A 132823-nucleotide genomic window follows, 5' to 3' on the forward strand; every position below is an offset into this window, starting at 1 on the left:
ATGTGATCTGCATAGGAACTGAGTGACAAAGAAAAGACAGATAAAGGCAGATAATACCAAATAACCAACCACTTAGTAGTAGAAAAATATGAAGCAAACAACAAAGATTATGCCTAAAATATAATTCCAAAGTAATGTGCTTTAGCAGAAGCCCTTGTGCTGACAAGAAAAGGAAATGGATACCACCTTCTGACTCACACACACTACCACCACCACCACCACCATATCCTTTTTGCTGCATCCTTTTATATGTGTTTGGCAAAAGCAAAATTAGAAGAAGTAGTCAAATTATAATACAGAAGTAAAAGTAAAATCTTGGGGATGGATTTGTTCAATAGATACCTTTGCCTTATATAATGATTGGATTTTTTTTCTGAACTAGAGCTAAGCCAATCCTTCCAAGTCATGAGAAGGAGGAGGAGGAGGAGGAGGAGGAGGAGGAGGAGGAGGAGGATAATAATAATAATAATAATAATAATAATAATAATAATAATAATGCATTCTTACAAATTAATGTCACTTCCAGCATTCCAGTTCTGCACCATTAATATTTTCCAGCATCAGGGCCTCAGAAAACAGTGGATTTATCAACAACAGTTCTTCCTAGGCAACAAGAGTGTTACCATATAATCACTTTGTGAGTGCGCAGAAAATTAAATCATTAACTGACTGGATTTGGTAATATCATACAATGATTTCATATAGCTAGTGAATGATTAACTTGTAATCGGCGATGCTGCTGGCATAGGAATTAAAGTGGCACCTCTTTTCTATACAAAAGATCACAGGAAACAAATATCTGGTGCCAAATCTAAGAGCAACAAATTTAAGTCAACATAGCACCGCTGATTCAGAAAAGCTCATTTGCTGTGTGCTGAAACCTAGAGTAATGCATGTCTGATTATTAGTTTTGCACTATATTCATTTCTTTCTATAGAAAGTATAAAATCTTGTCTGTAACTTGCTTACAGAAGAATTAGGCAATATATCTTTCATATAGTAGATTGCATCTAGAACTATAAACTCAGTCATAGTTTTGTCCTATTGAAAGCAACTTCATCTCAATATAACTCAATTCAAGAGCACAGTTTTCCTTTGTCTATATTTGTAATAGCTGGTTTCTGCAAAGAAAGTATTCCATGGCAAGGAAGTTGATATCAAACTAGTGGGGAATTGTTATAGTCCTCCTGTTTGGGCTAGCCATGCTAACCCCGTCTTGCTATCAGGTGAAGTTTCTTCAGTAGTAGATCTTGTATTGGTACTGATAGTACTTCCAGTACTACATGCACTTCCATCAGGATCTGAGGCTTCAACCTAGTATTCGCTTCTGCTCAGAGAGCCTTGGTGCTACTGTTAGAAGCAGAATATTCATCCAATTTGGAGTCTACTTCTATGTTTTTCATTTCTTCTCCAATTGTTAATGTGAGAGATCAGAGGCCCCTGTATCACAAATGAAAGATACCAGACTGTATGCTAAACTAGTACTGCAGAAGGTCATAATTCTGAACCTATTAGTATAACGTAGCACTTCATGTTTTTGGGAGCTGGTCCTTATACACACCTCAGTTCTGGTGATGTTGGTACTCTTTCAAATTACCTAACATTCTTTGTCGCAGCCATCAACTGCACCATCTACATTTTTTTTTCAATTTCAATTTTTTTTTCAATTTTTCAATTACATCCAAGAGAATAGAGTAAATTTTAAACTACTGGACACAGAGTAAGAGTTTCTGTTTAAAACATTCTTTGCCTGTCTGTATTTTTGCAGAGGTAGTCCATATTAAATCTGCTGAATGACTTGCACTACACCCACTGATAAAGAGTGGAAGTTGAATGCTATGGGCCAGTAGGTCCATTCTAAAATGATGTTATCTCTTGCTGTATATCAAGCTGTAACAACTCATCACTTGGGAGAAGGGTTTAACTTCTTAGAACATCTGCCAGATAATGGATATAAGTTCACACAAGTGTTTCATCATGACACATTAATCTGACTGAAAAGCAGAAAAATAGATTCATACATATGGCAAATTTTGACTCAAGATATGTAGTGGTGTAGGTCTTGTTCAAGAAGCTGAGACCTGAACTGAAGATATTCCTTTTGACTGTTTTTCTTTAGCAAGATGAAACCAAATGTCAGAAGCAAATTGCAAAAAGGAACACCCTGGCTTTCTTATTTATTGAACCAAATTCAGAGCCAATAAGTTCAACAGGTGCAAATTGCACCATAGGAAGGAAATTTTCAAAACACATTGAGAAAATTTATTTCCAAATACACTTTTGCACTTCCAAAAACAGTCTCTCTTGTTTGTCTATATAGCAAAGCCACAGATGACATTCTTGACTTTGTGTGAAAGCTCCTTATTATACCTTGTTTCTTGGGCATTGGAGTCCAGCAATCAATGTATGACTGATCTGGTCACCAACAGATCACCAGCAGGTCACATGGCTTCCCATCAGCCAAAAAGACCTTTTGAACACTGAAGCGGGGGTTGTCTGGCTGATGAGAAGGATTAGAGTCTTTTAAGCATCAGCTTTGAATGTTCTGCCATCATCACTTGAGCTTCTACTTGGCCTTTGTTTGGGATCTCCCTCTAAGCCGTTTTAGGTGTGTGGCAGAAGGTCAACACAGATAGTGCCTCTGCTGACCGTTGTGGGGATTGGTTATACAATAACCTTTGCTTCTCCTCCACCAGATGGGCTCTGCCATACCTTCAGCCTGTCTCCTCCTCTACAGGATGCTTCCTTTGGAAGAGATATGCTCAGCGTTTCGGCTTCTTAGCACTGCCACCTTCGTAGCATCTGCCACCAAATAACCAAGTTTGCAACTGGGCCCATGGGATTGCACAAAGAGTATGAAGAAGAAAAACAGGTTATTTACCTGTAACGAAACTACATGAATGGGTGGCCATCTGCATAGTCATACACTCTCTTCTCTGCCTGGTGCTCTTAGTTGGGAATTTTTGTGACTGTTTCCTTTGTATGTTGCTGTTCTGGTCAGAATTAGATCTGAAAGGGAAGGCAGGAACCACTCCCCACCCCATCTTGAAGGTGTGCACAAAGTGTTATAAGGGAACATCCATGAAAACTCTAGTCCTGCTTTAGAAATTTCTTGAATAGACCTTGGCACATGGCCAGAACCCTTAGGAGTAACTATACAGAAGCACACTTGAAGAGTTACATTTAGAAGCAAGCAACCAGACTTTTCAAAACAATCTCTGGGAAGTATCTCATAAAATCATACTGAAACCCAGATACATTATTTATTTATTTTACACACTGCACGATCACGAACATAACTAGTATTTTAAATGAATAAATGAAGGCATAGGCCAATTTTTTTGCTTTGAAAAAAGAGGGCAATTTTTCAAATCAAATTCTGATATGGCCATGCAACATTGCTACTAATCATGAAAGTGGGTGATTTTCAATTAATTATCAGAGTTCAGAAGTTACACAGCAAACTTTGCAGGATTGTGCTAGGGTTTCTTACACTCTTTGATAATGCATCAGGCTAGAAGTCATTATACCAGCTTTCCTTACCCTTGCAGGATGTGGCACCTGCCATTTCTATTGTTATAAATGTTAAAAGTACATGAGTCCTAACCCTGTTTGTACCTGACAGTATACCTGTTTTCAACATATGCTGGAAAATACTTTTGTGTCAGCCTACAAAATCTATATCTCTTTGACCATCTCTCACTCCAAATGTTTTCATGTTTGTACAACATGGGTAACATCATGCTATTAAATAGTAATCCTCTGCACTTTCTTATCACTGAAGCACATCCAGTGCCCTCTTATTTGGGTTCCTGGGATTACTTATCTTATTCTAACACAACAGTATAGTAGCCTCTGTTTCATGAAAGTGTAAATTACTGAGGTCAGTGAGCAAGTTGTTTCGGTAAAGAGAAAGGTCAGATATGAATTATCCAAACATGAACTGGCTGTCACTGGATGAGCTCTTAAAATTCAGAGGCACATGGGCAAGTCATATAACCAACCGAGTAACAAGCCAGCTTTACAGAGATCAGACACAGAATTGGAATACCACATTGGGGAAGGCCTTAAACAGGAAGCGAATTGTAGGAAGATCTGGAATAAAGCAGAAGAACATATACAGACTTAGGGTGCAAGCCTATGGCTTCCTGAAATTGTCCGAGAGGCGAAACGATTTTTTCAGACTCCTTGCTCCAACAATCTGGGAGTCTAAAGGCCAAGCCTCCTACCTGTCCCTTCCTTCCTTACTTACTTATTGAAAGCTTTTCTATCCTATCCCCTACAGAATATCAGGACGCCTTAAAAAAAATAAGTAGCTAGCAGCCACTGGAAAGACCCATGTCAGCATCTTCCTCAAGGTTGCAGCTGGGCCACAGGCAGGTAAAAGGAGGGGAGGGGGGGACTGCAGATGCATTAGGATTCTAATTGACACTCCAGCCTCCTTTTCTCCCCCTTCCCAGCACTAAATCTAGATGTCCAAAAATGGCTATCTAGAGAAAATGCAGGTTGTAAAATGTGGTGAAGATCACCATTGCTATACCTTGCTATATCACTGGATGCTTGTGATCCTGAGTTCATATGAATGCCTGTATGTTTATATGCCCTGTGGCCAGTTGGATTGTGTAGTACAATGCAATGCAATGGTGCAGACAGGGAAAAATGGTACATGATGGAATCTTTAAACCTTTCTCTAAGCATGTGGGTTTTTCTCCCAGTGAGCCTGTTAAGTCTAAATAATGAACTTTCTCCTGTCTGAAGTGACAGATCTTACATTGGAGGGATGTGAGCCTGGTCCTGTGTATTTTATACTCAGGATCTTTATCCTAAAAACATTTCTAGTTGTCACAGTTGCAGAGATACAATTAAAAACTATACAGGCCTTACTTGAAAAGGAATCCAGATGTTCAGGTGAAAAGAGAAGTTCTGAAAGACTGGGCCTTCTTATCCTATTCCTCCCACAGTACAATTCATTTGCCCATTTTGAGGTGTTTTCTTTAACATCAGTATGGGTGCCTCTGTGCATAATGCTAATTCAGTCTGGCCATAAACCATGGTGGATTGGTTATCGTGCAAACCTCCCACAGTGAGGCTTGTTAGATGGTCAGGTTCACTGTGGGTTGCTCGTCCCATCTTCTCCCTTCAGTTGTTCTACAGATGTCCCATGAAACACCACAGGGGAAACATGACTCCTTCTCACCACTCCACATCATGGCCAAACCTTTTGGGCTCACCATGGCTTTTGGAGACTGTGGAGGTCTGCAGTTGTGCAAGTACATGTAAATAATACTAATGTAAAGAGAATGAAGACATTTGCACACATCGTGATTGCAATTTTATAAAAGAATTTATGTGCTGTCTGAGCACTTTGAAGGGGCTATCACTGGCTATAAAAATTGAAACCATAAAAACTGTCATATCAGGGCATGTGACTTCCTAAGTGAGCCACAGTGAACAAAAGAGGAGGTGAGGGAGAATCAGCCAAGTCAGGGCCATCTTCATTCTCATCCTCTGAAGGAGACAGAGGAAGCTTCCTATGAAATCATTCCCCCCCCCCCCAACTATAAAGGCATATATTATATACTTTTTAAGCATTGTTGACTTTACTTACATCTGCTAACTCAATGCCTGTGTTCACTCAGAATGTCAAACCATGCTGTAAGGTTGCTCTGTGCCAGGGTAGCTTACCTTGGGTTCAGACAGGCTCGTGACTTCCATGCATGAGTGGATTCCACCCTAGTTTCATCTGTCCTGCTGACAGCTGGAATTCCATCAACCCGCATGGCTGAAAATCAATCCCAATATGCACTGTTCCTGCCTCTGATACCTGGCTGTCCCACACACTCCCCGGGCCTGGCCTCTGGCAGCTGCTGCTGAAGTATTTTTCCCCACTGCAGTCTAGAAAAGCAACTGCCTACTCACTAGTGTGGCACTGTGGCTCTAGAGGAGCACTACAGGAGCACTCTCCTGTGCCGCCACGCTCCTTGCCACCAGGAAAGCATACCCACCCACACTCACACTTCCATTCTGCCCATCCCTTGCTGCACATGCGTTCCCCACTCCCATGCGTGAGTCTCATGCGCGCTGGAAGGGGCTGCCTCCCTCCCTGCAGCCAGGCACAGAGAAGGCATCAGCGCAGGCAGCCATGCTGTGGCAGAGGCAGCACGTCCTGCCTGGAAGGCTTTCCCAAGGGAATGCATGTGGGCATCAGCCTGGGAAATTTGCTAGGCTCAGAAATAATGACAAACCAGGCCACTGCAGTTTCCACTATATGGACTAGCAAATGGCATATTTGATTAAAGTGCAATTTTCCATCTTCATTCCACGGTTTGCAATTGTTTCACCTTTCTTTCAGATTCTCAAATAATAGATTTAGATAGTGGGAAAAGAGGCTTAAGTATCAGAGAGCAATACTAATTAATCTGACTTTCTAGAGTATCACTCCATGCTGACAATACAGCAAACATATGCAGTTGCAGTGCTATGTAAGCTTTTCCAGTTCTTATTTGAGAACTCAGAAATAAGAACTGCCAGAGATGGGTAGACCCTGGACAACTATTTAGGAAAGAACTTTTGAGAAAACTGGAATGTAAGCATGAGGACTCATTCCAAAAATATTTGTTAGGTGCTAGCCTTGTGCAGAGTGTTCTAAGTTTATATAAAGTTTAAATGTATTTTATGTTGGCTTTGGGTGGAATTGGGTCAGGATCATGCCTTCACTATACTTCCCAGTGTGCCCAGCCTTTTGCATTGAAGATCCTGCCTATACAAATGTTTTATCAAATGATCTTATCAAATATTCCAAATGCAGAATAAAGCCTCTACCCAGTATATGCACATGGGCCCTGAGCAGGTAGCATCTGCAATGCATGGTGGCTCAGCCCAATCCAGTACGTGTGCAGCCATATGCATCTATGACCAGGACATCCCTGGTGCAAAGCAGAAGGAACACACTACGTATTCAAACCACATTGAAGCACAGTAAAGTTGGCTTTGTTTTTATAAAAACAAAACAAAACAAAACAAAACAAAACAAAACAAAACAAAACGAGTCTCACTGAAGTCAGTGAGTCTTGCTTTTGAGTAAGGGCACTTAGGATTGCAGATTTTAACAGCAGCTGGTCTCGGATGCTTCAGGAGAAGGAAAGAATTCAATTATGTGCTAAGTGAAACAGAGAACTATATTTCTTATTGTTGATTCCTTAACTGAGGATAGATTAAAGCTTGAAGAGAATTGGCATGGTCCAGTGAAAGGCAATTTAAGTGGAGATTAGTATAAGAGTGGCAGCTGATGAAGAGTCTACCACTGGCAAAGAGAATTCAATTTCCTTCCAGTGGGTTCCACCTACCAGATGCAATGAAGTTGCTGCCATCATAAAAGGAGACCACAGTGTAAGCAAAACTACAGTTCAATATTGTTGTTATAGTTAGTCTTGACACATAGGTAAATGAACTGATCGGGGGTAGATGTTACCACTATCCCCATTTTACAGATAAGGAAGTGTGATTGATACAGCCATGGTGTCCACAGTGATCTGAAACCACTATGGTTGCCCCAATCATTAAAATCCATTTCTCTTTAGCCTTTAATCACACTCATTACAAAACACAAAGCACAAAGCACCTCCATTTTTCTTTGCATGATATGAGTCTCTGAAGAAACACTGTTCCACTGTGCTGAGATGATCGAATGAGGGCCTCTTATAGGTTTTTCTATTATCTGAGGTGAGGTAATTTATTTATTTTTCTTTTATTTAGCAAATTTCTATGCCGCCCTATTCGGCGAAGCCTTGGGGCGGCTCACAAATCTATCAATTAACATATTATACAATTAGATTTTAGTGGTGGCATTCCATTTGGGAAACTCCCACAAGACACCTATTATGTTACTTTTGGCACCAGCAAATATAAATATAAATAAATATAAAATATGGTGGGGGGATGGAGAGTATTTCAAGCCTATAAATCTCTGACATATAGGCTTAATCGTTGTAATCTGTATAGGCTTAATCAATGTAATCATTACAATTTAATCATTGTAAGTTGCTGCTTTTCATTGCTCACTTTGTTGTAGTTTTTCTTCTGACTTCATATTATTTTTATTTATTCTGTTCTGAACCACTCTGAGAACCAGTTTGTTGAAATGTGGTATATACATGCATTTTAAAAGCAAATAAATAAATACATGGGAGAAGGGATGTAACTATGTGGTAGAACACATAATTTCCATGCATAAGGTCTCCCTTGCAATTCCTGGTGTCTCCAGGTAGGCTTGGTAAAGATCCTTTCTGAATGGGTCCATCTGACGAACCACTGCAAGCTAGTCACCTGAACTGCATGATCAAACAACTCCTGGTTAAGAAACCATGGGTTGTTTATGAGTACATGTCTGATGGCTTACTTCCACTGTAAATTAAATAATTAGGAAATATACCATTTAGTGATGTCCAAAAAACTCTGGGTCATTTAGGACTTAATTCAGGATTAGCCCAACAATTGTCCATGGTTTATTGTGAGGTCAACTCTGGGTTGTTTAAACCCATAAACCAATATTTTGACTTAGAAGACCACCCCAGTGTTCTAAAACACTTCTCATTCTCCATGAGAGCACAATGATGCTACACCATCACCCTGCAATTTTCTTAGCAAGGTTTCAGCCATGCGTTGTTACAATGACTCAGCTCTTTTTTGTGCATCCACTTCTCACTTTTTCTTCTGGCCTTTGGCAACTCACTGTCCTGCCTGTCTCCCGGCCACACAGCACCCTCACATATGTGTCTTTTTCCTCCCTTGATGCTTATGCTAACAGTCCTGATCTGGGGATATATCACAAACTGTGCCTGCTTTTTTGTGATGTCATTTGTTTCCTGGCTAACCTGGCTATCAATAAAGGATTTCTTAAATCCACATATATTTATGTTCATTTCAGGAAAAATTAAGACTCAATGTTAAATTAATTAGCACAGCAGTCCAGCTGCTAAGGTAGAGATATTGTAGTTCCGCTTATTCCAATTACATTTCCTTTGTTCTCAAGTATGAGTCTTCAGTAGATATTACCATGATTAGAAGCGGTGATTAATGCAATTATATAAACAGGGAGATCAGCCAGGAATTAAGCAGGAGAGTATAAAATGCACTCGGTGCTTGTGCTACAGTTACTGCCTCTAGATCAATCTCAATGCAGAACTAGGTTCCTCCTTGAAGGAAACAGCTGGCTGACATTGGATATCCCTGCAGAGTTCATAGGTGGGTTCCAGATGTTTGCATCTTTTATTGACAACCAATGTTCTAACTGTACAACTTGGAATTAATAACAACTTTTTCCTAGGGAGCATACTCTGTGTTGGGAAGTGGCAGCATCGGCCAAAGGTGGTTCAGGGGTGATTCTCTGATGTCAGTGCCCTGTGGTTATGTTCATTTGCCAGAATTCAGTATTAGCTGGAGCACCTTTCCACCAAGCAACAGCTCTACTAAATCAGGAGATCCAGATTCTCAACATTTTGTTTAAAATGCCCTTTTTTTGAAGGAGGGACAGTGTAATTATCTTTGGCTCTTGGTTTGCCACCCTGTATTGATGTCTGCATGAATGCATGTATGTGTGTATAAGAAACCTGGGATGCTTTCAAAAGGAAGGTCCCTAACTCAATAATCAGAAGTTATCTTTTCACTCTTAATGGATTTTTCATGGTAAAGCAAGAGGTGGAAGAAGTGGTGGGAAAACATGGGATGGTTATGAGTAGGAGACATGAACAAGGCAGGGCAGTGGCATCTTCTCTGAAAGCGCTGCTGGATGAGCTCATAGAAAGGATATGTCTAAGATTTACAGATGACACCAACTGGGAGATAGTGAGCACAGCAGAAAACAGAATCAAAGTTGAAAACAATATTGCCAGGCTAGAATATTTGGTCAAGATCAAGATGCAATTCAACAGACATTTAGGTACAATAAAATCAAAGCCACAAATGTGGGTTGAGGGAGATGTGGCTTGGTAGCTGTACATGTAAAGCAGACCTAGGAATTAGTTAATCACAAGTAGCAGTGCAATGAGCTTCTAAAATTGTGAGTGTGATCTTAGGATGCATGAAAAAAGCATAGTAATGAGATCAGTAAATCATGAGATATTCTGTTTTATTTTGTGTTGGTTGGGTTGCATATAGACTACTGTGTCTAGCTCTAGGTGCAACATTTTGAGGTGGCCAGTGGCCAGCTAGAACATATCTAGAGGTGGATAATCGGAATGATGTGGAGTGTAGAAATCAAGTTCTGTGTGGAAAGTCTGAAAATTTTTTGGTATTTTTAGTTTAAGCAGAAGCTGAATAGCCATCTCTGAGGAACAGTTCTCTCTGCTTTAAGTAGGTGGTTGGACCAAAGGGCCTTTTATAATTCTATCAATTTTTGGTTCTTGGTTAGCTTAAAGAAAGGAAAGATCATCATAATTCTAGTGCTTCTTTGCTTCAACTTTTAAAAGATCCACATAAACATGTCTGAGTGTATATGCATACACCTAGAGGGCCTGAATTTGGAAAATCAAATCCATATGCTGAACTCCTGTTGTGGAGGTTCAAAGCGATGAAAACTGGAGAAGGGAAATGTGGCCCTGATATGAAGGTTCTTGTATCAGGTGTATAATGTATAAGATGATCATAGAAGCATCTGAGAAGGGAAAACAAGGCAAAACAGCTCACTTTCCCCAGGATTCTCCTCATATTCACAGATGAACATAATACAGTGCTTAGCTCAGAAGCTTTCTCCTGCATCATGACCTGGCTCAACATTTTGGTTCTAAATTACAGTTTGAGGATGGAGGCAGGGAAGACACATTATGACCTGGGAGAGTGAACCCAGTTTCTTTTACATGCTAATTCAACGTTGCTTTGTCTTTGTCTTTGTCTCCAGCATGAAGCCCACCCTCTTCATCTCTCTCCCCCTAGTCTTTGCTTTGACTTTGGGGCAGAGCATGTCCCTTTGCATTCCTGTTGAATATGTCATCCACGTGGAGAAGAGAGAGTGTGCCTATTGTCTGGCTATCAACACTACCATCTGTGAAGGATTCTGCATGACCTGGGTACATTCTTGGAAGACACTCTTGCATCTATTCATACAGTACTTGGTTAGCTTTTGGCAGGGAAAAGGTGCTTTTCTTGAATGAACAGAAAGAGAAAGTCACAAAACTAGCACATAGGAAGAGCTATTGAAACTACACTCAGTAGGTCTACACATTGCAAGGGTGAGAGTGACTTCTCTTATTACATCTAGCAGTCCTTAGAAATCTAGGAACTGTTGTAGTTGGGATACAGACAATTCATTGCATTCCTACAAAGTTAATCTACAAAGTCAACATGAGTGTTTAACTCTTGTTTGAGACTTTTGTTTTCTCTGTGGGAGAAAGAGTGTTCCCTTTACCAGATTTTCCCTCCACTAAGGTTTTTTTCCCACTTTTCTACCTCTCCTGTTAGCCAACCACAGAGTGATAGTGTGGTGTAACTGCAGTATAATAGAACTGCGACAACACACAAGACATTGATTCCAGCTTGTTCTACATTTGAAATTTAATAGCTGACTTTCCTTGCTTTTTTTTAAGTCACAAACCTTTCTGAAAAACATGAGAGAGGCCATAGAGGAGGATGCTATCATGAGAATCACCCAAAAATGTATGTGAATGAGAGATCACAGGCACACAATCAATGTCTTGTGTAGAGAAGCCCAAAAGGATCATTGGGGTGCAGAGAGGAGTAGGAGGCTAAAAACAGGAGAGGAGACACCAGGATCAGAAACAATCATCTTTGTGAAATGTAGAGGAATAGCTTTGCTAAAGAAGTGAGAAAAGGAACAGTGTACATATCAAGGGGAAGGAAATGTAATGAGCCGGAACATACACAAATAATGGAAATGGAAAAGAAAGTGGGGCAGAAGAACCACAGAGTTTAAGTAGCAGCTTAGGTATTTTAAGGGAAGATTTGGCAAAAGAGATCTAAGGGATGAGAAACACTGTCATCTATTGCAGTGCTCTCATTACTGTCCCACAACATCCCACCGTTTCAAGAACATATTCCTAATGTTTAAAAATAGTCCCTCCCTCCCTGTACTTCCACTCCTAACTCATAATAAGAAGCTTCTTTCTGAAACTGACTAGACCAGGAGCCACTTTGTCCTCTTAAATCAGTTTATCAGTGCAGCAGGTTAGGGAATGAAAGGAAATGACAGCGGTTAGGAAGCAGGAGAAAGTGAACAGTGTACATTTGTCAAACATCTGATGCTAAATTAGGGTTAAAGTCATGGTAGCACTAACGTAGAAGTTCTTTGCATTGGTCTTCAGAGATGCTGCCTAAGCACAGCCAGAGAAATAGGGGACTGGATCAAAGTGACAATAAGAACAACAGAATTAAGTATGATGAAAGGATAAAGGTAAGCAGTAGATGACGAGATGAAACTAACTTTGCCAAGATGAAGACAAAAAGGGAAAAATGCATTGGCAACAAACTGGATATGAAAAAATGAAAACTAATGATAAAATATTTCTCTTAGCAGTGTGCCTGAACAAAAACAAATGAGCTAGGTCTTCTGAAATGTATTGTGGCATGAAGGAAAGATACACAGTTTCGTCTAGATGACTGGGTAAAAACAACTGGCAATTACACAGGCTAAGGAACCAATTCAGAAAGAACAAGTATCAAGAAATACAATTTTGAATGCACATAAAAAGAATAACACAAACCAAAAGATAATACAAGAGGGACAAAGAGTAGCCTATAAAAGAGAGAGACAGGGCCAAGTGAATTGGATGGTGAAAAAATAACCATTAACAGAAATGCCACACGAACAAACAAATTTATTTATTTATTTATTACATACATTTATACCCCGTCCTATCGCTTCAAGCTCTCAGGACGGCTTACAAAGTATAAAAAAATACAAATGTGGTCTGTTTTGAAGGAAATTATTTCCTTGAGATAGAATGCCAGATTTCCTCTGGGCTATAGTGCAATGGCAGGGCATAAGCTTGTATACAGAAAGCCCCAGATTCGATCCAAAGCATCATCAGAAACTCTGAAAAGCCATTGCAGATCAGTATGGAAAATACTGACAAGGAGTTGGACCTGATGGCCTGTTGGCCCAAATCTACTTTTTAATGAGCTAAATGGGCCTAAGGTTTGACTTTGGACTTCCTTCTTAAGAGACTGAACACTTCCGTGTTGCATTTGGGCAAAGCAAAACAAGCTGTGAAAGGAAGCTTTTGGAGAAGTCCCAATCTATTAAGCCAGGCTTTCACAGGTCAGCTACCATCTGAAGGACCTCTGTCAAAGCCCAACCAATATGTTGTGTATCATTTAGGATAACTCAGCAACACTTCCTCAGGGAACCATTCCCAAGAACCATGGAGGCTGCTGAGCAACATGTAGCAAACGCATCACAGTGCATGTGCCATTGCTTGGATTTGTTTGACGAACCCTCCTCATCAGGATGTCTCTTCTCGCTTTAGCCGTGCAGTAACAGAGATGTGACCATTGGGGAGGAGAAGGAAGAGGTGATGCAGAGAGGAGGAGAGATTGCTTTCTGAGCACAACATAAATCATCTGTGTAGGTTTCAACCAAGCAATCAGAAATAGAATAACCACTTGGCATTCCCTTTCAGGACAGCAATGGTAAGAAACTGCTCCCCCGGAGTGCCCTGTCCCAGGAAGTGTGCACATACAAGGACATGGTGTACAGGACCGTGATGATCCCCGGCTGTCAACACCAGGCTGCCTCCTACTTCTCCTACCCAGTGGCGGTGAGCTGCAGATGCGGAAAATGCAACACTGACTATAGCGACTGCGTTCAGGAGGCGAGCCGCACCGGTTATTGCACTTCACCTCAGAAATTACACAGTCCATGAAGTTCTGGCGTCCTCCCCCTCTCCACCTCTCTTGCACCCAAAACCTCTCTGCTGACAGATGACAGATGATTGGCAGTCAAGAATAAACGGGTTGGGTGGCATATCCAATATTGGTTCTGTCAAATTATTTGCAGGGAAAAAAATAAGCTTAAAAGTGCGTAGCATTCACAGACCCAGAAAATAAGCTGCTGCAGCATCGGCATGCAACAACATTACAGTTATGAAAGTGTAACTACAAGCTTGTGCTCTCAGGGCAGGGTGGGGCAAAAGGACTCAAGAATTCTGCATTTCTTAATTGGCTTCATTTCACCTTCATGGGCAAAGAGGGAGATCAATTTGCTCCTTACTTTCTTACTTTGATAGCTGAAAAGGGGGATTTGCACCAGACATTAGAACTGCTGTGCAAAGCACAGATTTATCTGCAAATAGCGCAAAGTGCAATATTGATATAGTTATCCTTGGTTGATTGGTTATGGTCAATACTTTACTGTACCAGATAGTAATAGTTCTTTGGTTTTTTGTTCTTTGTAAGCCGTCCAGAGACTTTTAGTAATGGGATGGCATATAAAACCTTTAAATAAATAAAAAACGATGGGCACCAAAACTCCTGTGGTATCCAAAAGACTAACTTATCCTAAGTGATAGAAGTGAGAGACTACTTCACCAGAAGTAACTTGCCCATGAAAGCACATATGGTAATAAAGTAACCCTAACATGTCAGGGAGGACGGCCGAGGGCCATATTCTACTGCTGCTGTCCCTCTCGTTGGAAGAGGCCTTGCTGGCACAGGGGCAGAAAGCACCAGCACCAGGTCTGAGCTGCAAGTCTAGGGGCTAGAATGGGGCACACTGGGGGAGGCCATGAAGAATCCTAGGCACCTGCTTCTCCCAACAGATCCTGTAACTATGCTGCACCTGAAGTTAATGTGTGAACAACCACCAGTCCCAAATGCACTAAAAGGCAGCCCTACCTTTCACTGTAGCTGCTGTGAAGCAGTAGGACCTTGGGTGCCTTCCCCAGGGTGGCCAGGGGAAGCGGGAGATTCCTATCAGTGAGACTGCTTATCCATTGCAGCTTTTATTCTGAGCTAGTGTTTCATGGTGCTGAAGTTATTTTGGATAAGGGGTTCAGCAGCATAGATAGGCCAAATCCTATAAAATTTGAAATAAAAGCTGAGATGTATACAGAATTCCACAGCACAGAGGCTACCAGCCTCCTGTGAAGATTGCCCTCTTCCCCGCAAAGATGCCCTTCATATTGACTGTGCAGAACAACCATGATTATAAAGGAGAGGCAAGTAAGGCAAACTCACTTGGTTTGATAAATTGAAGACTGATTCCATTTCAATTTATCAAACAAATAAGCGGTAATTATACCAATGTATTTACTAAAACTCCTGAGGATATGCATATCTAAACATTTAATAGAAACTGCAGTGGTTCTCCCTTACCTAGTTCAAGTCCTCAGCAGTAAGCATAGATTGCAAAGGGTATTTAGCAAGGATATGGTAAAGAAAAAACACACCCCGATTGTCACCACATGGATCTGAACTTTTTTATTATTATTATGCAAGAGTTATTAAAAGTATGTTGCTTCTTGCATGGCATACATTAAATTTACATTATATGTAGGGATCAGTTCATAGTTCCCTCAAAAAAAAAAAAAAAGATTATGCCCATACTTCCCACTGATGACAGCCTCTCAGATGAACCCAGTGATATAGAAATTCTGTACATACAAATGGCAAACCCCTGGAATATAGGGTTCTATATTTTAAATTAATAAAATGTAAGTACAATTGCCCACCAAGAAAGACTGCTTTGCAGCTTGGTTGCTCAACAAGTAGTGTTAAAACCAGGCACATCCCTCGTTTCCCAGATGAACTACAGTTCTAGAGAACATCTTAGGAATCTTTGGATTGGTAGCTATTTATGAACTTCTGTATGCAAAACACAGAGTGTATATTTAGCTTACTTTGCCTCAAACACTTGCATTATGTTGCTTTGTATTCACTAGTCACCATAGGAACCAAATTCTTTACTCTACATAAAATTAAAGCATAGGTGTATAAAAAGTCATATGTTTTTGTTCCCTGATTTACCTCTGGTATGTGAAATAGAATTTTATTGAATTTTACTTTGCTGTAGCTGAAAAGATTGCAAGTGGATAGATGTATAGCATCTGCTCCAAGAATAACCACCTGGTTTGTTTCACAACAGTTCATAAGATTTGGCCCCCCAAATGTTTAATTTTTATTCTTGCTTTGCTTGTAATTAAAAATGTGCTTTTTAATACAGCCTCCCATAAACATTGTCATTCCATCTCATAAATGTGGCCATTGTCATTCCATTTTCAGTGTCTCCAACCTCTCAGCTTCTGGAACTAAAAGACACACCTCTATTTACACATACAGATGTCTATCTTACAATCCTGGTGTCCGTATTTTGATCACAAGATCACAAGACAGACACACAAATCTCACCCTTCGTCAGTTGGCTAACCTGGATATATGCATTCTGAAATCTGGCAACATTTAACAAGGCTTTTTGAGTTCAAACTTCCAAATGGAAGAAACATTGATAGGTTGACTTGAACTGCCACAGTTTACTTGCATCTTGACCAGTAGTTCTCATGGATCTGTTTTAGTAGGTCCAATGAATGAGAAATTCTAGGGGGAAAGTTTTCCATATTGGCATCGCTCAATAAGATATTCTCCAACACCGATAAAGTAAATCACTTGGGCTATACCAAAGAGAGGAGCAATGACTAGTGCTCTGCAGCCGGCTCCCTTTAGGAAGGCAGAGGGCCCCTCCTTAATCCAAATCTTCCTAAGAGAGAAAACAAAACCCAATATTTCGTTACAAAATCAGCAATAAATTACTAAAATAGATATCACCATTGCTGTGTCCGTATCTTAAAATGTTCACCCTAGGATCTCTCTGCATATCTTTGCCAAAACCCAAACATCCAATTCCTCCTGCAGTTGTAATTCATCTTACTCTCTTAGATTAAATTTTACAAGAGATGGGTATGATTCCAAACTGTTTATGGCAGATTCAATGGTTATCACTCCCATGTAGAAGTCCCCCCCACCCCCCTCCCAAAAAAAAAGCTTGCATGGTAATAGCTCTAACACTTGAAAACTGCTTCTGCATAGGTGGATCTAACAGCATGGAGATTTTGCACAGGAATTCTGCATTCTATCATATGGAATATATCTTGCAAATGTTAGAAGAATGTGCTTAAAGGTAATCAGGTATTCCTAATTGTATGAGAGCTCATAGCTACCTTCACCTGACTGTACAGGATTCTGGGGCAAATACTTTTCACACCCCCACATTTAACATATTTAAAACTATGGCATTTGATTATATTCCAGTTAAACAGTCAAGCAATTCATGGTGCTCTGTGGGTTGTTGCCTTCTTACCTTGCACAATCAATAATTCCATTATAATTTTCTTCATTTCTTCCCTTGCCCATTGATTGAAGACGAGTTTTTATTACTGCAAAACAAAAAGTTAGACAATGAATGTAGGTGAACCTCAAAATGTGTGTCTGCACCTGTTCAGCGCTGCCACTGTATTATCCTGAACGTATCAGTCTTCCCTGCACAGAAAGCCCAAAACAGATGGAGGATACCTTCCAAGATTCACAAGTAACATCCTTTTGCCAGTCTTTTCCTATGGCTATGTATGGATCATGATGAAACTCTGTACAACACAAAGATCAGGAGAGAGAGATTGACACAAAATTTATCTTACCATCACAAGGATTGACGCATACAGCTGCCACAGAACCAGCCATGCAACCAGCAAGAAAAGATCGAAAGAAGGGAGCTCTTTCTTCCAGGCAATCTCGTTCTGTTTTATTCAGATGGGCAAACAGCGGGAAATAGATGACGGAGAATGGAACATCCCTAGAAGACAATTTTTCTTTATTTTCATAAAGGTATATGTATAATTGCCCTGGGGCTGATAAAGGCAAGGGATATGCACCAGGCTTACCTCAGCAAGGTTGCTCCAAGACCTTTGTAGAGGCCTTTAATGCCCTGAGTATGCAGAAGCTCAGCTGCTATCTGAGTGGCAGAGATCTTCATTGGAAAAGAAACAAGTCCTGCATTATATGCTCTAATTGGAACAGGGCTGAGAGACAGAAGCTTGCATCCAGGAGCTGGGCAAGGGACTCTGCTAATAAGCTGCTGAGATGCTGAAAAAAAGTAGAAAATGTGTCAAGCTCATTGGCTTCTGAAAAATCTGATTTTGCCTTCAGCAGAGGCAAATCTGACATACATGCTAAATGTGAATAGCTGGAGGTACAATTCCAGAAATCCTTCCAATCCCTTCTGTCATTGGAATTTGCAAATTCCATTGAAATAGAGCCTCTGCTGGCCACCAGTTTGCTGCAAACCAGAAGAAAACTTATTCTACATGCATAAGGTCCCCCAAAACTGGAAATATATGCAATCAGCGCTCCAAACCATGGGGGTGGGAGAAGGAAGCTCGGTTTCATCTCTTCAGACTTTCCCCCAACGTGTGGGCAAGCAGGGGATGGAGCTAGCAGGGAAGAGGACCTGCTCCATATCATTATTAGTTGCAAACGTGTAATTTAGAACAAGGTTATAGCTTGGGAAAAATGGGGTTCTGCCTCCTATAGCAGACTCTGATTTTTCTAACTGTTTCTGGTCTCTTATTTCACTCTTCAACCATATTTCATGGTCTTGGGGCCAATTCTATTTCTGTCCAAAGTAGATCTTCCTCTACATTATTTTGCCCATGCTGCTGTTGTATCTTGTCTAACTGCATTTCACCTCAGTTGGACAATGTATTCAAATGTTCCTTGCATTTGGCAGACAGGGCCATGCAAAAGGTATTTTTCTGCAGTTGCCAGAATGGCTAGAATACCAGAAACTTGCCTTCTTAATTTAGAATGCTCAACGGACATACTCCTAATGTTCTCAGTCAGAAAGTATAAGCTTCGTTAGGTCTGTCAGTGGCTCAAAAGATACAGTTCTGTAAACACCAGATAGACTTTAATTAGTCCCTGTTCCTGGCTACAAACCACCAGGTTGTTAATGATTCAGGCTATGGCAACTGAAATCAATATGAAACCTAAACCAAGCAGAACATCTCTTGTTCTACAAATAAATGTGTATTGCAATTTATGTATGAGCGTTACACAGAGGCCTTTCAATGTGTGAGCACCCAGTTCTCAGGGCTGAGTCTCGAAAGGGCAGCGCGTGCTGTTACCTAGTCTCCCTGCATCCTGCAGCTGGATTTTCAGCATCTCCATAGGAGTGGTGATAATAACTTGGCAAATTCCAGCACCGCAGCCTGCCATCATCTCCTTAGATAAAGACAGGGCTATCCTGTAATAAAAAGCCAAAGTAATTATAATATATCTTACATAATATCTTATTTATCGTGTATCTTAAAAACTATAATATCTAAGCTTGAAGAGGAGGAAGGGGAAAGGGCTTTGTAAAGGAAAAACACCAACTCTGCACCAATAAACTTTGAAAAATGAATCAAATGAAGCAGAATAAATTATGGCACAAGAATGGGAATGAACACAGTCTAGGAGGCCACAGCTTCTCCTAATGAGTTTAGTTGCATAGACGTTGTTTTGTTTGTCCACACAGGGCTGTAGAAAGGGCTGCTTGCACTCTGTTCCTCTTCTCTCTCCTTTTCTCCCCACTTTTATAATTTGTAATGACCATTCCCAAGCTCAAATTGTTGAAATTATGAAGTTTTCCAAAAGATGTGCTTAGTATAGGCACATTATTCTTATGCCAGTACCTGTTATTTTGCAAAATTCAGTACATTGATTTAGGAAGCAGCAAAGATTAAAGACAGGATAAAGTTAAGGGTTGAGATCGAAAAGCCATGAAGAGAAGCTAGGTGATAAGACTTGCAAGGACTCTACTTGCTGCTCATTTTAAAACTTGTCTACTCAACAAAAATAAGTTTTGTTTGTAATTTCCTGAAGTTTACTTGTTCTCTGCTTGTTTATAATTAGTAATATCACATTTTCCCTATAACTTCTCATTTGCATGATTTCTTTTTTATTTCTTTATTTTTGAATTATTAACATATTAGATAATTATAAATTTATTAAATAAATTATAAACTATTACAAATCATAAATCAAAACAGATTTGAAGCCAGTGTACTTAAAACATTCAAATATACAATGGAATATAAAACATAAAACCTGAAACAGCTTTAAGGTTTTGCATTCAAGTACAGGCATAGATCTTCTGTAAGGTATAAATGAGAGTGCTCTAGCATCTCAAATAACATACCCATCCTTGGCAAGAAGGTGTCTAAAATAGTCGTTAGCAGCCAGTTTGATAGCCTTCTCTGGTGTTACAAGGGTCAGATTCACTGCTGCACCTAAAAATAAACACATGTGTGTTTAATTGAGTCCAAGAAGGGGCTTTTTGTTTTAAAATGTGACCCAAATTAGTAGCAATCTAGTCCAGAAAAAGTTTCAGGTTCTGACTAGTAGTAGCAAAAGCAGGAAGTGAGGAAAGGATAGACACTGCTGCAGAAACCATGACAGAGGGAACCTTGGCCCATGTTGGAAATGCTTCTTAGCCCAAGATATTTCAAGGCAATCCCCTCTTCTTCATGGGCACTGCAGAAATGAATCTACTTAATAAAAAGTAATTTTAAAAACGAAATTGCTTAAAAACTCAAATGCATGATAAATATGCTTTAATTAGTGGTATGTAAGGCCATTTCCTCTGGCAGAGACCCATTATCTCTTAGGAAATGAATAATTAGCCAGTGTGGTGTAGTGGTTAAGAGCATGGGACTGGGACTCAGACGATCTGGGTTCTAGTTCCCGCTCAGCCATGGAGCCAACTGGGTGACCTTGGGCCAGTCACAGACTCTCAGCCCAACCTACCCCACAGGGTGGTTGTTGTTGTGGGGATAAGATGGAGGAGGAGAATGATGTAAGCTGCCTTGAGCCATTTGTTGGAAAAAGGCAGGATATAAATCCACAAATAAATAAAAATAAATAATTACAGCATTGCAACATTAGAAACAGATGCAGAACTCCTCCACGCTTTTGAAGTAACAGTATGCACTATTATTTCAGTCCTCTATTAGTAGCCTTAAGACACATTTTCCATCACATGGGAAATGTTTACCCATGACCCTGCTATGCTGATGAGGCCGATCTCATTTGCCACAAAATCAGGAGTCTTGGCAGTAAACGGAAAAGAGATGGCAGCCTAGAGGCAATCTCGAAACTTAAGTTTGTGAGCTGAGACGCTCCGCTTGTCACCGGTGTCCGACTGCTACCTTCCAAAGCTGGCAGCAAATCTGAAGCAGCCAATGTATTGCACTTTGCTTCTTCTGTTTTAAGCAGCCAAGCTTTGAATGGCTAAAAGCCATGTGGCCCTGCTACCTAGCAAAAGTGTTTTAGGGCTGCAATTGAAATCTAGAAGCCTCATTTTCCAGGATGGGAAACACTACAATCAAAGGCTGGCCCAAACATCTCCTCATCCTCTTCTTGCCCATACAGCTCCCCACCTATTCTGTACATTTGCTTGAGGATCCCTCTACCCCCTACAGCAGATTTGGGGCATACAGATGGGGTGTTGGGGAGGGCGAGGATTTCATACCAGCATGGATTTCATTTACTGTGAGAATACAATCAAGAGTTTAAGTCAAACCAAACACCGTCATTACTGATATCTGCTGTCAAGTCACCTCTGGTTTATGGAAACCCTCTGAAAGGAAGTTAGGGGAGCTGAAGGCAGAAGATGAAAGGGAAGACCAAATATGAGACAAATTAACTACATAAAGGAAGCCACAGCCTTGAACTTGGAAAGGCTGAATGGAGCAGTCATGGAGAGGACATTTTGGAGGACTTTTATTCATAGGGTTGCCTTAAGTCAGAGTAGACTTGACACACACAACATCAGGAATGGACCCCACCCCCAGAATGTCCTGCCCAAGGCAGCCCTGCTCAGTTCTTGTAGACTCAGGGCTGTGGCTTCCTTTATGGAGCCAATCCATCTCACATTTGGTCTCCCTTTTCTTCTTCCACCTTCAGCTTTCCCTAGCATAATATTTGTGTGTGTGTTTGGGAAACTTACCTCTGTACATGCCAAAATACCCCTCTGAACGAAGCGTTTTAATTAGGCAATCCAACCTGATCAAGACACAACAATACACACAGTGTGTGAATTTCTGGATACTTTGAGTAATTCTAGATACTGTTTTAGTAATAATCTTTCATTGCTATCCATCAATATTTATTCTGAATGCATTTTAAAAAATTAATCAGAAAGAATTTAGAAAACCACATTACCACAGCAAAACTGAAACACAGCATATGAAATGTTTGTGTCCCAGACAACAAAAAGGCTTAGTTTTCAACAAACTTGTTATTTGTGTTCCCCATCCACCCACACATAATTATTTAATGATAGATGTAATGTTCCTTATATAAGAAAACCACTCCATTATCACTGATGGATAGGTTGTTGTGTAATCTGAACTCAGGCCACCTTATTTTGGGGAATGAACCAAACTGACAATCCCTGATTTATTCTAGGGACTTTTGTACCACAAGGGGTTCTTGTGTCATCTGAAGCCAGGGCAGTAATTTAATTATGGATTGAGGAATTAGAGAGGATAGCAGCCTTGCTGGACAGCTCACTATCCAAGTTAATTAACTCATATGCAGAACACATCATGAGAAAGGCGGGGCTAGATGAATCACAAGTTGGAATTAAGATTGCTGGGAGAAATATCAACAACCTCAGATATGCAGATGATAGCACTCTAATGGCAGAAAGTGAAGAGGAACTAAAGAGCCTCTTGATGCAGGTGAAGGAGGAGAGTGCAAAAGTTGGCTTGAAACTCAACATTAAGAAAACTACGATCATGGCATCCGGTACTCTCACTTCCTGGCAAATAGATGGGGAAGAAATGGAGGTAGTGACAGATTTTATTTTCCTGGGCTCCAAGATCACCTCAGACAGGGACTGCAGCCAAGAAATTAAAAGACGTTTGCTCCTGGGGAGGAAAGCTATGGCAAATCTAGACAGCATACTAAAAAGCAGAGACATCACCATGCCAACAAAAGTGTGTATAGTCAAGGCTATGGTTTTCCCAGTTGCAATGTATGGCTGTGAAAGTTGGACCATAAGGAAGGCTGAGCACCAAAGAATTGAGTCCTTTGAATTGTGGTGCTGGAGAAGGTGATCAAACCAGTCAGTCCTAGAGGCGATCAACCCTGACTGCTCTTTAGAAGACCAGATACTGAAGATGAAACTCAAATACTTTGGCCACCTAATGAGAAGAAAGGACTCACTGGAGAAGAGCCTATGCTGGGAACAATTGACGGCAAAAGAAGAAGAGAATGGCAGAGGATGAGGTGGCTAGATGGAGTCACTGAAGCAGTTGGTGTGATCTTAAGTGGACTCTGCAGGATGGTGGAGGACAGGAAGGCCTGGAGGAATGTTGTCCATGGGGTTGTAATGGGTTGGACATGACTTCACAACTAGCAACAACAACAAGAAGCAAAACAGGGCTGGAAAACCCGAGGCCTAGGAACCAAATCTTCTGAGGCCACAGCTGCCCCTCCTGAGTTCTCCTGTTGATCTCCTCCTTTACAAAACCTAATGACACATTAAAAATAACATTTGGGCCAATAAAGTCCCAAATGTTTGGGCATTTCCCAGTTTTGCACAGTTCCCCTTCCCCTGCATCTAAAATTTTGAAGTACTTTTCCTATGGCTTAATTATGAATGGCAGGAGCTTTAGTCTATAACATACCAGTATTTTTGGCCCCCTCCCAGTTGCCCTCATCCTGCCACTCCTGGCATGCAGTCCCTTGCAGCTCTCTAAAATGGAACTGGGCCCTCAAGCAGAGCTCAAACATGAAGACATGTGAAGAGCAACATAACTTTTGAGCCTACTAACTCTATAATGGGGTTTTAGAGCATAATATCTCTGGCATAAGGGCACAATCCTATGCGTGTATAGACAGGAAAAAAATCCTAGAACATCCAATATACACTGGGAGCTCTAAGTTTCTTTCAGTCTAAGGACACATATGGTTGTACCTTCAGTTATTCATTTGCAAAGGTCACTTACATGCTTTTGTAGATTTGCTGTCCACTTCTCTGATTCTGTAGCCTGGTTTTAACCAGGTCAATTGGAAATATACATGTAACTCCAATGATCCCAGCAACTCCTCCATTGATAAGTTTAGCAGGCAAACTGAACAAGAGAAAATATAACTCAATTGTATGCAAATGAGAATTTTCCAAATTCTTCTCCATTATTCAGAAATTCAACTTTGCAATTCAATGATTTCCCCTTTTCTTGAGGCTGGCCACTGGCTGTTTGATACTTTTAGCAAAATTAAGCTTTTAGAGCCACTTTGTATGTCATAATGATACATTGCTTCACACATTCTGAAACAACTTGCCTGAACTTGGCAATGGCCTGGATGAGGGCCAACAAACTGAGACTCAATCCAGACATGACGGAGGTGCTCTTAGTGGGTGGTATTCACCCTGTTCTGGATGGGGTTGCATTCTCCCTAAAGGACAAGGTTTGTAGTTTGGGGTGCTCCTCGATCCAAAACTGTCACTTGAGTCACAAGTGGACTTAGTGGCACGGAGCACCTTCTATCAGCTTAAAGTGATATACGTATCAACTATGACAGATAAAGCCTAGCTACAGTAATTCAAGCTCTGGTAACCTCTTTGGTTTATGGCAATGCACTGTACATGGGGATGCCTTTGAGAACTGTTCCAAAACACGGCAGCAAAATTGTTAATGGAGACCGGTTTATTAAGCCATTCGTCTTCCAGTTGGTTGCCTGCTGAAGTCCAGGCCCGATTCAGAATGCTAGTATTAACATTCAAAGCGCTAAATGGCTTGGGGCCGGGCAATCTGAAGGAACGCCTTGCCCCATATCTACTTCCCTGGACCGTAAGGTCTTCTTCAGGGGCTCTTCTCTGGGACCCTCCTCCAAAGGAAGTAAGGAGGCGGCTACCAGGAAGGGCCTTCTTAGTTGTGGCACTCTGGCTATGGAATGAACTCCTCAGAGAGGTGTGCCTGGTGCCTACTCTTTATTCTTTTCAGTGCCAGGTGAGAATCTTTTTATTCTCCCAGTATTTTAACAGCTAACCTTTAAACTTTTATACTGCATTTTATCATTCACCACTGCTATACCTCTGTGCCAATTCACTTGCAACTTCTGAGGTCTTATTGTTTTATGTCATTTTTGTTGCTTATTTTAACTCCATTAAACCCCCAGAGAGCTTTGGCTATTGGGTGGTATAAAAATGAAATAAACAAACTGGATGCTCCTTAATATTATGCCCATTTATTAGGCTTTAATAGAAGTACATCCCACAATAAGTTACCCATTAGCTATAACTCCTATAGTACAGTCATATCATAATTTGCATCTTTTGATTGTTTCATAGGAATACCTCTCACCTTATGTTTATAGTTAAGTCTCCATAATATCTCTTCCCTTACCTAGTCATCTCCCTTCAATCCACTCAAAACCATGCCACTGGTTCCCTTTGGATCTCTCATTCTGCCACTGTGTAGGAGCACTAGTTAGTAAAAAGATGAGATAGCTACCCTGCCATCTTTCAGACCAGATGCAATAACTCTTTGTAAGCATGCATACCTTTGGTTATAATGTGATATAAATGTTCTTGAATACTTTACAATTTAATGTATTCTTAAGAAATTTGACCATTATTATAACAATCCTGAAATGGTACCCCACACTTAAAAAAACTTGTTCAGCACTCCCTGTATCCCTTATTTTAAACCCATCTTCTCTCTCACAATACCTATTGGTACATTGCTAGCCTAAAAGTTATTTTTCTAAAAAGTATGCAATTTTATAGGATTTGTTTTGTAATTTGTTCTCTAAATCTGTTAAAAGATTTCCCCAGCATATACACTGATGCTTGCTATGCTTTTAAAATATGAACAAGACACATACCTAATCTGTTTCTCAGCCATTTTCTCCGGGATCACAAAAGGAAAAGTGTTCCAAGTGCCTTTTGGTCAGTAGTAATAAAAGCTGCCAATAGTAAGAAGTTGGTTCTTCAAGGAGACAATTCTGTCTAATCCCTGCAGAGTAAATTGAAGCTTTAAACTCTGTCAGTTGTACTATAAATAATCCAAAGTTATCTCATTGGCTGTTTTAACATGCAAGCATTTCAAGCAGCTCACAGCAGCTCAAATTCATATGACAAGGCAGAATCCCCGCTCACCTCTACTCTTACATGAAGTGTCATCATCTGATATTAATACCTACATGATTAATCTATGCCATAAAAAAGGTGCAACTGAAATGTATTACTTTTGATGTAGGAATGACTTTGAAATTTTATGGAAGATGACACCTCTTTAGCAGGACAAGAGGAAAGGAAACATTACATAAACAATTTTAACTATTTTTTCAATACCACACATGAAAACACAAGTTGGCCTGCAAGCTTAAGCAGTTATGGGTAATAATGAATATATTCTACTGAACTTTAGCAGAACTTGTCCATAAATTTATTTATTTATTAAAACATTTTTATGCCGCCCCATTCGCCAAAGCCTTGGGGCGGCTTACAACAATAGGTTAAATCATCATAAATAACATTTTAAAATATATACATTAAAATAAAATACAAATATACAATATAAAATAAATAAGCACTACATTATGCAACTTCAAGGAAAAAAAACTTTCCATATTCCAGTTCAATGAATGGGCAGATGGTGGCAACATTAACCTGTTAAAGCCCTCACTAGCTACAAAGAGGAAAATAATACCCTTAATACTTCTTGGGTCTATTCACTCTGGGAGCTTTAAGGCTTTTTCTGTCTAAGCATACCAGATATTATGCAAATACTTTTGGTCTAGTCCTGTTTTCTCTACTTTACCTACCAGAAATAACAAAAGATGTAGGTTGTGCATCTTGACACGCTTGATGAAATGTCTCAAACCAATGCCAGTATCACATGACCTATCAATTAGTCACTAGGAATTCCCAGTGCCCATGGTGAGACAGAAACACGTGGAGCCTCTTTAAATGAGCAAATGACCAACAATGACAGCCACTATGATCACAGAGTTTCCACTGCAGGCATTAGAGGAGGGTGCTTTGCACCAAGACTGAGATATTATTAGCCTGCAGTCCGGTAAGTTGCCTATAAATCCTACAGAGAAGTTCCAGCTGCAGTATTTGAATTTTACCCTGGGTCTTTACAATTGTACATATTTAAGGAGTTTTACTGAAAAAGAGACAGAATGACAGTCAGGCTTTACTTTTTCCTGTGTATAATTACCCAAATTGCTGTTTCCCATGGAAAATAATGACTGGTATGCCATGAAGCCATTTGTTAGCAGATCAGAAAGGGATACCAAAAAGGAACTGATGGGGCGGGGGGGGGGGTCAAATGAAGCAGAATACGAGGTATACCAAGGATGTCCTGGGCAGTATCCAAGACAAAGCTATTTCTGGACCACTATCAACTGAGACCATTTCAAATGCGTGTCAATTTCTTTCCTCCCAACAAAGAGGAGTGGATGGGAGGAGCAGGCACAAAAGTACCAGGAATTGGTTGTTAGCTTCTAGCAAGTCTCTTTTCTCTGCAGTGTTGTCAGTTGGCTTGCAGCTGGGAAAGCAACAGAAGAAGCCTTGAGCAGGGTGCAGCTTGGTGCAATGATAGCATAATCTAGCATTTCCCATTTTTTTTTACTCTGCAAAGCTCTGTTTGCAAGCCTAGTCCATTCTAAGGTTTCTGCCTTTTTCTGGCATGTCTCCTAACAGTTACATGTCTGGCAACAACTGTACAGATCAATACCCCAGTACAGAGCCTTCATGACAGTAAAGGATACACTTGCTACATTTCTGCATTTTTTGTTTGTTTTTGGTGGCTGGTGAAAAGAATTGCCCAGGCCTTTTAATGCTGCATTTCATTCTATGCTGGTTTTAAAAACCTTTCAGGCTACAGTATCCTATACTCACTTATCTAAGAGTAAGTCCAACTGATCTCTTGAGGCTTACTCTGGACGAACCAGAGTACTGTGGGTGAACTTTAAGATCTTGGCTGCAATGCTGCTTTTTGTTGTGAGTAACTGCTCCATTGCTATAGGATTAGGGTGTTAATCCTTCCCCAACCACAGGTAGGGCTGGAAATATTTCTGTCTGAAACCATGTAGAGCAACTGCTGGTTCACATTGACAATACTGGGCAAAATGGATTAATGGCCTGGGTGCCACTTGCTATGTTTGAAAGCTATTCTGGGAGGCTTGCGGGCTGGCATGCAGGGTAAGGCAACCTCAAACAAACAAACAAACAAACCAACAAACAAAGTCAAGCAAATGTAGGGGAAGATAACAGCCACTGAATGGAGAGAAGAAGCGTACAAGCTGATACAAGTTTGTCTCCCAGCAATGGAGGCTGGCACCAGCTGTGCCCCATTACCCTGGATTCCACTTTACTTCCCATATAACAGATGAAGCAAATAAAAGACACCCAGAAAGATACCATCTAGCCTCTGTCACAGCTGTAATGCATCTAACAACTGCCTTCATTCCCTCCAACAGGAGACAATAGGGACGACTTGCAGTCAACCCCCCACGCCCCCAAGCAGCGACAAGTAAGGCCACTGCATTTTTACTGAGTGTGGTTCTTCTCCTTTCACAGCTGCCTGCATGATATAATAAAATTAAACAGGTGCCACTTTTCCACCCACGCATAGCTATACGTAACGACAGGCACAAATTCACTCAAGGCATTTCTGCTTGTCATTTAAAACAGTTAAAAGGTACAGGTGCCCTAGTGAGGAAAATGAAGAACTAAGCCAGCTGGGCACAAGCCCTGTGCCCATAAATATTAGCAGCCCTGGCATGCTTTGGCACGGATCTCTTGCAAGGAAAAGGGGGCGGTTGAAACGAAGTAGGACTCGAGCGGCGCCTGTGAAAGACAAGTTGCTCTTTTCCCTCAGGTCAACGGTCGGCCAACGACTCTTGGTTTCAAAGCCCCGGATCCGATGCCGTTCCAACTCTGGCGAGCTTCCCCAGCGCTTTACTCACCCAGTTGCCGCCAGCGAAGCGGCTCTTCCATCGACTCGCAAAGCAGCAAGAATCCCTTCGCGCCGGCCTCTCGCCTCTAGCGGAGGCGCGCTGGGATTGGCCGCGGCTGCTCCCGCTCACCCAATGACAGGGACGGACCGGGCTCGGTCGCTTTCCCCGGGAGGCTCGCTCGGAGCGCGGCGGGGAGCAGCTGGCGAGGGTCTCCGCTAGAAGTACTGAGAGAGAAAGAAATCGCCCGTTCACAGTGGACCCCTGTTTCCTTTCAAGGCACCTTTCTCTGCATTTAATAGATTTGCCTTTTGTACAATTCTAGGATTGTCCAGCTGTGAATCTTGGATTATTATAATTTTGGTCTGGTGACCCAGCTCGACCACCTTTTGCTTTTCTTAGGGCGCAATCCTATGAATATTTAGATAGGAAAAGGAGGATTATAGTTCTCAGAATGACCCAGCCAGTGTAGGATTGCGCCTTTAATGCTCTCTTTTCTGTACTGGCAGCCACATCCCACCTCGTCTTCACGCTCAGTCCTTACTGTAGGCAGCAGCCCGCAGTGCTGCGCTCTTTCCCTTTTCGCGCCCGTTCCTTCGAGTTCGCTCTCACAGAGTGTGCAGGAAACAGCAAGCATAGAAGGTTTTCACCTTAGCAGTAGCTCATACACTGACAGGCAAGGGGACTATGCAACATGGACCTCTGCCTGAGATAGTCTGGAAGGAAAGGTGTGAATTACATCATCTTCTCTGAAGCCGGTGGAAGAGGAGCAGGGTATTCCCTCCTCGTGCAGATATTAGCAGCCTCAGCTATTCCAGGAGGAAAGAGTCAAAGGGCAGCACACAGCGGGTGTTTCAAAGTCCTAGGAGTGATGCTAGTTACCGAAAAGATCCTGGGCTCAGGCACACTGGACTCCCGCGCCCCGAAAAAAAAGAGGAAAAAAACATTCCAGTAGACTAATTTACAAATGCTCTGAAGTCGTTATCTTTAAAGGATACGGGACAGCCCTGTCCTAAGGATAGCCCTGTTTTTAAAAAAGAATACAGTGGTTCCTTGGCTCACGAACTTAATGCGTTCCAGGACTCTGGTCGTGACCCAAACTGGTCGTGAGCCAAGTCAAAATTTCCCATAAGGGTCAATGTAAATAAGGTTAATCCGTTCTGCAACTATTTTTTTTACTCACAAAAATTTGAAGCAAAGTGGCAAAGAACAACAAAGATCGTGACCATCTCCCCCCCCCCCAGCAATCGTGCACGCGCAGGGGGGGAGGCAGGCGCTGGTGTGAGTGGGGAGAGGTGGCCGTGGGCGCGAGCCTGCTCGGGCAGGAAACATGGGCACAACTGGGGCCATCTCCCCTCCCCCCAGCATGACCATGATCATGATCACGCCCATGCAGGGGAGGTGGGCGCACTTGCAATCTTCACCCAATGCAGAGTTCATGACCTGCGGCAAATTTTTTAATGAAATTTCTGTTTGCGACCCAATTTGGTCATGAACTGAAGCGCTCCTGTTCCTGTATATGGACAGGAGAGTGGGCAGAGAGAATGCTAGGGATACCCCACTGGGGTGGGTGGGAGAGTCCAGGACAGAAAGATTTCTTTTGATACACCTTTGTTTTGGTGTTTCACACAGAGCAGGACAGCCAGTCATGGATCATTTTGCAACATGTATTTGTTCTGTTTAAGTATTAACTTGTCAGTGATGATAGCCAAGGCAGGCAGGCAGGCAGGCAGGCCAGCCCCTGGTTCTGATTTAAAGGCTGCAGCCAAACAAAAACTGTCCTTTTCTTTCTTGCTATCTAGGCACAATCCTGGAAGCTATAGCATATTGTTTTAAAGCTGATAGAATTAGAACTGGAAATGAGACTGCAGCTTGTCCAGCCCAACTTTCCTGATAAATGCAGGCTTTATTAACTGCAGACAGATGGCAGTTCAGCCTCTGTGTGAACGGAGGGGAACCCACCTTTTCCTGAGGCAGTCCCTTCCACTGCTGTGCAGTTCACAATGTAAGGAAGTTTCTCCTAATGTTTGTCTCATGCCCGCTTCACTGCAATTTTCATCCACTGGTTCTAATCATGTCTTCTTGAGCAGCAGAAAACAATTCTTCTCCATTTTCTGTACAAGACCTTTCAGATAGTTCCCCTTTTCAAGTTAAGCAGTTCTTCCAACATTCATCATAGGTCTTTGTTTCCATCTCCCTTACCATCCTGCTCTACTTTGTCAGTGTCTTTCTTAACATGCACCGAGAAATGTTCTGACTAAATGGGGTCTAACAAATGCAAACCAGAGTGCAAGAGCTTGACTTACCATGAAGATTATGCTTCAGTTTAACATCCCCATCAAACTGGTGCCTCATATTCACCTTGGTATCTACATCCAGAAAAGGGGTCCCAAACCATTTTGAAATTTGAAAACCTGCTGTGAACACCACTACAGAATGTCTAATCAGTGAATCACCACATTGGTGCATCTATAGATTTTTGGATCCATTTTATTCAGCAAAAAATTGTTTTGTGTCTATTGAACACCATTGTTTCTCTTTAATAAGGGACTGTCTAATTCAAGTAGTTGCTGGCTGTGCAATTCAGCAAATGCTTCTTTAGATATATGTTTTGATGATGGCTTGCAGTAGTTATGTCTTTTTTAGAGGATGCTATTACACAGATAAATTTTGTACTGGAACAGTTTTTAATATGCACTGATGTACATACCCTTTTAATTTTACCTGTTTTATGGAAATTAACATATGGTTAATATAAATAGGCAGCTAAAATATCAATATTTTAACCCTAGAAATATACAGTGGATTTAGGTGGCATATGACAGCATGTTCAAGCAGGTATTTATTTGGATATTTGGACCATTTTTGTTGAAGGCTTTGTAATAATTGCTAGGAAGCTGTGTGCATTTCATTTCTATTCATTGTTATGGAATTTATACAGGTGGATGTCTATATATTAAAACATGGGGAATATGGGTGCCCATGAACTAGATTCTTTTCATATGTATTGCTACAAACAAGTTTTCCTCATTGTTTAGTAATGCCTTTGATCTTTTTGTACCCAGGCATAAGACTTTACATTTTGACATTTGCATGTAACAGAATTTCATCTTGTTAAGTCTGATCCAGTATTTCAGCTTTTGAATCTTGATTCTGTCTTCTTTGGTACAAGCTATTATTCCTAGCTTGGTGTCATGTGCAAACACTTTGATAAATATCTTTTCTGCATCTTTATCCATGCAACTTATTAAAAAGCTGAGACTTAGGCAGGGCCCTTTAATGAGCAGTCATTGAATACAGCAACTCGACTCTTGATCCTCTGAATGATAGCAATGTCCACGTTTCATCTTACCATCTTCTCAACAAGGAAAGTTCTGTCAGATTCTTTGCTTATGTCAGGATTTAATGTTTCTATGGTACTTTCATGGTTTATCAGACCAGCGACTTTATAAAAAACAAAGCAAAACCGGATATGGTTGGTCCAGTCCAAGTTAGAATTTGTGGTCATTTTCATTTGTAAGAGTACAATCCTGTAGGCGGCCCATAACTCTATGAGCTCAGAAGGTTATAGGCATCCAACTGAGCACAGAGGCAAAAATCACCTCCATGCTTCCCCCACCTTCAAAACCATTTAGTAATCTGATTTCGGGCATCTAAATGTTTTCCCCTCCTCACATTTCCATACTTTTTCTTGATTATAAATGCCCCTTTCATTGCATATACCACTCTTTTGAGCCCAAAGAACAAGAGGCAGCCAGCTGAGGTTCCTGAAAAACCAGTGCCGCAATATTTGACAAATCTCTATTAGGAAAATAGTTAAGTAGTGAAGAAAAACTATACATCATTTAAGCCTGCAGAATAATGATAAAAGCAGAAAACTTCCACCTTGACCAGACTGAAATGATGTTGCAAAAACAGTAAAATGAAGGGGAAAAAACACTGGTTCATTATCACTTTGGAATTACCGGAAGACAACCTAATAGCACAATGGCAATGGCTTCCCCCTCTAAGACACCACTGCCTTCTATCAAAGAACACCATGGATATACTTGGGAAAGGAAGCTAGCAGATGTAGCGTGTGTCAGAATGCCGGCTAGCAAAAAGGGCCAATTCCCAATTTTATTTCAGATTATTTTTATTAGATTTCTGCACCAACTTTAGCAGAGAAAGGGTGATAAAAAATGCATCCAGAAAGAGCAGGCCATACTAGAACATATTTCATTAACAGAACATTGCTTAACAACATTTACAGCCAGGGGAAATGACTACATGGTGAATGTCCCGATTTCCCATGGTAACAACTAGATGCACTAATGTCAGATATCAGGCACACTGGGGAAGGAGAGCTTTTATTTACACTTCTATGACCATTTTAAGAGTTAATGAGGTGTTTAGCCCAGACTCTAAAATATAGGCCTTAAAAGGTGGAAATAACAGCTTTTTGACATCTATTGCAATAAAAAACATTTGTTCACATAAAAGAAGTGCTTCCACCATTAGAGCTGCAGAAGAGGCATAGCTATTTGGTGGTGCCGTGTCTGTCAGGTCTTGCCTGATTCCTGCAGGCTTGCCAGGAGTGGTCAGACAGAGTTCTCCAACAGATTTGAGACATCACTCAGGGAAGACAGTGGAAGGCCTGAAACTCAGTACAGTCATTCCCATTGTTAGTGAAAATGCCCATATTTACACAGAGCACATGATCCCAGAGAAGAACATCTATTAGATGCATAATGTACCCAAGGCTATGCAAGGGACAAAATTTAGACATTTCTGCTCCAGGTAAGGGCTTATTAAATGTATTTTAAAAGGTCCGCAATTGGACCTACCTCCTCAAAGTATGGCACTGCTTGGCAAGTTTGCAGGGTGACAGTGTTGAGACAGATCATAAACTCCAGGATTGGTAGCATGTGGAGAGCTGCTTGCCCAGCAGCAATAAAAACCAAAAACAGCAAAGCCATTTCTGGATAGTGCAGATAGTTTTGAATATGCTCTGAATATGAAGAGTCCTTCCTGAGGAGCTTGAAAGATTTAGAAGCCCCTGCACATCTTTAGATATAGCAGCCAAAAGAACCCCAAATGTATATTTTTTCTGTCCTTGTTGCAAAGGTTGTGAAGAATTTCTAATTCTTCCAAGCTCCTATGGAAGAGTCCTGGACTGCAAAACACATGGAGCACAGTAAACCATTCACATAATTCAGCACCTGAGTTTGTTCTTTTTGCAGTTTGCATTTTGGAGGTGCTGTTTTCGTCTCTGTTCATCAGCAGCAATGAAGACACATGGGAGCATCTCACTGCACTCTACTTTTCCTACATACTGAAGTCTGACGCTTCTACCGGGTCCCTACAGTCAGCATTTCTCACATTAGTCCCCTCACTGTGCAATTCTATGGCTTCCTGACAGCCTTTGGGAGTGCGGGGGGGGGGGGGGGGGGGGGGAGGTCATAGGATTCTTCAGAGCCCCAGCCCCAAAAACCTATAATTTCAGAGCTGGTCTATCCCTTGACAACCTGAGTGGAAAGATCTGTGCTAGATGCATCCACACTGAGGTTGCAACTAGGTCTCAGAGGGGGGAAAGGGGGCAAGCAGGAGGGCAGAGAGAGGAAGAGATTGGAACTGCAGAGTTACTCTGATTCCAATTGGTGGTGAGGCTCTTTTCCTTCTCCACTCTAACATCAAATCCAGACAGCCATTTGCTGCCACCTCACCTCACACCTTGTATTGGATGCTGCTAAGCCTTTGAGTCAAAGGCTTATGAGCATCAGGCACAGGTGTGATGGGGCTGCACCCTTAGGAAAAGACTGCCTTTCTAGTAGAGTTGGGCAATAAAATGGTAATGCCAGGCTTTGGATGCAGCAGCAGCAACCCAAATAAAAGGCAGGACTCCAAAGGGACACCTGGCTATCTCAGCCCTTAGCCCAGTTCTTGGTCTAGAAAAGTTAAAGAGAAACTGATTCTTGGCCATACTCTAAACTGCTCTTACAATTTCAGATGACTTGAAAGTCACCTGAAGTGCCAATTTGCAAGCAACTTAGGAGAAGGCATCCAAAACAGACTGATCACATGCTCACTGATTGCATACTGTTAGTAACTGATCACTAAAAAAATGCAAAGTTTAAGAAAGGGATAGACAAAGCTAAAAAAAATTGCTGATATTCAGTGTCTTTCAGATATAATTCAGAATTGAAGGAATCATCTCCCACACACCCCAAAATATGATTATTAGCAATGATCTCTAACATGGTGAGATTGGAAGGCTACAGCTATGGAGTTTCCAAAAGGCACTGATAGCCTGAATACATGCTGCTTTATGGAAGAAGCAAATAATCCAGAAAAACACACCTGTGCTGCCATTGCATGCTTGCCTTGGAATTCCAAGCACATGCTTTTATTACTTCTGGAAAGGAGATGACCCCAGGACAACTATAACCACTACATGCATAGAAGCAAAACAGTGGGATGTAGGGGAGTGAGAATTCACTAGTAGGGAATATAATTCAATTCCAATATTGATTTAAAAAACCCCTACTTGTCGAACTGGCATTCATCCTTGTTTCCAAAAAGGCACTTAGAGGTAAAGAAACACCCAAGCAACAGGCACTGACATTTGGGAAGCAAGACAGGTTCCTCTAAGTTTATCTACTCTGGTGGAGTCAGTGAAGAAAGAGGCAAAAGCCAAAATTGCCATCGCTACCCGAAGGTCAGATGCAGAAAATAATGGCACGTGTGTGTAAGCGGATGTCCCCGCTGCTCCAGTGACACTAGCAGCAGGCGTGGGCACTGCCCGATCTGTCTAGGTGGATACCACATCTCCACCCTGCGTGTGCGGCCCGAAGCGCAGTTATCAGCACAGGCCAGCAGGCAAGGGTGAGGTCTGCAAAGGACAAAGCCATTGCATAGAAGAATGAAAGGCTAATCTGAGAGTGACTTGCAGTCATTTCTGGCCTGGAGCTATCCATGTGCAGCTTTGACATATTTCATTTTCTGATCAGTGTAGTTCCCCCTGCCAGTGATAAACGCAACTGACAGAATGGAGCAGAATAAGAGCTCTTTAACCTGTATTTAGGGCATCAAGCTTTCTGTTTGTCTTTTGAGAATTGCTGAGCTTCTGATGGGGATGGCCTGTTTCCTAACATTAGTCAAACAGAAGAGCAAGGAAAAAAGTTGGGAAGCAACAAAAGAACAAGTGTCCTTTTCTCAGTTTGAACAGGTTTTCTGTTCCCCTAATTTCCCTCTTCAATAAAAATCCTAGGAATGTAATCACTTTTCAAAGGCTAACTAGCATAATTTTCCACTGAATAGGAAAAATGAATTTTAAAGTATTTTTAATATTGCTGAAAATGTTTGAACAAATCATGCCCCCACCCAGCCCTATACTGTTTTTCAGCTGTTTATGATCAACTCAATCTGCAAATCCCAGGTGAGAACTACTTACAGTGCAAGCAAGTCTGCTTCCCAAACAGAACAAGGGCTTTATTCAGCTATTCAGACCCATGGCAGTAAATTTCATATTGTACAGGATGAGCTGGTGCCCCAGGAGCCATTAGCACCAGCGGCCACTTGTGTGAGCAGGGTGAATTGAGCATATGATGAGTCTGCTTCACAGGCAGACCTCATTGTCTAAAATAACATGATGGATCCAAATGTCTGAACTGGGACAATGAGAGATACAAAGGCATAGCTCAAGACTCTTGGGAGAGACGGGCAATGCATGCATTCATGTTTGGAAAGGAACGAAAATGCTACACACACCTTGGGACTTCTCACTCTGACACACACACATACACACTTGGGTGCACATTACCCTTCAAATTGGGCCCTGCTACAGAAGGCTTTCCCTGAGGTCTCATATGCTTTTAATATGTTTAGCTGGAACAATGCGCATGGAGCACATTATGCCTTTCTTTTGAGAAAAAATGCTCTGCTAAATGTTCTTTTAGATGGGTCATTCCCACTTGAATCAAAATATTACAACTGAATCATAAAACGAAGAACAGAACTTGTTTCCTGAGTTCTCATTTCTAAACGAACAGCTTCCCAGAAAACTGACTGGACAGAAAGGATCCAAAGGGTGCACCTCTCTTTCAAGTCAATGGCAACATCCCATTGAGCGCAATGTACTAGGATTGCACCATATGCCAATTTCCTTCTGGCAAGCTGAATTAATTCCATCTGATTATTTTTCAAGGACTATTTTAGCAGAAATAAATAGAAGCAGTACAAATCACAGAGGCAAAGTGTAAACATACTCCTGAGGTATTTCAAGCATACAGTGTTATTCCTAGAACTTTTACGCAGCTTAGACAGTGACAGCATGACCTAGTTAGAATGCTCTGCATTAAACTGAGCTCTGTTTTTCAGGAAGAATGAACAGAAGTGGAAGGCATAAAAAATGCCACTTTGCTTGTTCTAAATCTTGACCACATTCTATTATTCAGAAGTGTAAGGGCTGGATCTCCTGAAAGGTCACTGCATTTTGGCAAGAAGGTCCTGGTCTTGAATTAGCATCTGTGATAATACAGGTCCTGTAAATGCAGAGTCCCACCAGAGCGAGCAGCCTCTGTTCAAGTACTGAGTCTAGAACAGGGATAAAGCAAAGCAGAGCCAGCAGAAAACATTTTACTGCCAGAGGCCATGGACACTGGCCAGGTTGGAAATTTAGTCTTGCTGCCAATGGCCAGCAGAGTAGGGCAGGCCACATGGTCACATCCAGTGCTCCTTCAACATTTTGCTACAGTTCCCCGCCTCCTAACATGTGCTCCCTGCTTCACTTGGCCTAATGGCAGGGCTGAAGCAAAGGAAGGCCATTTGACCTCTACTTTAAAAACGATTCACACTCTGGCAGCTGGGTTGGCTGGTGCTTTTTACTGTGCTACAGGTGGGGGAAAAGCCATAGCATATGCTACTTTAAACCCCTTAGTTCCATGCCCTTTCCTCTAATCTCTTCAGTCTGTTTCAAGGGATCACTTTTTAGCCAAATAAATGTACAGTTCTACATAATTCCAGCATCTTTAGTGAAGGCTGCTGTGTTAAACTTGGTTACACCAGTGTCCCAGTCACTGTCCCTGTGATGTCATTACTGACAAGGAACCCATTTCCTTCCTGCCTGCAAAGCTTAGTGCTCCTTTTTTCCTATTTTTTGTTTTGTTTTTAGGTTCAAAGAACAGCAAAGTTATTTTGCTACCTCTGCACCTGCCTGTCATTTCAAGAGTGTTTCCTTAAATATAAAGAATGAACTGTGGACTCTCAGTAATTTCAGCGAAGGAGTTAAGCACATGCTTTACTTTGGCCAGGTTATGCTAGTTGGTTACTTCTTCCTCTGCTGTGCCAAGCTAATGTGGAAGTGCTTGTGTAATGAATAAGCCATTGTGAACAGCAGTGTGGTGCTCACTGCAGCAAGCCTATAATCCTCATCCACTCGTGGTACAAACCAAAGCACACTTAGTGCACAATACATTTCGTGGAATAGAGGAACTTATTTCTGAATAAGTACGCTTAGAATTGTGCTGCACCAGTGTGGCAAACGCTATTTCTTCCCACTGGGTTTTGGTGGATTATCACACTGGGCATACTCTATAGAAGGAATACGGTTTCTTTGACTATGCACAAAGGACTTTTCTTTGTTTGGAGAAGAAAATGGAGGCAAGTGGCACAAAGTAATGTTTATTGGGGAAGAAACAACAGTCAAGGAATCCAAGGTATTTTGAAGGAGAATAAGTTGCTCTTAAGGGACAAGCTAATTTAAAGGGAGATTGAGGGGAGAGAGAGAGAATGAGAGAGAGAGAGACCACCTTCAGAAACATGGCTGCATAGGTGTCACAACAGGTCCTTGTACCTGATAAACTCTGTTTTGCACCCACTGCTTTAACTGGGCTCCGCTGATGGAGAGCCATCCCACCACTGCTTTATCTTCCTTTGTGCAGCAGGCCGGAGGATTTCTCATGGAGACACCAGTGTTCAAAGAAAGCAAAAATTCTGCATGTGGCAACGAATGCAGCAGAAATCTTGCCATGGAGAAGAATTGTCCAGCAATGGAACCTAGTAACAAAACATTTAACTCAATCCAATTGGCTAAATCTAGCCCCCTTTAAATAGTGCAGAGTCTGAATAAAGATCAGAGGGGACACTGGGTTTTCCAAAGTCCATTTCTTTCTCCACTGATTATTAGCAAAGTAGAGTCCACTTGGAAAGGGCTTTAGGCTGGTATGCACCCAAGTGTATATATACCGCAGGAATATGCATGCAAATACAGACACCCACAAAACATACATACGATCACACGGAGTACCGTATATACAGATATCTGTGCAGTTGCACCACATGCAACTGTGTGCCAAAACAAACACTCATGTAGTTGAATAAGGAGATACAGGCACTGTTCACCCACACACATGTGCAAAGTAATCTTACAAATAATAATTTTAAAAAGCTTCTGATCTTGCCATTGTCTTGGAAAAGGCATTTTTAAGTTGAATGTACTTACTTACTTCAGAATTCTTTGTCTCAAAATTTTAAATACAAACTCTTGGGCTCACCAAACATCCCCCTTTTCCTCTGTCAGTTGGTTAACAACGCTAATTAAAATGGATTACAGTTGTTAAGCTGAGTGTGCAAGCGCCTCTTGTATGTTCTATCCAGAAGCCTTCCAGTCCCTGGGATGAAAATAATCTCATGCAGCTGGAATCTAGAGCATGTCTCTTGTGTTGCGGATTGCACAGCAGAGGACCATGCTGAACACCATGCCAAAGATCTGGAAACATAAGGAATGCATTTTAAAGGACATTGAGCAAATCTTTCCCACTGTTTCTGGCCTTCCAGATAAACTTAATGATTGATTCGGGTGGGTATGTGTAGCTGAAGCCAGCACTCTGCTCAGCCACTGTCCAGGGAACCTCAAGAGAACAAAGTGGTTTGTTCTTAACAGGAGGATCTCAGAGAGGCTGGATACTGAGATCAAGTACTCAAGAAAAGCCTTTTTGGTAGCAGCCTCCAGCTGAAGAATTTCCTCTTGGAGATATTGTCTCTTTCTTTAGATAGGCAGTAAAGACTGTTCATTGGTGTGAGCTTGAGTGGACTCTGGGGGATGGTGGAGGACAGGAAGGCCTGGAGGAATGTTGTCCATGGGGTCGCAATGGGTCGGACACGACTTCGTGACTAACAACAACAAAGACTGTTCTGTGTGTACGTTTTGTTGCTCTTCAATTTTAATGCCACTCATATTTTACTGTGTGTTTTGTTTTCCACATGTTCTTTCCTTCTTTTGGGTTGGGTGGGGAGGGTAGGTTAAATATCATAAATCAATGGATAACATGGTCCCTTAGGAGCTTGTCTTACAGTCAGACTTATGTATAATGGTGCCACCTAGAGGCCACATCTTAAACTGGCCAGATCCAGTATAACAACAAATAAATATATAAAAAAGTTTCTGGAAAAATATGGTTAGTGACAGCCAAACTAGACAGAGTGGAGGAAAACTATGTATATTAATCACATGTCTGCCCCATTTGTTTACAAAATTTGCAGGTTGGAGGCTAATTTTAACGCAGTATCTAAGCAACATATTTAGACACTTCCAGTATCTAACGTGGTTTGTGGAAAACTGTCTGAAGCAAAGGAATGCAGGGAGATGAGGCTGAAAGGGGCTCAGCTCTCTTCCACACATCCTTTCAAGACTTTATGCGCCTCATTATTGGTGAACGGAGCAGCAGACAAATGAATAATCAGGGCTGTCCGGGTTGCATTTAGTCTAATTTGCTCCTGAGAAATTGAGACACTAACTTAGACAAATCACTATTTCGGTTATCCCCAGACACAACTTCTAACTCTGCAACAAAATGCACAGCATAACAAAATGTTTCTTTATTTAAAATTGTTGCTAGGAACAAAAATATTTAGCCATGCTTTCCCTTCTCTAAATACTTATCTCCCTCTAAGTTTCTTCCAGCAAAGCTGAACTGTGAACTCTTACTAAACAGTCACTGCAAGCAAGGAACAGTATTTGTTTACAGATTTATATGCTGTAACCCAGAATGCCCTAACCTTCACCCAGAATGATGAGGCTCAGACAAGTGCTGAGGACTGGAGCCTGACTGTCCTTTTGCTTGGCCTCAGGGAGAAACAAATTAGGAAGAAAGAGACATGCCAGGCAGGCTTGGATGATGGAGGAAGGATGGTTTGGAGGCCACCAGGTCTGAGTGAAAAAGATCGCCTGAAGCAAAGGAAGACACTTTCCTTTGATGCTGCAAAGCCTAGAGACTTTACCCAAAAGCTGCAAAAGGCTGCAAGGTGAAACCTCCACTGTGCCAGAGCTGCCTCCTGAACCAAGTGGCATCATGAATGATAGGCAGGGCTTGTTGGATCAAGAAGCCCCGGCCATAAGAAGCATTTTTCTAATTTCTAAAGAGACAGCAATTTATTTAAAATTACAAGCACGTGAGCTGAGGTCAGACTTTTGTTAATCATAGTCTCTGGTCTTGATTTCCCCAAACATTTTGCGCCCCTTCTCTGAGGAGCCAGCAGCCTCTTGGTTGAAAGATAAAATCACCACAGCCACCATCTCAGTTTCTATAGCCCTCCTCATGCTTCTCAGCAACCTGCTGTGATTCCACTGGCTTGGATGGCTTTGGGTTGTTTGCAAATACATGGATGATGGAGACGGGAGTAGTGGTAGTGATAACAACAACATCAGCATTACAACTGAATTACTCACTGTGATTCCAGCAATTGCAATCCCAACAATGCCTACTAAATGCAGATTTGTGTCAATGAGAGTGTTAATTTCATCCAGACAATTCTGTTGGGGATATAAAGATGTTATAATGTTTTAAACATCAATAAAGTCTTGAACAGCCTTCCTAGTTATAAGGGACAGTTCCCATAACCACATGCAAGTCTTGCAACCCTGGGAAAAGTCCAGACTGTGCCTTCTTCCAGTTACTTAGTTCACCCTTTTCCCTTCTGCAGCACTTGCCTGTGGAAGGTACTGGAGCATCCTTCTTACCTTGGCTTCCTCTGACCTACCCTTGAGAACAGCCACTTAAACTAATACCTCACCTAGTTTGGCCCATCCTTGCATTCACAGTTTTTGCTGCAATCTCAGAATACTAAACAGGCAGTTGAAATATGTGGGCTGCCCAGCATACTACTCCAGAGGCACTTGCTTGAACAGCGGCAGCCTCTTAATTCTTTGGTTTATTATATTTTTCTAATATTTCTCACCAAACCTCATCTCCTTACCATCCGAACAAGCTCAAACACTGGATTCCAATAGCATTTACAGTTTTATTTAAACTGAGTGCTTCGTGTAAAACAAAACAATCTTTTTGCATGATTTGGTGGTACCTATTTTATATTTTTCTTTCAGAAACTGTATAAAGATTTCTTTACTGCTGCTAAAGCTAACAGCCCTGCATAATCCAGAAAGGCTATTTTCTCTCCTTCCCCTATTGCAGTCTCTGCTGTCCCATTTGTGCAACCTTCTAGTAGCAATAAATACGATAAGAACATGTTTGTATTTTTTTGTTTTTATATAATCTTTTATTGAATTTGTTACTTATAAAGATTATTTTATTGTTTTTAATTGTATATATTGTGAGCTGTTCTGAGATGCCAAGGCATGTAGTGATGGCATACAAAAGTTTTAAATAAATAATTAATAAATAAAATAGAAAGTTTGGAATAAAGAGCTGCACACCTCTAAATTATTCAGTGTTTGTGTATGTCACAAAGTGTGTGTACATGGGAGTTGTACCCAATGGGAGTCTATTTTCCATCCCATTTATTTCAATAGGCCTATTCTAGATAGAATTAACGGTGGTTGCAAGCCCATCAGATATTTGAGCAAAGAAGGGCAATGGAAAGGAATGTACTGGCTGTGTCCCAGATAAGCCATGATTTTCACATTCAATCTAAGGCACAACTACCAATACTGTGAATTTCAAATGCCTATGAATTTCACCTAAAACAGAAGTATACAGTCTATTTGGGGATTCACCAAATTTGAACTTGCCATAAATGTTTGGGCATCCTTACTTTAGTCAGCAGTGGGTCCCATCAGACTCATTAGGACCCCTATCTGTCAAAAGGCCTCTGCCAATAGGCCAATCACAACCTATGGCTTTCATAGCACCAAATCTGCATTGAGTAAGCTGTATGAATGCTCTAGACCAGCCTTGCCCTACCTGGTACCTTCCAGATGTTTTCACTGCAACCTTCAGCATCCCTGAACATTGTCCTTGCTAGCTAAGGCTGATGGAGTTGAAGTCCAAACATCTGAAGAGCACCAGGTTGGGCAAGGTTGCTCTAGAGCAGTCATCCCCAATGTTGTACCTATGAACAGGTGTTCCCCAGTATGGTACCCTAGGTAAGCTGCAAAACATTTGAAAATTCCCAATTTTAAAATAAATGAGACAGATTTGTATATATCCATATCAATGAATACATAAGGAAAGCATACAACTTTCTAGCAATTATACATAGGCTTCAACAAAAAATATGCAATAAGTATCTACTTGAAGATAGAGTCTTTATGCCACCTGTTCAAATATTGAAAGTAATCCTCAATCCTTTGCATTTTAGGAGGTAAGTATTTATCCTTTGAATGCTGTAATATCAGTCTTCTAGCTGTCTAAATGATGTGGAAAATTCATTTATGCTGACCATTTGTTACTTTCCATGAAGCAGGTAAATAATTTAAAAGAGCAGATGCATCAGCAAATATTAAAGAATATTCCAGCATAACATTTATCTGTGTAATAACCTTCTCCCAAAAAGGCTCAATTAGTCAAAATATATGTTTAAAAGAAGCTTAACTGTATTTCATTGCCAGCAATTATCTGAATTAGACAATCCCTTCTTAAAGAAACATTGTAATGACCAATACACATACACAAAAGTTTCTGCTAAATAAGATGCATACTAAATTCTGTAGACTTAACACAGATAGATGCCAAAGCACCAGTGCAGTAATTAGACAATTTGTGTGATCTCCACAGCAGTTTTTCATATGTCCAGAAAAATGTGTAACTCCTGCCATAGATACTCTCACAGATGCAAAGATAGATAAATGCAACAGAAGTAGACAATTGTGGGCCAAGCTACATGATTCATGAAATGTATAAACACATTTTTCTGTTATTTTAAAAAATGAAGTTGCAACAGTGGACATGACCACACTGTAGGGGTCATAGGTTAACCTCTTTCTTCTGCGTCCCAGTCCTGCTTTCCACAATTATCACAGACCACCAAGGCTTATTTGAGCCATGGTAGGCTGTGGCATCTGTGGGTGCCAGGTTGTTGCAACTTCCTGTTGCAACTTCTTCCTGTTGTCCAAACCTGGGGAGCATTTCTTGTTAGGATGGTTAACAAACCACTCCACAACTTCATGACAAGCCATAGGTTCCATGTAGACTTAACAAGTCACCCTTGCTGTATTTGGTTGCCAACAGAGGGTAATTATGTGCATAGGGCCCAGTGAGGGTAATTGTATACATTGGGCCAGCATGTGACTGGCACACACACAGTAAGTCACTGTAGCTTGTTAAGCACCCTTGTGTCATGAGAAAGGGTCTTGAAAAGCAGTGTATACTCTTGCCCCACAAATTCACCCTGAGAGAAAACCTTTCCTTGGCATGAAACACTGATAAAAAGGGGTATACAAAATGCATTTCAGGGGTCATCTGGTTTAGCCCTTTTGGGATTCTTAGTGGTCCTGGGAGCAGGCAACTGTCAAATAGTTTGGACCTTGTGGGAGGGCGCAGGCAAGCATGAAGGTTAGCGGGAGCACCTATGCCGCCAACGAGCATAGCTAAGCCTTGTTACCAGGCCGTGGCTGCCTTGTGCAGAGGTATGGTTCAGCTGCACGGAGCAACCCATGACAGGCAGAACACAAATGCTTAAAAGTCAGCTCTCTTGGCACACTCTTCAGTGGCTCATGATGAATAGTAGGAAAAGAAATTTGGGAGCCAAATGGCCCTTGTCCAGACTGTCGTCTCAGCCATCCTACACTACACTCCCACAAATTTCTCTGGTTTACATGCCTCATCCTGTCCCAAGGCTATTTTTACTACAGTGTTAGATTGAGATGACTGTAAGAGGTACTTACTTTAGACTGTTCAAGGTCTTTTGGACAGGTGGGCTTCACCTGAACGTCACTTTCTTTCCCGCAGCATTGCAGCTGGAATGACAGAGAGAGCACTTGAAAATCCTCTGAAAGTAATACTTCCAAATTTGTATCAAACTCTCGTCTCGGAAAGCCCCAAACAGTCTGTACTTACAGTGAAGCACAGATAAGATGTCCTTAATCTGCTATCTTGAATCATGCCTCTTACCTCAGTTCATCAGAAATGTAATAACTGTACAAAGAATGCCAACTGTCAACCAGAATGGCACTCGACTTGCCATTTTGGTGAGTGCCTCTGCCCAAATAGGCAAAACTCTGTGCAGAAGGGTACCTCCTTTTTGCAGGGAGAACTGTTTCTTTTTGCAGGGAGAAATGCACAAAATCCCACACAGCAGTGTACCTCCTTTCCAGGGAAGAATGGCGATCTACACTTTGTGCTTAGTGATAAATAGTGCAACCAGCCATGAGCAAAATTTCCATTCTGAACACACCCAAAGATGACAAGGGTGATTGTTCTAAGAGATGTAGCATGCTAAAAGCATAGTTTCCTGTGATAAACACACTGGGTTTTTTGGGGGGGGGGGTTGCACTGCTGTCATCTCTTGTCAGACAGTGTTTGTGGGCTTTTAAAAACAGAATAAAAGCCTATAACAGCTCATTTCCAGAGATGAGTTCACTCTTTCTCATCACACCTTTCAATACACTTTAAAATGGTTTCTTTCCCTCTTGTCTAACATACCAAAAGGTTTAAAAGACAACCATTAAATGATATGTGAAGAATTTCTTGATTGCACTTGTTAAGTGCCATTTACGTTCTGCTTGGTGGAACATCAGTTCCCAATGATGTGATTCAGGGTGTCCTGTTCTGGTTGCAATCCTCTATCAAATTGTGGCTCTGAAAGGATTAGTTCGTGCCGACATTCTTAACTGGTACTCACAGAGGTTATACAAAAAGGCAGTGATCTCCAGTGGTCTCTTAACCAAGATGTGAAACTCAGTGATGAGACCTAGAGGACCTTGCTACATGTTCCTTTAAACGTCTTGCCTGAAGCAACATCAGGGTTTTGTTTTTTGTTTTAATTAAGCCATGCTGGGGGTGGATGGTGCCAAAAGGAGAGGGCTCCTGCTATCACTATTCGTTGCACAGGGAGAGTCATCATTTATTACTATGGTGCTGATCTGGTCTGCCCTGCATTTGGTCTTAATTAAGAACAAAAAACCCTGTGGTCTCTTCAAGCACTACATTTAAAATAATGTGCAATTAAGCGCCTTCCTTCCAAGAAAATATGTTTAAGATAGGGTTGTTAAGCTTATTTCAGAGCTGGATATTCTTAAAAACAACTCCTCCTGCACTGAAAGAAAAATTGCTAAATCTGGCAGTTTAACAACATTGGATTAGATATCATTAAGTTCAGTTTTCAACAAAGTCAGTTAAAGTCAATGGACCTTAGCTCAGGCAAGCAAACTAAAAGAAATTGCAAGTCCATACAGTCTTCCAATCTGAATGCAAATAAGAACACCAGCTCTGCTGGGTCTTTTTTCCCTGAGCTGTTAAGTGTTGTCCTATGTGCATGTGTTTGCCAATAAGAACCTAATATGAGACTAAATCGGCCCATGTGCAACTGGAATTTATTGTCAGCTCCGCACCCTTTTAAGAGGATCAATATAAGAGTGAGGCTCTGACACAGGAGCCAAGTGACAACAGACATGGCTTACTGGCCTGCTAGCATAGATCAAATGATCAGGTGGCTCAGTTTTGCTGCTGTACCACGAAAGAAGGCATAGAGGGTCAATTTAGATGGCACCACAAGCCACAGTGCATAAGAAGCTATGTGACATGCCCAGTGGACACTCAACCACACTGGGTGTCCTGGGGCACCTTCCCGTGGCTCCCCTTGGTCCTGCTGCAAGTATCCTAGGCAACACCATGGGGACACTGAGGTCTCTTCCTTCTGCCATTGCTTGACGGGGAGGGGGGAGCACCGATCACTTCAGCTGAAAAGGGTGGCCACCGTGGTGGCTGGCTGGGCAAGGCAGCTCTTCCCTGCTGCTGCAGAGATAGTGGGGATGATTGCAGATGAGAGAGGGTGACTTGCAAGGAACTCCCCTATCCCCTGTAGCCAGTTCCCCTGCTTTGGCTTCCCAGGAGAAAATCCAGGACCAGCTTTTCTCCCTGCTGTCCCACAATGGTAGGGTTACATTCTGCAGGGCCTTCTCCACAAGAGGGCTTATGAGCAGGGACTGTGGAGGTGGCATATGGAAACAAGGAAGTCAATGACAGCTACCACTTGGGCACTTTGGCCAGCTGTCGTTGCTCCAGCTTGGACAGAATGGCTTTCTAGGTTTCAGGGCTTCTCCTGGGCTTGTTGAATTGTACTGGTTCAGATTACATACACTACGGAAAGCCATAGCTTGTTAAGCTGGCTTTGTAGCCACAAAGAAGCCACCCTGGAGAGGGGGCAGCTTAGACAACAGTGGCTTTGCATGGCTTAGTGTGTTGTGTGAACCTAGACATATTTCATTCAGAGTGCTACTGATGGTAGATCAGTATGGTGTAGATCATCGGGCCAAGGCCAGGGAGATTTGGGTTCCAATCTTGTTCAGCAATGAAACTCAAGGACCAGTCAACAATACTATTCAGATAAAAAAGGGAGCCTATCACCTTCAACATCCTGGAGGATGCTAAAAATGTGAACCAACATGATAAATAAAGATGCATAAATAGAAGCTTATTTTGAAAGGATCATAATCAAGCAGCCTCATATAATCTGGTCTACTTGCAGTGGGAGGAGGAATTCAGCTATTCTAATGCAGCCTTTTTCAATTTGTTGTTCTCCAGTTGTCCTGGATCACATTTCCCATCATTCTTAACCATTGACCAGGCTGGTTGTCCCATACGTGGAGGGTACCCTGTTGTGGGAGGCTGCTCTAAGGAATATAATCAGGCTGCCAATATTGTGCCAGGTAACTGAGACTATCATTAAAATAAGTGAAACCCCCAACAACCAGAAAACCCTTGCACAATGTTGAATATTTTAATTTTAACTCTATTCTCATATGCTGGCATTTATATCTGAGCCTTGCAACAGATTACGCATCTATCTGATTTTGGCAAGGAGGCTTCCACCTTTTGCAACTTCATGAAATTAACAGTAAGAGAAGTAAGACCTCAATTTCCAAGTTACTCACGGCTTCATGGAATTGGATGAGGGTTTTGTTTTTCCCTGGATCACTGACATATTCTCCATATGCTTCTTCATAGATGCTCTGGACTTCAGCAATAGCCTGCATAAAACCAGACAAGCCACTTTAATGAGACAATGGGCACATTTGCCCTGCATGACAACCACAGAGACAGGAAGGCACAAGCATGCTGGTTGTTGTGCAAAATTCCCTCAGTGCTCCCAACAGACGATCGGGCTCAGCGTGGGATTTTGTCTCTTCCTTGGTTATCCCAGGGTCCCCATGGCAGGGCTGATTTCTCTCCCCAGCTCCCCGTAATTGCGAGATGGGGTTTGGGGTTTTGCTCCTTCTTTTTCAGAGACCGTAAAGTCCAGCTTGACATCTGGCTTTCAAAATTCCCACCTGACAGCCACTCACAGCTCCAGAAAGTGCCCAAGTAGCAGTTTGGATGATGGCAAACATTCATATTTGCCAGTGGATGGCAAGCATTTTTATTTGTATTTTACTTACAAAATATGAGCCACAACTTTCATTAATTTTACTTTTAATATTATTTAGCTGTACTTATACAACTACCAAAGAATGCCATTGTGCAAGTGCAAACATGATGATTTTTTGGTATCAGCAATGCAGCAGGTACCAAACCTGGAAATGAACCTTAGAGGGTTCAAATAGAATTTCACTCCTCTTTTACATTTTCTTGACAGCTGTCAAAGAGCAATCTGCCAAGAGAAAACAAAGGTATGAACGATTATAACTCATGAAAGGGGAGTGGTAAGATTTGTGTTTTTTATATTTGTGGTGAGATCTTCTTTCCCCACACCAACAGTCTTGAAGGTAATGAATATTTTGCATCTTCCCTGGCACTCCAACCACTTAAGGAAAGTGCAAAATGAACTCCACCTCTTTTTCTGTGGAAAAGCGTTTTGACAGCTGTCTAAAACCTAAAGGAATTGAGGAAAAGGCACCTGGCAGTCAGAACTATGGATCCACTTTAAAAGTGAGATTTGATAGGGCAATAGTGTTTTATATTTTTGACTAGGAGATATACAGCTGTAAGTCTCAATAAAAAAATGTAACTGTTCTGTCACTTCCCCTTTTTAAACATGGTTTATCATGTTGAGGGGAACCCAACCAATGAACAGGAGCCAGGAAACAGTGGAGATTCTGCTAGATGCATCTTCCATTGAGCCCTCTGGCTCTGCTACAACTCAGGATCTTCAGAAGAGGGGGCATTGAGAGAGCAGTGCAACTGAGAAGCTGAAGAGAGGGAAGGAAAACTGAACCTGAAGGCAGTACAGATTTAATGGGACGAATGTCCAGTGGCACAGTATAGGCAGATGGTTAATACTTCTGGGAGAAACATGGCTTGAGGACAGGCTTGGATGAGAGGGTACAGGAGGAGGAAGACCAGGCAGGAGTCTGGCCAACTCTTGGCTAAGCAGGCCACACTCACCACCAAGCTTCGGCAGGGCTGCCAGAGGGTGAAGGATGAGAAAAATCTGGCTGAGTATTGCAGCTGGACATGGGGGAATGAGACACATACTATGCATTATAGGGAGGGCTGTATATATGAGAATCAGTTCTTTCTCCACCTCCCTCCCACATTTTAAGGCAAGGGTGGAGAAAGTCTGAAGGCCAAATTCCATTTTCGAGAGGTTCATGTGACAGTGGTGGGAGGGGCCAAAGGTGTGGGGCCAAAAGGCCAACATATTTTAGAATTAAGCTCTAATTGCCAGTAACTAAGCCTGAGCAGAGGCATTTCAACTATACAGAATGGGCAAGAAAATGTGAAGAAGCCAGGAAACCGCCAAACAAATGGTGGCAAAGGGAAAGGACAAGGCCATTTGAGGTCCTGTGGAGGGCTGGACTGGGACTCTAGGCAGGCTGCATCTGGTCTGTGATTCTGCCCTTCTGTTTTAAGGGGACCAAGCTCTCCACCCCCACCCCAGAACAAGCACTGGCAGCAAAGCTGGGTTTACCACTGAGCAAGAGAGAATCTGTGAAACAAATGTGTGTACAACATTTCTATTTGTTGGTGGAAACACATTAAAAGCACTGGGGTTTGTACATCCAGGGCAGCTCCTTCTAAGGCCACCTGGCACTAATCCCATCATTTTTTTCAGCACTAGGTTAAAATGACCCTCTGCTCCAGGCATTTAATGGTATTTGATGCCATGTGATGCAGGGAGGCGGGGGCTGGCCAGATGTCTAAGGAAATTGTTTTCAGCTGTTTACATAGTTTGAAATGTTGTGTACCAAAATGTTATGTGGTATTTTATTATCTGTACTTGAGCTTTGCAATTATATGATTTATTATGAACTGCCCAGAGAAATTATTCGGCAGTATAGAAATAAAATCAGTAAATCAGTAATTATATGTTCTGCCTGTTTGATTCTTATCCACGTAACATTTAAGACACCTTTGTTTGCTTGTTTAATACTTTTGCAAAATTGCCTTTCCATTCCAGCTTCCTGAGAAGAAAGACTTACCACTGATTTGCCAAGAAAAGCAAAAACTCCTGCAGTGACTTCAGCAGCAAAAATCACCAATAAGCAAGTGAAGAACTACAAAAGGAAGGAGACAGGATTACAGGTTTAGCAGTGGCTGGATTCACACGTTATGACAAGCAACCCTGTGTGGCTGCCACAGTTCATGGTTTTTTACCTCAGTGTGCTAGCAGATGATCAGGCTCAGCATGGTGCTTGCCCACCTTTCTCATTCCTGCTTGCCAGACAGGTGTGCCCATCCTGGCACCTGCCTCTCTGTCAAGTGGAAGCGACAGTGAACTTGAGGGCAGGAAGAGGGCAGAGCAAAGACATCTCTGACAGATGCACAAAATGGCGGCTGTCAGTGGCATTCTCTAGCTAGCCCGTCAGAGGATCAGCAACAGGCTGCTTTTGCCAAGCAGCTTTCTGGTTCTGGCCTTGGTAGAATGTTCAGTTGCGTTGTGTTGGACAACACAACAGGATGCTGTGGTAACAGGAAACCGAAGAACAGATAGTTGTTTCTATTTATGGTTCCTAAAGAGCAAATGTACAACACTTAAATACAATGATGAGGTTCAGACAACATGAGAAACCAAGTTTAAAAAATCAATGTGGGTTGTGGTGTTCTGTGAATCCACCCAACGTCTAATCTTTTATCCAGAATTTGGTAATAAATATATTATGTAGGCCAAAGTAAAAGAGTTAAAGGAAGATTCTGGTTTAAAAGCAAGGATAGCCCAGAGAGATGCTTCTAGCATGACTCTCCATCCTGACACTTTCTAGTGTGCATATTTTCTCAAGATGGAAATCCTTCAATCTTTAAGATGGAGATTGCAGGCTGTTACGTTGTTGCTATGTTCTACTCATAACAGCACTGCTTAGCTGTTCCTTTATGGAGTCAATCCATCTCATATTTGGTCTTCCTTTTCTTCTTCTGCCTTTGACTTTCCCTGGCATGATTGTCTTCTCCAGGGAGTTTTGCCTTCTCATTATGTGCCTAAAGCATGGCAACCTCAGTTCTGTCATATCTACTTCTAGGGAAAGTTCTGGCTTGATTTCATCTAGGACCCACTTGTTTGCCTTGCTGTCAATCCAGGGTATTCACAAAGCTCTCCTTCAGCATCATATTTCAAATGCATCATCTTCCTGTCAGCTTTCTTCACTGTTCAGCTTTCACACCATTACATAGTGATTGGGAATGATCCTGGCCTTGATCCCCAGTGAAACATCCTTACATTTGCAGTTTTTTCCCTAGTCCTTTCATTTTTGCTCTTATAAGCCTTAGTCTTCATTGGATTACTTAACTGAAGTCTCTCTTTGAATTGATAACTGAGGTATGTAAAATCTTTCACAATTTCAGTTTCATCGTTATTAGTAAAGTTCTGGAATTCTTCTGCAGTATGACTTTTGTTTTCTTAAACAAACAGTCCTGCTTTTGCACTTGCAACAGTTGCTTCAATTTATTGCTACTTTCTGTTAGTAACAGAATCATAAAATCATAGCATAGTATTGTTGGAAGGGGCCTAGAAGGCCATTGGGTCCAACCCCCTGCTGTTGCAGGTCACCAATTTACCAGTTCACAGCACCTCTCAGATGGGAGGTGACTCAGTATGGTATTATCTGCATATCTTAAATTAGTGCTGTTTTTTCCTCCAAGTTTCACTCCTTCCTCTGATCCTAATCGAGCTTTCCTTATGATATGTTCTGTGTTCAGATTGAACAGATAGGGGGATAAAATGCACTCCTCTCTGACACCTTTGCTTATGGGAAACTATTCTGTTTCTCCATATCCTGTCTTAACAGTAGCATCTTGACCTTATGCATCAGGGCAATCAAGTGCTGACACACCCCCATTCTTTCAGAACCTCCCACAGCTTCTCATGAACTATTCACTCAAAGGCTTTGCTGTAGTCTATAAAGCACAGACCGGTTTCTTTTGTGCCTAAGGAACACTCACTGAAAGTACTGCTTAGACAAAGAAGCAAAGCTGGAGGAGCATGTGGTCATTTAAAGAACCCATAAATAACCATGAGTAGGGAATGACAAGTGCATGATAAATTCCTTGTGTCGAAAAGCCGGTAATGTTCCTGGATGAGTAAACTATTGTTTTTTAATCTGAGGAGGAGCATCAAACTGCACTGGGGGGGGAGGGGCACATTGCCCATCCATGCTCTGGAGTAAAAAAGGCAAGGCGGCTAGCTATGTCTTTAATGTGCATTTTCAGTCTGGTGCTGGTGCCAGAGTAAAAGAATTGAGGAAAAAGAAAAGTGAGCATCCTAGCCCTAATTTCTGACTTGTGGTTTATTAAATAGAGAGGAAAGTTACGCCCACAAAGGCCCTTATACCTCCCGAGATGGAAATAACTCCATCACTTACCGCTCCAAGCAGGCACTGAGATTCCCGGGCAGCTCCACAACAGCCAAAAAATCCCACGGTCATCATTAGCACACCTGCTCCCACCAGCACATAGAGTCCTGCAGGGAAAAACCAAGTCATCATGGAAAGGAGAATGAATACAATGCCCTCTCCAAGCCATTTCCCGCCTATGAGCCAGGATGGTTCTTAGCAGCCTCCTGTCCTGCCCCTGCCCCAGGCAGGCCAAAAAGCAATCCATTGCTGGAGCCCCTGTTCTAGAATGGAAAGCACCATTAGAAACTGCTTTCCTGTAAATGCTGCTGATGTTTCGCCTTATACACATTTCCTGAAGCTCAAGGAGGCTATCAATAAAAAGAGAAGGTTAAACATTAAACAGCGTAAAACAGATTTGCTATGTAATATCAAAACCCTTCTCTGGGAATGGTGTTCATTATTCCCAGCTTCTTTCCTTTCTTGAAACACCCAAATTAAAAATGGATTTTGGCAGCAATCCTTGAGAAAACAGGAGAGAAGTTTCAACAGGTGGTAGGAAACTGTATATTGTGAAGAAACAAATGGGATTTGCTGCATGAAATGCTTCTACTCCTAGATACTCCATTCCAGGATACTCCATTCCATTCCCCCCATTCCCCTGATTTTCAGGTTGCCATGCCCAATGATCATCAATCATCATCTCATTCCCAGTATGCCCAGTTCTCACCTCTTTATTCAGATTTTTCAATTTTTTATACTTCTGCAAAGTGTGGGATCCCCATTCCTTTCCTGTTAGGGCTGCATGCCATCTCCATACTGAACTGAACCCAGTGATAGGAGAAGCCACCATGTTTTTCCCCCCTTAATTTTCCCCATTTGTCCTCTCCCTCAAGTCTGAACTGAAGTCCTGCAAAAGGATTTTGAAATTAGACCAGGGCTTGCAGGCTGGGGCGGCCCATCCCTGCCTCCAGGGCACAGCCAAGGGGATGACCTTTTATGCTACAACTGTGGGCAGCAGGGAGGACTCAGGATACATTTGGGATATACTCCAGTTAGAACAAGTCTGCTATTGTGCACCAGGCAGTAGAAACTCTGCAACTCTACACTGTCCAAGAGCCTCTTCCACCTGTAATCTCCAAAAGTGGGGCAGGGAAAAACTTGACAGCTTGCCTTGTCTCCTATGGTTATGCAGCCAATGAAGGCTTCCTAAGAGCAGGTGCTCATGTTACCAGCCTGTTGGCTCCAATCCCAGGCACCATCAGAGAGGCAGTGAGCTCCAGGGGAATGACCTGGGCCTCCACAAAGTCTGACCCTCGATGAATGGAAGTGAACATCCACAACCTGCGGACAAGCCCTGTCAAATCCCTCACCTCAAAGGCAAGACTTTTACATACAGAACATTAAGAAGAGTTAAACTGGCCACAAAATAATCCACTGGTGTGTTCTGGTTAATATTTTGGCATAAATTAGAAGTTGGGACAGAGAGACATTTTACCGACACTGTAACCAGTAAAATAAAAACAAACCAAACAAGCCCTCCTATGCAAAAAGAACAGTTTGGTTTTGTGGTTAAATGCTGCCATTATATTGCTCCAGTAGTTTTCAAGATGCAATTTTCAAGAATGGAAAGGATTCCTGATTTAATTTGTGAGTTATTCTGAGAACCTTTTGTTATATGGTGGCATATCAACTAAATAAATGTATAAATAAAATAATAAGTTACAACGGGCATTTCAAATGCAAAAGAAGCAGGTGTAACCACACCTACCGCATTGGTAGCTGCATCTTCAGAGGGAGGCAGAGAGGAGGACCCAACCCAGAAGCCAAAATGTGCACTGCTCAGGATAATGAATTAATCAAGAAAGTGTGCAATATAATAGACCCAAAATAAAGCAGATATATAAATAGAATTATGAGTACCTACCAAAAGTTTGTCTAAAATAATCAAGGCCTCAAAAGCTTAAAGTACAGAACAAAAACCAAGCATTAGAAGCCCACAAGAATTTCAAAGAAAGTCATGCAAAAGCACAAGTGGCTGGCTTAGCTCACTTGAAAAGATCTCCATCATGCAAACTTTGAGCAATCCAACTGACAACACTTCAAATGATGTGAAGGCTTGAGTAAGTACTGCAGCTTTCCAGAAACACAGCCTCCTCCAGGCAAGTATTTCTGGCTAGCTGGCAAATTATGCATGCCCAACAACCTTGCTGAGTGTCCAGATCCAGTGACAACTTCACTTTCCTGCATTTATTTTCTAAAATGTCAGATTTCTCTGCTGTTAATCAAGGTGCAATGCAAAGTAGTTCCACAAGAGGGCAGACCACATCCATTCGACTGGCAGTGCTACCCCCATCATGGTTACATGTGTTTACCTTTTCATTTCTTTGGTTAAAAACACGGGTCTTTTGTGGCAGAGTGGGAGTTGGAATAAAGCTTTTGCCATGAAGCACAGCCTTTTTCTTGTTCATTCAAAAATATCTATATGTCTATATACAGATACACATACACCTGCTCAGGGTTTCAAACTCAAACTTTACATGCATATATTGCACCACTGAACCAAAAATTTGTTATCATGAACTCTGCAGCTTACAAACCTTTCTACACACTTGATTTGTGCAGGATCACTGCCTTTTCATCAGTTACCTACAGACTTTTCTTGCCTTCTCTCCCCTGCCACCTCTGATGAGTTAGTAGTATTATCCTGTCCATAAACATACACAGAGCTTGCAAAGCGATTATTATTTCAACAGCGATTAAAAGATCAGAAGTAGGAAAGGTCTCTTTGCAAGCCTGTTATGATTTAATGCTCTTCTGAGAATGAACAGTCAGAAGAAAGATATTTACACAGGCTTCCTTCCTTCTCACCTTCCCTTTACATGTAGCTTTGTGTAACTTCCAGTCCTTACTTTCAGAAATAGTAGTTCAGTTTCTCATCTAAACAAGCAAACTGGTTTTTTTCTTGCAAATAATAATGACAAATCAAGGCCAAACCTTACTTGTGATTCTGATTTGTTTGCAGGCAAGTACAAACTAACATCTGCTTCTTTTTTTGCTTCTTCAATGGAAAGCTGTGGTTTTCTGCAGATATGAACCAGAATTTCTGCATAAGAAGAGGAGGGTCAGGAACTATATAAAACTCATTGTTTTGGAATAGCAAAACTTAACCTTTGTTCAGGCCTAGCAAAATTTTAGCTGATCTGATAGTAACTGTGAAATTTCATGACTCTGTATTTATCCTGCAATTTGTGGTTACAGAAAAAGATTATTCTTATTAGATATTCCCTCTTCCCCCAAGGAGATTTTAATTGCGATGAGTCTCCATAAGTGGTGTGGTGGAGCAAGGAACACGGGGAAATCCAACTCCAGGACTTTTTCAGGGTAACTCACAAGGCTTATGTTGCTTTGGTAAGTAAATGAGATAATAACATTGCTGTCAAGTTTCCTCTCTGTTTTGTTACAAACTGGAACAGAGTAGTAGTAGGTGACCTGGTACCCTGCAGACATTTTGGATTACATGTCCGATAATCTCTGACAATGTTGGCTGGAATTTGTGGGAACTGCAGTCTCCAAAATCTGGAGGATATCAGGTTGCCTGCCCCTGACATAGAAGTAGTCAGAGTATGAGGAAAATAAACCAACATAGACTGGAATTATTTGAGCTGCTGGGTTATTTCTCTTGAATATCTCAGTTATCTTCTGCTTCACAATATCTTCTCCTCAAAGGTGAAAGCCAAATGTCAGCTACAAATGTTAGTGTGTAAGAACCACAAGTTACCTATAAACAGACATTTGATGCCTGTTTTTGTTCTTTGTCTTGAAAGATAAATAACTTCAGGAGAAGGAAATTTAGAGCAGAATGGCGGAGCTGCTGTGGCTAATTACTCCTTGAGTATTTCTTTTCCAAGTTCCTTTCTCTGGTATGTGATTTCATTTAAAAAATGCTTTCAAGGCGCCAATAAATTTATTTGCTTAATGTGTAGTTAGGTGCCATCCTCTGCCTATTAGAATTAGGGTAAGAGCTTCATCTTAGAATGGTAGTGTCTTTCATTATTCAATCTATTAAAATGGATCCACAATTGGCTACAAAATTGGACTGCAAGAGTGCTCATCAATGGCACCTTCTCAGACTGGGAAGACACAACAAAGGGGGTGCTGCAGGGTTCTGCTCCGGGCCCAGTGCTCTTCATTTATATTAATGATTTGCATGAGGAAATACAGGGAAATATCACATTTGCAGATGACACAAAACTGGGTGGAATAGCTAATTCCTTGGAAGACAGAAAACCAACATGATCTTGATAGGTTAGAATGCTGGGCTGAAAACAACAGAATGAAATTCAGTAGGGACAAATTCCAAGTCCTGCTCCTAGGAAAAAGAAACCAAATGCATTGCTACAAGATGGAGAATACTTGGCTCAACAATATTGTCAATCTGCATTGCTGTAGATCACAAGCTGAACAGGAGTCAACCATGTGATGTGGCTGCAAAAAGGGCAAATGCTATTTTAGGCTGCATTAAAGGAAGTTTTACTTCCTAATCATATGAAGTACTGGTTCCCCTACACTCAGCACTAGTCAGACCTCATCTGGAGTACCACAGTTTAAGAAAGATGCAGGCAAGCTGGAAAGGGTTCAGAGGAGGTAACAAGGATGATCAAAGGCCTGGAAACAAAGCCCTATTGAGGAGAGCTGGGAGTGTTCAGCCTTGAGAAGATTGGAATGGCATAAGATAGCACTGTACAAGTACCTGAAAGGCTTTCACAAAGATGAAGGGAAAGATCTCTTCTCAGTCATCCCAGAGTGCAGGACACGGAATAATGGACTTCAGTTACAGAAGAACAGATTCCAGCAAGATATCAGGGAAAAAATTCCTCACTGTCACAGCAGTACAACAATGAAACCAATTACCTAGGAATGTTGTGGTTCTCCAACACTAGAGGCAGACATGATGCAACTGGACAGTCATCTGAGGGGGATGGTGTAACTTGAGGCAAATGGTTGGACCCAATGGCCTCCCAACTCTACTGCTCTATGATTCCAGTGAGAAGATACTGAGTGGAATGCTCCTCTAAAATGTCACTTCCTGCTTTCCCTAAGAAGCTCTTTTTCTGGCACCAATTTGCGCAATACCTTTTTCATTACACAAGTAGTGCTGACCATCCCTCTTTTGTGAGGATGAACTCAATGGCTGCATTCCAGGATGGGAACGAGCAGCAAGTGCCGGGAGGACCCCCGGTTGGGGAAGCACCGTTGCTTTCTGCTTCATGTTAGTAGCAAAACAAACTAGGATGCAGCACTTAAATATAGTTTCCTGTGATGTGTAAACTACCCCAGAAAGTATAAAATAAGTTAAGAACCTAAGAACAGGCATGCTGGATCAGACTAATGATCCATCAGTCTGTTCACATGGTGCCAAACCAGCTACCCACAGAATCCCTCACAGCATGGGTGCAGCAGTTCCTTCCTGCCCAAGCTCCCCAGGATCTGGCGTATGCAGGCATGCAGCCTCTGCTAAAGGAGATAACACATAGCCATGAAGGCTAGTAGCCATTGATAGCCTTCTCCTCCATGAATTTGTCTGATCCCCCTTTTAAAGGCATTAAATCGGTGGCCATCACTACTTCTTGTAGCAGTGAATCTCATAATTTAACTATGCACTGTGTGAAGAGGTACTTCCTGTTATCTGTTCTAAATCTCCCACCAGTCAGCTTCATGGGATGATCCTGGGATCTGGTATTATGGGAAGAAAAATGTCTCCCTCTCCACTTTCTCCACATCATGCATACTTTTGAACACTTTTATCATGCCTCCTCTTACTGGCCATTTTTCCAAGTGAAACAGTCCCAGCTGTTCCTTAAAGGAGAGTTGCCTCAGCCCCTCAATTGTTTTACTTGCCCTTCTCTGTACTTTTCCCGATTCAGTAATCTCCTTTTTCACTGTGGCAACCAGATGTGTACAAAGAGATGTGTATAAAGGCTGTTCACACTGAAGATTTGTGTAACTGGAGTATGATCTTGGCGGTTTTATTTTCAATTCCATTTCAAATTAGTTCCAGCATGGTGTTTTCCTTTGCTACAGCAGCCCCAGTCTGGGGTGACATTTACATTGAGTTGTCCACCACAACCCCAAGTTCCCTTTCTAGATCAGTCACTGCTGGCTCAAATTCCATCAGCCTCTACCTGAAGATGGGTATTTTGCTGAAATATGCATTACTTTACACATGCTTATATTGAATCACCCCCCCTACATTCTGTACATTATGCATTTGCCATTTTCCCAGCTTAGAGAAATCCCTCTGGAGTGCCTCACAATCTCTTTTGGTTTTTACCCCCTTGAATAGTTTGATGCTGTCAGGAAACTTCAATGTTTACTCCTAATTTCAGATCATTTATGAATAGGTTGAAATGTATTAGTCCTAATACAAAAAACCTCTGGGATCCCACTGGAAAAGCATTTATCCCCTGTTTTCTGTTCTGTAAGAATGGCCCCGTTCTTATGCTATGACTGCTATGTTTGTGCTGGAGTCTTTGGTGAGGGATTCTGTGAAAAGCCTTTTGGAAGTCCAAGTAAACAGTGGTTACCAGATCACCATTGCTCACCTGTTTGACAGTCTCAAAGAATAGGTTAGTGAGACATGTCATAGCTTTGTGGAAGCCACGTTAATTCTTTTTCTACAGAGCTTGCTCCTCTATGTTCTTAATGATTCTATATTTAACAATTCTTTCAACCAAATTACCCAGAACACACATTAAGTTAACCAGCTTGTAATTTCCCATAACCTTCCTGGATCCCTTTTTAAAAAATGGTGTTAACCTGGCAATTCTCCAATCCTCTGATATGGAAGCCGCTCTTAGTGACATGTCACATAGTTCTGTAAGAAGGTCAGCAATTTCATATTTGAGTTCTTTAAGGATTCTAGGATGGATACTGTCAGCACCTGGTGATTTATTAACTTTCAACTTGTCAATAAGAATTTATTTTTTTGTCACTAATATCCGCCTTAGTTCATCAGGCTCCCTTCCTGGATGCATAAGTTCGGAAATGGGTATCTGTCCTATATCCTCGGTTGTGAAGAAGGATGAAAAAAATTATTTCTGTTTCTCTGCAATCTCCTTATCCTACTCAGTGCTTTTTCAGTTCCATTATTATCCAATGGTCCCACTGCCTCTTAGATGATCACATTTACTGGACTCTATGTCCGTGTTGATGCAGAACACAAGTTAGCAACATGTTCTTCAATATGCCCTCCCTGTCCTTACAGTTTGTATCTAGAGATGGCCATACGCCATTGCTTCTCTCTTTTCCCCAAAGTTGCTGTAATTCTGCTGCATTTAGTTTCTCCTTTACAACCAGGCACTCCAGCTGTCCTATTTTGGCTTGGGGGCTTCTAAGTTCTTAAACTGGCTTAAGTAACATTGGTTGTTTACGGTAAGAAAATAGCAGCAACATTCACAGAATATTGGTTTGTGATTGGGTTAACAGTGGTAGACAAATAACATTTTTCCTAGCATGTCAGAAGTGGTGCATGGTTTGGCCTTTTGCTGAACTCCAGAGTGACAATTTCCCAAAGGAAACTGCTTGTTATCCTGCCAAAGAATGTATTAAGACAGCTTTCCCCAACTGGTGCCCTCCAGAGTATTGGATGACAACTTCCAGTATCTCTGACCATCGACCATACTGTTTGGAGCTGATGGGGTATTAACTGCAAAACATCTGGATGGACCCAGCTGGGGAAGGCTGCTGAAACTCCTGCTTTCTGTTGCTGGGCCACTACTAACTCCCATTAAGTCCATCCTCTAAACACCCTTCTCCTGAAACTATTTGTCTTGGCCTTGGAATTTCCTCCATTGGAAGAGAAGGTCAATTTCTTCGGACTACACCCTGCTGTCTAGAGCAAGTTTCCTCAGTGTGAATCCCTCTCAATATTTTAGACTTCCATTCCCATCAACCACAGCTGGGCTTATCAATGACAAGGAATGCTGAGAGCTGTAGTCCCAAACTTCTGAGGGGCTATAGGATGCTGCCGTAGAGAATAATGTGACCCTTGAGAATGGAATGAGGTTGTTCACCCACAGTTTAATCAGACTGTGAATTATAAAAGCCAGCCCTGAACCAAAATGACCCTATCTTGTTTAAGTAGTTGAGTGGATGTGTATGTTAGTGAGCACTTTTGAATCTCTCTCATCTATATTGTCCAGGTGAAGTCAATACTAGAGGTGACAAGGTTAGTCGTACCAGGCTCTGCGAGTCCCTCGCAAGGCTGGGTCAAACCTTCATAGACAGAAATGAAGGTTTGACCCAGCCTTGCGAGGGACTGGGCAGCTTTTTCCCATCTGGGGCAGGCCTCCACAGTGCACACAGTGCATGCTCTTTCACCCGGGGAATGTGTTCGGAGGGTGAGGTTAGAGGTACTCTAACAGCTGACAGTTCAGCTGACTGAGTCAGACGAGTAAAATGCTAGAAGTCACTGAAACAAGAGCAAAGTGGCCACCCATTAGGGCTCTTCAAAGTGGCCAAAACCTGACATTGTTGTGCCTCACGGTTTGTTGGGATAATGAAAACCGGCTGCAGTGCAGGGAAGTCCAAGACATCTGGGGGCATGGTAGTGATAGCAACATGAGCAGCAACTCTAACTGCCCAATAGGATCTGTAGGAACCAACAGTGGGAATGACGAGAGCTGCACTCCTTCATATCTGTAGGCTATCAGGTTGTGGGAGGCAACGTGAAAGATAACTGCTTCTGGACAAGTCTACGCTGGCTTTGGGTCAGAAACAATGGAGGTGCTGCTTTTATTTTATCACCTCAACTCATTATGCCAACGTTGGAGGGGTGAGCACTCAGCTTCTTTCTGATTTGCTGCTTCCTTTCTCCCATTGGATTCCAGCCATGGGGTCTGCTTCTCTTTCCTGCACCTGCCATAATTGTCCTCCCCCATCCATCTGCTACATGGAATATCTTTCATGGGCCTCCAGGTAGACCATACAAGCCCTGCTTTGCCTCACTTCACAGGACACCCTTTCCCTTTCCACTCTTTTGATCTTCACAGCAAAAAAGTCCTGCCCAAGCATCCTGGGGGAGGCAGCAACATGTCTGACCACCGAGTAGCAAGGAAAGGAAGAAGAATATTTTGTGTGATGCCCATGGATGAACAGGGTCTTTGTCTCAAGTGGTGAATGCAGAATTCCATCTCTCCGGCCTGCTTGTGGAGAGGCTGAGGAGGACTTCGCAGCTGCAAAGTGGGTGGGGCGCTGTGCCTGCTGGGGATGAGACCTGGCTCTGTTCCACCAGGCAAGCTATGCTTTCCCTGCTTGAGTGCCCTGTCTCTAAGGTGACAGGCAGGCCTTTAGGCAGAGCTCCTGCACCTAATTAACCTCAGAGGAAGTTTACTTGTTTACGCCGTGGCTTGTAATGTGCTGGAAGCCCCACAGCACCAATAACGCCACGGTTAATGATGTAACTCATTCCCCGCACAGCCGGTGACTGCTGCCATTGTAACAAGAGCCTAAGTTGGGAACAGACTATTCTTTGCTAGACAGAGAGCTTATGGTGGTTTACAGTTGGGTTGATGAGGAAAGAAAAGAAAAAAGAAAAGAAAAGAAAAGAAAAGGGAAAAGCCCTGCAGTCCTGTGGTGTTCACAGGATCTTCTTGATGTGCTTTTGGAGAGAAACATCCAGCATCTAATGGGCTCCTGAGGTTTAGTTTACATTGACAGTACACAAAGTAAATTACAAAACAGGTGAGGAAGCAACTTTGGTTTCAATGCACTAGTAGTTATTTTATTAATCACATCTTACTTTTGAATTGCGTTATTCCTTCTTGGGATCCAGAGGAACTGTTTTGCCTCACAACCAATCTGCAAGATCAAGTTAGGAGATGCAGTGTGCCACCTCAAGATGCCTGGTGAAGAGTTAATCAGTGATAGCACCCTGGGTTGTGCATTCGTAATGCACAATTAGCAACACGCAATTAATAAGTAACCATTATTATCTATGCATTGCAGAGGATTCATTTGAAATAAACCCTGATGTGGTTTACAAACCAAGCAAAAAGGACAAGCACTCACATTAGTACCACGAGTCTGCTACAAGATAGCTCATGACTTGGGAAAAGATGGTGCAAGAAAGCACATTTTTGTAAACACCTGAATCATGCCAGCATTGAGGCCTGATGTCTCTCAGCAAGGATATCATTCTACTCATCATGTTGATAGCCTGACACTTCTTGCCCTTCCACAGTAAGACTGGAGCCTGAAAAGAATCATCTATTTTTACTAGTGGAAAACCATGCAAAGCTGTCAGAAATGCATTAGATTTCACAAGCCTCTGAGGGTTGACCATCTTAATGGGGATCCCACCCTGCAGGGAGAAATAAATACTGCAAAAACATGCCAGAAAGTGGTCTGACCATGGCCACCATGTCCCTTTGTATATGCAAGCCTCCTACACTGAGGCAAAGGCCTAACTTAATCGATGTCCTTGATAGCAAATGAGAGTCCTATTTGGATTAGACCGATTGAAATGAATAGGACTTACACAGGATACAAGCCATTCAGTAGAGTCCTAAGACTTGAAAAGGGAAGTGCAGAAGATGGACTCAAAATCTTTCCATCCTGAACACATTATGCAAGCAGAATCCCGCAGACATTTTGCCGGGTTCATAACAGGCTACTGTCAGGCTCCTAATCCCTTTCCCACTCAAATTACCTTCAAGTCAGGAGTGAAAGCAACAGGGAACTTGATTAAGATGAGATGCTACCATGAAAGTGTCTTAGGCATCAAGAAATACAGCTGTCATTATTTGCCAGAATATGTCAAATACAGCTCCCATTTTTTTGCAGTAATGGACTGTCTTCATTTCCCTTCAGTAAAGCTATCAGGATTGTATACATTAAAAGATTTTTTTAAAAACTATTAAAACAGGAAACAACCAAGACAGCAGTAAAATTTCAGCAGAATTAGCTGTTCTGCTTTGCATCTGTCTTAATTGGAATTATAGCTTGCTTAATCATGGCAGTGAGGTAAAACAGGGATTTGCTAGTAGCTAGCAATGCAAACAGAAATGTGACTGGTATCTTAAAATATTTGTCTTGGCAAAGATTTGCCCTTTCTCGGTGAATAATTTGCCACCAAGAATTGCCAGGTTTAATTGTCAAGTATACTGAACATCTCAGGGGCATAAATGAGGCTCCTATGGAAAAAACTGGATTCCACTTAAAGCCAGATAAAGGGAAATTAAGTCCCTTCCACTTTGAATGACAATTCAGAGAGTAAATGGCCAATTAGACAACTGCCCTTCCTTTCTGCCTGCCTGCCTGTCTGCTCGCATAAAATTTCAGCAGTGAAATCCAATCTAGTCAGTTCTTCCCTCTACTACTTTTTTCACTGCAGCAGCATTTGAAAGCCTTTCATAAGATCAGATCACAATTGCAATTCAATGTTTCACACCTACAGTACTGAATACTCTTACAGTAGATTCATGCTAACAAATAATTGAGGATTTGGAATGCAATGCCTTAAAATGGGAAGGCTTTGGTTCTTGCAGTATGCACCATGCTACAGTGGCTGGGTTCAGATAACACAACAAACCATGGTGGTATTTTACTGTTGTTGTTCTGATGTGTTCTCTGAACTCAGTCACAGCATTTCATTATAGGTAAATCTGATCATTGGAAACCATGATATGAAACAATGGTTTGTTCTATGGTTTCTCTGTATCACTGTGGCTTGTCATGGTTTCCAAACCCATTTCCATGGTTTCCATGGTTCTGGCATTCTGCTATGAAACTACCACAGAATTTCTTGGAAAGAATGGCCATTCTAGGAGACACTCCAGCCACTCATCCTATGCAATTATTCTCTGCCTAGTGATAGACTTGTGGACCAATGAGGAAGTGGCAGGCATCTGGTCTGTCAGATGATGAGGATGAGGATGACGGTTACTATTATTATTTCTATACCACCTAATAACCGAAGCTGTCTGGGTGGTTCACCACAATTTCTTAAAAATTGTGTAAAAGATAAGATGTGCACTTCTACAGATTGGTATGAGGAAACGTGATTGTCGTAGTCAAGGTGTTTTATCAGTTGCAATTGATATACCAGCTGTTATAGCACTGGGCCATGTATCATGGCCCAATTTGGCTAGATACTCCTGGCATGATTTCAAGAAAAGTGCTGGAATGCTTCATACCATTCCAACAGCTAGGTTAATAATCAGCTCTAATTTGACAGATGAATTTAGAGTTTTAAAGGGTACGAGGCAGGGCTGAATGCTCTCCTGTTGTTGCTTGCTTTCACAGCTGAATCACTTCAAACTGCAAATCATGTATTTAGGTGGTGCCATCTGTCATTTGTCACAAACCCTTTAATCTAAAAAATAATCTGGATAAAATTTGTTGGGGGAACAGAGCAAACTGTTAATATACAAATATATGATCATAAACATCTATTTCCATCACAACTTTGGATTTTAAAAGTGGCTGCATTTTCCAGTTGTAATGCTATACAGTTGTGATACTTCACTTACAAAATAATAATAAAATAAAATACATGAAAGAAGTGGGGGAAGAGGGGGAGAATTCTATTTTCAATTAAGAGCTTTTTCTCTTTGTGAAAAATTAATGGAGATGGAAACAGGAACAAAGAGACAGCTCTCAAAGTGTTATGGTCTAATGATAAGAGTACAGTAAGTACTGGATAATTATAAAAGCCAATGGAACAAAGGACCAGGATTTGATAGTCATGATACATGGGACATAATTACAGTCTGAGTACCATGGTTCAGTGGAAAGTGCTATATGATGGCATGTCTCTGACCCCAGCCAAACCTAATAGGTTGCTCTCATAAATCTTTTTTAAATGTTGGAAAGATCAAGATGCTACAACTGACTTATTTCATCTATCGCTAAAATGTCTAAAAGCTCAAGAAAGCTGGATGCCTATCTTAGAAATAATTACTTGATTTTAGCAATAGAGTCAATCTTGCTAAATGTAATGAACATCAATAGAGAAGATGCTGTTAGCAAATCCATTAGCAGCAGCCAAAATGGTCAATACAAGAAAACAGACACGGTGCACCCATTTCTAAGTGATGATGCCATAGCTAAAATAGAGGAGTAACTGGAATGGCCCAGAGAGGAAATTATGACTATATTCCACAGGATTTATCAAGAAAATGGAATCCAAGTATTAATTGATGCAATTCATATTGTACAGAACTGTAGCTGGATGAGGGCTGTTGATGGGAAATCCCAGCTTGAGCATGCTCTGCTCCCTGGGAGCATAGCACAGGGTAGAATTTTCTCTCAGCCTATTTTTGGTTTCATTCTAGGATTAGATTTTCTGTACCTGTCAGTTTAAAAGGAACTAGCTCTTAAACTGCAAGGGTTATGTATTTATTTAATTTCTATACCACCCAATAGCTGAAGCTCTCTGGGTAGTCCAATAGCCCTGATTCACATACAATACTAATTCATGGTTGTTGAATTCTAGGTTGTCATGATGTGGGAACACAGCCAGCCTATGTCCAACCCAGAAAGAGAATCCATGGTTTGCTTTTGTATTGTGAACCAGCTCAAATAAACCATGAGTTATGGTTATCTGCAAGCCCAGAACCATGGATTGTTTGTGGTTTGTTTTGCTAAATTCATGGGTTGTTTTGGTAGATTGTTTTGCCTCCCAGCAATCTGACATGCCAATAGTAAGGTGTAACAATAATAATAATAAAACCATTTTATATACATGAAGGAGTGGGCAAAGGATAAGAGAAACAAACAACCTGGGGATTGAGAAAACAAAGAATGGTTTGTTCAGTCACTTGCAAGACAAACCTTGGGTAGGGCAACAAACCATGGGTTATTTATTAGTTTGTTTATGTCTATGGGTTAAATAAACTTTGGGTTAGTGTCATATGCAAAACCAGCCTATGTCAAAAGCAGGCTTACACTCCTTTTCAGCACTGAGGGGCACTGATGTGTGGCCTGTGCATCACACACACACACACACACACACACATATTTCAATACAGATGGCTCTTCCTTGCTGCTGCTACCAGTAAAGAAAGAAGGATGTCTCTCAGGATCACCAGTGGGGAGGGGTGAAAAAGGCTGGAAATTGGTGGCAGCAGAAGTGGAGGCAGCTGCATCAACTAGGTAGCACCAGTGGAAAATCAGCAGGGACGGTTCATCTGTGCTACAGTTGGAATACCTGGCACACCCACATGCTCCCCCTTGGCTGCAAGGTGTGTGTCCCTGATCTAAGGAGAAAAAAGTGCTAGCAGAGGCTTTGAGCACACAGAATGGGAATCCTCTTAAACTTCAATTTGAAGTGATCCATTTATTTCTGGCCTTTCTTCAAACATTTTAAGAGTATTTACCATAGAAGTTTCTCTAGTTTATGACAATGCTTATTACAGAACTGGTGCTGTACCGTGAGCCACCTGTGTGCATTTACTAGAAAATGCGAGCCTGCTAAAAGAGTCAATTCTGCCTGTCTTTCTGGTTTGAGTGTCAGATTTTATTCCACTTTCAGGGCTTGCAAAGACAGTAAGGAGGGTTTAACCAGGTGCTGTAATGCACAGAGCTTGTATTTTAACACTGACGCTGAGGCAAAGCTACTGCAAGACTGGACACAAAGGAGCAAAATGCAACTGACTCTCATTATAGCCAGCTGTTGGCGTGGGCACTAACCTTATGAAGGAAGTCTGCTAATATCCTTTTAGGGCAGACATGACTTCATATCCTAAAAGTACAAGCTGTCTCATTAGGGCTTCTTTGAAACAAACCATAGTGGTGCAGCCTCTGAAAAGGGTCTGCACTGCTATGACTCACTCATTGAGATTTCAGCCGCAGCTAATTCAGCACCCACAAATGATAAGAATAAAGGCTGGGAGATGTAGGCATTGTGCATGTGACAGAGTGACCTACATGAAGAGGGAGAGAAATGACGATGACGAGAGACTGCGAGGAAAAGATCTTTGTGCTCTATGCATAATTTTCTCCCTGTATTTCTGTTATTCCGAGGAGTCAGAATTTATTAGAGGGAAACAGATTTGTGTATAGTACCTGCTTTCTACACAGTGCCAGAAATGTTTACCACTGTCCAGAAATTTAGGTCTTATGCAGGTTCTCCAGATGACAATGACAAGTGAATAGGCAAGGTGGGTTAGAAAGACTGCCACCAAAGCTTAGTAGCCCTCCTAAGTACTGGCCTAGTGCTTGCACTGCAACAACTTCGACAATTGTCAAAATCTTGAGAACTGCCAAAAACCCAGGGGTCTGCCCATACCTTGAACGGCCAGATGGGGATCTACCTGCTGCCCGTTGCCCTGATGGCTCTCATTGCCTCAACTGCAGCTGTTCGTATATCCTTATGACAGCATCTCTACAGCTCATTGAAGGCAACAGATATGTTACCAATGGCAACATTTTTCACATGGCTAAAATGAGGTCCTGCTGACTGTTGGGAAACTTATGTATGTGCCATCTAAAAGCATCCCTGATGTACAGGAGAAAGTAGGTGGCATGAGTGAACCTGCTGAAGCAAACATGGGCACCCTCAGGCTTAGAAGGTGTGCGCTGTTTTTTTATTTGGACCCTACAGTTCACCGACCAAAGCCAGGTCATGGTGAAAGAGGGTGGCTTAGAGGAGGAACCAAATGCACAATGGCACAATGGTATGAATCTGCCATGCCCCGTGAGACGTGAGCTGGAATGACCTGCATTTATGCAAATACAACGTTACATCAGAATGAACAACTGATGTTGATAACTGACCAGGTTAGTGAGAGCTTTTAAAACTGTTGCTCCTTTTTGAACTAGTGGGTGTCAGAAAACATGCAAATCAGTAGCACTATGCTGCTAGATTCCAATCTACCTTTGCCTACCCCAATGTAAGGCAGAGTCCTATCTCTTAAAGTGAAAGATAGAAAGAAGGCGCTGCTGTAGTCCCTTTCTCAGCCATCATCATTATTCCTGCCTCACAAAACACAAGCCATCTAATTGCAAACTCTATGGCTCACAAAGTGCAAATCAGACAGTATCAGAGAGAGTTGCCTCGTCTTGCCGAATTCGAGTCCCACACAAAGGGCACAGCTGCCACAGCACTTCTGTGCAGCTGCTGAAGGCACAGGAGCCACAGCTTGCATTCAGTCTGTCACAGCAGCAGTAGGCCGGATTAGAATAATCCTCCCAAAAAGATTATAGCGGAGTGGGATGTTATGGTTTGTCTTCAGATATACTAGGGGAAATACCTGGCAGAGGGGAAAAATTAAACTACCATAGAGTTGCACAACATTAGGCATGGTATGGAGAAAATTTCCTCTTCCTCTCTCTCATAAGGCTAGAACCTGGGGGCCATTCTGTGAAGCTGAATGATGGGAGATTCAGGACAGCCAAACAGAAGGACTTCTTCTCAATGCACAGGACATAAAGCATAGAATTTGCTATCATTGACTTGGACGACTTCAAAAGATGAGACAAATTCATAGAACATAAATCGCTCAGTGGCTACTAGCTATGTAGGCCTTGTGTTACTTCCAGCATCAGAGGCAACATGCTCGTGACTGCAGGCTGTTGAGAGATATTAGTGGGAAGGTGCCATTGCACTGAATTCATGGAAATATCTGTGAGATAGCAGGCTGGGTGGAGTTTTGGTCTGATCCAGCAGAGCTCTCCTTATGTTCAGTCTCTCCATGTGCTGTCATTAGGGATGCATGTGTGCTGTGACAACCACACAGCAGCTCTTTGATGTCAGTGTTTTGCCTCAAGTGCTATTTGAAATCTGCCAGATTTTCATCCGAATGGATGACTATAAGAAGCCTTTTTATACTGACGCAGCCATTTATCTATCCAGAATGCTACAACTCATGTTGACTAGTAACCTCAGTTCTCAGGGAGAGGCCTTTTTTTAGCACTACAGCCAGGATCCATTCAACTCTTGAGGCCAGAGCCTGGAATCTGAGAACTCTTGTATGCAAAATGTGTGCTCTACCACTAATTTATTGTTCCTCCCCACAACCTAGCCAGGAAAGAGGGTGGAGAGCACAAAATGGGCATTCATGCTTGCATGCTTCCTTTGAACCAAGTGTTCAGCTTGTTCCACATGCTGGCTTTTAATGCAAGGGCAACTGCATGGATGGGAGTATGGGAAATAAAAGCATTTATGCTGTGCACAGGGGAAAAAAGGATGTTTTTATTGGTGTGGAATGAGTTGGTGTGGTTAAAGGAGGAGAGAAGTCGACCTGGAGGATTATCCCACATCAGAAAGTTCAAACGTCAAGGCATGAGAAAGACTGGAACGATGCCACAGAAGTTGCAGCCGTTTTATCGGCACCAAAGAAATTTGATCACCAGAGCAGCACAGTGGGAATGAATCCCCCCCAGGTGAAGAATTGTCTCAATTAAGGCAACCAGACCAGTTAGGGCACTCATCACTACTGAAGAACGAGCAGCAACATTTCTATGGACTTTGATTTACAGAGTGTTTATGATAAAGAACATTTTGCTTACATGTCTCCAGGTGAGAGAGAGAGAGAGCGAGAGAGCGAGAGAGAGCGAGAGAGCGAGAGAGAGCGAGAGAGAGAGAGAGAGAGAGAGGAGAAAAAAAAGTCAAACCAGAAGAGGTAGTAATAGAATAGTACTTGCATACAACTTCACAAGTCATAAATGTTCACCGGCTTTAGTGAATGCTGCCTGTTTTCTCTCGCTTGACATGGACTATTCCATTATTTAATGTGTTTCCTCTTCTCTGCTGATTTCCCCCGCATATAACATTGTTTCCTGTACAAATTGTCCTCTGCCTTTTGGCTTTTGCTACATGGCCAGTTATTGAGAGTTAGAATTACTTCCAGCTCCACTACATTTTCTGAATGATTTGAAATCCTGGAGGTAACCAGCATTTCAGGCACCTGAAGTCATGGCCAAGAGTTAATTCCAGCTCGGACCTGCTTGACTAAATCAGTGAAACATGTGCAATTGTATCAATAATGCAAAGGGTGACTATGGATATGTATATAGACTTTTTATGCTGTATTTACCATTAAATTAAACACAACTGGACCCCACAAGTTTAGGATCAGAGCTAACCATGTCCACAACAGCGGACTAACTCCTTAACTTCTCCCTCTTTTGAGATTAAGCACAGCCTGTGGGTCACCGTGTGACGAATGGAGCAGTGAATAGGAATATTAGAACAAGCATGTAGACCAGTTGTTAGCTGCTGACAGGTTATTAACTCCTGCTGGCTCTCGGCTGCTGATTCCGTCCAAGCATGGTGCTGGAGCAAGACAGTCTAGCAAATAGTCAAAGTGCTTTTCTGGGCGGAAACAGATTCTCTCTGTGCTTCTCAGACAGCTGCAGTTCTACCACATACCTGAGGTTGCCATCTTTGAACGTGGCTCTTTAGGGACAGTCTAGCCTTTCATTACATCAATTAGGCAAAACAAGTAAAGTATCAACCAGTTATGTAGCAATGTAACTTAATTACGAGAATGTATCAACAATTTGACTCTATTCACTTCAGACTTAATCAGGATTGTTGGTTCATTTCCTCTTATGTTTAAATTAGGACAGCCAGAAAGATAGCATCTTCACTAACACTGGACTACAAATTTTGGGATACCACCTATATTTTGGATGCAAAATATGAGCAATAGTAGATTAGATGGCAAACTTTCATATGAGTTGTTTAGACTAGACCATGAGAGCTGTGAAAAACGTCCAGCAGACTCTGGAGTTTCCGTAGGCAGGTATGAGAGCAGCAGTCCAACTTTAGGCTGGTGGCTCCTCTTGCCATGGCTACTTTTGCTTGTGTATATTCTCTGAGGTTTTGACTCAAACCAGAGGGCAGGTGGCTCAGTCCTGCCGTGATCAACTAATTTGGTTTCTATGGTGCTAGAGATGTATTTCCTGCCAGCCTGGCTCCTGTGGGTTGTATATTTATTTAACACAAACCAGTGTTTCAGCCCACCTGGCAGGATCCTGTACCTTGCACTGCAGCACATGCCTGAGCTATTAGCACGCCGCCTGAGTGTTACCAAGGGAATGAATGGAAAAGTGGATGGAAAAGATGAGCCGAGAGCTGGCGTTGGGAGCCAAGCCAGGCTGGATCTGTCCAAGAGGGCAGGGAAGGTCATTTTGTGGGCAGAGATTGGACTCTGCATAGCAGGCACAAGCAAACTCAGTGGAAAGTACAAGACTGTAATTAGCAATGGTTGTAAAGTCAAAAATACTGCAGATCCAGGAAAATCCCTCCATAAATAAGCCAGAGACAGAAAGCAGAGAGCTCCAGACACCCTGCCAGCCGTTCCAATCAGCCATATGAAGATTGACTTAGGCTGACCTGAGCAGCAGCAGCAGCAACATTTTGCATCCCACCTGCCAGTGCCTCATCTAATGCCCTTCAATGGCTTATCAAAGAAAACAGGCAAACTTGCTTATATTAAAAAAACAATGGCTATACTACAATGATGAACAACTCAGGTCCCAATGATCCCAGCAATATACACCAACGGCAATATGCATTTCCCTGAAAGATTAGGCCAACATGCATGCACATTCTCAGGATAACTCAACATTCAGAATGCAAAATCCACTTCCAAAGAAAATCAGGTTGCGTGTGACCAATGAATTAAGTGCTGTCAAGTCCTAGTATCAGATACAAATCCAGCCTGCGCCAATCCCTTCATGCAATGAGGTAATAAGTATAAGCAGAAAATAACGCTGCTCTGCTATAAGACTGGGGTTTATGGATGACACCAGAGACCCAAGCAAAAATCTAATTTCCAGATCTCTGCTCCAGTTCTTACTGCATTAGTGCATCATGACTAGGCAAGGAAACAAGTACATTAGTGGTACATCACAGCTAGGCAAGGAAACAAGAGGATTTCCTCCCTGAAAAATGCTTGCCTTTCTGGATTAAAGGAATGAAATCAAAACATTGTGTAAAATAACATCCAGAAAGGTAGGCCCAAGTACTAGCTGCCTCTCATCCTGGAGTAACTTCCAGATTAGAGCATCATCACTGGTGTTTTTCCTGGAAAGTCAGCATTATGTCAGGGATCATCCCAAACAACAGCATTCTATTGGCTGGGTTCAGATGATCAGCAGGAAAAAGAGTTACCGTGCCTTCTTTTGCTCACCCTGGTGCAAACTGGTTGCAGGATTTGCCTAATTACGCGCATGGAGTGCAGCTTCCCATGCCATCGAAACCTGGTGAGCTGAGTGGAGAGGGTGGCTTCAAAACTACCCATGGCTTGTCGAAGGTTTTTGTGGTGGGTTTGGAGCCAGCCACTGCTGCTTCACTTACCAGCCTTGGCTGACACAGGAAGCCACATGCGGTGATTAAGCAAATTGTGGCTGGCACCCAGTTAGTTCACATGATACATTAAGCGGAATGTGGCACCCCAGGCTTAAAATTAGCTTAAACCCCTTCCTGTGGAAGAAATGATTGGGCACAGTGAGGGTCCTGATGCACTTCCTCCCTTCTCTTCTCCCATGACTCTTCTCAGAGGTATCACAGGTAATACCATGCAGCCATTAAGGGAAGCACAGTGAGGATGACAGATGCCCCCAAGTGCCCAAGTAGCAACTTAGAGGGAAACTGTCGGAGACACCTTGTAACTGATCCTGGCAGAGGAGGACTGCTCATTTCTTTGGTAGAGAGGCCCTCTACCAAAGGAGGCCAAGCATAACACAGCTTGTTCCCCACCTTGCCTGCCATCATGGCTTCATCCTCCTTGCTGAGGACAATGCACTCCACTCCCAGCCTATCATGGAGCAAGTGTCTGCCACATAGCAGAACCTCAGGCCCCATTTGGCCAGCCATGGCAAGCAGGGATGGGATGAGCTATATTGCGTTCAGCCCAAGCTTGTTCCATCTCTGCCACTGCTGCTGAGCAGCTGCAGGTCTGGGCGAGGCTGGGGCAAATTCTGCTGGGACTCCTCTGGAGGAGGCCTAGCAGTGCATCCTCTCTTCAATCAGCACGCTGAGAGGAAATCCAGGAGAATGAAGGAGGGCACCTCAGGGGAGTTTGGCTGATCCCCCCACCCTCACTTGGTGCATTCTCCTGGTCCAAGAAGACCCAGAAAGAGCTGGTCTTGCTCTCACCAAGTGGCTCTGTAGGCTTTGAGGAATTACATGGACTTTTTGACTTATCTGGATTTGGAAAACACAGCAAGCCCAGGAATGGCTACAACAAGTCATGGCTTGTTAGGCTTTGCAGCCACACAGAATATTGTGAGGAGCCTCAAACAACATGTTCAGCCAATGTGGCTTTGAAGGTCTGGTGGCTTAGGGTGTCATGTGAACCCCAATGGTTTCTGGGAATGGGAAGGGCCTTCATCTTGAAATCAGTTCTCTGATCAGTTAATCTGCTGTCCACCGTCCGCCCATAGGCAATGTCCAAAGAAGGCAGTGGAGTCTTCGGACTGATCTCATGGGAGGCGCCTGGCTGTGCAAAAGCTGAAATTATTTGTAAGGCTGCCAATGTAAACAACTAGGAAGAAGGATATTTAATGTAACTGAACAGATTTATACCTCCCTGTCACATTGATTATTTGATTCCCGTTCATCCACCAAGCTCCTGAGCAGCTGCCCCAGCAGAGAGAACAAATACAAACCACAAAAGGCTCTCATACTGCAAAATTGCAGCTGTCAGCTATAATGGGCCAGAAAACACAATACAGAACTCCTTTGCTCTTCCAGAGATGTGCACCCTCTTGAAAAGTACTGATAAACTCAGAGCCAGCCAGGAAGATAGCTGTGAATGCTACCACACAAGCAGTGCCTTGCACCGGATCACTCCTTTACTCCCTTGCAGAGTCATCCAAGGACCTACTTTACTAGGCTTTTTCTCTGCTGGTATAAATCACCCTGGACTCCAAAATTGCCCTGTGGGCACTTGACAGTACGGTACATCAAAAACTGTTCAAAGTTACCTAGGACGTAAAATTAGTGCAGCAGTACTGCAGCAGTGATCTGATACAGCTTTATCCATTCATGAGTTATAGACCTTTCCTTGCAGTCTTCCTGAAGCATGGCAATTCCAGAAGCAGGACATGCTCAAAACCCAGCATGGATTTTTAATATGCAGTCTAATTTAAGGCCCAAGCAGCTGTGGATGCTGTGACACCAATCATACTTGAATCTTATATCCAGGGGTCCAGAAACTTTGATGTGCATAGTCACGATTTCCACTGTAGAATAGCAAGGGTAAATTCGCATCATTGTTTTTCATGGAAAGAAAAAGTCCTAAGGTGGCTTCTGTGTGTGATCGCGCCTGCAAATGTCCATTAGTTGATGGTGCTGTATGACAGCATTGCATCAAACCGTTTTTATTGTTTCCCAGGGTGCAGATAAATTGACATCTCACTACATGGGACACTGTGACAAAAATGATATAATGTGTGGAATTATTAATTTATTTGTATCTGTCCAACATTGCTAACGCTGTTTCAGAAGTGGTACTCTCCATCTGGGGAATAACGCTGCTCTTTCACCTACTGACTCCTCTGCAAGTCTCCCTCTGCTAGCTAGCCAGCTGACAAATCAAAGCCGCAGCCTTTGTTCTGAATTGTCCAGAGTATCCATTTTCTCCTTAGTTAATGGCCACGCAACCAAAGGGAGGCAAGACTCTTGCAAAAATATGCTACATTTCTTCTTTCCAATCCTGTCACGCCCACCAAGAAATCTCATCAGTATTACATCAGCAGGACTTCCTCAGCTATGTTGCCTTTGGAATTCCCTACCCAATACTCGGGAACTCATCCTCATTGCTGCTAATGGAATCTGATTTTATTGCTGATTTTTATTGTCACTGCTGTAATAAAGTGTTTTATTATTTATGGATTTTATTTCGTTTTAAATTTTTAACATGTTGCTTTGCTCATTTTAATATGTTCTTTGCTGCCTCAAGAGTCTCTAACTGAGAGACAGGACAGATATATTTTAACAGGAAATATTACCTGAAAGTAGTACAGGTATTCAGTCATGTATCAGATTGCTTGGGTCTTAAAGGGCTCTCATTGGGTTAGAATCCAAAGCAGCAAGATTGCCACTTCCATAGTGCTTGATATCTTTGCTCGCTTAAGGCAACCCCCAGCCAGACACACTGGGAGCTGTAGGGTATTTTTTTGCCTATATATACAAAGGATTGTGATCTAAAAGGGTTTTTTGTTTTGCTTTTGTTTTGCCTGGGTATTAAGCTGTGGATATAACTGGCCACCATTCAGACATCAGGATAAACCATGGTTTAGGCTGATGACAATGAAGCTAGGCAAACACTGGGCTTATGTGCTCTTTCCTTCCTTTGCTTCTGATTTCAATTAACCTTAGTTTAGCATTTCATCCAAATCCTAAACTGTGTTTATAATCTTAACTAAATTTTGTTGCGGCAGGATAGATATATTTTTTTATATAAATATATCTCTGCCCATCTTTTTTTACTTTTCAAAAGTCTGTGTGACTATTCATTAATTTGAACTTATCTGAAAACTAAATTGATCCATTTTTAAAACACGCTGAACCTAGACAGGGGGAAGCAGGGCATTGTAACATGGTAAGCCAGGAAAACTTGCCTAAGACTGGGGGAGAAAGAACCAGTTTCCCTGTTTATTTATGTAAAACATTTCTATCTCATCCTTCCAGATAAAACATCTCAGGATGGCTTACAATAATTAAAATACTAAAAGTACAATGATTAAAACAATAAATGACAAGTAAACAAATAAACAATCACCCTGCAAAACTAATAAAAAAGAAAGAAAATGGGACTGTAATCTTAAAACTTAAAACATCTAAAATCTTAATGCTTAAAAGAATAAATAAATAGAATAGGGACAGAGGATGCTTCTCAGGGAAGACTGTGTGTATGTAAGAAATGTCGCCAGTGTCCTTAGCTTTTCCCTCATGGGTGCAAAAGCAGCTGGGTGGGGCACTGCTGGTTGTAAAAAAACACAAGCGGGCCAAGGTTAAGAAGTCCCTCTCCACAGCATGATGGTTCTGCTTCAAAGTGCAGCTAAAACAGCTGTTGTTGTTGACTTTAAAAGTCCAGTGACTGAATCATAATAGTTCCGCCCTAGTCACTCTCTGGGAAAAACAATGAGCCGACATCCCATGGAAAGCTTCACAACTAACAACATACCATTTGGAAATAAACAAAGATAAGCCATTGCTTGATTTGAAGGATTTATAGCCATACATTTTGGATTTTATAGCTGCCAGTAAGGCTAACTCAGCCTAGAGCTGTTGACCCTTGTGAACCTATGGCACTGTTTGTGCTATACTGTGTTTGAAATTGCTCAGGCTTCCTGACCCCAGAAAGCCTGTCTTCCCACCCTCTTCTGCTCCTATTGCTGCTCAGCCAGAGCAGTCTGCTAGTGAGCACACTAAGGTAGGAGGCTTGTCAGAGAAGCTCCCTTTGTTGTGGCCAGATTGCACCATTCATGTCCGGAATGTCTTGGTCCGGGGAGTCATGCAAGGTGGGCCATTACAAAGTCAGTGTTTACACAAAACTTACCCATATAAAAGTATTCTGGGGACCTTTCGTCAGTCGCTAAATCTCTTATTACGTTTCCAAACCGCAGCCATAGCCCAAACGCGACGACGGCTGAACCCGCCAACTGGAAGAGCAAAACAAAATCCAAAAGGTTAACAGTTAAAGGAAGGGCAGTGAGTACAGAAAATTTGCAAACAAATAACGCCTTGTTCTTTCTGGAAACTCCCAAGGCAGATGATTCCACATGCTACTGTATGAAGACTGCTATTGGCATTAACACACTTTATTTCTTAATATTGCTCTGCTAAAACGGGTGCGTACAGACATTTTTATCAGTAAGCTCAGGCAGAAGCACCCTCATGTTTCTTTCAGAGGCACAATTTTTCTTGCAGCTTGAACAGCAGGGAAGCCGCATGTGTGCATTTAAAGGAGAAGTTGGCATGCTCAGTGCTGATCGGCTGAACATTGGTGAAATCACTAATCTCCCTACTCCCAAAGCAATGATTCAATATTTTTTAAATCAACCAAGGCCCTGTGGCACCTTAAAGATGGATTTTAGCCCAGTTTTTAAAAAGGGGGAGTTGCCTATATAATTGCATAAGAGTGTAATCACATGCATATTTAGACAGAAGAAAGCGTTGCAACTTCTTATGTGCTGGGAATTGTAGGACAGTTTCTGACTGAACTGCAATTGGCTTATACTCTTAATGTACTTATACTGCATTAAAAATAAAAAAACAGCCAACAGTCCACTCAAAGGAAGTGGAAAGAGACAAGACAGATGACTGAATTAGCATTCAATTTGCTGGTCAGTGTCCATCAAGTGCACTGCAACAGTGGGAAGAATACAGGCTTGCCTTGTGGAAAAAAAGAATATATACATTTGTACATATCCCTGGGCTATATGTACATACAAGATTTGCTGATCGTGAACAAACTCCTATTTTGATATTCATGTAGAAACGGGTTGTGTTTTCTTGGGCTTAGGAACCTGAGGCAGTTGGTCTTGGACACCTTCTCTGTCTACTTCTCAAAAGCTCTTTACCTGGTATTTAAATCAGCTCAATGCTTATAAATATAAACGTTGCTTTCAAGGAAGCTTCTTCTTTGTGGAACATGCAACCAAGGGTTGCGATTACTTCATGTTGTATTAGGAGAGATTACCAAACACTTAAGCACTTGAGCCTGCCATCAGTATGACAGATCCAAACACATGCAATCCTAGATTGGAATTCCCTTCAGCTTCATCCCAGAATGATAACAGTTTCCCTATGGAGCGGCAAAGGTGATAGTTATGGAGATGTCAGCAGGTTTGGTGTCAGTAAGACGTTCAGTTGGCAATTCCATGCCTCCCCTAATGAGGAGAAAACCCGTAAGAAAACTCTTGAGTCGATTCCTTTGTGGAAGAGAGTAATTATTTTGCTAGGGATGCCCAGGTCCTTTGACAATGAGGCCCTTGATAAAGATAGCATGCCTCTTCTAATCAACTTGTGGTGGTGGTGGCAGTGGAGTGGGGAGCGGGGGAGGATTTCTTAGTACGGAGCAAGTGAACAAGAGACAATAGCCAGTGCTTCTGCAAAGCCACACAACATGTAGCTTTGTGTTGCTGGTGTTGGATCCCCAGCTGCAGCTGAGTGATGCCAGCCTCATATCTCGGTACTCATTCACACCAAAGTAGAATTAAAGTCATCCCCACAAGGAAAGAGAGGGTCATTCCTAGGGTAGGGGTGGGAAGGCTTGAGGGATCAATTTCAACTTTTGCTAAAAAGTGATGGATCACTAGAACCCAGAGGAGCCAAGTGCAAAATACTCAGTGAAAATGCAAGAATCTGGTTTGTCGGCTGTGGGGTTGGTGGTGGGGCGGGGGATGACAAATGGTTGCTTCTACCATTCACAATTAGAAGTCAGAAATTCTGCTACACATCATCCAGGGTTGGCTCTAACCTGCCCTCTGACCACTCCTGGTTCCATCTATTTCACAGAAGTATGCACCATAACTGTTCAGGTGTAACAAGCACACTCTTTCGAAGGGATTTATTCCTTACACAATGGTTTCTAAAAAATGGCACCATGAGACCTCCTCTATCCACCCTGCAAAACCCTCTTCAGAGTTAGAGAGATCCCTGCTGGTCTGCTTTGGAAAGGCCTTCCTTTCTGCTGCCTCAAGTTGAGATGCTTTTGGCCTTCTCAGGATGCAGCAGATTCACTGACCTCCCCGAGCCAGCTCCAACATGGCCCCAGCCTCCTTAAGCACCCATTGCCAACATGCTTGCTTCATTCGAAACAGAATGCCTCAGTGGTGAGGCAACCAAATATAACCTATTTCCACCAAAAGCAAATCTCTTGGGATTAATTATTTCTCCTTGCTATTATTTCCCACACGCTTTCCCCAACCTGGCATCCTCCAGATGTGCTCAACTATAAATCCCATCACCCCAGTGGGTTTGAGATCATGGAAGCTGTATCCGTGGAGACACAAGATTGGCGAGGGTGGTCTAGACTGAGAGACGATTGCATTGTAAAGTACATTGCAGTATCTCTACAAGTTGGATGTCTGTCTAGTGGCATGTTGGTCATACTAAGCCATATTGAGGGGATCTGTGTCACAGAAAACTGTGAATACTGCACTGTGGAGATGCAGTTTACAGAATGGCCTTTGCCAAATAAGTGAATAGGTCCTTTACAGGGAAATGAGTGGCTAATTCAGGCTGCCCCTCCACTTAACTACCCCAACAAACAAAGGCCCTCGCAGGAGCCAACCAAGGCAAAAACAGGCAGCCTCTAAGTGGAGCTGGCTGGCAACACCCATCACCAAGATATTACTCCATCAGTCCCAACTGATTCCATCTGCCCTCTTCTGTAAGGCCTTGTCTTATAACCCCGCTCAGGCAGAGTAGGAAGCTCTTTGCCTGAAGATTCAGGTTAGTGCAATCCAGTGGAGACCATCCCCAGGATTTAGAAAGCAGAAGAGGCATCTGTAGCTCTTCATGCAGCCATACTTTCAAATTTAGCATAAACAGTCCATATTCTCTGGTAAATATAAGCAACCACTGTCCCAATTTTGTTTCCATTTTGCCTTTTGTGGAGATGCTGGGAATCCTCTTCATAAAATGCTCTGAATATGCACTATAATTCTTCAGCTTCACACCCAGTCTCCTGGGACTTCTCTGTTAGGGTGGGGTGGCAGATGCTTTGCCTTGAGCAGACTTCTCCAGCCTGGTACCCTCCAAATGTGCTAAACTGCAGCTCCCACCATCCCCAGTCATCATAGCCATGGTGGCTAGGGATGATGGGGATATGGTCCAACCCATCTAGGAGGCACCCAATGTGTGTATATATGCCTCTGCACATACACACAATGCCAGGGCACTGCTTCTCTCCCTCTCCCCCCCTCCCCCCCCCCCCCCCCCCCCCCCCCCCCCTCCCTCTCTCTCTCTCTCTCTCTCTCTCTCTCTCTCTCACACACACACACACACACACACACACACACACACACAGCAATAATTGCATAGCCAGGTTTCTGAATACTGTATTCTTAAGCTTAAACCAAAAAGGAAGCCACTGTGGTCAGATTACTAATCTTTCCTGGTTTGGCTAAAGAGGCACTATAAATGAGTCAGAGAAGAAAGTGTGTATGTGTCATTCCCCCCATGATGTGAAAATAGGTGCTTCACATACAGCAGCATCTGTTTTCAGTACTCTGTGAAATACTGGAGGAGCTATAATGGGCTTGACAGGCTTGAGTTAGGGGAAGGGCTGCTGGTGAACATGAGGAACATGCAGAAAAGGGATTGCTGCTTCCCAGCAAGGTTTTATGGAGATGGGACAGCAAAGTATCATGACTATCCAACTTCTCTGATCGATGAGAAGTTCCAGGGATGCAGCACCTCACCAGGTCTAGCTTCCTTTAGAGAAGATTTATGGCATTTGCTTTGAGTTTAATTACACTTGGAGGCACAGCTTAAGCACTCCAACAAGCAGGCAAATCCACTGCCTAACAGTTATGGAGAAAAAGATAGCCTTCCAAAATACAAGAGCCCAAACCCAGCTTTCTCTTTTACCCTTTTACCCCTCAACACAAGTAGGCCTAAACTGGGGACAGATTGTTGGTGCATATCCAAGCCCCAACCTCAATGTCCTGATCTATTGCCCTCATCTCACAACTAGCTTGCATTTTTTTCTTGTCTAGGAGGAGAAATAAAGATGAGTCATCTCAAAGCATCTTCTGGCCTTCTTGGGACATCAGCTGTAGTTTCCCCTGCAAAGGAGGCAACTTCATGTCCATGCAGAATCTGTGTACTCATGCTGGCCCCATGAATTTTCTCCTGTCCAAAGCTGCAGTCTTCTATATCAGGGGCATCCTTTGTAAAAGGGGGAGTGCATCACTTTACCACCTCCTGCATGTAATTAGCTCTCCCCCATGAGTACCTCGATTTCTGTGAGTGTTGTGTAACAATGATTCAGGCTTCTTGAACAGTCTCACTGAATATTCTCTAAGACTGAAGAGTGTTTCTCGTGCTTGACAAGATAAACCAGAACAGTGACACACAAATGTTCCCAAGAATTTCTTACTTAACAGGGGCTCTGTAACAGGCTTCACATGAGGTAGTAAGAAACTCCCAGTGCCTGTTACTGCCACCTCAGGATTGTTTTACTGGCTTGAGAAAGGAGGATTGGAACTGGCATGGAGGGCTGGTACTAAGGCAAGAATGGGAAGGGTTGAAAAGCCAACTTTGATTATTGCCCAGCTGAAAAGAATAGATTTTGTGAGTGATTGAGTGAGTGTTCACATTACAAATTCCTCCCTTCCATCCCAAATTTTGTACTTTTGCTAATTTCTCAACTCTCCAGTTTGCTTAACAAAATCAAGGGGGGGGGGTAGATCAGGTACTTATTTAAATATTTAATATCTGCATTCCAAGAAATGTACCATTATTCTTTGAGCTGTTCTCAGCATAGCTAGAATTAAACAAACAATCACAATGAGTTTCCTGAAATACATGGTAAGCTTCTCCTTGCCCTCCTGTGCACCATGGCTCAAGCTTTTCAGCTCTTTCCAGAACTCTCCCAGCAAATCCATTCACTTTTTTCATCGCCCTGTCTCAGAGCCACATACAAGGATAAATTGTTGGAAGTGGGAAGGTCATTCTTGCTGGAAGTCTGAAGTGATGGATTGTACAGCTCTCCTGAAATTATGCCAAGAGCCTCATAAAATTAGGCCAACAGTTGCAGGTTCTCTATCCCTTTGCTCAAACCTATTAGCAGAAGAAAGGCTCTCGATGCTGCTGGGCTGCTCTGTGTTGGATAGGGGTAGAAAGGCTGCTTTTCTTACTACCTGGCTTAATTACACAATAACCTACCCAACCAACAAATGACCTGCTTCAAGCAGACAGCAATTGCCTATGGCAAAGAACCCCTTTACATCATCGCAGATTCAAGTAGAAAAACAAAACACACACACCCCTTGGCAGTTTCACCTAATTGTGGACTCCCAGAGAGCCAGGGTAGTTGGCAGGCAGCTGAGCTCTGTGCTCGGCTGCCAAGAGCAATTTCAAGGACCCTGCTGGGCTGAACTGTAGTTCTACAGAGCACAGACTTACACGCACAGTGGGGAAAGCTGGGAACTGTCAGCCCTACAGAAAACTCACTTAGATGGAAGCAGAGATGCCCTTTCATAAGTCCCTGCAATGGTGGGATCTATGAGCTCCTATTGTCTTTCCAGAGCTTCTACACAGACACACACATATACACTGCACAGGAAGAGAGAGAGAGAGGGGGAGAGATGCCAATTCCACATCCCTATACTACAATATAAAAACACAGAGAAGCATATTTATCATCTTTATATTCCACCCTTCCACAAATGTCAAGAAAGCAATTTATGACAAATCAAATAAAACATAATTGTATATGTTCTTTATTTGAAAACTTTATCTGAAACAATTCAAATAAAAATAAAAGCAATGAAATCATAATAAAGCATTTAAGCAACAAATAAAGTCAAACCACACCTATATCAGCCTAGTATCTTTCTCCATGAAACTTCTGGTTGTCCAGGGAAAATAGCAGTAATAAATATTGACTTTTGGGCAGAGAAAAAGGGGCACATACACAGTCACTGGGATCACGACACAAGAAGTAACTATCGTTATAACTGCTTGTTGCATTGTCTGAAACCATCTTGGGGACTGACCATTTGATAAGACCCAACGGTCAGTTCTAGGGGTTGTTTCTGACATGACTGCTTGTTGCATTATCTGAATTTGGGGGACACAACCATCGTGTGTCAAGCGCCAGAAGAAGTGGGCTAAGTAGATGGGCAAAGAGCACAGCTGAGAGTAGCCTCCAGTCTGGAGGGGCTGTCAGGGGCATCCTGGCTCCTGCCTACGGGATCTACTTCAGGCCAGGAGGCTGGAGCCAGTGGGGAGAATCACTAAGGCGACTAACCACCTGCACCTCCTCCTGCATCCTGCCTGAGGGGCCAACAGAAAGAGATAGTGCTCAGGGCAACCCTGCCAAACCAACCACCAACCTCTGCGCTGGAGATCTACTCTTGGTAGAAGCTGGGAAGAGACCAGGAGGGTGTTCTCCTCTCAGGCAGAAGGTAGTGATTGACTCAGCAAAGTTGCCCAAGAATAGAAAGCATCAGGGAGTGGATTGAGCACTGTGCTGCCTCTCCAGGGGTCTTCTCTAATGCAGGAGAGCTACTAATCTGCTCTGTCACCCTCCCTGCTGTGCTTCAGGGGGCAAGACATGCTTATATGGGGGATTCTCTGTCAACTGCAGTGAGTTGAAATTGGCTTGCAATCATGGCTGTCAATGAAAGGAGCTTCATTACTCCCCGTGTGCCCTGGGAGGCCTTCAGGAGGAATGAGAGAGAAGGAAGCTGGGGGAGGCAGCAAAGCACCTGCAGTGAGTCTGATCATCTGTTGGGCTCATCGTGGGTGCTTGGCACTTATTTGATTTCTATCCTGATTTTTTTCTCATGAACTCAAAGCGGCTTCCATCACTCTGCTCTGAACCCTATCTCCAACAACAGCCCTGTGAGGTAGGTTGGGCTGAGTGTCTGTGACTGGCCCAAAGTCACCCAGTTGGCTCCATGGCTGAATGGGGACTAGAAAGCAGATTGCCTGAGTCCCAGACTTGCACTCTTAACCACTACACCACACTGGCTCTCTTGGTTAATGGCAACTCATTGTGGTGATGTACTGCAGTAGGTTGCTGTTACATGTGAACTCACCCATTATATTCATTTAGGAAAACTGGTATATCTACAAAATCAAGACACTGTTGTTGTCATTGCCGGTATTATTATTACTACTATTATTAGTAGCAGTAGTAAAGTTAAGCTCATAGTGTTTCTTCAGGTCTTTCTCAGGTGAGAGGAAAAGGCCCAAGAGATCAATTAATCTAATTAGACCAATTCAGCAATCAGTTCACATGAAATCAACAGGATGTGCACGTGCTGCAGACATCGGCCTATTTCTAGTAAGAGCAACATTCAGCATTCATCTAGACTGCCTTGAGAACAGACATGTCCTTCACATGAAATAGCGACCTTTACTAACTTGTTTGGTGTTCAGGTGAATATAGGAACTGGCTGGGAGATGATTTACTGAAGACGACTCAAAAGAACCTTCCTCAACCCAAGGCCCTCCACTTCAGCTGGACTACAGTTCCCATCATACCCAGCAGGTCCATTGCCTTAGCTGCTGTACCAGTATACAAACCAGGAGGAAGGTAGGCTAGTAGTTATCAACTCACTGAGGAGAAGAAGGAGAGGAGAGCAACTTTTGCCTTGGGGGAAATTCGAGAGGGCAGGCACACGACCACGATTGTTGCATATTTAGACAGCTGCTAGTCCTGAAATAGAAGCAGTGGCTAAGGAAGAGCTTAACTGCCGCATGTGCAGAGATGGGCCACTCACTGGGTTTGCTTTTCACACTTGCTTCACACTTGCTGTAAAACAGGAATGGGAAATGTGTGGCCCTCCAGCTATTGATGGACTGTCCCTCCCATAATCCCTCTCCATTGGTTTTCCTGCCTAGGGTTTACCGGAGTTGCCATGCAAAAAGGTCTAAAGGGCTACCCTTTCCCCATGCCTGTTCTAATGGTCATGATAGGACTTGTAGTCCAATGCATCTGGAGGATGCCTGGTTGGGAGAAGCTGAACCGAGCAATGCCAACCTAGATGGACAAAACCGTCTGACCACTTGAGGAAGGGAGGGGGGTCCTTGCCCAGCGCGCTTGGGCAGTGTGCTGCAGGGTGGGTCTGCACTGCTCACTGTTCCCACCACGTGGACCTCTCCTAGGGACACAGCGTGCTTGGTAGGATGGCATACAGCAACTTTCCCCCGCCCGGTACACGACCCTCAGTGTGCACGTAGCTCTCTGTACAGTGAAAGGGCCAGCAAGAGAAACACGAAGCTAACTCCTTTTACATTGTGTATGATAAAGCCGTGCCTTTCGCTGGTTGCAACAATCAAAGTTATACACTTGCTCTGTTATGTTAGGGCCTGCTAAGGCACAAACATGCTGTATCACAATATTCAGGATATTGAAATCAAGAGATACAGAGCAGAGACTAAATATTTGCTTCCTGTAATGTGCTACAAAACAAAACAAAACAAAACAAAACAAAACAAAACAAAACTGCCCCAGAAGCAACTGCTTTGTGCTGACATCTACTTAAAACTGCTAGAAAGAGCTGCTTTGCATAGGCATGTGCAAAGTCACTCTTAGTCTTTGCCCAAAGCGAAATCAGTTTAAACAAATCCACACATAAACAAACCTCAGTTGTAAGATGGAATAGTTTGTGCAGTAGTGTTTGGGGAACAAATTCCTTCTTCCTAAAACAATGTATCTTTCTTGTCAGGTCTTCACTTCAGATGTTCACGGAAACAATTGAAAGGATGTGCTTTGGTGAAACCATCAAAGCAACAACCTGGATATCCCCACCCACAGCCCTATGATGTGCTAGAAATGGCAAATGCCTATAATTAAGAATTGTGGGGTATCCAGGTAACAGTGAGGCATTGCACTTGTAGGTCATGAGATGGACGACCTGCAGCTCTCCAGAACGTGCTGATCTGAAACTTCCACCATCCTTCACCTTTGACTCTGCTGGCTAGGGATGATGGGATTTGCAGTCCAACATTTGAAGAACTACAAGTGGCCCACAAACAGCTGTAGGTTATTGCAGCATGCGACATCAGTCAATAGCAATGATTTTCTGAAATGCATAATATTTCATAACTTTTTAAAAAGAAATCCTCTCTCCAGTGCCATTTCTAAACCTTCTCCACTGCCAGACTTCTCAGTACTATGCCCACTCTCTCTTTCATGTGCACATAAAGCTTTTGGGCAGTTGCTGCAGAAGCACCCCCAGGGTCAAAGGATGCAGCATCTCCACTGCGAGCAGGGCTGACAAAACTGCCCCAGCTGCAGAGAAGCCAAATTCCAACTGGGAAAGGTTGAGGGGAGAACATCCCTCAGGGGCTGGGGCAGATGCAACTACCCATTTGGCCATGTCCCCACCAAGCAATCAGGCGCAGCGCAATTTGAAGCAAGCACACTCGGGAGGAAGCCCTAGTCCAGCCACTGTCATTTCAGGCCGGAGAAGCGCAGCCGCTGTGCAAGCATGTGGCTCTCGTCACCTCTTAGCTGGATTCAGCCATGCTGTGCTCTCTGTGAGGCAGCTTGCTGGCAGGAGAGCTTGTGGAGCAGGCCGATTCCAAGGCATAAGGAAATCATCTTGACTCGCTCGCACCACACTGATGAGCAACCCTGGTAAGTGATCAGACCCACAGCTTTCTGCTGACACTGGCTGCCTCCTTCAAACGCTCCTGCAGGCTGGTAATGATCAGCACATGCTTAGCAGAGGAGTGGGAACAGTGGAAGCTTGTGCACTGGACTGACCCCGGGAAACACACAGACGCACAAGCTAATAGAGGAAACTGCACAGTGTTCCTGCCTTCCCACCTTCTTTTGTGGGGATATCTTTGCACTCAAACCTTGCTGCCTCTCAAGCAGTGCCCAGTCCAGGGGCAGGACTGCTAGATCTCGTTTTCTTTGGCTGCAAGAGTAAAGGGGGCTTACAGTGTATTTGTAATATTTGTTCATAGCACTACATTGCCCCACAGACACCCATGTTCCTTACAGTTTGATCGCTTGCCTTATTCACAGATCCTCAATTGCAAAGCTTATCACACTGCTCTGTAAGTCCAGCTAACCCTTGGCTATGAAGCAGCTCAGGCTTCAGTCCTTAAAGTGCATCCAGTAATGTTGCCCATGAGCTCAGCAGCACAAATGGCAGTGAGGAGAGGCCCAAGCATGAGTCGTTCACCTATTCATACTCAGTCCCACGCTTAATAAGGGGACTCAGGATTGCTCTGAAACTCTTTCTGGGGGCTGACAGATATTTTCAGGGCAAAGGTGGAGCTGTCTTTCATCTGAATATGTCTTTTGTACTGTGCCATCAAGTCGCAGAGAAAAAAGCCTTTGCTCTGGTGCTTAGGTCCAGCCTGTGTTCAAGAACACACTTTCCAAAGCAAGAAAGCAAACAAAAAGCCAGGAAAAAGAAAGGCTGAACTGCAGTTTCTACTGAACACACCCACACATCTGTTCAGGGCATGCATTCCATGGCACACCCAGTGTCCACAGACCAGATGCACAAAGTCTTAAAACCCCGGAGCAGGCCATACTCCCCATGCTTTCTGCAACACCCCTCCCGTTTTCTGCTGCCCCCAAAGCAGATGAGGCAGCAAGGGAACGCACAGGTGGTTGCCATTGTGGGCCCATGCAGGCCACACCTGCTGCAGCATTGCACAGATGGCCTCTTGACGTGGAAGTGCCCCCAGAGCAATGCGCCTGTCTTTTCCTGGAATGCCTTCTGTACTGCAAGGGCTCTAGCTGGAGCAGTGAAATAAGTGCATGGAGAAGCTGCCATGCAGATACTGAGAGCTGAGTAGCTTGGTAGAGAGAGATGCAAGTGTGAGGTGGGTCACTGTGATATGGAGAAGGCAGGTGAAGGCCCACAGCTTTTCTGGACTCAGAGTGGCTGACAAATTCACACTGAGTGCTGCTCTCTCCATGCTACAGTACAGCTTGCAAAACTTATACGAAGTCTGCAGAGGTGACATGCAGAACATCACAAGACTTTGAACTGCATGATAGGAGTTATCAAGCCATACATCTGTTTTTATATATTCGAATTCTGAAAACCAAAATCATTCATTTAGAACAGGATGACTGCAAAGATACAGTCTCTGTGTTGAATATCATTTAATGGTTATTTTCACAATTAAATTCAGTGAACATTAAAGCAGGGACAATAAACCTCTAGTCCATGGACTTTCTTCTAGGCTTCACCTCACCCCGCCAAAATAATGTTGCTTAAAAGCATCATTTGGTATCTATGAAGAATTCTGAAAAACCCAATTGCCATGTGGGGTTTAATTTAAATAACAAAATACAGGTGATAAGTAATAGAGAAAAAAAATCTCTATTATGAGGGGATTGATGGAATCTAAGCCAACAATTTCAGGGAAGAAATGAGAACTGTCCCCTTACTTTGTAGTACTAATGGTGGCACCACCTTAATCAGGCACAATGAAAGTGCAAGTGCAAAACCATTCCTTCCTGTGTTGACTTATGGATGTGCATTGTTGAGATTTCTACCACGCAGATGGATGACATGTGGTTCTCCAGATTTTTTGTTGTACAACACCACTTTAGACAGTGTAGCCAATGGTGAGGGACCATAGGAATCCTAGGCCAAAATGTCTGTATGGCCATAAGTTGCACCTTAAAGGATAGGCCTGGCTCAACATGAATATAGGACCTGCGTACCAGTGAAAACATAATTCACTCCAGGACAGGCTGAGCTAAGTAAGTACCACAGGAATCATGAGCGTGTTACTGTGAGCAGCCATCAACATGCATAACAGCTGCACACTGGAAAAAATGAGAGATGGTATTATAGAAAATGTTATTTTTTATGTTTAAGCCATTTCTGAAACAACAGCAAATTCTCATGTGATCAAACATGGCAGCATGAGACCAGTAGTTATAAGGAGGGGCAGCAGAAGCACAGCTTTCAGGAAGAACAAATATTGTACTGGCAAGAAATTCTAGGAGATTGACCTTATCAGTCTACGGCTACAAGAAGTATCAACAAGACACCTTGGAGGTTCAATCATTGTGGTATATTTTCAGAGATAGCAACAAACTTTAACAGAGGAATAAAGATGGACTTTTGGTTTGGTTTGGAAGTAGTATGAAATATACATGTATATAAATATGGTATTATTATGTATATACAATGTTATATTTCTCCATTGTCCAATAGCTTAAGTTCTCTTGGCAGCTCACAAAACAAGACTTTAAACCATAAAATGCTACAACCTTCTACAATGGGGGAACCATCACTGAAAGTTCTTTCTTGTAGCTACGCACTTTGCCTAATTTGAAAGGGGCACCTAAATGAGTTCAGGGTCCAGGCAAATATATATGGGAGGACACGATTCTTTAGGTAACACAGTCCTGTGCCATTTAGGTCTTTAAAAATTAACACTACCACTTTGAACTGGGCCTTGAGGTGGACTGGAAGGCAGCACCAATCATAATTCACTGGCATGATATGATATCAGCAAGTTCCTGTTAACAATCTCACTGTCTTTTCCCCAACTGGCATATCTGGATCATTTTTAAAGATAGCCCAGCATATAATGCCCTGCATGAATGAATCGTGTTTATTTAATTCCTATGCTGCCCAATAGCTGAAGCTCTCTAAGCAAAGTTAGAGGTTACCAGAGTACGGGTATTTGTACCTAGGCTATCTTTGAGCAGATAGGGTTGCAGTAGGTTTATCAGCTATTAGTAGCTGATAAAATGTGCCCCATGCTACCAAGGCCATTTGCGCTTCCACTGCCCAAGCTGGATTCAAGAGCACCCCAGACTATGAACCTGGTCCTTTGTGGGGGGTGCACCCCTTCCAGGACAGGCAAAGCACTCGGCCACACAAAGGATCCACCCAGTAACAGCAGAGGCACAGCCTTGGTTGCCACATTTTCTCCTGCGATTGTCGTTTGTCCCGACGTATCTACCAGCAGGGGACGTTCATTCTCCAAATGTACCTCAGTGGGACTACATTGTCCAATCTGTTGTTTTAGCTGCCTCTTAACTGCTTTTGTCCTGCAGCTTTAGTTGTACTACTACATCATGTGTTTTAATTTTGAACATCTTGTTTGGGCATACTTACTGACTCTACCCTACTAATGATGAAAGGCAGTTTTGTTTTAAAAATACATAAACAATGGAGAATAAATAAGCTAAATGCACAAGTGCATTCAATATGAACCAAAAGAAGTGCCAATTAGTGTTTGATGTCATGACCTGAAGCTGCAAACGGGAAGCGAAAGTTCCACTGATATTCAGCAGTGCCTGTTGAACTTATCAGAGAATTTTCCTTCTGTGGCATTTAGTGACATTGTTTAATGCATATCACAAACCTCCTTGCATTGACGGAACTGCATAGCACTGTCCAACCTAGATAGCAAGGAAATAATACTAAATGCAAAGGAAACCCTTAAGATGATATGTGATAAGCTATGCTCTTGAAAAAATAAGTGGAGGGGGAGACCACAGGGGGCACCACAGAGAAAACCCTCTCCCTCGTTGAAACTTTCTGATAATAAGGGAGGAAGCACTCAGAAGAAGACCTCTGTTAACAGTAATATTAACTGGACCTTCGTTAATCAGATGTTAATTGTAGTGTCTGGGTAGGCTCACAATGAGAGAAGCACTTTGTGAGGGATTGCATCCCAAACCATGTTATTTGTATATGTTAAAACCAGGATATGGAGCTGAGCTTAGAAATATTTAGGGAGATAATAGAAACAGGGCAGAATTGGTGTCTGACAACAGCTATTAATCTGACTGCTACATCTGTATATGGAAAGTTCCACATAGAGTACATTGCAATAATCTAACTCAGAGGTGACTACAGCATAGTTTACTGAAGCCAGGTTATCTCTGCCCAGATAGGAGCATAAGTTGACCACTAATAGAAGGCACTCTGTGCCATTTTGGTTATGTAAGCCTCAAGTGACAAGATGGTTCCAGGACTGCGATACTCTGAATTTGCTCCTTCAGGTTGATCACCCTCCATTTGATCAGTAGTACTGCCTACTAGCAGCACCTTAGGCTTGGCTGGATTGAGCTTCAATGTGGTAACCCTCTCCAGTCCTTTGTTGCAGCCAGGCACTGATTTAGCACAGCTACAGCCTCACCTGATTAAGATGCAAAGAGGAAACTGAGTTGCATATCAACAGCACACTGATAGCAAAGGATCCCAGAACTCCAGATGTCCCACTCAGCAGTCCCATGTAGATACTAAATAGCATTTCAGGGAGAAAAATCAAGCCCTGAGGAAACCCATAATGGAGAATCCATGGAACAAATAATATTCTCCAAGCACTCCAGAGCCATCCATCCAACTAGAGGTGGAACTTCTATAATATGATACTCACCTCCACTCTTGGTTCAGAAAATCACCCCAGAAGGTTATCATGGTTGATAGTATCAAAAGCTGAGACACCAGTCATATTGAAAGAGTTGCACTCTTGATTTTCTTCCAACGTAGATAACCATATAGGGTAACCAAGGCTGTTTTTTCCATTGCAAAATCTGGTTGAAATGGATCCAGATAACTGTTTTCATCAAAGAGTGCCTAGAACTGGTTGGCCACCAACAGCTCAAGGACTTTGCTGGGGAAAGGAACATTTGACTCAGCTTAAAGCTGCTGAGATCTTCCAGTCTAAAGAGCATTTCTTTAGAAGTCGTTTCATCACGGCTTCTTTCAAGTGGCCTGGGACTACTCCCTCTTGCAAGAAGGCATTGATCACAGCCAGCTGTTTCCTGTCAGCTTTTATAAGCCAAATGGGACAAGAATCCAGTATGGAAGGGTCCTTCTTCCCCAATATGGAAATACATCAGGTCAACACGTATCAACATGGAAATGCATCAGGTGAGGATGAGGGAGGGGGAGAGTGGCAGCAAGACAGTGAAGGCAGAACGGCGTCTGCCATGTGGCTTGCCTTGCACCTCCTAAGTTAGCCTGCTGCTTCCATATTCACTGTGATAAGCATGTTTCCAATGCCTTTTCAACTTTGCAGGGAAGCTTACAGAGAGCCTCTCAATGGTACAATGCTTCTTCATTCATTTACTAAGGCCACAACTATAATTCTATGCAGAGATATTGAACACAGTGGGACTTGCTTCTATTCTGACTACGCATGCATAAGACTTCTACTGTAAGGCAAATCTTAACTGTCACTTGTGTGCAGAAAGAGAAATATTTACACACAGGCCTATCAAGGGCAATTCATGTGTGTGAGTTAGAAGCCAAAATATTGTTTGGATGTTTCAAGGCTTGCCCTTGATAAAGAAGCATTCTCAAAATGCATCAAGGACAATGTTTATTTGTGCAGTTGTCCTTGGTCTGGGTATGAACATTCCTTTTTGTATACACCACCGGTAACCCTTGATCACTTAAAGTGGAATCCTATGTACACTTATTCAGAACATCTCTTTCTTTGTCATGGTTTTGGATTTTAATGCTGTTTTTAAATTTCCTTTTGTTCTTTCTACACAGACCACCTAGTCACACCTTGGGGAAATGGGCTTGTCTGTGACAGAAAACAATAGCCACAAGAGACCCATCACCGCCCGTCACACATGTGCACACAGAGAGCTTTTATTCAAGTATAAATCATGCAGTCATTTTCCTCAGGCCCGGATGGAGATCTTTCTTCATGCTGCCACAGCAGTACCAGCATAGCAAACCGATTACAAATATTCAAGTGTACTTTTTCATTCTGCACCATCATCTTGTCTACACTACTGTGGTATAATAATGTCAAGGTGAAGAGTTCATTTTCTGAGTACTGGTTTGACTGTGTTACACATCTCTCGCTAATGCTAACAACTAGATTGCCTATATTTAATCTTATCTTTCTGTGTTTGATCTGTTTGCAACTATTTATTCCAAAGGGTATTTTCTAAAAGAAAAACAGCTCTAATGTCATGCAAACACATCAAAGTCCCCAAAATGTTTTCCCATTGGATGCAAAATCTGCATCCACACTGTTTATTTTTAAATGGCAGTAATTAGTATACAGGTATCACTCGCTTAATATCACTGCTCCATGACTGATGGCTGGCTGGACGCCTTAAAGGATGTTTTTAAGAGTGCTTATTTCATTTGAATATGAAGTGCCTCTAAACTTTCCAAGGAAACAAAACTCTCTTAGTATACTGAAAATATGTGTGTGAAACAGGGGTGGGCAATTCGTGGCCCTCCAGATATTTTGGCCTACAGCTCCCATGATGCCTTATCATAGTCTATGCTGGGAATGGCTGATGGGTGCTGTAGGCCAAAGCATGAGAGCCCTGACTTGCCCACCCTTAGTTTAGCAACTGTAATGCCATGAAAGCATCTCAGTTTGATCTGGCAAACAAAGCCAGAGGGACGTACGATGCTATTGCCCTCGGTCAGGTATGGAACTTTATGGGAGGACCCTTGCACTGTCTTCCATTCATGTCACTCCTGTGCTTTTCTATCACTTCAGTCTTGTTTGTTACTCACAGAAATGTCCGTTAAGGGGAAAGATGGTACAGTTGAAGAGTGTATTTTGATTGGTAGCAAGACATTCATCTGGAAGCACCTGATAAGCCAACCACATCCTGAGACAAAAACCACAGGGATGAAGCAATGCTGAATGAGAGGCAAAAAGTGTATTTCCTTACTTCCAGTAAATGCTACAATCAGGTCTCCAAGAGATCGGATGAAAGCCCGGCATGGTGTTACTCAACAAACAGAAGAGCACTCAGGAGGAGGAGGAAGAGATCTGCCTCTGAGAATTCTGCAAAGATTTCATATTGGGTGCAGAACTCAGAATGCTTAGTATTTTAGCTTTCATTTTTTCTAAAATAAAGGTTATAGGCCTTATTTATTGCTGTGAATATAGGCTTGGAGGAATATGAGAAATACCCAGTGAAACATCAAAACCCAGGATTACCATATATGATTTTCACCAAAGAGAGGGCAAGAACTCAGTATCCTTATTCCATGAATGAAAAACAGAAGTAAACTCAGTTACACAAATACCTTCAATATATAGAACTACCTGTGCAAACCAAAGCCTTCAATTTAACTTCTACATTTGGAATCCATTTGTTTGTGCATGTGTTGTAATGCAAGACTAAGATATCAACATCATCTCTGGATAATGTCTGTCCAGGACAGAATTTTACCTGCAAGCTCAACTCCTTGTACTCTTTTTCAAAGGAGAAATGAAAAATATGTAAGATTTTTTCATCTGATATCTTGAAGACTGAGATATCCAAATGAAGCTTGGTGTACACATTCCAAAACCATTTGGCATTTAAAATCTGAAGCCCAGTTCAGACTTTCCATTTGCTTTATGAAGGCAGATAATAAGGAAACATGCAAAATAGGCCTTCATAAGACACAGAATTCTGGTTGTTTTGTTGGAGATACTTGATTTGTTTTTAGCATGGAATATATGCTGGCCCAGAACATCAAATTCATGATATTAAAGCTTCATCCTATGCATACTTACCTAGGAATAAGTCCTACTGAACTCAAAAACTTACTTTTGAGTAGCTGCCCATGGAACTGTGTTGTTAATCTGAACTATTTCTACTATATACTGTATTTTTAAAAGCATTTATGTTTTATTTAGAAAGTTCTAAACAACCTCCCCAAAGTAAATATATGGAAGAAAGTTATAGGGAAATCCATTTCACATAGGCCATTTTATGTAACTGTGGAAGTGTGCCCATATTTAAGAGTGTTCCTTAGAAATTATTCATGGTTTCTTTCCTTTCTGATTAGTGATAGGCTGCATTGCTTAGGCACAGAGAGCCATACCACTCCGGGAAAGTGTGGATAGCAAAACAATGCCAAGGATAAACAAATCTGCCCCGTTGTAGCTGTTTATTTCCTTTGCTGTTTCTATGGCTTCACGGAAGCACTTTTTTTTTCTCTTGGCAGGATGATGCTGGCACTCAGAGCTAAGAGATGTGTTGTATGAAATATAAACTACAGTACCACCAATTAAAGTAATATTTATTCCTTTGGAATTCAGGGGGTAAAACCACTCTTTCTGTTTGTAGAGAGAGGCTTCACTGCAAGTACAGCAAAGAGCAGGATTCCGGAATGCTCAACAGACAAACTGGGGGAGTCTAATCCAAATTGTTAGAAGATCAAGAGCGAAGTTCTTTTCATAACAGAACCTAAAACATATACAAGCTCTTTGCCATGTGACTAGAGATGCTGAAATTAAAAGCTATTTCTAAGAAAGGGTATCATAGCTCTGCAGGCAGGATATTAGGCAACAAACCACCCTTGCAACAACAGTTCTTTTGAAAAGCAAATGATTGGTAAATTAGCCTAATCGGTCAACTAGCGACTTGACTGCAGATTGTGAGCAAAGTGCCAACCAAACAGCTCTGGCTAAACTTGCCAGACATAACTGGTCCTCAGGCTTTCTCTTATGGGAAAACGATGCTTGAACCGCTAGCTGTCAAGTCTGCTTCCAGCCACCTTGCACTGCACTCTTTGAAGCCGACAGGCTTCTCCAGTGCCTGCTTTCTCTTTCTCAGTTTCCTGAAACCATCCAGCCTGCTGAGGCAGCATGTATGGTCTGCCCAGTTAGTGAGGGAAAAGGAGTGGGCAAGACCAATGCTGCTGGCAGTCAGTGGATACCTCAAAAGGGAGAAGGAAAGTCTGATTCTGGGGGACAACAAACCAGTTATCCATGCACTGGTAAACTCCAGACTGGACTACTTACTGTAATGCACTTTATGTGGGTCTTCCATTGAAGACAGCCTGGATTCTTCAAATGATCCAAAACAGGGCAGCAGGGTTATTGTCAAAGACCAGTTCTTATAACACTTTACACCGGTCCTTTATCGACTGCACTGGCTGCCTCTACCAGTCTGGGCTGAATTCAAGGTTTTGACTATGACATATAAAGCCCTGAAGGGCTTTGGGACCACACTATCTTAGGGAGTGTCTTACTCCATACATACCTGCCTGTTGTTTAAGATCATCATCATCATACAGGTTCCTCTCACTAAGGAGGTTGAGGAGGAAACAGCAAGGAGGAGGGCCTTTTTCTGCTGGTACCACAATTATGGAATGCCTTGTCATTGGACATTCATCAGGGGCCTATTTTATTGAGTTTTCAGTGCCTGAGAAAAACATTCCTTTCTTGATATAGCCATGGCACTACTTAAACTATCTACATGACAACACTAGTTTTAATTTTATCCAATTTAATTAATTTATGTTAAAGTTTTTGTTGATATATAGTGTTTTATTCTGTCAATTTATTATAACATTTAATTGTATTATTTTATTGCTATTATTGTTATTTTAATGTAATGGCTGCCCAGAGAGCATTATGCTAATGGATGGCTTTTATATCAACAAACAAACAAATCCAGTGTGGTCTTCTATCTTTACAGTCTTGCAATGGAATGAAAGACCTGCAGAATCATGGTTGTATTTTATTATATGCAGGTTCAAGTGTTAACAACCAATACAGGTCAATGGCAATGCTAGCTGGGGATGATGGGCACTCTGTCCAACTCATCTGGACAACACCAGGTTGGGGAAGGCAACACTAGTTAATACCACTTCTAGGGATATCAGCTGAACAATCACATAGCCTTACATATACTTCAGGTTAAGTACAATTTCCTATTCGTGCAGTATTCTAACCAATGCTTGCGTATCTGTGTTATTTAAAATCTGTAGTGGTTTCACAACTGACTTCCCACAGGAAAAAGAAACCGTATTCCACTGAAACAAATCATAACCATGTATTTATTTGGAGGGAGGGGCAGGCAATAAAGCATTTGGTGTCACTCAGAGTTTCAGCCTTTTCATGTTGGTCTACTTGCGCAGGCCGACTTCACTCGCAGCATGTGCATGGCCCCATGGATGATTCGGGCAAAAGCAGAGAGATGCAGCTGAATTACAGATTACTGACACATACAAGGGATGGGGAGGCAGACACCTGGCTGGATGAGCTCACCAGCACCAAAGAGAACGATCATGATACGATGTAGATGGACACACTGGAAGCACAATCCTATGCATGACTTGCTGGGGGATGCTGGGAAATACAGGGCTTTTTTCTGCCTGAACATGCATCTAACAGTGTCCTGAGAGAGGTAAATCATCCACTAAATGCATGTATTGAACCTACAGTGGTAGGCCTGATAATACCCCCAATCTGACAAGATAGCTTTGGCTATTGGACAGTAGAGAAGTTAAATAAATAAATTTGCATGCTTTACTCTGGTGTTTCCCCACCTGCTGCCCTCCAGATGTTTTGCATCACAAGCCCCATAATCCTTGACTGTGCTGGCTGAATCTGATAGGAGTTGTACTCTAACATATCTGGAGAGGACCAGAGTGAGAAAGGCTGCCGAATACGGCAGAAGAGCCTCGACAATCAGCTTCAAAACACATCCACTCAACTGCTTACTCTATTGTGGAAGGACTCAGCGTCATTCTCTTCAGCCAAGTTCATACATGCATGAACATCAATCAATCGCTTGCATGTTCTGAGAAGCCCTTGCAAAACGAGAGGGTCCAACACGAAAAGAAACCTGCTCCCACACCACCCAAGCATTGCACGGATCGATCCGTCCCTGAGAGAAGGCAGCGGTGCCCGCCAACGCGGTCGGAGAAGGGTGTGCGCATCAGCTCTGGCTCTTACCGTCCCCCCTAACCATCCCAAAGAGAACCGGAGGTGGCAGAACCAGGGGGATGCTCCAAGGGGAGAAGCCAGTCATCTTCCCGGGAGCGCGGTGAAGCACACGGGCTGGTCTGCAGCCCCGCGTTGGAGCCGAACCGTAGCCCGCGGGGCTCAAGGGGCACGGCTCCTGCTGCTGAGGCGGGGGCCGCGCCCCGAGCAAGCACTTGCGGGAAGGGTTGGATCTCCCACTCCCAGCGCCGGGCTCCCGGTCAGCCTCTTCCCACTGCCCGTCCGGGCGACGTCCCACCCAGCTGCCCCGCTTCCCTGGGCACGGATCTCTTCGTGCACAGCCCCTTGGCCCCCGAGCCGCTCGTGCGTGCCCCCTGACCCGGCCCCGGCCCCGGCGCCGTTCGGCTCTCCAATCGGGGGCGCTCCGCACTGACCCAGAAGGCGAAGTTGAAAATGAAGAGCAGGAACTTGACACAGCGCATCCCTCCTTGCACTCTCCCCATGGTGGCAGATCCTCGTCTGCAACAGCGGGACCAGCAGAGGCAGAGACCGCGGCGGCGGCGGCGGCGGCGGCGGCTCCCTTACAAAAAAGACGCGGGCAGGCGCTTTCGCCGGCAGCCGCTCGCTCGCCAGCCGGGAAGGCGGGGCCCGCGGGGAGGAGGCAGGTGCGGGGCGGGGCCGGGCCGGGCCGGGCCGGGCCGAGCCGGGGCGTTCTTGTTTGAAGCTGTGCCCCCTCCTTTCCCTCGGGGGATCCAGCTGGGGCTTCACTTTTCCGGCCACAGCAGCCCAGGGAAACCGTGCTACTCCATCGGAGAAAGCAATCCGTGCGTGGTCAAAAGCAGCAGCAACTATTGTGATCATGATTTGCTCTTTCATAGTCCTGGAAACAGATTGCAAGGCGAAGCTTCGGCACAAGTGGAGCCCCTGCTGCAGCTCATCGCCTCCGCATGCTCTCTTCGGCTTACGGGCCAGTGCGCACACTCTTGGAAGTCCTGTGAATTCAGATGGATTTATTTCCGAGTAAACATGCAAGGATAGCACTGTTAATAGCCTGGATGTGAAAGCTGCCCGGTCCATGCTTGGAGTAGAATGGGTTGTACATTACAAGAAGGTGATGTCATTTTTAAATATCTCCTCACGTTAACCTTCTTGTCTCTCCACCATCCGCTGCAGCAAAGGTTCCTATATAGAGACAATGTGCATTTTAGGGAGAAAACTAGACTGATTGCCTTTTGTATCGCCTTTTGACTTTGGAAGCAGTTGTTTTCTGTGTAACATAGGAAAGCATTCAGATCTGAAATCTGAAATAGTGAAGTCTGTTTTACTACCTCCTCTTGCTTTACCTGTGGATCCTGTTCTACAATGCCCAGAAGTTCTACAAGTAGTAATCTGCATGTATACATACTTAGTAGGATATAAGTTGCACTGAAGTTCGTGGGACTTGCTTCTGACTTACCATCAGCTTCTGAGAGCAATCAGTAGTCCTATGGCAATATATTGCCTCTATAGTTTGTCTAACCAAAGAGGTGCTTGCCAGGCCTGTTAAGTAAAGTCTTGTCTTAGCATGGGTAGCTCCGGAGAAGAGCACTTACGTAGAACAGCCTCCTTGCTTCACACTTGCACCTTTCAAGGGTACAGAGGGCAGTTGGAAGCCAAGCATCAGGGACATGTCACTAGAACAGGGGCAGCGAGCATCTCTCTCTCTTCCTCTCATGAGATTTTAATCCCATGAGGACTAGAATGATTGTGGAACTGTCAAATTGGAAGACATCCCAGATGCCACTCATCTAACCTCCCAAACTTATGGCAATAGGAAGCTGCCTTACATCAGCCCATTTAGCTTAGAATGGTTTATGTGTCTCTCCAGAGTATCTCAGAAGGTCCTTTTCCTGTCCTACCTAGGGAAGCTGAGGATTAAACCTAAGTCTCTTCAAAGTGTGTTTTCCCATGGGGCTGCAGCCTTTAGCATGGACAACTCTGGAGCTGGAAAAGATGAAATGATTTATATTTGCAACATAAGCTACAAAATGAGAGTTGGCATGACACAGGTTTAAATCTGTGTACTCACTAGCCAGTACTGCAGGTCCACCTTTCTTCCAACAGTCCCTTATAACAGAGAGCATGGCTAAAACTGGCAGCTGTTAAAAAGATTGTCTGGTATCCCAAATAAGGTAATATATCTACATTATACACCATGTTTCAAACTTGTTTGAAATGCCCCAACCTGTCTCCAGTTACAAACAGAGCCCCTTCCCATTCCCTAAGCCACTCCTCCTGGGAAAGCCCTGGGAATCCTCAGTGACTGCTAGTGGGTGGAGAATCTCCGGTGTCAGCCTGACTTGTCAGCACCCGTGAAGGCAAAATTGTTGCCACTGGCTATGTTGTTATGTTGTGATTTGTTTTCCAGTGTTGTCAAGGGAGCCAAGAATCTGGGATAGGAGCCATTTTAGAAAGTGACTCTTTATGTTTCATGGCATAAATGTCAAAAGATAAAGACAGTTTGCTGGGCATCCTGTGGGATCCAGCTTTTGCAGCAATTTAATTCCCTTGCAATCCTCCACATTTTGGCAAACAGTAGGGAAACATGATCTGCTGGACTACAAAGGCTGAAAGAAGGTAGTATATAAGAGAAAGAGACAGAAATAGAGACAGTGCCAAAAGCTAAAAAATAAAATACATTAAAATTAAAGAATGAAGGGAAGACAGTCTTGAAGTATTGCTCCGTATAAAATAATTGGTAGTTACTAATTCCTAGATGATACTCCCATGCACAGTCAGATGCTTATGTCTGTTTTCTGAAGCAATGAAAATTAGTAACTTGGCTTGTAGAAAAGCTGATGTCTGTAGGAGGTCAAATTGAATACTGTTTAAAGATCTGTTGCAGGAACAAGAGCCCTGCATTGAAAACATCTTCACTACATTCCTACACTGGTAACTTGGCACCCAGGCTCATTGCAGAATAAATGTGTAGAATATCTGACAGCATGCTTTGCACTGTCCTCTGCAGAAAGGAATTCTTCATATTTACATACTGATCTTTGCTAGGATAATTCAAAGAGAGATCAGTAAAGATGTTTTTATGTTCTCTTAAATTGGAATTTTGTTAATGTTTATTCATTTGCATTACAAGTTTTTTGTGAGCCCCTTCGGGTATGTGGAGTGTTTTTCAAAGGTAGGAAAATATATGCTGTGGATAACTTGCTTGAAATTCGTTGTTTGTTATTTGCTAGGCAAGGGGAATGGGTCTTCCTGAATTTGCTTGTGGGTCCCCCCACAAGCCTGCATGGCAAGGGGCAGCAGCACAGACTGGCAGTTCTGAAAGTGCTGCTCAGTTCTCCTTGCCCTGTACTCAAGCAACCTTCAGAAGGACATGTGAGGCAGCTTCTTTGGATGCCTCACCAGGAAGGAGGCGGAGGTGAGGCAGACACTTTGGAACACACTGGAGAAATACTGAATATGTTTCAAATATTTATTTTCCATTTAATTCTACACTGAAAATAACATGACTCCAAGACTTCACCGCTTGTGCTAAGGTTGCAGGCAGCACTTCGGAGCCAGTTCTCTCTGGAGAGCTGATCTCTCTGGAATTTTTGCTTCATGCCTTCTCAGGAAGTAGGGATATATTCCCCTGAAATGGAGTGTGCATTAGAAGTGCTTGAAGGGAAAGAATTTTCACAGCATTGTGTTAAAGATACTGCAAAATAACTCTTGAGGCTAGTTTTATGTTTAAAGACAGATATTAACTGAGTTGGCAGTTCAGTTACCATAAATGAAGGATACACTCAGGAGATAACTATTTTGGGAAGGCATTGAGGATATGCAAGATGGGAAACAAGGATTAACTCTGAGCCAAGGGCCAATGCCTCAGTGAAACTGTCTTCTCAATGCCCTAGCCCCACTGGAAAATCCACACTGGCCAAAAGAAGGTTGCCACTTGCCCAGTAAGTCAAAATTAAACTCTTGAAGTTGCTTTTATTTTCTAAGTATAGTTGGGAAAATTTCACTGGGAAATTTCTATGTACTAGGCTATTCTTAAAGACATGAGAGCAGAACCATTGAAAGAAAGAGTGGCAGGTCCACTCTAAAGCACTGTTCCTTTTACTATACCATCTGTGCATCTTAGAGTTTGCTATATTGAACACAGACTTGGCACGTCCCTTTGCTAAAGTTTCTCAGGATGAAACGATGGAGGATTGCACTGCATTCAACAGCTCCAAGTGCAGTATCAGCAGTCAGACACTACAGATACCATGGAAGAAGCCAATGCAACAAGGCAACCTTTCCCAGCCTGGTGCCCTCCGGTTTTCTTGCACTACAAGTCCCACCATCCTCAAGCTAGCTTAGCTGTCCGGCACATTGAGAAGTGCAGAGGACACTGTTTCACACATACAAACAGTATTCAGATGTGTGTCTTTTTGGGAACACTTACATTTCCAACTATGCAGTGGTCAGGTTGGGGGAGACTGCAACAGGATAGCTAAGAGAAAGAACTGTTCCAGTTGCTATCAGTATTGTTTCTTTCATTTTTTTCCTGCAGAAGACCTTCAATATTCACTGCATCTCACATACAAAAGATGGAATGAGGCAAATGGTGGTAAATAATAATAATTAGTTTGCAGTGAACATTAACAGTAAATTAACAGTAAATGTGCAGTCTGAAGGCACATGATGTGGCCCCTATGCTGAAGTTGAGCTCATCTTGGTCTGCTAAGCCTGTGTGGGAGACAAAGTTAATAAAGTAATGCCATTTTATGCATTTGGTTGACATGAGACGTTTGGATAATCAAATTGTGATAAAATTCATTTTCTTGAGAAAAAATGAAGATAGTATTTAATAAGCCTGTGAGACTGAGTAAGGATTTTTACACAAAACTCTGTTGACATCCAAATTATACTTTGTGATTACTTGAAACACAGATGAAGGTTTGGTGTTGGCTGTTGGTGCTTCATTTATAAAATGCTTGTTTCACCATTTGTTTAGACCTGATCAGCAATATAGTGACTCTCTTTTTCTATTTCTATTGCAAGTGCTCAGAATCTAATAGGTTAAGACACTTATGCTTTCTGTATAATTTGATGCTGACTGAGAAGTCTGGTTAGGAAAAGTTACACTGATGAGGGCTTAAGCTTTAATTGAAAACTCGGGGTGTATATGCTTGAAATTAGGGTGTTGTTGGCTTCCTATGGGGCATATACATTACTGAAAATAGGTGGGGCTTTGCAGAGCTAGGAATTAAAGGACCCAGTATGGAAGAGACTTGAAGAACCAAGGGTGAGATGAAAGAAGTGTCTGTAAGGAATCCACAGGCATAACAACATATATAGCTATGTGCTGACAGCTCACAAAATGAGCTAACACCAGTTGTTCGTATGGGTGGTAATATCTTTGGCGGGGCTCTCTGGTTTTAAGTGCACCTGCCTGCCCCCTTCCCCCCCCCCAAAAAAAAGCAATGCAACACAACATTCACCAAATGAGCATTCCTTCTGCTTGCAGATTCCATGGAAGGAGAGCCTACCATGTCAAATCTGCTATGTGATTCAAGAAGGCACATGAATCCTCTCAGGAAAAAATAAAAGTTGAAAAAACTAGCCAACCTTGGAGCCATAATTTGTAGGCTTACTAACACTTTTAGTTTCCACAAACATTTGAGGACACCTTTTAATAAAGTTTTCTTGTAGCATCAAGCAAAACTAGACAGTGTAGGAACGTAACAAAATCCTTGCAGTTGTGGATATAGAACACTAACTAATATGATGAGAATTTTATAAATGTTTGGGGTGTTAAATGCAGAATTCTTTCCTTCCTTAAGATCTTTTTTCCCTTCTCAAGGGAGTAAAGTTATAACTATTGTACCTTTCGTTTTTATATCATCTGAAACATTTTGGAATTGAAAGTCACTGTGCTTTTTTAAATCTGCCACCTGCTTTCACAGTAGTTATAATGGAATTAATTGTTTTATATGATATTATTTAAATCATTTTGTTATTGTTGAGGACTATCTTGAGAACTGTTACGATTGAAAAATGGCATGCAAACATTGAAAATGAAACAAGCTCATTCAAGCAGATTCAGAACAGAATTAATATTACTGCATAATAAAATCAGGAAGAAAATTGATGTATTGAGAACATGGGCATGGAAGAGAGCTTTGAAAATACTCTTGAATGACAGAAAGACAAACAAGTAGGTTCCAGATCAAATCAATCCAGAGCTTTCCCTAGAAGCAAAAAAAGACAAAACTGGACTGGCATATTTTGGACACATGAGAAAGCAAGATTCTCTGGAGAAGACAATCATGTTAGGGAAAGTCAAAGGCAGAAGATGAAAGGGAAGACCAAACATGAAATGGAATGAATCCATACAGGAAGCCACAACCTTGAACTTGGGAGAGCTGAATGGAACTGTCATGGACAAGACATTTTGGGGGATTTTCATTCATAGGGTTGCCATAAGTTGGAGATGAATTGATGGCACATAAGAATAACAAAGGGTCACTCTTATGTATAGCGAAGAAATGCAAAAAAGTATTTTCATGAACATGTATTGTAACTACTTAATACCTCTCCGTAACTGAAACTACAAGCTGACCTTATTCATGTGTAAAGGGCTTTTTGCCCCCAACATTCTTTCTAAGCATAGGGCTCTATTGAAATGTTTTAACAAAAGCCAGTATTGGCTTGGTTCTCACTGTAGCATAAACAGAGCAGCTTGTTTAAGTTGTGCTGTGTGCCTGTTACCTTTTGCATAAGTACCCACTTGGCTGCAGCTGGCTGGGTTGCCCAAACTGGCCAGCATGGCATGTTTGAGAGGGAACAGCTCTCAAATAACCCAGTCACAGGCCATGGATCAATTGCAGGTTGTTTCTCCCTCAAACAGCTATGCTTTCTGGGTTTGGACAGTACAACAAGCCATGCCCAGGACAGTACATAGACAAACAGTGTCTCTCATGCACTGGCATGTGCTACAACTTAAAGAAGCCATTGTGGCATGTTTAAGTCTCTTGCAAAATGGGGCATTGTGCAGAACCAGTGAGTTAGCTGGAAATGTGTGTTCCAAAGAAGACACACATCTGAATACTGTGTTTGTACCTGTGAAACATTGTCCACTTCCTCAATATGGTATCCCAGAGAACAGACAAAGGGCTTCTCAAACTTGTCCTACGAAACTATTTTGGGAAAGGGAAAGGTTTCGAAGTGACTTCTTTGGAGATGAAGCCCCATTTGCACTTTAGTTCCAAATTCAGTACTGGCCATATAAGCACATAATTCGGTTTGCGCATACAAAGGATGCTGCAGCAATAATTTATTTGGGTGGGAAATAACTTGTCCATAGTCAAATCATATGGTTTGACTGCCTTCTGGTATGAATAGTCCTGTGCATCTTTTAATCAAGGAAAATATACCTGCAGTTAAAGCCTTGACATGGGTGACCAACACCTTTAAGTAAATAATTGAAAGCTCTCACATATTGAGGATAATCCTGGTTGCCAAGCAGTGCCTAAATGAACACACACCTGTGCCTGGATCCAGCTAATAGCAAGTGTTGCTTGTCTGAGCTGGGTGGAAGAATTAAATCAGCAATCTGTGCTTTGCCCAGTGGAGAGACTGAGTCCCCCTCTGCTCCACCATGACATGAATATATAGTGGTACACTGTTGCTGAGAAAAGTTTCCATGAACAAACTCCACTGCACTTGACCTTAATGAGTATGGTGTTTGAAAGTGCTGGTGCAGCTGCCAGCTAAGAAGCAAAGTCCTCCATGCATGTGTGAGATTCTCAGCCTTTGAGTAACTGCAAAGCGCATGTCTCTAGCTGAGAAGCCATGTTGCTTGTCAAAGTATGTTCATCGGGGTAGGTGCTGAGGAAGTCTGAGGATGCTGAGGAAAAATCACTTCGAACTCTAACAATATCTAATATCTAGTTTTTATCTAGCGTAGTGCAAGTGTTCAAAATGTTTCACGTATATTATTCCCTACAATGTCTCTGTAAAGCAGTATTTAGTCACATCCCTTTTAGCTGAAGCTGAAGTAATAAGGTTGCAATCTTGGATACACTTGCTAAGAATAAGCTCCAAATGATTCTGCTTGTGTAAATATGCACCTAGCATAGGGCTATAAGGCACTTGTTCAAGATCATCTAATGATTTTATGACTGCAGTGAGATTCAGTGCATGAATACATGTGTTGTGCTTCTAGCTGCCAACTATTTGCACACAAAGGCCAAGTTCACATGTCACAAGAAGCCATGGTAATTCTTACCCATGTTGGTCTGTCATGTCATCTGGACCCAGTTGTGGCATTTCTGTGTGGTACCTTTGGTTTCCTGAAACTACAGGAAGAATCAACAGTCTGTTCTAAGGTTTCTGCATTTCACCATGGCTTCTCTGGTCATCTGGATCCAGGATCTCCATTTTATCACTGTCAGTAGAGAAGCATCATAGAGTCCTGTGGAAAGAACAGCCGCAGAACTACCCACTCAGCCATCTGTTTTCTATCACCGTCACCTCATTGTCAGCATGCACATCACTGGCTTTATTCTTATTGGCCAAGTGATGTGCCTATCTTCCTGTCTACTTTCAAAAGCAGGGAGAAAGCCGGTAAATGTGGGGAGGGAACTGTGACAAAGGTGTTTATTACGATTTAATACAAAAATCCTCTGGAGATGCAGACACACTCAGGAGGAGTGTACCTTAAAACCTCAGTGGACCAATCAGAAAGAGGCAGCTGAGGTTGATAAAACCTCACAGGGTTGTTGTTGTGGGGATAAGATGGAGGAGAAAAATGATGTAAGCTGCCTGAGCCCTTTGTAGGAAAAAGGCAGGATATAAATTGAAAATAAAAAAAAATGTGGAGGGCCAACTATATGAGATCCAACTTACATACAGATTTGACTTAAAGATGATTTTCTTTTTTCTCAGACAAGGAACTCATTTGTAATCTGGAGACTGTCTGTACTTTTCAGAGCCACAAGACTGCCTGACTATTTGGTGCAGGCAAGAATTTGCATACCATGGAAAGTGCACAGGGTTGTTTATTGTGATGTGTTAACGCAGTCTGTGTCTACAGGGTTACCATGGGCCACTTTCTTTTTTTACCATGATCTACCCAATAGACAATCATGTGGTATCTATATTATTGTGATATTCATCCTCCTACTCAGCCTTCCCATTATTGGCGTTTATCCCATCAACCACCACAACTGAAATTCAACGCTAAGTTGCATCATTCCCTATCTACATTGCCTGCCTCTTCCTTTTTGGTCCACATGTGTGTTAGTAAGCTGAGAAGGATATGTATGGCTACAGTGAACCCTGGAGTTGGCTGCTCTTTTCAGGGAAAACTGTGGTAGTTAAACACTAGAACGATGGAAACAATGATCCTGGGTTTGGACAACATGGTAGAGACGCCATTGAGCAAACTATGTTTTCTTACATGATTTCTGAATACCAGACTTACCATGATAAAATTCCAGTAGGGATTTGTAAAGTGTCTGTTTTAGGAGTCGGGATCATTGGATTCCCTGGGCTCAGCTCTCACATCCGTGAGTCTGAATTCCTGGTGAGCACACCACATGAACGCTGTGCAATCAGTGCCTGTCTTCCATGAATGTGACTCGCAGCCTTTGTGCTGCATGTGCTACAGAAGAAGGTTACCGGTTGTGCAACTGAAGCTCTGCGTGCATTTGTGGACATTTCTTGGCTAAGCTTGCTTTTGAAGCAAGGCCTAACATTAGCAAAAGAGGAAGGCTTAATTCCAGACATGATTATTGCAATGCTGTTCACACCTAGGTTTGGACAACATGACAGGCCAACAATGATTTTTAAAACACCATGGCTTGTCTGAATCCAGCCAATATGTTGTGCAGAGGCATGAAGGTAGACATGTGGATAGTTCACACCCATGGAGAAAGGTAGTGGTGTCATAGAGCCAGGGCTTATAGGGACAGATAACTTTCCCTTTATTAGCAAGGATGCTGACATCATCTGCTATCTTTTGCCATCTGAATTCTCTGTTCTCTTTGAACGTAGCTGTAATCCTTTCAATGACAGGGCTCTGACCACATAAGTCAGGCTAAGGGGTCGAGTGTGGGTTGTTGTTGAACCATGGGTTGTTGCTGAAGCACGGGGTATCCTGTTGCCTGAAGCCAGCTGCATCTACAAGCCATGGCTTGTTAACCATGAACAATAAGACCATAGTTTGTTGTTTGGTTGTGAATTGTGGTTGTTCATAGCTCTTTTGTTTAAATCTTGGCTGGGTTCTGAGAAATGAAGCTGGATGTCATCAGCTCATCGGCTACACCTTTACCCAAATCTTATGATTACTTTCAATGTTTTCATAAAGATATTAAATAACATTGGTGACAATATTGTGTCCTGTGACACTGACAGTTCAGCTGCCATGTGGCCAAGATGAAATTACTATTTTCTGGAACTGTCTTCACAAGTATGGTCAAGCTACTGTAGAACAGTGCCTCCCACTTCCCACACATGGAAGAGATTCAGGAGGAAACCACAGTCAACAGTATCAAATGCCACTGAGGAAACAAGAGGTAATAGCAGATTTACATTCCTCTTTTCCTCTCCTGAAAAAGGTAATCTATTAGGGCAACCAAAGGTAAAGTGGATCTTTGGATCTGACTGGAATGGATCCCAATAACCATGATTTACGGTCCATGTGCATGTATTATCTAGCAAGGAAGTTTTCCTATCTCTCTATACCATCCTAAAAAGTGTGAACATAGTGGCATTCTAAAAGTATGATCCTGTGTATGGATTGTGTGCATACCATCTTAGGTAGGCAGTGCAATTTGAAGTGGCCGCATGCCCTGAGATGGTTATGTACTTTGGACCACCTCTGTCAGTGTTTTTAAATACTCATTTGCACACAATTAGGTGGTGGGGGGGAAGACACTGACATAATTGATCTGTAGAGCAATGATTCTGCCATTCATAAAGTTCAATGATGAAGAATGAGGACATTCATGTGTCTAAGGAAATTGCAGGGCTGAATTACACCCACTGGACTTAAGCTTCCTTTCTTTGAAATGGAGCGCTGCTTCTCTTCTTCACCGCTGCAGGCTGATCTCACTCTGGTCCACTCAGGGGTGCTGCTGAGAGGGACAGACTGCAAGTGCTCTGCCTTCTTGCTCACTGGTACTCTTCCCATTGAGCAATCAGTAATGATGAAAAAGAGGAGGGGAAGCGATAGCAATGAGTGGCAGTGATGGTGAGAAGGTGGCCTCACGGAGGGAGGGCATCCACTGAGGGCATCTGGCCCCAGCCCTGAAAAACCTGGAACTGCCAGTGGGCACATTTCCACTGGCTTGCAGTTCTGGTGTCATCCTGGGTCATGAACAATCTATGTCTGGTGGAAGCTTTGTTCTTTTCCTCCAGTGCAAGGAAAGGCCGTCTTTAACTGAAGGAAAGGACTCCGGTGACAACTAACCCAGTGTTTATTTCCCTTGTGCAGTTATTTGCCAAGCTTTTGCCTGGGCTCTTTTCCCATATTCCAAGCAAAAGAACATCAGGCCAGTCCAACTCAAACACTGGATGTGGGGAAGCAGAGAAGCCTCCAAATAGCACACTATTGTGAGAAGTGAAAACTGGATGGAAAAAGATTCCCCTCTCACTCTAGACTATTTACTATTAGCACATTCCTTTGATAAGTCTCTCCGTCTGATATTTATAGAGTACATTTCACTGAGATCTGACCTTTTGGTCTAATTTTAAACAGTGACAAGCAACCATCTCTTCTTTCATCTGCATTCTTTTTTTAATCAAAGTCCAATTAAAAAAAAATTGTAATAAGTAAAAATGTCTTGCTTTAGTGACTGTAATTAAATCTTGGATGCTGTATTAAAAAGGACTAGGCTACTATGTTCACCTGGCTTTGTGCAAAGAGATGCACAGCAGAAATGAATTTGTGAAGAAGCTGGTTTATTACAGCAAACTTATATCAATGTTTCACAGCTGCAGACCTGGTAAATTGTTTAAAAGTGCAGTATATATAGCTAATCTCTTTATAGTGAAACTAACAAATGATTTGTTTATAGCACAATAAATACATTCCATTCATTGTTTGTTTTTTTGATTTCTATGGGAGATTTTTCCAGTGGGGATTTGATTTCTAAATCCAATGTACCAGTGTTATTCATGAGGGGAAATTCAGATGCTTTTGCTTAACAGCCATTCTGTTTCAAGAATTTGTAATTTTCAGCTTGTGACATGTTGCCCTTGTGGAAAATGCAATTTCCTCCTCAGCATGTCTCTGCCAACATGATTGCAACATGGGCAGCCAGCAACTGCCTGTGCCTGTGACATTATGGGTGAGAAATGACTCCTCCCAGAGCTGCCATTTGTGATTTTTTCTTAAAAGGTATTCAATTGTGGACATTAGGAACTACTGCATTGCACTGCTCACGCATGAGCATGTATGCATAGGACTGTTGGGAGGGCTTAATTTCCACACAGGTTTGTCATATCACTCTGCCAGAGAAACGCAAATACACAGATGTCCATCTAAGATTTGCCACTGCATGGGAAGGACAGGAGAATCCCATGACCACATCTATCTCCAACAGCATCTTGCAGACATAGTATCCTTTGTAGAAGTGCTTTGATCTTGGCATAATACTTCTCAGTATGTGGCCAGATCACTGGAAATCACAGAGGCATAGTGCTTTTTTTTTTGGCATTCTTTTCTTTGCTGCTGCTTCTGCTTCTTTCAGTCTGTCTTTGAAAACAGATGTGTGCTTTGCTGAATGTTTTGAAGTGCTGTCAGTTATGCCAGCATGCTGCAAAAGCTGCAGAACTGTTGGCAAAAGAGAAGCATACAATCTGAGACTGCGCGGGACACACATGCACATACACACAGATACATGCTGAGATCATGGTACGTCATCTCAAAAGCCTTCTCCATTCTGTGCAAAATTATTTGGGAGAAAGTTGCACCGAACTTTGTGGAATATATTTCCAAGTAAGCACATCTTGCCCTGTGCTGTGCAGAAGACTAGCTTTGGCTAAACATGCTAAGGGGAAAGGCTGCAGAGGAAAAGGGTCCAGGTGGGAAAATGAGGCAATCAATCTGACAATTACTGCATGGTTGTACAGGCAGGGAACCATCAATTACCCAAATGATGACCAAGTTACATACATCTGACAGTTCCCCTTTATGCTGAGCACAGCTTTTTCATCTCAGTCTGACCAATCACAACAGTTCTGCCTCTATTTTGTTTTCAGTCCACACTTATATTTCTTTTCTCTAAATCTGATTGAATTTTCTCTTCTGGTAGTATTGGTGTTTGGGAAACTTTTGGGTCACTGCTCTTCTTTCTTACAGTTAGTCTTTATCTGGAATTATATTGATAGCCTTTCAAATAGCAGCTTCCTTAAAAAAAAGGGCTGTTGTCTGTAAAGAAGGGTTTTGAAGGAGATGGCTTATAACCCACCAGCTTTCCCTAAAGGCTGCCATTTTTTTCTCCCTGAAGCTCCTGAAGGTGCCACTATATGATGACGTAATGTCATTCTGAAGGGAGCTTCTGGGAGAAAAATAGGGTGGTTGCTGAGAGGAGCTGCTGAGGCAGGCAGAGAGGAGAAGTTCACCCTAAAGCCTTCTGTTTTACAACCTTACAAATATGGTCAGGAACTTGGAGTGGGGGGATTGCTTGTCCCTCTATTAAAACTACTTTGTGGTGTAGTGGTTAAGAGCATGGGACTGGGATTCAGATCTGGGTTCTAGTCCCCGCTCGGCCATGGAGCCAACTGGGTGACTTTGGGCCAGTCACAGACTCTCAGCCCAACCTACCTCACAGGGTTGTTGTTGTGGGGATAAGATGGAGGAGGAGAAGGATGTAAGCTGCCTTGAGCCCTTTGTAGGAAAAAGGCAGGATATAAATCGCAATATAAATAAATAAAAAAATATGGTTGTTGTTGTTAGTCATGAAGTCGTGTCTGACCCATTGCGACTCCATGGACAACATTCCTTCAGGCCTTCCTGTCCTCCACCATCCCCCGGAGTCCACTCAAGCTCACACCAACTGCTCCAGTGACTCCATCTAGCCAGCTCATCTTCTGCCATCCCCTTCTTCTTTTGCCATCTATTGTTCCCTGCATTATGCTCTTCTCCAGGGAGTCCTTCCTTCTCATTAGGTGGCCAAAGTATTTGAGTTTCATCTTCAGGATCTGGCCTTCTAAAGAGCAGTCAGGGTTGATCACCTCTAGGACTGACCGGTTTGATCACCTTGCGGTCCAAGGGATTCGCAGGAGTCTTCTCCAGCGCCACAATTCAAAGGCCTCAATTCTTCGGCACTCAGCCTTCCTTATGGTCCAACTTTCACAGCCGTACATTGCAACTGGGAAAACCATAGCCTTGACTATATGCACTTTTGTTGGCAGGGTGATGTCTCTGCTTTTTAGTATGCTATCTAAATTTGCCATAGCTTTCCTCCCCAGGAGCAAGTGTCTTTTAATTTCTTGGCTTCAGTCCCCATCTGAGGTGAACTTGGAGCCCAGGAAAATAAAATCTGTCAGTACCTCCATTTCTTCCCCATCTATTTGCCAGGAAGTGATAGGACCAGATGCCATGATCTTAGTTTTCTTAATGTTGAGTTTCAAGCCAACTTTTGTGCTCTCTTCCTTCACCTGCAACAAGAGGCTCTTTAGTTCCTCTTCACTTTCTGCCATTAGAGTGGTATCATCTGCATATCTGAGGTTGTTGATATTTCTCCCGCAATGTTAATTCCAACTTGTGATTCATCTAGCCCCACCTCTCTCATGATGTGCTCTGCATATAAGTCAAATAGGCAGGGCGACAGTATACAGCCTTGCCGAACTCCTTTCTCAATTTTGAACCAATCAGTGGTTCCGTGTCCAGTTCTCACTCTTGCTTCTTGACCCCTTTATAGACAGCTAATGAGAAGGTAAGGACTTTGGTGTGGTTGTGCCCTGCTGTGTATGCCCAGACACCGACCGTGTGTTGCATGTTTATGAAAGTGGGAAGAAGGTGAAGGTAAATGACTGGTGGGGAAGCTCCTCCAGCCTGACAGCTGAATTCCATTTTGGAGGCGCTCTCAAGGGCTGCACGACAGTGTGCTTGCATTCATGCGTGCATGCATGTGCGTGTGTGATGGGACAGGGCTTTCAGGGTAAAGGCAGCAGGGCCTAAGGCAAAGGGGCTCGTGACAAAATGGCTGCCTATTATGACTTCAAGCTATTCTTGCCAACAATGAAGACTAAGAATGGCTTAGAAAGGTGGAAAGGGGCACAAAAACTGGAGGAAAAGGCATAGGAGTCAGGTGAGAGTACGGAAGACTGAGCCCTCAGCAGGGCTGGACTTGTACCAGGCCTACTAAAAGAGGAACAAATATGTGGAGAGAGAGTGATTGGATGTGACAGTTGCATGATGCAGAAAAAAAGAAAGAAAGTGAGTGAAATTGGCTAAGAGAAGGGGGAATAGAATAGTCAGAGGGTGGGAACAAAGAAGAGGAAGGACATGATGGAAAGATGAGTAAGAAGGAAGACAAAGGCAATGGACAGAGGCCAATATGTGTGCATGTGAGACAGAATGTACATAACTCCATGTGTCAAGTTGGAGGGTAAAGATGACTTGCAGGACTGCACTGATCAAAGATCACTGCTTGCTGTGACTGTTTCTTGGAGCCATCCATGTTAAGAAAATGCCTGATGTTAATATCCCCATCACTTCCAGAAATGTATGTTAACAGCGCTGGCTGAAAGCAACACATTATCTTTGATGTTCGGTTCTTTATGCAGTATTAGTATGGCATATTGGAGATAATCTGATGTGGATTTACTGTAATCCTTTAACAATCATTTCTTTCAGAAGTACTACATGAAGAGTAGTGTTTTGGCCATTTCTGCAAAATTCTCTGTCTTAAAGGATATTTACAGTAACATAGCAGGAAGTCCCTAAAGAGCTCATGGTGACAAAGATTAACCCAGAAACTTCAACATCAAATAGATACTTCTGCAATTTCACATGCCTAAAGCCCCTTCTAGCTGTACAGCACAGCTCCAGCAAGCTCTAGATGTTCTCTGTGAAATGTTGCAATATGGAAATCTGGATATATAAAGCAAGCTGGCTGATTACCTTCCTGCAACTTGCCTTCCATTCTCCACTGTTTGCATCTGTACAAATTAAGGCAGGGACACTTCTATTTTCTCTTTCTTTGTATGGCATGTTCATTCTGGCACAAATTCAAGAGGCATGTTACAGTACAATCCTAAACATGTTTACTTGGAAGAAAAACTCACTGAACTTCATCAAGCTTACTCCCTAGTAGGTTTTCCTAAAATTGCAGTCTCAGACACAGTGCAATCCTATTTATGTTATTTAGTGGTAAGCTGCACTGCATCCAATAAGCTTACTCTGTAGTAGTTAGGTTATGCATGATTGCATCTCCGTGCCTCTTGTGTACATGTGCACATGTGTGCATGCATGTGCATGCGTGTGTTTATGTCCAATTTACTAAGCCTAGATGTGAACTTGGCTTCTTGAGCATGATGCTTGTGATGAGATAATGAAAGTGATGAATGGACCAACAACAAACTACATTTGTAAATAACATGCCATGCCACGAGCAGAATGATAGCCAAGTTCAAGAGGTAAAAAGCACAAAAACAAAGAAGCAAAGCAAAAAACCACCCAACCCATCAAGGCCCCTGGATTTTAGAAGAGCTGGGATGGACATGACAAAGAAGACTAGAGCTCAGGAACAGATTTGATGCAGTTGCTGCTGTTTATCATAGATGCTGCATTTTTTTACTTGTGAAATTTCATCCCGTCTCTTTGTCTTTGCTTTCACAACAGCCCTGTGAGTTAGGCCATGCTCTCTTCCACTGCACAGAGAAGAAAGAAACTGAGCAGTTGGCCAAAGACACTGTTTGTTTAAAACCACTCAATCAAAGCGAGTCTTTTAAAGTTATTGCATCTTAAATGCAGGCTCTCACTGGCAGTGAAATTGCATGTGGTTGTGCATGCATGTGTAGAAAGCAGGGGAGTTCATATGCAGTACAAGCCGAGTCCTTGAATTCAATGAGATTTATTCCCCGGTAAGCGTACATATAATTGCAGCCTTAAAATCCTGTTTATATGAATCAGTTCAGTGTATGTTGACTATTAGGAAAAGCCACATACCAAACTGCTATGTATCACCTCAGTCCATTCTAAATGTAGATGTGTGTCAAAATTTGAATTCAGCACATATTGGTGTATGTACATTACTGGTGTGAATTGTGTGGGGACCAGCTGGAAGGCAGCAGGGGCTATGCTTTTCTGGTAGCTAACATATGCCAGATTAGTTATTTGAGTATAGAAAAACCCAAGAGAAGTTTATCTAGACATTCCTTTTGCCTACAAGTTCTCACATTGTTTGAAAAAACAAACGTTTCAGGATAAATCTATGATTAGCACATGTAGATCTCTGATAATACAGTTTATGAACAGGACAGGAAACCAGTTGGATATCTACAGGCACACCACAAAACCTTGAATTTCAGCAGTAAGGACACAAGAAAAATACACACCACATTTGCCACAAAGGCCTGAGATGTTATCTGTCATCAATATACTTTCTGGCTTCTGTACCACCCATGTACTCTTCCTATCTTTGTTCACAATTTTTTTTTAAAAAATGGAGCCTTAGATCATAGCTGAAGAATGAGTGGAGGGATGATTGATAGCACAAAAGTGTGATAAACTGGTGGGTGGAGTTTGAGTGACAGATGAGATGCAGTCCTTGACAAAGTCAGTTAAAGAACAACCATGGAAAAAGTGAGGTGGGTATGTTAGGTTAGGAAATATTCTGTGTGGGAGGAAAAAATATTTTCCTTAAGCCATTTTTTAAAGGACTTCTTTAATCTTGGGGGGCAGAAATGAAAAAAAAAAAGGCTTTAAAAAAAATCTGTTTTTCCCCTGAGTCTTCGTGTCTCGAGATATTATGACTTTTATTTGTTCATCCGTATCAAGTGGTTATTTCTTCTGGCTCTTAGTTTTCATCAATGAATGTGCTTCTAGGTTTAAATTCATGCGAGTGTCCTAATCTGGGGATTTTGAGAAAAGCTTATTTCACCCCATCTGCTTGTTTTGAATTATACAGAAAAATATGCAAATGGAATCTGTTTCGATGAGGAGAGGTATATATGTGGTTTTAAAAATGGAAAGTCCTACTGCTTTCTGTACATCAGAGCAGGTGGCCAGAAATCTAATTTGTAGTGATTTCCTTTGCATTAAATACAATCACAGTGACAGCATGGCAGGCTGGATTTTGTAGTTGTCTTATGGAAGGCTTTCCCTATGCAATATTTGCATGTATTTTAATCTGGTTTTTTGTAGAAAGCAATACTAGATGTGCCATTGTCCAAACTTTTCCAGAGTTAGACAAGGCTTTTCTATGCATGGGAGTAGCCTGAAAATAGGATGATGGAGGTTGAAATCGCATTGACCTGAGAAGAAACCTCACTAAAATCAGTCAGACTGCCTTCTCAGTAACATGCAAAAGTTGGGCTGGAACTGCTTTTCTCCCACAGGCTGTTTTTTATCCTCAGTTTGCCTGAGATCATGTGAGCTCAGTGTCACAGCCTTTGATTTGCAACCATGACCCTCTTAGTTCAAGATATTTCTACTTATAAATCAGGGAGAGCCGTATTTCACAGTAGCTGAAGGACAACCATTGGACAGAACCTTTGGATATTTTATATGCACATGGCAAGATCTAGGAAGCATAAAAAAGAACCGGACCATTAAAAAGTATACCCTGCCCTTGGGAAAAGTTGATAGCATTTTTCTGGCTTTTATAAATCAATTTCTTCCACTGCACTAGAATGGAAAGTAGTATGGAAACAGGAAATGAAACAAATACTGGGAGAGGAAACATTCCCAGTTTGGTGCATGGTTGTTTTTCCCACCCTCCCATTAAGTGGAATGGACATTTATGATAGTGACGGAAAACATATAGAAGAAGCCTTTGCCAAAAGTTGTGTATTCTCCACTGACTTGAATGGGAGGGGCTAACCCCTCTGTTTGCATGAACGTGCCACTCATTGGTTTGCATGAATGTGATAGTTTGCAAATACAGTTAGAAATCCTGGGATTTTACTGTTAAGCAGGCGTTTCATATCCTGTTTTATGTGTTGGCAGTGCCTCCTGGTGGTAAATAACAGACATGCTGGAGGCTCCAAAACGGCTGCTGAACGGTACTTTGCCCTTTGGCTGAACAATAGTCCAAAGACAAGCCTGAAAAAAAGAGAAGGAAAATATTGCATATCATTATGCATGTCCAGTGAGCAGGCAAATGGTCTTATTTCTCCTCCCCCTGGCACCCCACTACAGGCAGGAAATTTTTTGAAATATAGAAAATAGTTTGCAAGTAGTTTGGCAAATATTTTTGTACTTGTCCTCCGGCTTAGACAATCATTTGTTCATTCGGTCATTCATTTTCAGTATTTATAAGCTGATTTTGAGGGCCAATTACTGAGAATTGCCATGCAAAGAAGCAGCACTGGGACTAACTCTGCTTCCTCCTGAGGTGTGGCATGCACCACTCCTGAATATCACAGCCACCACTTCCTTCCTCCTTTCCCTTGTATCTGCCTCCCTTCCCTACATCACATCTGTCGCCCTCTCCCACCAAACTTTCTGACACTCACCTGCCTGCCCTCTCCCCCTCCTCCCCCACCCCACTCACCTGGACTGTCTTTCTCCTCCCTCTTTTCTACATTCCCACGCACTTACTGTACCTATTTACTGTGATGGCTGGAAGGTGGCTAGTGCAGCTCTTTGGAGAGGCAACCACCCCCAAATGCCTGGTTTGAGTGGACTGCTGTTCATGTGAGCAGCGATGTCTCAGGGGAACACCTGAACCATACAGCAAACATGGCACTAGTTTTGGCAGCAGCAGCACTGAATGGAGTCGCAGGCAGGTCCTTCTGGTGGGCAGGATGGCAGAAGGTAAGTGTGTGATTTACTGTTCCTCCTGCTCTGCCACCTGAGGTGGGAAATTCACCCTTCATGATGGGATGGTTGTCCCTGTAATGATACAAGATAAAATACGTGTGCAGTTACAAAGAGGAGAACTGCTGTGACTTGCACATGATATTTGGGGTACAATCTTACGCATGTTTAGATAGAAAAGGATCCCCAATTCCAGGCATTACCCAGAGTCTTAAGGAAAAGGTTGCAGTGAAGAGATAGGTTCTTAGGGTCTTCTTTAAGACCTGTACTGGAGGGGCTGAGTATTGATCCATCGGAAGGGACTGTGAGCCCACCACCAAGAAGGACTTGTTTCTTCACCTTGCCTGTCTAATTAATTTTAAAAATTAGGATCTGAGGAGGGCTGCAAAAGTGCATCTAAGTCAGCTGAAGGCAAACATTATGAGGCTTCTAAAAACTCTGCCTTGATTTAGCATCTGTGCTGGAACAGAATTCCCACTTCCCAAGGTCCAGTAGAAAGTTTCTAGAGACAATAATATTCCTAGAGTGTTTAGAGATAATGAAATATTATTTCATTTATTGTTGTTTCTTATTTTAACTGTAGTATTGTAATAATATTTTTCTGCATTCTTCATACATATGCATATATTAAAAACATAGTATTGGCAGTTTCCTGTTCAGTGAGAAGTTGGCCAAACATCGCTTTTATCATTTATTTAATACCTCCAATTGCTAGGTGCAGTAGATGATGAAGACTATGAAAATCAAAAGCAGCCAGAATCAAGGATAACATCCAAGTTTTTTTAAACATGAAATGGAAAAGCCTTGGATCTTCCCCTTGCACATTGTCAAATGTTGACAGGCATGCATGTATGTGCTCTGAGTCTGTTGGAGGTTCCTTGCACAGGGGCTGCCAAGCTTTGCTATCTTACAGTGCTTGTCTTGAAGGCAGTACAAATTCAGTCCAAGTCCAGAAATACCTGTAATATAGGTGCAGGCCTCATGAAAAAGGCAGTGGCCTCAGGTCTGGTCTAGCAATGAATTGGCTGAAGGCCTAGTTCGGGTTGTGGCAGGGAGGGTGGGATTAAAGGCACCAATTTTATTTGTTCCTTTCCAGCAATTTATATCCCACAGTTCCACTGAGCACAGAGTACTCCAGATGACTTGTATGCACCTCAAAGAGTCTCTTCTACAGACCGTTCTGCAAAGGACATTCTGGCACAGTGCTTCTTTTGTGTGCAGTAGGGTACCCATGGAGCAATGAGGACTGCAAAGCCAGGAGACCAGATGTTCCTCAGGGAAGAGAAGGGTATGTCGTTTGGAGGGAAGCTTTTTTCAGTGCTTAGCTATCTGCCTGTGGACCACTTCTTTCTTTTTCAGGTAATACATTTCTTCCTCTAGAGATTATTTTTCTATGCTCACATTCTTACTGATTGGTAAAGAGGCATTGTAACCATTGCTCTTTCCCTGCCCATCAGTTCTCCCTGTAAGTGTGAAATCAAAGCGCAAGAGAGCACAGCAGAGTAATTCAAATGCTGCTTTCCCTCAGTCCATATTAGCAGCAGAAATCCAGTCTTAATGGATCTGGGGTGATGCACACAGAACAGCAAAATTCAGAACTACACATAACCGCCAATCCCTTAATCCTTGGGGACGGGGTGAGATTCAGTGCTGCTTAAACTTGCTTTTACCATCCTTAGAAGTCATAGAGATGGAATCCATGCCAGATCAAGGGATCATTGCTTGAGCAGATCTACCATTTCAACCCATAGTAATGCCACACAACCTTTAATTTTCAGGAGTGGGAAGAAGTTGAGAACAAGTCAAAGCAGTAGCCCCTGTTGTGAAGATGGCAAGACCAGACCTGAGCTTTCAAATCATAGAGACACTGTCTGCCTCTGGTCCCTCTTCTGATCTGCTAATCTTCATCTGTTCTAGGATAATATCACCATCAGGAAACTGTTGGGGGAAGACTTAGAAGTCCAGCTCCAGTTTGTTTTCTCTAATGTCCTCATCAACTGATCTGTGAGTAAGGATGTTTTACGGATATCTAAGACCTAAGGATGAAAGTCATGTGGAGAATTCTATTTTATGTCTTCTCATAACAGGCTTCTGCAAAATAACTATCCTAAGGTCTCCAGACATCAGATGGGCTATCCTAAAATCTAGATAGGTTTTCCTCAATGTTCCTTAGGATATAACATAAGTTAATCCTATTTCAAAATGTGGCAAGTGATGTAATAATATTAATAAAAGGTAGGTACAGAAAAGAAAAGGATGCTTGCTTTTCCTCATTGAATAAAGAATACATCACACAATGGTCAGAAAAAACTCTCTTTGTGGTATCTCGGAATTGATCAGGGATCTCCAAAATAAAGAGGGTGGGAGTTTGGATCATAATTTTTCATGATGAAAAAGAATTCTATTCTTCTCCACATATAAACTCCACAAGCCATGTTCTGATGTGGGCCAGCTAAGGGCTATTAAGAATATATAGTACATAAGTGATTGCAGTATTACCTCTGAGAATGACTTGCAGCCTCTTTGCAGGGTTGATGTGCTACCACATGAGTTTGTTGGGCTGTGGGGAGAAGGAACTTGGTCTATGCATCTTATCAAAAGTAATATAGTGCAGAGAAACATCTTTGTTCTGGTGCATATTGGGACGTGTATTGGGATGTGCATGCTAATGCCCTGTTCTCTGCCCTTTTAGTGGAACATGTGTTAGCAGGATGTCCTTCCCAATATAAAGGAGGCGTTCTGTACCAATTAGCAGCTTCGGGTAATCAAACAGTGGAAGGTTCTCATGCTGGACCCAGTCCTGCAAAGTGAGTCAGGCCAGAGGAAATCCATGGACACTTGTGGAGCCTTGGTTGCCCAAGCAGCAACATTACCTGTCAGGTGCAGGTGCTGAAAGAGTGGCTGCGGGATGTGGAGGAGTTGGAGGCGACCAGCCTTCTTTCCTGCCTGGTACATCCAGTGATGGCAGCACTGGGTGCAGAATGAGATTGGTTGTGGCCTGTGCAGCCCTTGGGCCTTGATTCCTGGCAAGCACCCCATGAATATTGGAAGTAATCACCAGAAATTCAGATTCAGGGCTGCTGCAAAGTGAACCAGACTCTGGGGAGCTGAGCCCAGGAAATTGGGGAGAGTTCTCCCTCCAAACGAATTCCTTGCACAAACTTCATCTAAGCTCCAACAACTGATGGTCAAGATTGAAAACTTTTATGCAGGCATTCAAGAGGAAATCAATAGCACTTCAATACAAGACATGTTGATAATCTGAGGCAACTGGAACACAAAAGCAGGAAGCAAAGCAGAATCAAATGTTGTAGGGCAATTTGACTTCGGGTAAGGAATGAAGCAGGAGAATGATTCATAGAATTATGTGAAGCCAACAATCCATTTCTCATAAATTCATAATATATGCAACTGACCAGACAACTGTATACATGAACATCACCAGATGGGCAATACAGAAATCAGATAGACTTATGTAACTAGAAGCAGGAGATGGAGAATGTCACTGTCAGAAGAAGTAAAGGATAGCCAAATGTGAAATGGATTGACTCTATAAAGGAAGCCACACTCTTAAATTTACAAGAGTTGAGCAGGGTTGTCAAGGACAGGATTTTAGAGGGCTTTCATTCATAGGGTTACCAGAGGTTGATGACTTGATGGCACATAACAACCACCATCTTTTTGGTTGCAACAGGGAGCCTTGGGAAGCAATGGAGGAAATGCCTAGATGTTACACTTCGGGGCATTGTCTCCCTGTGGTGGCCCTCTCCTGGGTTAATTTGTGGTGCCTGGTCTTTTTAGCCCTGACTGCAAGGGTGGAGGTTGTTAATATGTTTAGGAACTAGAATATCTCTAAGAGCTAGGTCTCACGTATGCTGTCCTTAGACCCAATATGCCTGTGAACACCTCCCACAGCACCTTGCTTCTCCTGATTTTCATCTAATTTCTTAAGTGTTTTAAAAAATAATTTTAACTTGGATGTTGGCAAGCCTCAAAGTGAAGCTCTTTTCTCCAGCAACTTCTTCAATTTCAAAGGCATAGCTTCATGTTTTGGCGTTCAGGTCCCACATTTGCTTTATAGTTTCATTCTTGGACCTGTTACTTTCCTTTTATTCTTGCCAGTTGGCTTCTGGGAAATACCTGTTTTTACCTACCATAGCAGCTATTCTATGCATGGGCAGCCCCCAACCCTGTTGCAGCCATTTTTCGGTGAGCATCTGTGGCACTTAGAGTGTCAAAGGAGTCACCTGGCTGAAAGAGTTTGATAGCCTCGCTATAAAGTTTCTAAAAAGTTGAATGCTGTTCATCTGCCAGTATTTTTCTTCGAGACTGAATCTTTGCTTGTGCTCGTGCAAATTCTCATGTACACGCTCCTAGTTCTGAGATGTGTTCGTGATGTGGCCCCATGCCATGCATTTTCATAGATGAGATCCATGTTCCCTGGATTTGACTCTTTCCTAGCTTGTTTCAGTATGAGATTTTAGATTCAAGTCCATATATTTAAAAAATCCAAAATTTTTATAAGCAGCACACATTTGTATGCACCTGGGGCATGCCATTGCACAGAATTTATCTATGCAAAATGACAGCTAAAATAGAAACAATCTCAGATGTCTGATTTTCCATCTCAAGTAAGCAATTTTCTTGGAATTGCAAATTTATCTCAAATTCCAGGCAATCATGTGGAACCTTTGGCTCTTGCTTTGATTCTCTTTCGAATCACCTAACTGGCTCACATACTTCTGTTTTTGTTGGGATTTTGCTCAAGCATTGGCTGGATTGCTCTGCCTATAGCTCTGATTCTGATGTCTGTATTATGCGCATACAGAAGAGAATCAGGGACTGAGATATTGGCAGGGAAGGTGTTCCTGTTGTTAAATCCAGCCTGGCACTCTAACAACTCTCTTGTCTACACAATGGCCCAGTGGGTCTTTGCATGCTCTCCTTGACTCCTGTTCAGCCGGTTTGCAGCCCTCTCTCAGGAATTTAATAACATTTCAAACTTTATAGAGTTAGCATATCCCTTTATAACAATAGGCCCAGTTTAGGTGCTGATAAGAGCAGGCTGATGACCTGTTCCTAGACTCGTGCAAGGGCATATGGCAGGGCTGTGGAACATTTAGCCCTCCAGATCTTGTCGGGCTCAAATTCCCATGAGCCCAAAGAGCCTGGCCAGTGCTAAGGGGTGATGGGAGCAGGATAGCCTCTTAATGTATTTTTTAAAGAATTGCCTCCCAATTAAACAGGGTAACAATTTGTGTAACATCTATTTTAAAAAGGCAACGAATAGAAGTACAATTAACCAGGGTAGGGAAAATTGACCAGATGACTGGTGTGCTTATTCAGAAATGGAAAGACATCAAGAAAGAATTAAGCATCTGTTCTGTTCCCCATTTGCACTTCTATACCTGAAGTCAAACTCTAATAATGCTGCTTTTAATGGGAAAAAGCCTTGAGGTTTTATTATATGTATGTGAGAGAAACATGTTGCTTACACTTGTTGGTGCTCTCTAGTGGCTTGGTATGGAATGCATGTGCTCTCTCTCTCACGCACATGCAAACAAGTGTGCACAAGGAAAAAGTAGGGTTGCAAATTCTCCTTTATGGAGGAGTTTTTAAGTCATAGGACAAAAGAGCATTTTATATGCTATTTTAGATACGTTTCTAGGAAGAACAGAACTTCAGAACCACCAGAAGAACTCTGTGGTGTCATGATCAGACAATTTCAAAGCTAGTTTATTGCTATTCCAACCAGGGTTGGAAAACATGCTAGTCTGGGATCTGCTGCAGTCTGGGATCCCTGTTCTGGTAATGGCATCACCATGTAGGCCTGGAAACCCTCTGAAGGGCCCTGCCAGGAAAAAAGTCAGGCTTGTCCCAATCAAAAGCAATTCAAGCATCTGCAAAAACATTGGTATCACAGTGAATCCCAGAGTGGCAACTCCCACTGTGTAACCCCCATCCCATGATCACAGGTGATAGAGAAGTGGGGAGGTCAGTGACTCCCCTTTGGCATGTTGAATAGCACTGCAGCATGATTTGGAGCAGATTGTTTCAAGGGAAATTCCTGGGGGATTAGAGGTTCAGCGGCTGGATGATCCACATCCCAAAAGCCTTTAATGAAACATGAGCTGCCTTCTAATTCCCATCCAGAAATTTTAAATTGGCTGGTGCATGCTGGGACTTGTAGACTTGTAAGAAATCTAAACTTGCACAGGATTGTGTCTTAAGTAGAGGACTCTCTCACAATGAGATGACTGTAATGCCTTGGTCATTAGGAGTCTGTGCTGGTTTGTTTTGTCCATATACATATATATTACCTTTGTTTACCTTTTCAGCATAGATGGTGGCAGGGTATTTACATCATGGTAATGGTGATGATGGGGAAGAGACTGACTATATGTGGCAAATGCTGTGCGTAGATCTCCTAACATTCTGTGTAGCTTGCAGTGGGCCCACATTGATATGAGGCACCGGGGCCAAAGTAGTGTTGGGACTCATTAGCCTTAGAGTGGCAGAAAGAGAGAGAAAATGGGTGGCTGAAGTAGAAACCAAAAAGGAGTCGCGCCACTTAGTTTTGGCTTTGGGTCCATCATGAGAGTGCTGAATGATGGCTGCTGAGGAAATGCAGCCCTTGTGCCATTCTCCCGTGTTAAGGGAGGGAGTGTTTAATGACAAGAGGGCTCCTGTAGAGAATTCCGATACTGCCCTACAGTGTTTATTTATCAGAACTTTCCATACTTTGAGAAGGGTGGTTCCAGACAATGTTGACAGTAGATGGCTGATATACCACAAGAACAATGTCCTAGTGTCTCTAGTCCGAGCAAGTAAGCTATACTTAATTGTGCTTTGTGCTGTTCTGTTATATAAAGGCCCCTTATATAATGTTTGGCTCTCTGGCTCTGATGATTTTTTTTTGTTGGCTGAGATAGACAAATATGTATTTTAGATGTTCATGAAGTTTGTAGCAGTTGCTCAGAAAATCTGCATGAGGTATGTCTTGTCTTTTGCCATATCATGTTGAGCAATCATCTTATATAAGGGTGAATAGCCAAGCTACCCTTTTCATTAAGTGTACAATTCCTAGTCCCTGGAGATACTAGACACTCAACCTGAATGTAAACCAGGTTCTTTCTCAGTATGGTGCTTCCATTTGTTTAAACCTGGCTGTGCCCCTCATCACAGCCCCTTGCTCTGCATGTATTTTTAATCTTGTAGCCCCCATATCTGGTAAGAGAATTCTGTTGGAGGCACAGACTACCTGTGTGGGTAGAAGCAAGTTATGGGTGGAAGCAAGTTTTAGCATTCTTTTGCTCTTTTGACCCTTGGTTCCTCCCCAGTCAGTCAGTCAGTCAGTCAGTCAGTCAACACATCTCAAAAGGTGCCACATGCCTTGCATGCAGAAGAGCAGACAGTGCTGGTCTAGATGGAAAAATGGTCTGACTCAGGATAAAGCAGCTTCAGATGTCCATATGAGTCAACTCTGCATTCCATTATTTGGATCTCTTCCTATTGCTGATGAATCAGAGAGTGATGGAGCTCTGAGAGTAGCAAGACCATAGAATTAGACATCCAGGATGTGTTTTGGAACAATGCCTGAAGGACAGACTAGACCATTGCTGATATTTTCTTCTGATATTTATGACTGGATTTTAGTAGGAATATGACCTGATTTTTATACAAACAGATCATTGGTCCACCGATCGCAGGACAGTTTAAATCTGGGATACACAAGCTGCTATGCAGGGTCCTCATGTGGCTACGCTTTTCCTGTAGTGGAGCAGAACTGTGGGAAAAGCTAAGTAAGCAGGAAAATTCCATTCTTGTTTCTGATCAGTGATTGAAGAGAAGAGTTATGGAAAGGTACTTAAACTTTAAAAAAATCCTTCTAGGTAATAAAAATTTAAATACCATTAAATTTCAGATCTGGGCTGCCTGGAGTTGGGCTTCCCTTGTCTAAAAGCTGTTGCAATGTGGTTTGAATATATTTGCATAGAACTGAGATTGTGTGGTGGGGAAATGCCCAAATTTGTATGAATTACCTCTCTCTCTCTCTCTCTCTCTCTCTCTCCTTTTCTTTGTGCACACATACCTGTGAGCGTGCCTGTATATGTCTGGCCCTCAGCATAACCCAGATGTGGTCATTGGCCCTAGCTGGTTGCACACCTTTGGTCTATGCTGACTGACTTCAGAGAGAGGATAATGATTTGGGTTTTCCTAGAGATGATAATGACTGACTCTGGGATCTTCTCCAAGCAAAGCCACTTCAGACTACCACTCAGCAATAGCCCTTCTTTTTAGAGTAGAGGAACTGAATCTGAGGCCCATGAGCCAAATCCAGCTCACCTGAGGATCCAGCCCAGTCTTTAGGTGATCATGTCCCATTCCCCGCATCTGCCTAGGCTTGTGTACAGTTCCCATTCCCATTCTTAGAGGCTGGAATGCTCTCCTAAGGCTTAGTTACAGACAGTAAGAGCTTTAAGCTCAGTTATGCTGTTGTTTTTGGAAAGAACATAAAAAGAGCCATGCTGGATCTCACCATCAGTTGGTCTAGCCCAGCATTCTGTTCACACAGTGGAAAACTAGCTGCCCACAGGACCTCACATGCAGGACATGAGTACAGCTGCACCTCCTTGCCTGTGCTTCTAAACTGCTGGTGTACCCAGGTACACTGCATCTGCAACTGGGAGTATAGCCCTCTGATCTGGCAGCTCTGGACCGTGTTCCTGTTCCATTTAGTTTTGGTCCTGCACTTTTTGTCTTCATATGGCCCCTGAGAACTTCTTTGAAATTGAATTCTGCCTTTGGGCTGAAAGAGATTAATGAGTCCTGCAACAAATGGTTGCAGCATGAAGAGCGTCTGCTCATGGTTCCTCTTCCATGCTACTATATTCCATTTCCACAATGGTCAGCAGTCTGTTCCCACTGAGCATGCTCAATTCTCATTTGGTTGTTTCTAGGTCCTGCAAGACTTTTTGTACTTGTGTAAACTGTGGGCGTTTTTCCGAGCCTGTGGTTACCTCCATCTAGTGGATGAGTAGGTTTTTTTTGTCAACCCAAGGATCCACACTCAAGAGAATATGTTCTTTATTAGTAAATTATTAGTCTTTAATATATAGGAATACTTTTTAAGTAATTAAAATGGACTTTTTTGGGGATAGAAAAACAGTATTTGAAAAGCCTGAAGAAGATACTTAGAGAGGCATGTGCCTATCCTAGCAATGGGTACAGATAACTTTTGCCTAGCAAACAACAGGGACAAGACTGGTCTTGAAGATTAATCATTTCACCATCCTGTATTCTCCGTGATATATGATAGGGCAGCAGAACAATAGGTCAGAAAACAGAAGAAGGCTTCATGAAATGTTTAAGCTTGGCTTCATTTATTTATTTGGGATTGAAAGAGCCCTGGAGATGTTTTGTTTCCAGGGCTGACTTTGAGCCAGAGGGCACCAGGAGAACTTGGCAAGTACCCAGAACAAACAGGTATCCATTCTGTTGTTTAGAGATATTTAATTCTGAGTCAATTATGTGCAGCCAGAAGGAACAAGATAGCTTTTCTCAGTGATGTTATGGCAAGCTGAGGACCTTAGGTGATCAAGTTCATCCAACAGTGAAGAGCCACTCCTTCCTAAAAGTCTAGCTGTTTGCCATCGCTATTCCATGGCAGCTAGATACCTTCCCTTGGATGGAATACATAGAGAAGCCCTTTCTAAACCTAGTGTCCTAGTACCCTACGGATATATTGAACTACAGCCGTCATCATCTCGCATAAGCATGGCCAAAGGGAATGATGGGAGTTGTAGTTGACATATTTGGAGGAAGTTAGTATGGAGAAAGCTGATCTAAAGAGGGAGAACAGTGGTTCACCATAATCAACCAGTGCCAGTAGCAATGGAAATGTACCATGTGTGCTTCACATTTTTTTTAAGTCACACTCAGGTAACTGCAGGGAACTGGACAACTCCAAGTTAAGGAGCCTGGCTTGGAACCATGGCATATATGATGGAATGCCTCTCCCAAACTTGGTCTACCTGGGTCCTGAAATCTCCAAATGGGGACCTCCTCTGCCTGCTATGTCCCAGGGAGGCCTAGAAAGAGGCAACAAGGAGGACAGCCTTTTCACTGGTAATCCCCCAGTTGCGGAATTGTCTCCTTGCTGGATCACACCTGGTGCCAACATGGTCATCTTTTCAGCATCAGGTTAAAACAACCATAGTATTTCAATACCAACAATGGCAATTTGGTGACCCCAGGTCTGGACAACCAGAGAAGACACAGTGAAGCATGGAAACCTTAGGACAAGCCATTGATCCTCTCCATGCTATCAAAAAACTATTTCTACATTGCAAGAACCCCAGAACTGGTTCCAGATGCCAGAACAAATGAACAAACAGTAAGATTTCACTAGGGCTCTTTGTGTTGTGCAAATCTGCCCATTGTGTGAAAAAACAAGTCCATATAGAAGACAAACTTCCCATGATGTACATAGAATAATCCAGGTTATATGTGTGTGTTTGTGTGTGTGTCCTCTTTTCCCCAGGATATTTCCCTTGCTTCTGGAGATGTGCAAGGCATTTAACTAGGTACACAGTTTTCATTACAAATATGCCCTTTAATATTGTCAATACTTTTATTTGACGTTCTGTTTTGTCAGCGTTCATTACAAGGTGAGTGCTGTATCCATATGGGATTAGCAGGTTAATGTCACCTCAGGACAATGTATGCAGGAATTTGCCTGGGAACCTTTGCCTTTCCCCCAATATGCTTATATTGGTTGACCACACATTATTTTGAGCCATACAAAATATCGCAGAAATTGTCATAAGTCAAATGGTTTCTAACCTTTCTAGCATCTTCATCTCCACGAGTCTGCTGTTTATTCCTAAAGTGTTGTCTGGCAACAAATGCATAACCTGGACTGTCCTTAGTGGCAAACCAACATGATATTTTAACCACCATAGAAGGCCATCTGAACAAAAGGAGCAGCATATTTGTCATCCTCAGGACTATTATGAACTGACTCATCATTGTTGTATCATTAGGTAAAGTAGCTTAGACTTCTTGAACCAAACAAACACCCCTGGAATTAGAATTGTGTCTAAGTATAGTTACAGTTGCTGCAGGATACCTCCTACTGCAATTTGTTTTCACCTCAAAATGTTTGGTTTTGGAGGATTCACTCTTCTGAATCTATATTTCCCTTTCTGGAAGGTGGAGAGCAGTTATTTACACACAGTAATTAGGAGGTTTATTATGGGAAAATTGGATACTAATTAGCTCTAGTGGTCATGAACACATTTACACCTCACAGCAGATCTGTGGAAAATTGCAGTCTCTTACTCAGCAGCAGAGCTGTCTGGTGCTGAATTACCTCTTGTGGCATTTCCTTAAGTTCAAACAATAATTCTTGCAGTCAGTTCAGCTTCATTCCATCCTGTCGACACATTGGCCCCAGAAGACCCTGAACCGCAGTCTATGGCCCAAGAGGAGAATGTTGTCAGTGCTATTGCCCACCTCTCAGGGTGGCAGGGAAAGTGCTCCACAGGGAAGCACGCCAGGAGAGAAAGTGACTAAAAGCAAAGCATATGCCTAAGTGTCAAGGAAGTTTACTAGACAGGTTTTAGAAGTATGCATTTCTGTGGTCCTGCAAAAATGAACAGAGGCTGGAATGTGTAATGGGAGACCTCAGCAGGGAAAGGCATAGCATATTTTCCCGTGTTTCATTTTATTGACATAACAGACCGTGGTGACGTGTGATGTGGTGAGGAATAAGAATTCCACTGGAGAATTATTCTTCTGGGCAGTGACTACAACTTATGCCACCCAGCTGTGCCATCTCCTGAGTAGCCTTTGCCTCAAAGGTTGGGTCAGGACAAATCTTTAGCACGATGAATTGATCAAAGTGATGGATAGCACTATTCCCTGCAATTCACTTTGACTGTCAGGATGATTTTAGGAGCTGGTGAAATAGTAACATTAAGCTGAATTCTGGAGTGCTTATTCGCCATTCATCCATCTTCCTTGGGTATGCATAGGTGGGCACAAACTCCTTCAGACACACAAGGCTTTCACAACTGCACAAGCAACCCAAATAATAATTTCAGATTCCAATATTTATACATTATGTAATCTGGACATTGTATCCCAGTATCCACTTGGACAAGTACACTTTCCTGGGCCAGCCCAGCCGTATAGACAAAACCCCACAGGTTCATTATTTGGTTTGCTTCCTGAAAGAAAAGATCAGAACAGCCCTGCTTGCTTAGAGCAAAGACAATGTTGTCTTCTTCAGCGGCCAAGCAGATGCTTCTAGGACTCGTACAAGCAGGACTTGTAGGAAGGCCACAGCCCTCCCCTGACATTGCCACCTACCAACTTGGCCCAACAGGGCAGCTCTTCGAGAGGTTAGGTTTCAGGGTCTGTACAAGTGCTGCTTGTCTGACCAAGGGCCCAGAGGTAGGTCAGGTTGTGTCCATGCTTTTGATGGGCCTTGGGCAAGACATTCTCAGTGGGAACTTTGGTGCTTTCTCAGCCCTGCTGTCTCTATTACTCTTGCTAAATGGCTGTTGCTGCTTCTCATCTTCTTTCTCACCAGTGCTACATTTGATTGCTTAACAGTAACAAGGAGGCAATGGCATCTATTTGCCATTTTAGGGGCCAGACTGAGAGGCAGGTGGACAAGCTGGTAGCAGTTGTGAAGAGGAAGAACTGCACAGCTCCAAAGGACTATGATCAGTGGGCCTCTGCTGGGGTATGAACCCTTAGCAGATGCCCAGCTGTGCCTACCTTCGACACCAGCCCGAGGAGGCAAGAGCTAACCCTAAAAGCAGTAGCCAAATGTCTACCGATCCAAAGGCATATGATAGTGTTGCTCCATAAATGCTCTTTAGCATGGCAGCACTCTAAAGTAGTAAGGCTCAGGCCAGTGGTTTCCTTCACCCAAGAATCCTCTTTATGACAGGGTTCCCAATTCAAGCCTTCTCAGAACCTATGCAGATGTAGTCTGCATTAATTTATTCATTAATTCAGATGTAGTCTATATTAATTTATTCATCTTATCCTTTAAAACCATCTAAAGTGCTGGCCACCATCACATCTGGTGTTGTATATTGTCCGAAGAGATACTTTGCTCCGTTTGTCCTGAATCGCCTGCCAGTGTTCTAGAGACCTCTGGCATACTCCCTTCCTTCCCCTCACCTCTTAGCATGCTCAGACCTCTGCGTTTACAGAATGCAGCTGCATGGTCTGTGATGGCATCTGCAAAACATATCTTGTGGGGGTATAGAAGAGGCAAAGTGAATTTATTGAGGGGGTGGAGGTTCATCTCAGATATTACATTTGTAAAAGTGGAATAAAGGTATATTCCACTTCCATGCTTCCAGTTCAAAATATAGCTTCTCTCATGGAAGTCTTAATGATTTTGATAGAGATAACATTCTAGGAAAGCATGTTTAGGATTTCAGCCTAATATTAATTTCTAGTTTATGATTTAGTTATACTTCATATGTGAATGTGTCTAATCACAATAGCCCAAGCAATAGGAGAGGCAGCGACGTATGTGGGAGGGGCTACATTATGGGAATGATTTGCCCCCACATCCTGCGTTGGCATTGCCTGTGCAGTCAGTCATGTTGCACACTCAGCCTGGAGGTTTCTTGATGGAGGGTTCCTAGCACTATTAGAAACCATGGAAGGACTGCAAGTGGGTGGCTTCCTTGTTAAGCCCCCGCCCCCCATTAAGTGAGGTAGGGTGATTGCACACGAAACATCTCACCTGGAAGCACCACCTAATCTCCTTGTGCCTTCCCTTGCCTCTTTCTGATGCTACCAGAATCACTTGCCTTACCCATGTACTGTTCTTTCTTTACTTTTTCTTGTTTCTGAAGAACAGATGTATGCCTATCAGCTCATCGCTAGGAAGAAAAATCTTTTTCCAACTTCCACACTCTGGACTGGGCAGTGATTTCTTTTGCTGTGAAGTGCTATTTCAGGCCAAACAGGATTCATAGCCCTGGCCAAAGGGGTACTTCCAGATGTACAGCTCTGCCCAGAAGTAAAACCAATTAAAAAAAAATCAGGCAGTTATTCAATCTTTCACTCCTTAACAGGTTTTCGATGGCAAGAAAAAAGATGGACTAAGTTTTGGGAAAACACCGGAGAGCTACAAGGAGAAACATCTGAACCTACATAAAATGCTGTGAGCAAGTCAGAGTAAAGGCACAATAAGAGCTTAATCTCAAAGCAACCAAGCAGAACTGGGTGTGGGAGTTGTAGGTCTTTATTTTCTTATTCAAGAAGGGGAAAATATTGCTGTTTATCATGCGCCTTTGTCATATTGGGTGCATGTGAAGGCTAGTATGAATATGACTGAAATAGTTTTCATGTTAAATATTCATGGGTGTTGATTGCTTTGAGATACAGTTGAGAATATGTAAGACTCAGTTTCTATGGT

The 132823-nt window shown here is 42.5% G+C and overlaps 4 protein-coding genes across 6 annotated transcripts in view; 1 reads left to right on the top strand and 3 right to left on the bottom strand.

Moving 5' to 3' along the window:
• The window catches only part of LOC123020288, a 7281-nt gene extending 6718 nt beyond the window's left edge, over window positions 1-563 (bottom strand). For both annotated transcript variants that reach the window (XM_044425039.1, XM_044424205.1), the window contains exon 1: window positions 508-563. The gene's annotated coding sequence lies outside the window, so the exon portion shown is untranslated. The remainder of the gene's footprint in view (window positions 1-507) is intronic.
• Window positions 564-10275: 9712 nt separating this feature from the next.
• On the top strand, window positions 10276-14021 carry TSHB (thyroid stimulating hormone subunit beta). The gene is made up of 2 exons (XM_044447916.1): window positions 10276-11063; window positions 13632-14021. Exons 1-2 carry the CDS (start codon window positions 10821-10823, stop codon window positions 13872-13874), a joined length of 486 nt encoding a protein of 161 aa, XP_044303851.1. The 5' UTR covers window positions 10276-10820; the 3' UTR covers window positions 13875-14021.
• A 1393-nt stretch (window positions 14022-15414) lies between these two features.
• On the bottom strand, window positions 15415-29042 carry LOC123032175 (mitochondrial glutamate carrier 1-like). Of its 2 annotated transcripts, none has more exons than XM_044447886.1 (10): window positions 28972-29042; window positions 25876-26006; window positions 23994-24119; window positions 21986-22041; window positions 20177-20267; window positions 19122-19240; window positions 17880-18081; window positions 17637-17791; window positions 17303-17378; window positions 15415-16702 (listed from the first exon to the last, which is right to left on the bottom strand). In XM_044447886.1, the coding sequence occupies exons 2-10, from the start codon at window positions 25893-25895 to the stop codon at window positions 16543-16545; spliced, it is 1005 nt and encodes a 334-aa protein (XP_044303821.1). In that variant the 5' UTR covers window positions 25896-26006; window positions 28972-29042; the 3' UTR covers window positions 15415-16542. The 2 variants fall into 2 exon arrangements, with proteins under 2 accessions (XP_044303821.1, XP_044303829.1); XM_044447894.1 differs by lacking the exon at window positions 28972-29042 and adding an exon at window positions 25353-25474.
• A 4034-nt stretch (window positions 29043-33076) lies between these two features.
• On the bottom strand, window positions 33077-98989 carry TSPAN2 (tetraspanin 2). Its single transcript, XM_044447906.1, has 8 exons — window positions 98837-98989; window positions 77617-77719; window positions 53126-53223; window positions 50753-50827; window positions 48266-48361; window positions 45059-45130; window positions 41666-41749; window positions 33077-39706 (listed from the first exon to the last, which is right to left on the bottom strand). The coding sequence occupies exons 1-8, from the start codon at window positions 98903-98905 to the stop codon at window positions 39641-39643; spliced, it is 663 nt and encodes a 220-aa protein (XP_044303841.1). The 5' UTR covers window positions 98906-98989; the 3' UTR covers window positions 33077-39640.
• Window positions 98990-132823: the final 33834 nt, after the last annotated feature.

Source organism: Varanus komodoensis, unplaced genomic scaffold (assembly GCF_004798865.1).
Source record: "Varanus komodoensis strain SLA01 unplaced genomic scaffold, ASM479886v1 scaffold1, whole genome shotgun sequence".
Classification (NCBI taxonomy): domain Eukaryota; kingdom Metazoa; phylum Chordata; class Lepidosauria; order Squamata; family Varanidae; genus Varanus; species Varanus komodoensis.

Bases quoted from the DNA above. Each gene is read 5' to 3' on its own strand.
- LOC123032175 (XM_044447886.1), bottom strand. From the start codon at position 25,895: ATGGCTGAGAAACAGATTAG. The intron at 18,082-19,121 runs GTAACAGCACGC...ACTTTTTTTCAG, and splicing joins GCAGGATGCAGGGAGACTAG to CATCTCAGCAGCTTATTAGC. The intron at 16,703-17,302 runs GTAAGAAGGCAA...TTTCTCTCTTAG, and splicing joins GGAATTATTGATTGTGCAAG to GAAGATTTGGATTAAGGAGG.
- TSHB (XM_044447916.1), top strand. From the start codon at position 10,821: ATGACCTGGGAGAGTGAACCCAGTTTCTTTTACATGCTAATTCAACGT. The intron at 11,064-13,631 runs GTACATTCTTGG...ATTCCCTTTCAG, and splicing joins AAGGATTCTGCATGACCTGG to GACAGCAATGGTAAGAAACT.
- TSPAN2 (XM_044447906.1), bottom strand. From the start codon at position 98,905: ATGGGGAGAGTGCAAGGAGGGATGCGCTGTGTCAAGTTCCTGCTCTTC. The intron at 50,828-53,125 runs GTAAGTGATGGA...TTCCTTTTGTAG, and splicing joins CTCAGTGCCTGCTTGGAGCG to TTCTTCACTTGCTTATTGGT. The intron at 39,707-41,665 runs GTGAGTAATTCA...TTATGTTTCCAG, and splicing joins TTGCAATTGCTGGAATCACA to ATCTTTGGCATGGTGTTCAG.